The 144179-nt window shown below is 30.2% G+C and overlaps 6 protein-coding genes and 1 long non-coding RNA gene across 40 annotated transcripts; 3 read left to right on the top strand and 4 right to left on the bottom strand.

Moving 5' to 3' along the window:
- The first annotated feature begins 6328 nt into the window (after positions 1–6328).
- LOC123205070 (WEB family protein At3g02930, chloroplastic-like) lies at positions 6329–10464 on the top strand. Its single transcript, XM_044621882.1, has 3 exons — positions 6329–6603; positions 7111–7336; positions 7827–10464. Exons 1-3 carry the CDS (start codon positions 6587–6589, stop codon positions 10131–10133), a joined length of 2550 nt encoding a protein of 849 aa, XP_044477817.1. The 5' UTR covers positions 6329–6586; the 3' UTR covers positions 10134–10464.
- Positions 10465–33691: 23227 nt separating this feature from the next.
- On the top strand, positions 33692–39027 carry LOC123205108. 2 transcript variants are annotated; one of them, XM_044621925.1, is made up of 7 exons: positions 33692–33974; positions 34111–34212; positions 34973–35087; positions 35614–35729; positions 36305–36493; positions 37823–37950; positions 38689–39027. In XM_044621925.1, exons 1-7 carry the CDS (start codon positions 33853–33855, stop codon positions 38868–38870), a joined length of 954 nt encoding a protein of 317 aa, XP_044477860.1. In that variant the 5' UTR covers positions 33692–33852; the 3' UTR covers positions 38871–39027. The 2 variants fall into 2 exon arrangements, with proteins under 2 accessions (XP_044477860.1, XP_044477859.1); XM_044621924.1 differs by having other exon boundaries at positions 37823–37965.
- Positions 39028–42806: 3779 nt separating this feature from the next.
- On the bottom strand, positions 42807–143418 carry LOC123205058 (probable disease resistance protein At4g27220). Of its 10 annotated transcripts, none has more exons than XR_006499722.1 (8): positions 104688–106166; positions 102461–104361; positions 101937–102344; positions 100319–101137; positions 99179–99996; positions 43737–43850; positions 43217–43277; positions 42807–43064 (listed from the first exon to the last, which is right to left on the bottom strand). XR_006499722.1 is itself a non-coding variant. In XM_044621865.1 (6 exons), coding segments are annotated over exons 1-6 (4881 nt in total). In that variant the 5' UTR covers positions 105622–106166; the 3' UTR covers positions 43284–43849. The 10 variants fall into 10 exon arrangements, 3 of the variants coding, with proteins under 3 accessions (XP_044477800.1, XP_044477802.1, XP_044477801.1); XR_006499723.1 differs by lacking the exons at positions 43217–43277; positions 43737–43850 and adding exons at positions 97698–97851; positions 98670–98781 and having other exon boundaries at positions 42807–43051; positions 104688–106165; XR_006499719.1 differs by lacking the exons at positions 42807–43064; positions 43217–43277; positions 43737–43850 and adding exons at positions 96651–97622; positions 97698–97851; positions 98670–98781 and having other exon boundaries at positions 104688–106165.
- Positions 47238–49491, bottom strand: LOC123205061 (putative disease resistance protein At4g19050). The gene is made up of 2 exons (XM_044621869.1): positions 48091–49491; positions 47238–47763 (listed from the first exon to the last, which is right to left on the bottom strand). The coding sequence occupies exons 1-2, from the start codon at positions 49489–49491 to the stop codon at positions 47350–47352; spliced, it is 1815 nt and encodes a 604-aa protein (XP_044477804.1). The 3' UTR covers positions 47238–47349.
- LOC123205062 (disease resistance protein At4g27190-like) lies at positions 49498–51552 on the bottom strand. Its single transcript, XM_044621870.1, has 2 exons — positions 50499–51552; positions 49498–50009 (listed from the first exon to the last, which is right to left on the bottom strand). The coding sequence occupies exons 1-2, from the start codon at positions 51430–51432 to the stop codon at positions 49498–49500; spliced, it is 1446 nt and encodes a 481-aa protein (XP_044477805.1). The 5' UTR covers positions 51433–51552.
- LOC123205067 lies at positions 63367–71724 on the bottom strand. Of its 11 annotated transcripts, XR_006499752.1 has the most exons (8): positions 71583–71724; positions 69468–69672; positions 68446–68580; positions 68170–68366; positions 65368–65699; positions 65032–65083; positions 63798–63925; positions 63367–63430 (listed from the first exon to the last, which is right to left on the bottom strand). It is a non-coding gene; the product is annotated as an uncharacterized LOC123205067 (long non-coding RNA). The 11 variants fall into 11 exon arrangements; XR_006499754.1 differs by lacking the exon at positions 63798–63925 and having other exon boundaries at positions 63376–63430; XR_006499751.1 differs by lacking the exon at positions 63367–63430 and having other exon boundaries at positions 63508–63925; positions 65028–65083.
- LOC123205065 (mitochondrial inner membrane protease subunit 2-like) lies at positions 111921–113923 on the top strand. Of its 14 annotated transcripts, none has more exons than XR_006499739.1 (4): positions 111921–112083; positions 112236–112371; positions 112456–112528; positions 112875–113923. XR_006499739.1 is itself a non-coding variant. In XM_044621877.1 (4 exons), the coding sequence occupies exons 2-4, from the start codon at positions 112222–112224 to the stop codon at positions 113071–113073; spliced, it is 303 nt and encodes a 100-aa protein (XP_044477812.1). In that variant the 5' UTR covers positions 111923–112083; positions 112168–112221; the 3' UTR covers positions 113074–113923. The 14 variants fall into 14 exon arrangements, 4 of the variants coding, with proteins under 4 accessions (XP_044477812.1, XP_044477810.1, XP_044477814.1 ...); XM_044621877.1 differs by having other exon boundaries at positions 111923–112083; positions 112168–112252; XM_044621875.1 differs by having other exon boundaries at positions 111923–112083; positions 112162–112252.
- Positions 143419–144179: the final 761 nt, after the last annotated feature.

Raw genomic sequence — 144179 nt, 5'->3', positions numbered from 1 at the left:
ACTTCAACAAAAGTGGGTAAAGTTTTTTGTCGACTGATACTAATTACCAAACTTTCATTTTCATCAGGTAATCTTGCAAGAATCTGAAGAATAAGATCATCTTTGTAAGTTGATGACCAATGGAACAAAGGGAATCAAAAAGATTTTTCAACTTTTGATGGTAAGCATCAATGGAAAGGTCACCTTTTTTAGTAGTGTAGAATTTAGATTTGAGTTGTAACAATTGAGTTGTTCAATGGCAAGCCAAGCTTGTCTAGTAGTTAAAGAAACATTTAGTTTAAGAAAAGTGCGAAGGATATTAGTATATATTGTGGATTATATTCAAGATAAAACAAGAGAATCAATCAGACGTCATAGTTGGGCAGTAGAATTAGGAATTGAAATGTTATCGAATCTAGTAATTTGATTAGACGAACAAACACCGATGCCATCAGTATGATCTAAAACATCATATCCTTGAAAAACAAGGTAAAAGAGAGATTTCCAATAAGATAGTTGGAGAAGGTAAGAAGTTCGCTCACATGATCGTGAATATTACTGACACTAAAGGAAGGATAAAATCGATTTGAGAAGGACATGGGTGAAAAAATAGATGATGAAGAAGAGATTGTTTGATCCTCGAGTTTGGATTTTTTGAGTGGTGAATTGTGAGAAATCATGGTGAGAAAAAGAAGATGGAAGAAGGGAGAAACAAAGAAAAGAAAAACATAGAATTGTAAAACAGGAAAGAGACAAAAGGACGTACAGAAGCCTTGATACCATATAGAATTTTAGAATGACTATTCTCATTAATCTATAAAAAGAAGTACAAAGCCTATTTATAGGCAAAAATTTACAACTATATACAATATTGTCTAAATTATAATAATACAACAATTGTATTTTATACTAAAATTACATTTACTCTATCATGAATATCATACAAGAAATATGTATGAATGCTTAATCATAATAAACTTTGTCAAGGTAACAAGAAATATATGAGTGATTCCTCCCACTAATCCTAAGATATCAACAGATTCAAAGACTCATATTTTCTTCATGTTGTTTAAAAACACTCATATCATCCTTTGGCTGGCGATTAGAGAAAGACTGATGACAAAGGATAAGCTTATGAGGTATGGGATTTTCTCTAGTGCAACATGTGTTCTTTGTGATAGACATGAAGAGGATCTTAACCACTAATTCTTCCAATGTGAGTTCAGTTCTTTTATATGGGAAAATGTGTTTGATTTAAGCAATATGAGATATGGGGGTCAAAGCTTGGGACAAATATATTGGGGACATTTGCATTGAGTTGAGAGGAGACAAGTTGAAGTTTATGTTAGGGAGGATGTCTTGGAGCTACAGTTTATGCCATTCGGAGAGAAAGAAACAACAGAATTTTTGCAAGGGGTTGTCACACTAAAGAAAGGATTTTGGAAAATATAAAGAGAATAGAGCAAGATAAGGGTGCAGAGCTCTCTAAGGTTTGCCTTACCATGAGCAATGTGTTAATAGCTATGAGATCGAGATTACTTATGTGCATCTTCAATCAGAATTTGCAGGCTCCTTCCCCTGGATGATGGTGCTGGGTTGCATGCTTTTTCGTCTAATTGGTGTTTTCTTTTGAAGGTGTTCTCCCCTCCTTATTTTTTTGAGTTTTTCCCTTGCTGGTGCTGCTTTTGGGCACTTTTTTTTTTTTTTTTGGGTGCTGTGGTTGGGCCTGGTTTTCTCCTTTTCCCAGTTAGCTCCGCCTCTCCTTGCCTGCGCCTGTGGATTTGGGACATTTTTGCCTTTCTGGATTTTCCAGATTCTCTTGGGTGGCTTGCCTGCTTTCGGTCACCCAGGTTCGCGTTGCTGGCTAGGAATTTTCTTTTGGTTGCTGGAGCTGCCTGTGGCCTCTTTTGCTGCATCTTTCTGCCATGCTTCAAGGGCTGCTCTCTGCTTCTATTCTTCCCTATCTCTGGAGCTGTCATCCCAATTGCCAAGCCTAGTTTTTCTGCTGGCTGTTTGCATCTCCTCTTCAAGATGGTTCTTCTTTCTTGGGTGCTTTGTTTGGTTCTATTGGCCAGCTCTCCTGCCTCGGGTGCTGCCAGATTCCTGTCCTTCTTGCTTCCAGATTTCAGCCTCCTGCTTCCACAATTTTGCCTCCTGTTGTTGCATGCTTCTGGTATGGTTTGTTTTTGCCCAGTCCACTCCCTTCTCGTTGTTTGCTGGTTTGCGTCTGGCTTGTTGCTCCAAGGTTGTTGGTTCTTGTTTCTAGCTTTTGTTTTGGCTTCTAGCTGTTGGGTTTTTCTGTCTTGTTGACTTGGCTTTTTTAAGTTGTATAGTTTTCTTGGGCTTGCCTACTTGTTTCCCTTTGTTTTTCCTTTGAGCCTTTCCGTTGTTGGTTCTTCGTTGGGTGCTCTTGAGGTTTGTCCTATGGTTGGTGTTGCTGGGTTATACCCTGTTAGTTTCTTGTTATCCTTTTTTTTTTTTTTTTGGAAGGACGAGCTTAAGTTGTGTGGTCTATTCCTTTTTCGGTCCCTGAGTGTTTCTCTTTTTATTTCATTTTTACTTAGGAAAAAAACTAGAAAACATTATTAATAGAACCTTTTAGGTGAGTTTGAATGTTGGAAATATTCATGAGGAAAGCAAAATGATTCAATCCCCACCCATCCAACCAAACAATTAACCATCTTTGGATTAGTAACTATCTATCTACACTGCAGGAAAAAGGAAAGGAGTGCTTCCTTAATGCTCAACCATATAGCATATTTCATGTACACTGTAGAAATGGATAGGTTTTGGTTTGGTGGAAGGAATGTTCAAGGGAGTCAGTGAGGAAGGAGACAAGTTGAGAAGGGAAGACAGAGACTTTGGCTGAAGTGGCGGTGGCGATATTGGTGGACAGGAAAAGGGAGAATGTGAGAGAGGGAACAAGAATGCTCATGAGTGAGAGAGGATGAGGGAAGCTGTGATATGGAGTTAATACCATAATTATAGTTTCTGAAAATAAAATTTTTGTGGGAAATTTTGATTTATATAATTAAATAGTGAAAAAGTATTTTAAGGCCAAACCTAGAAAGAGAAAATGTAAGTCAAAATAAGGGTTTTGATTATCAGTTCATATAGAATTTAAATATAGTTTTTTTAAATAAGAAATAACAAATTTTATGAAATTTTTTTTTGATATAAATGAGTCAGATTTGTTTTAAACTTTTTGAAAACAATACCAAAAATTAGTAAAAAATTAGGAAATAATTAAAAGTTGTTTCCACAATGTTTCTAAAGTTTTTAATTGAAATTAATTTTTAAATGTTATTTTAAATACGTTTTCATATATTACAAATAATAAGATACAATTCAAAATTTTCAACTGTATTTTAATTTTTTTTTAATAATATGGGATCTATTACTCCAATAATTAATCTACAAAATTGCATTAATACAATTAATAATAGATAGAGCATAATAACATCTACGAATTGATCAATGAGAGTTGAACTACACAAAATTCAGTTCAAATCGAAAAAAAGTCAATTCAAAATTAACTCTAAATTAGTGAGTTAAGCTCAAACTTGACTTAAAAATAGTTAAACTTTAGATTTATATTGAATCAACTCAAATTTGAATATTTAAATCAGTTCAAATCTGATTTGTTTATAAATATCTAATCTTTGAGTTGAAACATGATTCGTTCTATCCGAACTCAAATTCAAATTTACGTAACGTGGATTAAATCCAACCAATATAACATTGTAACTAACTAGACCTATAATTTTATGAAGTATTATTATTGGTTGGGTGTGCCAATATTAATTAGGTGTGGTAGATAGTTGTTCATTATCTTCTTCTTTTCCATATAATTACATATTAATGGATAAATATATAAAGCATTAATTGGGTAATATCCAAAAAAGCTATAATTTACATAAAATGACATGAAAAGGGAGGTATTAGTTTGGTTGAAGTTAAAAGACTACCTAAAATTTGATGATAATTAGGCATAATTGACAGCATGAAAGTGTATATTAATTAAGGATAAGCATGCATGCATGCATGTAAATTAAAATGATAACAACTTTAATTACCCAAAAAAATATATAATTGGTTATAAGCTAAGCTATTTAAGGTAAAGTTTAACCTAATAGCTAATCATAAATTTGATTTAGAAATTTTTGGAAGGAATATTAATTGTGAGGTTGCTAGTCAATTTTCCCACCACACACAAAACTTCAAATCACACCATTATTTGTTATGCTGGCTATTTTAACCAGCTGAATTTGCCTCCATATTGGTTGATCCATATATAATTATTATAGAAAAATAAAATTATGTATACATATTTTTTAATACAAAAATAAATATACAAATAATATATCATTATGTGATTGAGTAATTTTAAATTAATAATAAAATAATACTTTATATATATATATATATATATAAGTAACATGTATTTTTTGACCCTAGGGGTTGTTCAAAATATGGTTAAATTTAAGTCGAATCAAGTTTGAGCTCAGTTTAATTTATATATAACAGAGCTTGTGGAAGTTCAATTTAAACTCGGTTCAAATTCGGTTCAACTTGTTTTGAGCTCAAGTTTTTAACTATTTTATTATCAAAACGACATCGTTTTAACACATATTGGTCAAAATAATGTTGTTTTTATCATAATTTTTAATTAAAAAATTTGACAAGTAGTTTGAGTGCAAGCTCAACCGAGCCTATATAGGGTTAATAGTTTGAGCCCAGTTGAGTTCAAATAAACTCGGCTCAAATATAACTTTAGTTTCGAGTGGTGAAGGGTTAATAGTTATTTGTAAATATCTAATGTTTAAGTGACTCAACGTAATATGTCATAATAAAGTTTATTTTTAATTTATCTGATTTATAATTATAGGTCTAGATGGTTACGAGGTTTTGAAGTTTATTGCAAGGGTTTTGAGTTAACAAAATTTTTTTTTTTTGATATTTCTTTTGAATATCTTGAACTTCCAAGTTTAAAATTCAGGCAAAACACATTTCAAGATTGACTTAAAGTATTAGTATCATAAATCAAGTGTTATTAATTAATCGAAGGCAAGCTTAAGTCTTCAAACCCGAGTCTAATATCGATTCTAATTAATTAAACTCGAGTCAAATGATATTCAACTGAATTTAGGTTATTTACGCCTTATTTTATTCTAATAAGATGAACTACAACCAACTCAATAATTAGTCTTATCAAGTATATCGGAAAAGTGGAATGGTATGACTTGAGTTGAATTCTAGTTACATTTACGTACGCATGCGTGGTAGATATATAGGAGATTAAAAGTATGATTGGGAGGGCCACATTTAACATATGGCTAAATACTATTTCGACCCAAACTTTGATGAATCACACCTCAACCCTTAAATTTAGAAAACTATTTTTTATCCATCCTTCAAAGTTATTTGTAGCTTTTAATAGTTAAAATGTATTTTAATTTGTCCTTAATATAATTAATAATATCACTTCCAACTCTAATAGTATGAATAAATTATATTTTTACTCTAATTATTTTATTTTTTCCTTTTTCTTTTCATCCTTTTTTTTTTTTTTGGTCTTTCTCATTTCCTGGCTACAGAAAACAGCCAAGCAGAGCCAATGGATTTAGACATAATTGAGTTCATGTGAGCAACAAGGCATCTTAAAGTTGATGGAACCAACAAGATCCAACCAAAACAAAGTTTATCAATGACAAATATAGGTGAGAAGTAGTAGATTTGAGAGAGATATAATAGATCTCAATTAAGTTAATAGTGAGCAAGGTGACAACATTCAAAAGTTTTGCATAGGGTTAAAAATGCAACAATGAAAAAGGTTTAATCATATAATTATAAAAAGTTAAAAAGTTAATTGATGATAAAAACATGAGAAGAATAACTTAATCACGACAACTTTATAATTTATAATTTTTATAATTATTAAACAAGAGGGATAAATTTTCAAAAAAAAAAGAGAAAATTACTGTTTAACTTCAGTAAAAATAAAGGTCAATTTTATCTTTTCACCAATTTCATACAAAATTCAATCAATTTTAGTAAAAAGAATAGGGAGTTTGAAACGGTATCTCATCAAAGTTCAGGCGGGAAAATAGTAGTTCGGCCTTTGCGTAATGATAAAAGCATGCATGATCATGTTCCATAATTCTCGTACATCTCTCTCTCTCTCTCTCTCGCTCTCTCTCTGTACCTCTGAAAAAGCTACCATTATCTTTTACAGTACAGTGTACAGATGACAAACAACAAATTATTTTAAAAAATATCAACAAAGGTTATTTTTGTCATTTCAATTTCTCCCCCTCAACCTTGTGAGTTATGTTTCAACGTTTTTGTCTGTGACCGCTTGAAAGACATCAGTACCAACTCAAATTATTTCCTTCTCTCTTCTTCTGTAAATTCTCCTGCCTTCTTCTTCTTCTTGTTTTTTGCTTTCTTTTCATTATTGCAATCTCCATTATCCACACTCTACCTCACATTTTCTTACACAATGTCAGGAGCTCTTTAGCACCATCAACACATTTCCCACTTCTCTCTTTCGCTTTATTTCTTCATAAACATCTTCCATATCTCACTTTACTTCCCTCCCTCCACCATGTCAACCAAATCCAAGTAAGTTTTCACTTACCCTTTTTGTCTTTATCTTCAATTTTTCTTCTTCTCTCTAGATCTGACCTTCCTTTTTTCATTTTTTTTCATCTGGGTTGTCTGGATTCCAAATTTTTGTGCTTAATTGCTGTAGGATCTGCAGTTGTCAAGTAGAAAATCTTTTATTTTTGTTACTTTTTCTACCCTTTTGAGAATTGTTTTGAGTTACTTTCTCTTGTGGGTTTCACTCAATTTTTCATTTTTAAGTGAAATCTATCTTCATAGGTTGGATCTGTTTTGGTATATGTCTTGGAATTGGCAGTATTTAAATTATGATGATATCTATTACTATTATTATGCCCAAAATTTAGCATATATGAGATAGATCCATGTTTATTCTTTTACTGTGAGTAAATGTGTTGTTACTTTTTGACCGGACTTGTGTTTTCATGCATGGCTTGGTTTGTATGCTTTGGGTTCTAGTTCGGTCATGTTTTGATGAACAAGTTATTGTGTTTTGAACTTTTGCAGATCTAGTTTACCTGAAACTCCTAGCAAACCTTCACCAGCTACTCCTAGAGTGAGTAAACTTAGCAGGGGAGTGGCTAAATCAGAATCTGATTCTCACTCTCCCCTGCAAAATTCTCGTCTTTCGGTTGATCGATCTCCCAGATCCACTAACTCGAAGCCAACAATTGACCGAAGATCACCAAAGGTTATTACTACGCCACCAGCCAAGGCTGGTACCCCACCTGAAGTAAGTTCTTGAAAATGCCAATGAAGTGTGGTATAGATTTTATTTTCAGTTTTGTTTCCAGTGTAAGTCATTGAGTTTTGCATCAACATAGAAAGTGAAAGGCGTGATTGTAGGTGTTGGATTTCTTTGTGATCTACCTTGGCAGTATGGAAAGTGAAAATTAAGTATGGTAACTTTTTTATTTTTGACAAATCTGGAATTGTACCCTTTTTTAGTTACATCCGGAAGTGTGTCGGTTGCGATCTACCTTTGAGCATTATAGTCTGAAGTGGCTGCTAATAATACTTAACCTCCTGTGCTAGTGCTGGTCAGCCTGCGGCTTGGCATTGCACTTCTTCAAGATTAAGAGAATATAAAATCATTAGAAAACCAGATAACCATGAAATGTGCTTTCCATGCCTCATAAATTTTTGTTTTTGTTCGAAACTAGTGCAGCAAGGCTTAATTGTGAAAATTAATATCTGCATTGTTTAACTGAATTTGCTTTCAGAGACCACAATCACGACTTGTGAAGGGATCCGAATTGCAGGCTCAGTTGAGTCTTGCTCAGGAAGATCTAAAGAAAGCAAAGGATCAGATAGCATTAATTGAAAAGGAGAAGATGCAAGCAATTGAGGAGCTGAAAGAAGCTCAGAGAGTAGCTGATGAGGCAAATGAGAAACTAAGAGAGGCTGTGGTGGCTCAAAAGCGAGCTGAGGAGGATTTTGAGATTGAGAAGTTCCGGGCTGTTGAAATGGAACAGGCAGGAATAGAGGCAGCCCAGAAAAAGGAAGAGGAATGGCAGAAAGAGATTGAAGCTGTGACGAATCAACATGCTTTGGATGTTGCTGCTCTTCTGTCTACCACACAAGAGCTGCAAAGGATAAAGCAGGAACTGGCCATGACTTCTGATGCTAAGAACCAGGCATTGAGCCATGCTGATGATGCCACTAGGATTGCTGAGATCCATGCTGAGAAAGTGGAAATTCTCTCATCTGAGTTGTCCCGGTTGAAGGCATTACTTGATTCAAAGCGTGAATCAGAGACCATTGAAAATGAGATGTTGTTGAAGCTAGAAGAAGAGGTAGGTTTTTTGAAAGAACAACTTGAAAAATCAAAAAGCATTGAGGAAAAGCTGATGGAAAGAGAAGCTTCAATTGAAGAGCTTAACGTTGAGCTAGAGGCTGCGAAGATGGCTGAATCATATGCTCATAATTTAATGGAGGAATGGAAAGCCAGGATAGAAGAATTAGAAATGCAGGTTGAGGAGGCACATAAATTGAAGAGATCAGCATCAGAATCTTTGGATTCAGTCATGAGGCAACTGGAGGAAAACAATGATTTGTTGCATGAAGCAGAATCTGAGATTGCTTCACTTAAAGAGAAGGTTGGGTTGTTGGAAATGACAATTGGAAGACAGAGAGGGGATCTAGAGGAATTGGATCGTTGTCTTGATATGGCGAAGAACGAAACTTCTGAAATGGATAAGACAGTTGAATCTTTGAAGTCTGAGCTAGAAACCGTGAAGGAAGAGAAAGTGCAAGCTTTAAACAATGAGAAGCTTGCAGCTTCCAGTGTTCAGAACCTGCTAGAAGAGAAAAACAAGCTCATTAACGAGTTGGAGAATTCTCGGGAAGAAGAGGAGAAGAGCAAGAAGGCGATGGAAAGCTTAGCTTCAGCATTGCATGAAGTCTCTGCAGAAGCAAGGGAAGCCAAAGAAAAACTGTTATCCAGTCAAAATGAGCTTGAAGGTTATGAGGCCCAAATAGAAAATTTAAAATTGGTCCTGAAAGCAACAAATGAGAAGTATGAAACCATGCTTGATGATGCTAAAAATGAAATTGAGCTTCTTTCAAACACCATTCAACAGTCCAAGAATGAATTTGAGAAATCTAAAGCTGAGTGGGGGGAAAAAGAGATTCATTTGTTGGATTGTGTAAAGAAATCAGAAGAAGAAAATTCTTCAATGGAAAAGGAACTAAATAGGTTGGTGAATCTGCTCAAACAAAATGAGGAAGAAGCTAGTGCCAAAAAGGAAGAAGAAGATCAGCTAAGGGAAGGCCTTAAAGAGGTTGAAGCTGAGGTGATTTATCTGCAGGAAACTCTTGGGCAAGCTAAGGCCGAGAGCATGAAACTGAAGGAGAGTTTGATGGACAAAGAAACTGAGTTGCAAAGTGTAATTCAAGAAAATGAGGAACTCCGAGCTACAGAAGCTGTGTCTCTTAAGAAAGTTGAGGAATTGTCTAAGTTGCTTGAAGAAGCTTTGACCAAAAAGCAAACTGAGGAAAATGGTGAGCTTACAGATAGTGAGAAAGACTATGATCTCCTTCCAAAGGTTGTTGAATTCTCTGAAGAGAATGGACATGCTAGTGAAGACAAGTCTAAAATGGACCTTCCACCACATCCAACCAAGGAAGAGAAAAAAGAAGATCCTAAAGAAAAAAATAATGGCTTCAATGATGAGACCGTTGAAAAGGTTGCTGCCAAAGTTGAGAATGGCAATGGAAAACCGAAAGAAGATGAGAGCAAAGAGAAAGAAGATGATTCAGTCGAAGTTGAGTTCAAGATGTGGGAGAGCTGCAAAATTGAAAAGGAGTTTTCTCCCGACAGAGAACTGGAGAAGGAATCATTTGAAGAGGAAGTGAATTCGAAGGTGGATGGCAGTGAAATTGATCAGATAAATGGACTATCGTCCACAGAACATGTTGAGGATGGCGCAACCTCACCAACAAAGCAGCTACAGCAGAAGAAGAAGAAACCTTTTATGAGGAAGTTTGGAAACTTACTCAAGAAGAAGCCGACTAGCAACCAGAAGTAGAGGAAGTAACCACTTTAGCCTGACTAGCAGGCAGGTATATTGAGGACTATCATGCACTTAATTGTGTTTGCTTTATTGTTCTTTGGATCTGATTTTCAGATAGTTTAAAAATGAAAAGGCTTGTATTATCTTAGTTTTTTTTTTTTTTCCAGGGTTTTTTCGGTTTCCTTTTTCTGGGAGTATCTTGTATGTGATGGAGAATTTTTTATCCTTAATTCTTTTCCCCTGCCCTTCTTATCTAAACTTCATGAAAAGGAGTGGTATTGTGGTATAACTACAACATTGTATTTTGATTTGTTTTCAGTTATTTTACATGGAAAACTTATGTTAATCTTGCTAAGTGCTCAGAAACTCCATCATCATTGGATATGTTGGTGTTGATATTAATGCTTCCATATGAAAATGACTTTATTGCTATGTATCTCTGTTGTTAAATTACTCCCTGCAAATCAAAGTTTATTCAACTTTGAAAAGGCCTCTCAAATTAGTTCAGATTTAACTTGTTATTACACTGCAGTTATCCTGCAACACATGGCATGAGTCTAGCCTATTCAGTGTACTCAGTAGTCAGTACTGTTGTTGTTTCTAGGGTTGCTTATTCAGTTGAAGACACTGCATTGAAGATTCCAAAACTTTGACAGTATGTTTTTAATTATCTGTGCTATCAACCATGTTTATCATTAGCAAGAACTAAAACAGATGCTGAAAACATATCAGAATTACATGATAGCATCATTGTAGTCCATACTCAATAAGTGTAATGTTTCATGTTTTAACTTGCTGTATTATAAGTTACATATTCTGTAACATCAATTGTACATGTTTATGACTAATTTGATTCTTCTTTTATCTTTAGTAATATGTCTGTCATGGGATTTTACTCTGTCCATGACTTTGATGTGCATAATCTAAAGCAAAAGAAAGGGCTAAACTTTAAGATCCACCAAGGAGGTTACCAGGTATTATTTTGACAAAAAACATTAAAGCTATACGTTTAAATTAATGTCTCTGTTTTCTATGTTTGTTTTTTTGGATTTTTAACCTCCATTTTTTATCTTTAAAAAAAAAAAATGGCTGAACTTAGTTTTGTTTATAAAATAGTGTAAAATTTCACCCTTCTTTCTTCACCTATAATTTACTCTTCCCATTTTTGTAATGTTTATAACATATGACAAATCATAAGTTTTTATGTTAAACTCTATTGTTTTCATGAGAAAAAAGGCTTTTAGTAGTGCCCCCAATATTAACAAATGTTGCAGCAAATGTAAAAATTCTCTAATTTTGCTATATATTCAATTAACAATAAATTAGGAGAAAACACAACATCACAATTTCTTTATTTGTTTTAAATAATAATAAAATTATGTGTATTCATTTTAAGTATACAAATATATACATATTTATATGTCTTATTACATAATTAATTTATTTTAAATTAAAGATAAAATAATACTCAATCAAATAATGATATTTTTAAATATATAATATTACTATTTAAATAATAGAAATTGTTATAACAAATTATGCTCCTTGTGATAAAAGGGGGATTATATTATGCAAAAGCAAATCATATTGTTCCTCTTGAAGTTTGGCCCGATTATGTTTTCGTCCACTGAATGGAAAACTAGCAAACTCCTACCCAATTCTTAACTTTGATAACGGAAATTTAATGATGGAAAGGCAAAAATATTATTTTCCTTTTTTTTTTTTTAAAACCTTTTTCTCGGCTCTTGCTCTCTTTCATTCTCCTTCTCTCTTGATTTTCTTCTTCCTCACATGTTTTTCTTCTGTATCTTTTCTCGTCCTGTCTCCTACCCAATTTGCTTCTCCTTCCTTACTCTCCTTTCTCTTTTTCTCCTCTCTTTCTTTTCTCTTATTTTCTTCTCTTTCTCTTCCTTGCTTTTCTTTTCTTCCCATTCTTTCCCTTGCCACCTTTTGATGGCACAATTCGGCCAAGTGGCGACTAGATCGTTGTTGCGCAATCGGGGGACACAGTGGCCAGATTGTAGCTAACCCATCTAGAGTAACAATATGGGGTCAAACTGATTCAAAATAGGTTTGACTGAGATTTTTTTATTCATTTTTCTTGTAATTTTCTAATTGTTTTTCCTTGATTAATGGATAATATATTTGTTTGATCATAAATGAAATTGGACATTTCTCTAACATGTCTGAAATCACTTGAAGCTTTTACTACATTGACATCGATACCAATAAATCATGATCTAGTGAAAATAATTTGTTATTATCTTTTTATCTCGTGTAAAATTTTTTCACAATAATGTGTAATATATTGGTAAAGATGATCGATACCACATAAATTAACACATTTTAAACATCAACTATAGTATCTACACACTACTTGTTGAATTACTCTTCATTTGATTGTTTTTTGTATTTGATCGATGTGATCTTATACCTTAGATTTTAGCTTTCTTCTTTTCCTAATGAGCATTGGGTATCGACTTTCACTTGTTGGTACTCATACTCCTATTCAACATGCATAGTTAATAATATAATCAATGTTATAATATTTAAATGAATTAAATTTATTTGAATTTGAGCCTAGTTTTAAAATATTTTGATCAATGAAAAATAATAATTGATTAAAAAAATCGAAACAAAAACTAAATCTTAAACACAGATAAATATTAATTACTAATTCAAAGACTTTGAGAATGAGAAATTTATGAGAGAATGTAAGATTGAAAACAATGAAAGATTGAGAAATTGAAAGCGTTTGTAAGAATTTTGGGAGGGAGGGGGTTATATAAGAAAAAATTAAAGAAATAAATTTAAAAAATACTTAATTTAGTTAGGATAATCGTTACTAACCAAATGGCTTTTGCGGTGCCAAAGCAACCATAATAGTATTTTAAATTTGAAAAAAAATGATTTATTTTAAAAATTACTATTATAATTTCGAGTTAAATTAACCTATGACACGACCCAATCAGCCCATGGGTCGAGTCATATCTTTTCAGATCATACCATTTTAACGGGGATTTGAGTCAAGCCTTAGACCCTTTAACCTTTTACCATGTCTGGGGTAGAAAGGTGTATTCTGACTATAGAATTGAATTTGAAAAAGTTCATTCTAGTTAGATTTATAAATTAACACCCTTTGAAACACCTTTCTGCTGTGTTTCATTATCAGATTTGACTTAGATTATGGAGTAAATTAGTTAAAGGTAATAAGGTAAATTACTTGTATGCCACTATTTCAAGTTATATGTCGGTGTTAGGTCTTGGATGGGACTTTCTTAGTTGTAATTTCCTTGAACCTTCTGTAGGAAATCACCAATGGAAGAAGCTGCCTATTTTATTTTCAAAATTCAAATTTCAAAGGAGTGGGACCTATGGCCACAGGAAAAAGTTAAAAAATTATTGGCCGTTGGATAAATCATTTTCATAGATGGATAAGATTACTTTTTCCTTTACTTTTTTGACCAACCCTTCAAATTTTAGTTTCTTTTCTTTTGACTATTTTGCATGGCTATTTATATTGGTTTATAATTGCGGCATGGCATGTCTTTAACTTTAAAATAAACCATAAATAGTGATGTACTATGTTTTTTTTAACTTTTAAAAGTATAAATCACACTTATTTAAAATTTAATTTTATTAATAAAAAATGGATTCAAATGTAATTGTAGAGACTAAAATGACCATATTACCCTTATTTGTTTAAACATGATATTAATTATTTAAAAACATATAAAAGATGAAAATATTATTAATAATTAATTATTTTTTTATTTTATCTCTAAATAATGGAAGAAAAGAGAACGGAAAAGATGGTTTAAAATGGAGAAGACATCAGGAGAATTCTATCACCACCTAAAAACTGAGTCCTTTAGTTTTATCAAAAGTGTTGTGTTAAACTAATGACAATATATTAAAACAATAAAACTATATGTACCCACTTTGGGTACATAAATGTATATACATTTATATGTGTCATCATGTGATTGGATGATTTTGAATTAAGAATAAAATAATAACTAATCATATGATAACATATATGAATATATATATATTTGTGTATCCAAAGTGGGTACACATAGTATTGCTCATATTAAAATTAAGACAAAGGGGGTGTCCTTGATAAGCTTTTTAAACTTTGAAATTCAAAATGATAAGGTAAAATGGTTAACATGTGATACATTTTTTAAACTTTAGGAGTCTATTTTTAAACTATGTATATAATATTTTATGAAATTATATTTTAAAAAAGAATAATATTATGCATACAATATTTTACATAAACAATTATATATTATTATCTAATTAGTTAGTATTAAGTTAAATATAAAATACTATTCAATCTTAAAATTGTAGATATTATTTATATACATAATTTTAATATTAAAAATAAAAATTGAAATGGTCAATCTCATGATATATTTGGAAACATTATGGATACTCTATTAAAGAGTACTATTTTTCTTTATTTTTGTGTGTGGGGTGATAAATAAATATTAAGTTGAAATTGAAATCCAATGTCATAGGGTAATTATTAACCAAAAAAGAATTATACGCATAATTTTTGTGTATAAATTATGACATTTTATTATATAATTTAGTATTGATTTATATTTAATTTTTAATTTTTTAACAATATAAGGATATATTATTATTTGTATATAAAATTTTATATAAAAGTTATACATAGTTATATATATGATATTACTCAACTATTAATACTACTCTTAAAATTGATACTTCGGCATCGATAAATACCAAAGTATTAAAAACATTCTCTATTGATAGATTAAAATTAAATTTTAATAAAATATCTCAATATAATATATTATTGAGATGTATTATGTACATAAATAATGTATATAATTTATATACAAATAATATATACAATTTAATAAATAAATAATAATATATCATTATATAATTTGACTGTTTTAAATTAGAGATAAAAAAAATTCGATCATATAGTAATATGTCTTTGAGAAAATGTGATAAATTTGTTTTTAATATTAAAGGTTAAATGACAATTATACCTTTAAATTTAACTGATTTTATTAATTTTAACTACTCATAAGTGAGAGTTTAAATTTTCAATATTTTGTGGGTACTACTTTGAGGATTCAACAGACCTTGGGTGGGAACAAGCCTTCTAGCCTATTCTTAAATCAAAATTTTAATTATATAAGAACATAGTATTACTAGAACCTATATTGATATTCATTACAACTATGCATAGCTTTGTTACATAAATAACATACAATAAAACTTTGTTTATAAATAATGTGCACAATCTTATGCACATAGGTTTAAAAATTAACAATTTTCTTTCACCCAAAGTTTTAAAAAGTAATATTTTCACCCTTAGAGTTTATTTTTCTTTCTCACAATTTTCAACCACTAGAACTGGCTCCATTGCTTGTTTTCTCTTACACTTTTTCTCCCTATTGGCTCTCTCTCCCTCTTTAACAATCTCTCACTCCTCCAAATCGAATGTTCTCACAAAGAGAGCATCAAAGAAGCAAATATATTTTATGCCTTCTATCACGTTCATTGACCGATCTGTCATAGAGATCTACCTTCCGTTGCATGAATCAAACTCACAAATTTGTCTTTTGTCATGCACCAGTAGAAGTCATGAATAATTCATGCAATGCAAATGAGTGACACAAACAATCTGGAGGAGAGAGAGATCGTTAGAAAGGGAGAGAGCACCAAGAGGGAGAGAGAAGGAAATTCTGGGGAAAAAAATAAACCCCAAGGGTGAAACAGTCACTTTTCAAAACTTTGGTAAGGGAATTGTTAATTTTTAAATCTAAGATGAAAAATGAAGTAAAAATTTATTTTTAAATATTAAAGGTTAAATGACAATTATACGTTCAATTTTAATTGACTGTTAATTTTAACTGCTCACAATTTTAATTGACTGTTAATTTTGGGATTCAATAAACCTTAGGCGATATAATAATAATACGTCTCAAGGGGTGATTTGGGTAGTAGATGGGTGTGACTGTCCAATGACATATCATTGTCACTAATAATAAGGTTATATAGCATTGTACTTTATTTATAAATATAGATAACAATGCGAATATATAATAATATCAATTATTCATATAGTAATTAAATTATCAATTTTGAAATAATATAATTAAATCATCAAATAATATTATATATATGTAATTTTTAAAAATAATTTGGATACATATATAATGTATTATAATATAATTGAGTGTTATTTTATTTTCAATTCAAAATCATTTAATCATATAATAATATATTATATGTATACCTAATTATGTATTAAAAATATGTATATATAGTTTTATAGTTAAAACATCATCCTATGCTCAAAATTAATAATAATACTATATACATAACTTTTGTATACAAATAATGATATGTCACTATATGATTGAGTATTGTTTTATCTTTAATTTTTAACTGTTTAATCATATAATAGCACATGATTATTTATACATAAAATTATATATATAACACTACTCAAAAATTAAAAAGCCCAGATGATGGGCCAAGAATAAAAGCCTATAGTTTGAAAATTAAATTGAGGGATATTGAATATTTTACCCTTTTTTAAACCGTATATACATATAAACTACTCATCTCAAACCCTAAACAAAAATACCACAATAGTAATCTCTCTCTTTTTCGTTAGCCTTCCAACAAGAGAAGGAACATTTACAATATGAAAAAAATATTTAACAGATAAGACACCTGTGATTAAATAGTAAAACCCATAAGAGAAATTTAAAGAAATAAATCATTAGCCATTATAAAATATTTAACTTGGACACAAGAGAGGGAGAGACGAAAATTGCCAAATGTTTTTAGAAAATTCACATTTGTTACAAAGATTTCACAACAAAATCATCCACATTTTGATTAGTTTTGATTCAAGCCCTTATGCTATGTGTTTTCTTGTTTAACAATTGAAAATCAAATAATGTACGGTAGATTCATGTTTTTGACTTCATGTGAAATATAATTTTATTGTAATTTCATATTATTGATTGTTTAATATTATAATTTCATGTTTTTGTATTGTTTAATGTTATTATAATGTTGTATTGATTGTTAAAAATATGAAAATCTAGGTCTGTATAAAAATCAAATGAAGAATAGGCTGGAGGAAAGCTAGGGGTTGGCATCACTGCCAACCCTTGGCTTTTTGCCAACCTCCCTAGTTCCACATGTAAAAAGCAGTTTAAATACAGGTGTTTAATACCAACACCAATCCATCGCATGTGTTATAACACCCAAGGTTTAAATACAGGTGTTTTTATGTTAGATTTATTTTAAGTCAAGATAAAAAAATTGCATTTAAGATTTGTTATGAAAGGGCAATGGATTTCAGGTGATGATAATGCGATGAGATATGTTAGTGAGACTGAGAGAGAGATGTGTATTGACACAAGTGTTAATTTTGAAGGATTCATAGTGAGAATAAGCTATCGTCTAAGATTCGATCAAAGTCAATCAAATATGCATATATTTATGCTAAGTAATGTAGCCTAATGGAGATTGTAGAAGATGATGATCTAGAATATTTGATGGTTTAAGTAAGAAGTTTACAAGGATCGATCATGCTCTATGTTATTGAGAGTCCAATTGACAGAAGGAACAATCAACAAACTAAAAATGTTCATGAGGAAAAAATAGAGGACCATCCGACAAACAAATGAGCACAATCGCAAAGTTTCCAAAAGTTTGGTGAGAATTATAACGATGATAATAATGACGACAGCATGGATGAAGATTATAAAGTAGAAGGTAATGAGGATGATGACGATAATGATGAATTCTCAAGGTTTGATAAGCACATGTACGATGTTCTAAGCCAAGTCATTAGCAGAAATTAAAGTTATGCTTGAAATGAGGGGGTCGAATATAGCACGAGACGTCATGACTTTATAAATATTGAAGCTTATCTAAGTCATATCCATAATCCAAATTTGCTTCAATGGGTTCTTGAGTTTGTTGTTGATGTTGAGACTGCAAGTATTAATAATCGGGTGACACAAAAAGACAACTATTTGCAAGTGATAAGTTTTTATAATTTGAAAGCAAAATTGAAACCATTATTTTGAATATATGCATTAGAGACAGGAATTCAATAGAAAGTTGGTCACTCTAATAATATATGGTATGAGATTAAGTGCGTACATCCACAATGTAAATGGCGAGTACAAGCAATGAGAAAGGAAGATGAAAACTATTAGGTGTTACAACGTATGGATGAGACACACACTTGTCTATGAGATCAAATATTGTCACACCATAAACAAGTTGGTATAGTCATTGGGAAACATACTTAAATCAACATTTGTGGTTGATCACATTTATTGATTGAAGAAAATTATTTCAAATTGGCAGACAAGTACAATTGACATTGCTTACACGCAAGCATGGTGTGTCAAAACATATACACTAAATGCATTATGAGGATCTCTCGAAGAGTCTTTCATGTTATTATGCTAGTGTGTTAACATAATTTGGAGATTAAGAACCCGAAAACCGTAACACGTATTGATATCGATCTAGAAAATAGGTTCAAATTTTTCTTCATGTATATGGGTTGTTTAATAAGAAGGTTCCAACAATTTTATCGCTGATGATATACATTGATGCTTCACACTTAAGAGAAATTATTTTGGGTCTCTTTTCATTGTTGTTGTGAAGGATGCTAATAATTAAATTTGTCTATTGGTATTTGGTATTAGGTATAAAGAAGGAATCGATATGTGGACTCCCTTTTTGACATACCTACACATATGCATTGGTGATTTGCCAAATTTGGCCATTATTTTTTATCAGCATCATCCAATAATTACGTCAGTGGCGAATGTATTGGCTTATGTCTATTGTGAGTTTTGTAATTATCATATAAAGGAAAACATGCATATATAGTTAAAAAAAACTAAATATACTGAAAGATTATTTTGGAAAGCTAATAAGGCATATCGCCTCAAGGACTTCTAAGCTACCATAAGTAAAATTACTCGAGTAAATCCCACTGCGATAATCTATTTAATTGACATTTGGGTATGAAAGATGAGCTCGTGCCCACTTTAGAAGATGGTGCTATAATATCATGATGACCAATATTGTTGAGTTCTTTAATGCTTTGATACAAACTACTTGCATCTTGCCTACCACCATATTAATTGAGTTTCTAAGGAGCATAGTGCAACATTGGTTTTTCAGTAGACAAAATATGACTGGTATGCATGACTGAAATTGATTTGATGTTCTTTTTTTCATTGTATGTATTAGTTGTTTTTACATGTCAGAAATCTCACTGGTTAACACCGTGGGCTGAGGACACTCTTAGTGGACATGTGCTCAAATTTGTCAATATGATGGTTAAACCAATTAACATGCAACAATACGAAGTTTATAATTCATGAAAGCAAGTGTTCATCATGAATATTCTATATCAAACTTGTGATTATGGGAAATTTCTACTTTCCTAGATTTCATATACACACGTCACAACTATTGCAAAGTACAATAACCTTTTTGACTATGTAAGATAGGTCAGTGTATATTACTCGACGGATTTTTCACAAGAGGTGTATAGAGAAAATATTAATCCATCGGGGGACTAATCAACTTGAGCACCATTAAATTCGCATGCAATTTATCCGCCAGTGATAAAACAATAACAGTCTAATCATCTTTATAACCATGCAAAAAGATAAGGTTGTTGTAGTCATGATGTAGCCCATATGGCTGAATAAATTATCATGGTTAATTTTCTTTATTGTTTGATAATGTAATTTTAAGTGTATCTATTACATGTTTAATTTATCTATTGGGTTTTGTCCAAATTTTAATGTACTAATTTTTTATTTTTAGGTTTTTACATGCACGTGATGACAATGGCTCAAAATAACAAATAAAATTATCGTGACATTTATTTATTATTGTTCATTTTGTGTATATATTGGATTCCATTGTATCACACACCATTCATTTTGTATTAACATATTTTCTTAATTTATTTCACTTCATGAATAAGCATTAAGGAATAATCAAAAGGAAGTTATGATAGAAAATGTAAATACATCATTGATATAATAATAAAATGAAATCCAATTTGTATGTATGCCCACCCACACCTTAAGTGAAATCCTTAAAACCTTTATTTTGACAATCCAATTGAATTTAATAAATACAATCAATTAAGTAAAATATGAAAACAAATAAACAAACTTTAAACCTTAAATACTTACTGAGGGCCCTCCCTTGGAATATGTTCGTGGTCACGCACTTTCCTAGCTTTCTAAAATGTTTGGATATAAAGTTAAATGGACAATCTTGGGAAAAATATTCTATAAACATAAGCAAAAAAATGTCACAGTCTCCGCTTGCTACATCTTGTTTAGGCACATCACAAACCCACTTGTATTGTAACATTGGTAGAGTCTCTAACGGTTGGATTCCCTTTGATATACAAAAGTTGCTTGCCTTCATTAGGTAAGTTAGTGTCCTCTATGACATCATCAACTTCTTCATTCTCTCTAAGTTAGTGGTATATTTGGTGGAGTCGTATACATACAACTTTTAGTTATTGATATCCAATACATCATACACCCAATGTTAGTTATCGAAGTTGAGGGGAATAAATACCTACCAACCAATAAAAAGGAATAAGTACAGTTATCCCTAAACAACTTACGTTTGTACACCACCTTATTAACACTACTCCATGGTTGAATGCATTCATTGGGTTGTACATGTGAGACGTCATTAATTTGATCTAGGAAAAATGAGGCCCAGTTCATATTTGCATCCAAAAGTTTGAACTCGTTATAACATTGTGAGAGATGTGCAACGAACTAGGATGTAATAGTAATCCAGTTACTATCTGGAAAAAATTTATGGAGCATTCCCATAAAAGCTTTTATGTGTTGTGTACGCAAATAACTTAGACCATAAGTTAAAAGTGATATCCAATATGAATGAAGACAAAAGAATGATGCATACTATGTTTTCCAACCATTGCTCTTGAGTTACAATTTGGGTTTACCAAGGTTTGCTCACATTGGCTATCATTCCATTCAGTCTCTTGAGGAAGACATGTCGGTTGTCATTATTTAAAGCACCGTAGTACTACAATAAGAATTCTGAGTAATCTTCAGCTAATCGCGAGTTCATAAGACACTTCTTAGGTACAGGTTGTTTGTTCTTTCGTATCTTTATTAGATCTGTGAAAAAACTTACCAATTATTTTCCTTTTCGCAACACACAACCAAATGTTGATACTTTTTTGGCAGTCGACCACTTTTTAACAATTGTCGGTGGGTTCTCTTTTTATTGTTGCACATCATCGTTTGATGAGTTATCCAGCAAAAAAAATTATGATTGTCATTATTCTATAACACAACTAATTGAAATAATAAAAAAAAAGTATAATGGATAATAACTTATAATGATCCTAATGCTTAAACATACGAATCCTCAAGTCTCGTAATTTAATGCTTTAGGGAGGATTGGAGTCCTTGCATCTCCTTACAAAGTTTCGATGCCTATTGTTGCCACTGCTCTTGCATCTCCCCACAAAACATTGATGTCTGTTGTTGCCACTACTCTTGCATCTCCTCATAAAGCATCGATGCTTTCCTCTACATCTCTTTACTAATCATCGATGCATGTTGCTCCCACTTGACATACATCATTGCAGCTTACTGTATCTAAGAGCTGATGACTTTTGTATACTCTATTAAGAGCTGTTGAAATCTGTCATGTGATACACTACTATACAAAGTCCCATAAATTGAGGGTCTTTACGGGGAAGACCTTCTAATACTCTCAAGGATGCGAGGCGTGGGAGGTACCATAGAGGGGATACATGTATATTATGAGAGGCCCTCTATAACTCTCAAAGTACATTGTGTGCGACGATAATACTCATGGAAGAGATGTTTGCCTAATATGAAAAGTGCTAAGGATAGCGGGTCGGGGCTCTCATGATGAGGATTTATGTACAAAAGTAGTAGAGACCTAAAGATTGGCCACTTGGTAAGGGAAACCTATGCCAAAGGATGTCATAGGGACATGGGAGAGTTAAGACCTAGCAGTTGGGGACAGCAAAGACCTACTAAAGGTTCCCTAAAAGCAGCAAGATGAATCAACAAGGTATCATTATCATCATTCGAATCAATAAACTCATCATTTAATGATACGTGTGGTGCCTATTCTTCATAAACTCCAAAACCTGTATGTACCACTCAGAATTGCACTTAATCTCAGTCGAACACAATGCAATTGTAATCCTTTCTTAGAACATTAAAGAAATTTATAAAAATTAATAAAATGAAAGATGAAACAATAAAATATAAATCTACTAATAAGCAAATTATTGGAGGAGCATCCTAAAGTATCGATATGTCATTCTAGGTCGGTAGTATAATTGTCTTTCACTTCAGCATACGAGAGACCTGATCATTTGCTTCTAAATAGACACAATACGATAGATTGTGAATTATCTCACAAATTCAATATTACATAATGTACAACATTTATTATTAGTATTTATAATTGGCGGTATGAATGTTAACTTCATCCATTATGCTATCCTTATCTAGAAAGCAATCAGGTATCCCAAAACATTGTATCTAAGCAATGAGAGTAGAGTCATGCAGGGCGGATAGTTTTGTACACAATACTGATATCTGTTATGTATATCCTTCCGTATTGAATCAACTATTTTTTTCCATGTCACCGTCCCTCATAGGTATCAACTAAATACATCTAAATTGTCAGTTAAATGCAAAAAAAAATCGGGCATCTTTGTTATATTGTTTGCCTCTAATAGTTTTGTAAACGCAAAAAACAATACTGTGAACTTCACAACGTCCTCGTCATTGTCTTACCAAATTTGATTGCTAACTATTTGCTTAATCTCCTTATAGGATAACAACTTGTTAACACACGGGAAGTATTCATCTCTCAATCAAGGTATCCCTGTACAATAAACATAGTTGGACACTTTGTGTCCTCTCTGAATATTAAACTAATGACTAGCGCAAACTTAACAAGGTTGAATTGAAACTTAAGACCTTTTAATCTGAGCCACTTTTCTCTCATTGGGTTCTCATAGTTAATCATACGAAGTAACATTGCATGCATTAAAACAACACTAAACCTTAGCTCCACCAAATCTAATAAGTGTATGAAACAGGTTGTCCGAAAAATAGCTCTCTGAGTAAGCATTAGTTTGTTCCTACTTATAGTCACAGTTTCTATCTTTGTTTTAAGTGACATATGCACTTGCAATCCGTATGCCTCATGGAATTTGTATGCCCCTTACTAATAGTTGATTGCAAATGTTTGAATAATATATTCATTCATTTATTACATTAATGAAAGATTAATCAAACAAATTGAATTATCATTAAATTAATATGGTTGAAGTCAACTAATTCAATTGACTCTATTTTTCGAAATTAATAATGGCCTTAAAGTTATATTTTAAAATGAATTTTTTCATGGCATATAAACTATACATGAAAACTGTTAAATTTGATGTGAGATTACTTTTTTCCTTTATTTACTTCATTTATCTTTTTAATGAGTGTTTCTAATATTTTCAAATAAATGCGCTAATCTAAAAAATTTAAACTCAATCATTGGCATACTTGATAATTTTCAATCTCTCAACTCAATGATGGATAAGAAATTGAATAATTCTATATTTAATAATTTTAAAAAATTTAAAACTTAATCACCTATACTTGATTTTCAATCACCGACAAACATAAAATAAATTGTACTCAATTAACTAGCTTGAGCAACATTTTTATAAAAAATTGATATAGGTGAGATGTGAAAAAATGATAAAAACTGGTGATAGAAGGGTTGGTGGCAGAAAGGGTTAGCGGCAACACCAACCTGCTCTTCCACTTTAACCTAACAATAAACAAACATTTTGATTTGAATTGAGTTTGAATTCAAATTAAAGCAATAATTCGATTCAAATCAAATCGATATTTATATTAAATCACTTAATTAAATTTTGTGTAAAGGGAAACCTTACCTGTTGTCCTGTCATTGCGTCACTACTGCCAATCTAAGAAGTTTCTTCATGCATGGGAAAACAATCCGATGATTTTTTATGCTATATATGTCTAATACTCTTATGTTATATTATATGATCTTCACGGGAAAGCAAGTAAATATGTATGCTTTTGTAGAAAATATTTGCAAAAGCATACATATATGTACATTCACGTGAATGAACACATAGAAGCAAACAAACATGCAAAAAACACATAGAAGCAAACAAGTATACAGAAAAGTATTATGCATATTCTTAAGAATATATTCTGTGCAATATTCTAGGCAAAGACTATATTATTTGCTTCTTTACATATTTTATATGTTTTATATGTCTCACACTGAGGCCTTCCTTTAGATTGCATGCTTTTCATGTGCGGCTCATTAGATTATTTCTCTATGTGCTGCTTCAAAATTAAATTAACGCCAACCAAAATTTAGGGAGATAAGATTAAGTACGTTTAAATTTTTTAGATAAAATTATTAGATTTAATCTAAAAAATTTAAACTTAAAAATTTTTAAATTCACTTAATTTTATATGACATATATATAAATCTTGTTTCAAATATTGATACCAAATATGTTCCAACATTTAAAGTGGTAAAAATGTTTAGGGTATGAAAAGTATGGTATAAATGTATAAGTAGACTTAAATTAGGATAAAAAATTCAATATCCCTTAAATTGAAGCCTAGGCTCAATAGCCTAGTACCTAACCCTTCCCCTATTAACAAATAATATTTTTATTATATTTTCCCTTTAAGAAAACTAGATTAATCTTTTGGATGGAAAACATTGGGGGTGTTAAAAAAATTTTGATAATCGAACCGAAATAGTAACGAATTGATATTCGAATCGAAAAATAGGATACCTATGAAACTGATTTGGTTACTGGTCAAAATATTAAGAAAACCGAAAATTCTATTTGCTCTAAGTGAAAAATTGGTTAACTAATAACCGATTTGGTTTTCAGGTTTAAAAAAAATAAAAAATTTTATACTAAAAATTAAAACTTATCTTTTACTATTAACATAAAAAGTCAAAGGTTTATTTAAAGAAAAAAACTTTTTATCTTTTGCTTTACTTCCATCCTTGGACTTCTCTTTTTCCTTTCTTTGTATATCTCCAACCAGCCAACCAGCTATTGTGTAGAGTTGTTGCAATTCTAGAGTTGTCTAAAAAGCAAGCAACCAAGGATCAACACGTCTCATCTTCTTTTTTATCCGTTTTTCATTTTCTCTTATCTATTCTTGCAAGTTACAACAATCTTCATTGTCATATTATTTTCTCTTCTTTATTCTTGCAACAATCTTCACTATAATGCAATAAGCTTCATCTTCTATTCTTCTTTATTTTCACTTGCACTGTTATCTCATATTTTATTTTTCTTTATATGTTATCACCAAGTCTATATTATTGATTTTGGGATTGCAAAAAGATATCCAAATCCCACCACGAACTACCACATTCTTTATAGGTGAGTGTTCAACTATGAAGTTCTTATCAAAAGCATGAAAATTTGGTTTTCTTAGGTTATTGCCTTTTCTATTGTCTACATGACATGTTGATTTTGGGTGATGGTCTACTTATATTAACCATATGAGTGAAGTTGATGATACATGTCTTTTTTAAAAAGCTTTTTGAATGTGTTTTCCTAGAGTTTTGTTACAGTAAATTCTTGTTGACTAAATTTACCACTTGTTTGATGAGATATTGCTTCATGAGGTGAAATTTGAAGGGGTGGGATTGATGGTTAATTGCATAAAAAGAGAATCCACTTGAGATGGCAATGAAATATGAAATATTTTTTTTATTTTAATTTTATTTTAATAAAATTGTACTTTTGTTTGAATGAGTTAAAGGTTTTGATTTTGTATTTTGATTGATGAAAATAAAGGGTTATACTAGTAACTTTTATTTTAATAAAATAAAGGGTTGTCTTATACTATTAAATTTTCACTGATGGAAATAGTTGATTGAGATTGTTAGGGCTTCAGGAATAGTTTCATGGATTAAAGAAATGCAAAAAATGACAAATACACGTTAATATAAGTTCAAAGAGGTTTGATGATATTGTTTTATTGTGTTTTATTAGCATGATAATATTTACAATTTTATGTTGTCTACTAACATAATAATTTATTGTTATTGTAGATGTCATCTATCGATGATAACAATGAGAATTAGGGTGTAAGTTCTACAAAAACTAGAAAAAATACTTCTGATGTGTAGGATCATTTTACAAAAAAATGATTGTGAAAATAAAGATAATTGGTGTGCTGTCGTAGGCAACCAAAAATTAAAACCTATACTTCTAAAAATATAATGTGATAGTGCAAGTAAAGAATCGTCCCACGAAGAGTGTCTAATCTAATTTCTATACTAACGTGAATAGGATTAAAGAGAGGGAGTTTGTTTATAACGAAATAAAAGTAAAGAAACAACTAAAAAGCAAATTAAATTAATTATCAAAATTAATGAGAAAACACGCCTTGGTCCAAGTCAACATTCACCATCAGAACCTCAACAACTGATCATTGATGCACGAATAGATTTATTCATACTTTAAATATTCACCATTGGAATTACTTTCCTATCTCTCCTTAGTCATAGTTAATTAGAAGCAAGTGATCTACTTAACCCTAACTGTCAAACAACCTAAGTCAAGCACTATAGATTTAATTTGAAAGCAACATTAAAAATTAGAGAGATCAATGAAACTAAACAACACAAGCACAAGCAATTGTATTTAATTTAGTCGAACGTTCTTCTTAAGATTTAATAATCGCTAACGTAGCAAATCATTAACCCTTAGTTGCTTCATAGATTAGAAAAATCAAACTATTACGGATTTGATATCTAATCTAGCAGTAGGTTATAATGAATAATTAACTAGTAGGCCTCCTAGCAATCAAACAAAATAACCATTGAAATAAATCAAACACAGAAGAACAATCGATACTCAAAGCATAAATTGAACAATAAAACTAATTAGATCTCACAGTTTATAAATTATGAGGTTTCAGTTTTCTTTGACCAAGCCAAATAAATCAGCCACGCAGGGCCATGGAAGAGCACACAGAGAAGAGAAGAGAAAAAAAAATAGTTCTTCCGTTTTCCTCTCCTAGAGTCCTCTAATAATAGGATATTCCCACTAATTATGGGAAATATTAAAAATAAAATAAAAGTCCTGATTTAAATAGGAAAAGACAACATAGCAGCTGTGAAAGTCGTCCACAACCTGGAGACTTCTAAAAGAAATATCATGCATCTGATCTGCCACTAATGTCACAGAGCAGGAAACGTTCCAGTCCGGGTGCAGCAACTTAAAGCCCGATTTCGACCCTGATTCGATCAGTTCTAGACAAATCCTAAAACATGAAAGTTGTAGATATCTTTCTTGGCTTTCCATAGCATCTTGAATCGTCTCATTTGGAGCTCGGATGGGAAAATTATGCCCAAAATACGGAGACACGTCAAGCTGTCCAGAAATTGTGACATTAATTCCGTTTTTATTCAAATGCCTCCAAATGTTACCTAAATCAAAATTTAAACTTAATAAGTATAATTGGGCATAACATAAACATAAAAGACTAAGTATTAAGGAGTAAAATTATAGCATTATGCAGTCTTATCAATAATGTTACAGCTTCATGTAATTATTTTTGGGCTATCATTGCTTGTCCTAGCAAAAGTGGTACTAGTTCTTTACGTAATCATTTAAGTAGATGTAAAAAATATCCTTTGAATGTGGCGAAAAAGAGACAAAAGATTTTAATATTTCAAAAACACACACATGATCCCTCAAGTGATGTTAAGGCTACTTCCACACATCCTTCACTTTACTCTTGGAATTTGATCAAGATTTAATTAGACATGTTGTAGCAAAAATGATCATTATAGATGAGTTACCTCTTGGGTTTGTGAAGCGAGAGGGGTTTCGTGAGATGATGAGTGTGGCACAACCTAGGTTTCAAGTTCCCTTGCTTATTACTGTGGCTAGAGATTGTTTTAAAATTTTTGTTAAGGAGAAAGAGAAGTTGAAGAATTTCTTTGTTAAGTTCCTTTATAGAGTTTGTCTCACAACTGACATATGGACATCTTGTCAGAACCTCAATTACATGTGTCTTACAACTCATTTTATTGATGAGGATTGGAAACTAAACAAAAGATTCTAAATTTTTGTCTTATTTCGAGTCATAAAGGTTTAACTATTGGCAAGGTAGTTGAGAGTTGTTTGCTTCAATGGAAAATTTCTAAGATACTCACCATAACTGTTGATAATGCAAGCTCTAATGATACAAGACTAAATTATCTTAAACAAAGGTTAGAACATTGAAATAATAGTGCATTGAATGGTGACTATCTTTATATGAGATGTTGTGCACATATATTGAGTATAACTATAAAAAAATGGTTAAAAGATATGGAAGATTTTGTTTTTAGAATTTGTTCCACTGTAAGATATGTAAGGTATTCTCCAATGAGATTGAAAAAGTTTAAAGATTGGGTGGAACAAGAAAAAATTGAAAGTAAATGTTTGTTGGCTCTTGATGTTGAAACAAGATGGAGCTCAACTTATTTAATGTTAGATGTGGCTATAAAATTTCAAAGAACATTTGACTTGTTAGAGTTTTAGGATAGTAAGTATCAAGTTGAGCTTAATGGGGATAAGTATAAGGGTGTGCCTACACCCACTGATTAGGAATATACTCATTATTTGTTGTTTTTTTAATAAAAATTTTATGATGCAATTTTACGTGTGTCTGGTTCTCTTTATGTTATAGGTAATGCATATATGCAAGAAAGATATGGCATTGGGTTGAAGATTTCAACATGGTGTAAAAGTAATTATCATAAATTATGTCAAATGGATAAAAAGATTAAGGAAAAACATGATAAATAATGGGAAAATATTGATAATATTAACTTAATGTTGTTCATTGCAGTGGTATTGGATCCTAGGTACAAGTTAGAGTATGTGAATTGGGTTATTAATCATTCATATGATGTTGTTGGTACTAATAAGTTGAAAACAAAAGTAAAAGAGACTTTGTATGTTTTATTTGAAGAATACGATTTGCTTAATATTTCTCATAGTATGCAATCAACTAAGGAATCTCAAAGTATAAGCAATGTTGATATTGGTGATGTAAATCTTGATCTCGAATATTTAATGATGGTTATGTATAATGAAGAAAGGGCTGGACAATGAGCTATGCAATCTAAATCTAAGTTGGATAAATATCTAGTTGAAGACATTGATGATGATAGAGACAAGAAGTTTGATATCTTGAATTGGTGGAAAATGAATTCACCAAGATATCAAATTCTCTCTTTGGTAGCACGAGATGTTTTGACTATGTTTGTTTCAACTATTGCACCTGAGTCAGCTTTTAGTACTGGGGGTCGTGTATTAGATCCATTTCGTAGCTCTCTTACTCCTAAGATGGTGAAGGCTCTTATTTGTGCACAAGATTGAATCTGAAGATCACGTGAACCATTCATAATTGAAGAAAGCTTACAAGAGATGGCAAATATTGAATCAGGTAAAAGTAAAATTATTCACAAACGTGCATAAATAATTTGTAAATTGCTTATGATATATGTTGTAAATATTTTGATTGTGATTTAAGAATTGTTATATTAAAGGATATAATCATGAAATGAGTTATTTATATCTTACGTATTAACTATATTTAATATTATTTGCTTTTCATTTTTTAAAGAATTTTCACCTTCGCCAATAGAAACTACCACCATTCATTTGGAGGATGATTAATACAATCTCTCTAGTCTCAATGCCATTTTGTCATCTTCGTGGTGAGTTATTCAATTCAATCTCATACTTTAGTCTTAAGTTTTTATGTCTCTATTTATTTTTTTTATTTTGTGTGTTGTTCATTTAGTTACATAGTTATTGTTTGGAAAATTTATTAACTATATGTTCAACGTCTTGGTATGTGAAATAAATGATATTTATTTTTTTTATTTTGTGTGTTGTTCATTTAGTTACATAGTTATTGTTTGGAAAATTTATTAACTATATGTTCAACGTCTTGGTATGTGAAATAAATGATATTGAATTTATATTTAGGTTTAAGAGAATTTTCTAGTGCTAGTTATTTTTTAACTTATTTTCTTGATTCATTAATTATCTATAGGTTGAAGATATTCTCATAAAGTACAAAAAGAATATGTTACCGATCTATACCAATTGTTGCAGTTTTTCAATTTATACATATTAGTTAATTATCCTAATTTTTAGTTATTTTGTAAATTAATTTAATACTCGATTGAATCATATTTATATGTATTTATATTAAACATAGTATCATTTAAAATTTACTTAACTTTAGTATCAAATTATTTTAATTAAAACGTTCAGTGAAAGCTGAAATTAGAAAATAAAACAATTCATATTAAAAACTTAATTGAAATTTTGAAATATTAATTGTTAAAATTCGGTTCAAAATTGGGTAACCAAAATTTGGATCGGCTATCCAATAATTTCAGTTTGGTTATAAATTAGTTAATGTATAAAATGGTTCGGTTTTGGCTCGTAATTTTTATAAAACTGAATATTCTGTTCAGTTGGCAAAACCAGTTAACCGATTTTGTTCACCCCTAGAAAATACCCTTATACATTTAAGGTCAAATAAATTCAGTTTTTCTTGTTAAAAGAAAAAAATTAATAATTGATAATGATACCCATCTACTACTATTCAAATAAGTATTCTTGCCTAAATTGTTTTCTCTATGTTTGTGGATACTTCTCTATCAATTATTTTTTTGTTTTAAGTTTTTCTTAATTCAAATATTATTTTCTTTGTTATTTATTTGTTGTTTGAAGTTTATTATATTTTATTAGGTTGAATGACTATTTTCCAACCTGAACTTTGATGAAAAGATATTTGTCACCGTTTAAATTTAAAAGGTTCACTTATCCACTTATTATTCACGTTTGTTAATAACAATTGTTATGTAGAAAAACAAGAAATTTATTTTAAACTAACAAAAAAATGGGTAACACATAAAAGTAAGTCATTTAACCTCATTCAATTGGTAACCACCTTTGTTTAAGGTTGCAAACGAGTTGAGTCGAGCTTGTGTTAGAACCACTCTCAAACCAGGATCCAATTTGATATTACTTGACTTGGTGAGTTAGTGAATTATAACTTGAATTAAGTAAATTATTAATAAAACCCTAAAAGTTTTTAATTTTGAACTTACACCATTAAAATCTTATTTTTTTCAACCTTTGAATATATGGTGGTGATTAATAAATATATATGTTATGAGGTTTTAATTATAATTTTTAACATAAAGGGGTTAAAAGTAATTTTTCAAGCTAAACTTGAGTCATCTTTTTTGTCTTAAGCATGAACTCAAGTTAAGATCTTATTGACCTGACGATATATACAATCTTAAGTCGAGCTCAAACTAATCACTATTCAACTCAGTTGGCTAGTTTACACCAGTTACCTTTGTTACATTGACAATCTCTATAGCTTTTTCGATTGAGCATTTGGTATCCTCTGTTGGCACATTGAATTACTACTCTTCTGTTAAATTTTGGAGTCGGCTGGGGTAGTGCAATCCCTCTCAATTGTTAGGTCCATTAATTATAAAATTTTTAGTGGTGCATTGCTTGCTCCATAATCCCAAAAATTATAAAGACAAAAAATTCAAAAGTCATGCTAACTTTAGCAACTCCATTAAATCGTAGTTCAAATCATTTTGAACCTTAAACCATTTTAAAACTTCACTTGAATTGAATTACCACTAAGACTTGACTGAACTAGTTGGGTCCAATCCAAGTTTCTAAACCATGGACTTAGGTGGTTTACCCTTTATATCCAATGAGTCTCCTAAACAATTTAAAACGAGGCTATCAATGATGTGACATAAAGATTTTTTGTAACATTGAAACATTATAAACCCTAAATTAAAACTGTGATAAATAATAAATAAAGTGAAATCCAGTGTAGTTTTTTTTCCCGACTAAAGAACTTTAGAAAGTAGAGAGGAGAAGATTTGCAATTTGGGTTTTGTTTGTTGCATTGAATGGTTGAAAATTTTTGGGTTTCTATGAAAGATTATATCTTTAGAAAATGTGTAATATTTTTATTAGGTGGAATGATTATATGCAGCCCAAACTTCAATCAAATAACGATCATTAATAGTTTAAATTTGAAAAGTTTATTTGTGCACGTATGATTTAATTTTTTAATAAAAACTGTTATGTAAATAAAGCAAGAAAGTCATTTCACAATAATGAGTCGAGTTAAACACGAGTTAGAGTCACTTGAGTTCTACTCTTGAGTTAAGCATCAACTTGGCATTGACTAGTTTAGTGAGTTTACAAGCTCATAACTCGATTAGAGTAAAATATCAATAAAATTTTAAAAATTTTAATCTTGCACTTACACTATGAGATTTTTTTTTTTAATTTTAAAAATATGATGATAATTGGTAAATATATAATATATAAAGTTAAAATGTGATTGTTTTTTTTTTTTTTAATCCAAGCTCATGTAAGCCATTTTTAACTCAAGCTTAAACTCAAGTCAAGATCTTACCAACTCAGTGAGCTTGAGCTCTATATATATGCTCTTGGGTCGAGCTTAAGCCAATTACTACTCGGTTTTGTTCAGCTTATTTGCACCTTTTCCTCCATTACATTGATAGTAATTATAATTTTTCATTGAACATTTAGTATTCTTTGTTAGTACATTGAATTTTTACTCTTCTGTTCAATTAAAAGTTTGTTCAAATTCTAATCGTTGTTATCTTAGCTTATTTGTGCGTAAGAATCTAAATTCAATATGTCGGTTTCACATCAGCAAGAGTCTAATCAATTTTTTATTACTACTATTATAGCTTAACTTACACAAAATTTTGATTTAAATAAATCTACTAGTACGAGAAATTGCACCAACAATATTATAATCGGAAACAATTTGATATAGATGTGGAGAATTTAATACAATGATGCACCACTAAAGATGTTGAGAGAAGAAAGAGAGGGAAGAGAGAATAGAAGAAAAAAAAAGAGAAAATAAGGACTTGGTATCTCTATAATTTTAGTAAATATAAATAATAAAACTATATATACAGCTTTATATATATATAATGATATTTCATTATGTGATTAAACGTTGTTTTATCTTTAATTTTTAACAATCTATTTATATGATGATATATTATTTATTATATATAAAAATTGTATATATAATACTACTTAATATAAAAACATATTTATAATTGACATTTGTATTAAGTGCATAAAGTAGTTTTGTAATCCACTAAAAAGGGACAAATTAGGAAATTAAAGTGACACCAAACAATTTTAATTAACAAAAGTGGATAAAGAACCGAAAAATGGATTTTTCAAACTTAAAGGGTACAAGAGTAATTTAATCAAAGTTTTGGGTGGAAGAGGTATTCAGGCTTTTTATTAAATTAAATTAATATTGTGAAGATCATTTGTCTTTACCAAGCCGAACGGCCCATTGGTTTTACTTCGCTCTTAAGTTGCCGTGTTTCTTCTCCTCGTCGACTAACAAAAGGAATTTTGAAGCTAAACAAAATTTCCAGGAAAATTCACTACATTTCATTTAAGGGAAACCAAACATAGCCGATTCCGACCACCATGTGGGTGCAGATTCTTTGCGGTCTCGTAATTTACAAACTGTTCAAGCGAATTTTCTGCGGTGACGATGTTTTGGACATCGAAACCTCCGATTCTATTGCGATTTTCTCGGTTGCAAATAGGTTTAATTTTTTACTTTTTTTAAAGTATTTTCTTAAAAATTCTACTTATTTAAGCTTAATTATATTAATATTTTGGCTTTTATGGTTTCTGATTAGAAAGCTAATTTTTTATTTATTAATTTTACTAAATTTGTAGATTAGAGAAGCTTTATGGAGGTAAGGCACACGTGGGGCTCCGAATTCCGGATCCGGATACGGGTTCGAGACAGAATATAGATATTGTTCTTGTTACTAAGGGGTAAAGTTTTCATTTTTTATCACATATATTGATGTTCAAATTTTTTTATTTGTTTAGCTGATAAATAGAAGAATTTTGTTTCCTACTGTAGATTCTGGTAGAACGAGCTTAAATTAACTAGTTGTGTTTTAAGTTATGTGGTCTTGCTCAAATACCGATGGGTAATGCTACAGAGCCAAATATGTAAGAATAATACTGCATATAGAAACTCCTTATACAAACTCAACCAGAATAAATTGAAGTGTTTTAATAAAATTTGATGATTTTAAATTAGAGATAATTTAAACAAATTAGATTAATGATATTTTAAACATACAGGGTTCTTGCATCAGATTGTGGGGAATAGTTTGTATAATTATGTAGTTTTACTCAATCTGTAATGCAAAAACTTATGGCGAGACAGAAAGTTTCAGGTGGGGACCTGAAATCTTGCACTTTAAAATCCATTCCTTTAGCACATTAATGCATGAATTAATCTGGGCATAGAATTTACTGTCAAATGAATTTTCTATAAGAAAAAATTTTGTGAACTCCATAATTCCATGGCACTTTTTTAAACTTATGTATTTATATGAGTTGATTTGGAAAATAAAAAAGCAGATGTCAACAGAAAATGAGTAGCAAAATAGCCGTGTAAATGTCTAGTTTGACATTTCATGTAATGAATTACGGTAGCATAATCCTAGTTTTATTCTCTATTTATTTATTCTTTATTTACTTTCTCAATATTCATGGCAATATAATTAATGTTTTTTTACAGGGAGGCCGTGGTGGTTTCTGTGAAGAATTTTTCGGGATTTGTATCAATCAATGGAGATGGCAGCTGGGTTTGTGAAGGCCAGCATGGCCACAGAGCACAGCATTATCCTGACCCTGTAAGTCTCTTATATATGTCTCTTCTACAGTGACCTTAGGCATGCTTCTGGTATTGATAGTTCCACATGGCTACCCTTAAAAACTCAATCACTGTTATCTATGCTGAATTTAAGACTATAAAATTTATTGATCCTTTCTTGTTGCAGTTGCTGTGTTTGTATTAACTGCATATTATTCTATATCTTTATTCATTTCTGAACTTCATATTTTGTGGGCGATTTAATTTGTAATGACATTGTAATTATATGAATGAGCTAAAGTATTGCAATGGCATTTTTCATTTTTTAGAACTAGTTGCCATGTGTTGTGAGCTTAGTAGTATTTCATTGTGTACAGCTCCTTTATGGAACAATTGTTCTCCATTATTTTAGAAGATGTTTTGATCAGATTTTTAAATATTTCTTTTCATTTGGTTTTCTTCACCAGTCCTTAAGTCTCCAATATCTGTAGCTTCGCAGAGGATAATACACCACACAGATATTTTTATTAATAATTGTTTTTTTTTTTGTAATTTCTATGTCTCAGGTGGAGGAAGTTAAAAAACAAGCTTCAGTTCTTGAATCATATCTTGAACAAAGGGGAGTCGCCTTGCCAGAAGGATATTTCTCTTACAAAGTGATACTTCCCAATCCAAAATTTTGGTATGTGTTTAAATCTCCGTATTGGTGTGCCCAGGATTGCAGTTTAGTATATTCAGCTGCAAGTGGGGAGCTTCGATGTACTTTTCAGTTGCTTTAACTGATGAATGCATATCCCATTATAACAGAATTACTGTTTATATTGTCCCATATCTACTACTGTAATTTTGATGAAATATCTTAAACAATAAATTTATGCCTGTGCTATTGGTGATAAATGTAATGTGTTATCTATGTTTGAAGCAGCCAAAGACTGACTAGTTTTTGGGTAGAAAATTTCTTGGTTATGCACTTGACCTAGTTGATTATAGTGCTGAAACTCAACATAAATATTTTGTGTCATGGAGCTTTTTATTGCTTATAAATATTAGTTGCACTGAGAGAAAGATGAATGATTTTGATTATGACATTGAAAATATTTCAGAAAAGGAATTTGCATATTTGGAATCCATTTCAATAGTTATGCCCTTAACTGTGTTTATATTCTGAGGGCAAGGCACTGATTTTATTACACTTAGTTGTAAAATATTTGAGGACTATCAGTGATTAACTTGTGAAATTTGGTTTTATTTTTTTAGCTCCATTTATTCAGGCAATTTTCCGCCCGAGGTCATTACCTTTGAGCAGTGGACACTATTGAAACCAGAACAAAAAAATATGCTATCTGGCTGGATTAAGGGTGCCTTTAGTGGTGGAAAAAAAGAGATGCAGGAATCTATTAATCAGCAACTCAATTTCATTCTTGGCACAGCTCCAATCTGGGACAGGTTTTGGTGTTTTTTTTTTTTTAAATTTTTCTGTACCGTAATAGTCTGTGTGTATTTTAACTCTTTTTTTCTTTTGCATATATTGAATTATGCCAATCAACTGTTTGGTGGATAATATAGATACCAATCAAGAAAATCTTAGTTCATAGATAGTAAAACCTGCAATCCAATCGTCTGCATCATATGTATGTTACTCTTGTACATAAAGATGAACCTGAATAGTAGAGACTAAAGCACTTACAAAAACAGTGATGAAAACAAGTTTACATGTATGATTAACATACATATGTTAACTCTTGTATGTAAAGATGACCTGGAATAGTAGAGACTAAAGCAATTACAAAAACAGTAATGAAAACAAGTTTACATGTATGAGCAACATTTGTATGTTACTTATATGTATCTTACTCATGTTTGTAAAGATGAACCTGAATAGTAGAGATTAAAGCACTTACACAAACAGTGATGAAAACAAGCATGTTGTGATTACTTGTTAAAGTTATGATGTTTAATTTTTTTGCAAGGATTTCTGGTCCAACTCCCTGAATTGTCTGGTTGCTGTAAAAATAAAACAAAACTAGCTGTAATGAACTGTTTTACATAGACCTATCATCCTTGCTTCTGTTCTCATAGTGGAAAAAGATTGTGATCTGATAAAATGGCCACAGTTTATTGTATAAAATGTTGCTAAGCTGGTGCTAGATATTATCTCATAGATATCCAGACTGATGTTTTAGTCTAAGTTTTTTGGGTGTAGATGTGTGGTCCATCTTTTTCCAAAGAATATGTAAAATCCATGTTTGTACTGAAATTGCATGCTAGCACATGGTTTTCACATAGTAGGCTGCAATTAGCTGATTTTAGGTTTTTAAAATGCATAACTTGTTTATAATTCAATTTAATAATTTTTTATTTTTTACAAGTAATTTCTATATTAGGATCCAAATTCAATGGACAAAATTGATTCTGTGTTGTTTTCTGAAAATATATGCTTAGAGTCTCTCACTCTTGCTTGACTCTGGCAAGATCCTGTTTGACATTGATACCATGAATATTAGAATCTAGAACATTGAGGGTGCCCTCACCTTTAATTGTTTTTGTTCATTGACTTCAATTTAATTATATATTGGTTGGTTTGAATAGCCTTAGAATTTGGTTTGACCTGTGTCAGACATGTTGCATCCCACCAAGTTTGTGGAACAGATAGTATAATGTTCTCATATGTTTGGTTATTCTTTGATTGAATTATTCTCCATCATAAATTTGATGTGTTTTGTACATTGTAGCCATTTGAGGGAAAAATACAAAAACTTCACTATTTATTTGCAGGTTGGAAATTAAAGGTAATAAATATGTCCTAGGGGAATTTCTCGAATTTAAAGGGAAACAAGAAGATACACAGGCTTTGAGATCTGTCAAAAGATCGAAAGTGAGTCGTCTAGTCATCCAAAAGACAAGTATGTTTGGATTAGGTATTCTCTCAAGCATTTATAACTCTTTTCTTTTCTCTTTTATGGTACTTTTTGCCTAAGAAATGTGAACTTATACATCATATTTTAGACTGGAGAGGGTTGGGTGCTTTAAACCTTATGTTTCATCCATCAATCACTAGTACTTTGACTTGGTATAAAATTATTACTTCTATTAATGCTTTTCCATGTAATATAATCCAATTCTTTTATGCAAACTAAAATAAATTTCCTATTTTTCAATAATATCAAAATTTGTTCAGTGTCTAGGGAAGAAATTAGGTAAGTCACATGATCTTGGAATGCAAATTGCAAGTCATCCTGTTGCTGTAAATAAAAGCCTAATATGATTTACGTTTGAATACCAATCAGGTAAATGGATTGAAGCAAGATTTTTGTTTTGTTTTGTTTCTTGACATGTAAGAGCAGAGGAACAATGGTGAATTTATCATTTAAGGTTGCCATATTAGTTGCATTGTTCATAGAAGGCTTTTTAGGTGATCTAGTGGCAACAAATATCAATGCCGATGATGCAAAAATTAATTAACCATTCATGATCCAATTATTGTGCCTGAAAATGAGTCCATAATTCAGCTGTCAGCTCTCTCTCCCTCCCACCCTTGTGTGGGAAAAGAAAACCAAATATACGAAGATACCACAATCTTGTTTATGCTATAATGGTTCTGTTTGCCCTTATTTTGATTTTACTGTTAATTGCAATTGCAGCTCCTTCACGCCTCCAAGTTTTGTACTGTCCTCGTGACTACCGAAGTGAAGGCATGTCAACTTCTGAGTGGAAGGAAGTAACTGTGAGATCAAGTACTGAAGTTATATTTCAACCACAAGATTCTAGCAAAGTCCGGAAATTCAAGCTCTCTTCGATTCTCTCGATGCAACTGAGTGCCTGAAGATGTTTTTTTCTTGAGTTTGAAATCTATATTGTTTACCGTTTTGTGCACTTGAACCTTAATCCTTTTCGGTACAATCTAAGATATCTTGTAAATATTTATCTGGGAGACAGAATGAAAATTTATTTAATGTCATTTGAAGAAAAGTTAACATGAATCTGACCCTCTGATTTCTTTTATGGATGCATTGCTTATCGATGTCAGTATTAAGAACTCTTATCATAAAAATAGAAAGCTTCAAGAATCCAGGGCTTTTGGAATTTTTAGTGAGATTTGCAAGAATTTTGGCTTATGAAGAATTTGTTAAATATATATTTAGAAGTGTTAAACGTATTTGTCTTGTCGAGGTATAAATATGTTTTTATCCCATTTCCTCTTCAAATTCAACAAGTATTGCCTAGCGATGCAGCTGACGCTTAAGTTGAGTTTGGTTCACAAAAAGTGAAAGAGTAATAAAAGGTTACTATAAAAATAAATTATTTAAGAGATTTTTAGTTTAAATTATTATTATATTTATTAATCTTTGATAATTATAAATAATTATTATATTTAATTAAAAATAATAAATTATTATGTTACTTAATATTTTTGGATAAAAATTATTATAAAATATTTTTAATATTATTTATTACAATAATTAAAAATAAAGTTTTTTTTCTTAAAAATTAATAAGTAAAAATAAAATTATAACAAAATCAACATTACTTTAGTAATCTAATCTTTTAATATATAAGGTGGGATAATAATTAGATTATCTCATACTACTTGTTATATCATAATTGGTAATATTAGATTATTAAAATATTTTATTGTTCGACAAACTAAATAAAGTAATATCAATTATAAAAGATAGATTATTTAGGGGTGTTTGGTTTGGAGAATATTTTATTACTAAAATTAATTAATTACCTTGAAGATAAATTATCTTGATGATTATTGGGTATAAATTATTACTATGTTTGATAAAATTTGACAAATTGGATAGATATAAATAATTATTATGTTTTGGTAAGAGTAATAAAATAATATTAGTATATTATTTTACTTAAATATCCTTAGGTATAATTATTCTAAAATATTTTTTTATGTTATTTGTTATATTAATTGAAAATAAGATTATTTTTGTTGTAAAAAATTAATAAATAAGGATATAATTATAATAAAATGAAGATTATCTTAATAATTTTTTAATACCTAAAATAGAGATGGTAATCAGATTACCATTTATATTATTGTCATATCACTATTGATAATAAAATATTACTAGAATATTTTATTATTTATAAACCAAACAAAATAATGTAAGTAATAAAAGATAAATTACAAGAGTAATTTTTAATAAGTTCTAACCAAACGTACCCTTAGAATAAGATATTATATTTGTGAACCAAGCATCCCATAATGTTATGGCTTTTCGAGTTAGATCTAGCAAGAACCTCTCAATTACAACCAATTTTTCATGCCTCACAATAAAATAGTATTTCCCACCAAAGGTTTAGTCTTAAAACACATTTTCACTCATAGTTGACATAAATAGTATTTTTTTCATGCAAAATCAAACTCTATTAAGAAAAAAACTAATGACATAAGGGCAAAATATTAATTTTATTATTTATTAATTTAAACAAAAACTAGTTTTCTATTAAACCAAAACATTTTAAACCCGACAACTTAACCTTTAAAAATGTTTAAAAACTCATAAATTAATTTTTGAAATTTTTTTTAAACCTCCATATATTTTGAAACTAATATACTACCATAATAGTTGTAATATGACATTTATACTTATAATTTATTACATTACGTTCAACTTTTTTTTACTATAACTATCATTTTTAAAACTATTCAGGATAGGCTAATATATAAAAAGTTTTTAAAAGACCACAAATTTTTTGAATTACTAATAACCCCCTAAATTTTCTCAAAAAGACCCAAACATTTTAAAAATTATTTTAACACCGTAAAATTAAAATACAATTTATGAAAAATACACATATCTATAGGAAGAAAGGAAGAAAAGGTAAAGGTGGAAGTAAATAGAAATAAGAACTTTGCTATATAATTTGGATATTTAAAAGGTTTTTTTAATTTTTGTTAATTTAGACTTAGACGATAATTTTGAAAAATGAGATACATGAGATAAAATAATAATTTCACTTTCTAATATTATTATTTCAATAAAAGAGTGGCTAAAGGACCATTTCCCATACAAATTTTAGTCCAATCTCAAAATTATACACACGGAAGATAAAAAAACTCAAACCCCCATCTATGAGTTAACAACCATAAAAAATTTCAATTAAAGACAGGGGTAAAATTATTATTTTACTCCTAAACCATAAAACCTTAAAATTTATATTATTTTCCGCCCTACTTTTTAAAAACTAACACTTTACCCTATTTTTAAAGTTTGAAAAATTTAGATTTCACCACTAGAGTTTGTTTTCTTTCTCCAGCCACCACCATTTCGATCGACGATCGATGTTTTCCACTCATCTTCCAAATTTAGCCACAAAGGATGACAAAGAGTCATCTTTTATCGTTTGGAAGACATGATGAAGGACGATGCATCATTGTCCTTCATCATGTCATCCAAACATGACAACACTTCATTGTCCTTTGTTATGTTGTTTAGACATGACAATGTTTTGTCGTCCAGATTTCGATAACAAAAGATTGTTTTTCCTCAGAGAAGACTATCACTTCTTCTTGATAACCGGTCGAATTCTCTATGCCATCGAAGATGAAACCTAGAAAGAGGGAGAAGTGAATTTTTTTTAAAGTTTAATCATGGGGGGAAAATATAAATTTTCTAAATTAAGGGAGAGAAATAATATAGATTTTTAAGGTTTTATGGTTTGGGGATAAAATGACAATTTTACCTGTATCTCTAATTAAAAATTTTAACAATAGCTAACTCATAAGTGAGTGTTTAAGTTTTTCATTTGTCATGAATGTGCTTTTGAGATTGGACGAAAATTTGGGTGGGAAATTGTCCTTTGGCCTAAAAAAGTTTATGTAATACTCCTAGGTAATATAAAGGGCAATTTAGTCAATTTCTATTACTCAATTTTTTTTGGGTTTTAAATTGTGTGTATGCTCCTGTATCCAAAGATTGTGCCTATCGTGCATTTATTATAAATATCTTTCTGCATTTATATATGTATATATATTTAGATAATATTGGATTTGGAAAATTATCCATATATTACCTATTTGATTTGAGAATTAAAAACCATGGTCCCATGACGATCATAAATGTCAAACATGTGTGAAAGATGAGCGTGGATAGGGGATAATTGCCTTGAAGGTTACCATCTCCAGCCTATATGTAAAAGCCAAGGCGTTGGAAAAACAAAAAAAGAAGAGATTGATGAATTTGTTTGGATTTACTCAGCACCCATACAGAGAGAGAGAGGGAGAGAGGAGAACTTGTGCACCGATCAGGGAAGGAAATTATTAAGGAAACCTATACCACGGGAAGACCATTGAGATCGCCGGAGGAAAGGTAAGCCTTCAATTCTTATTCCTTCTTGCACCAAACTCTGTAATTTGGAATCCTGTATGCATGTGTGTGTAATTGTCATCGTATGAGCAATTTTTTAACTAACCTTCAAGGGATTTTGATAAATAGTGAAAAAACATGGGTCTATTGCAAATTAATAACAAATTTATTGAAACTCTTTTTTAAACTAGTGATTATTCTATTAATTTATTTTTAATTTTTTAATAACTATAAATATAAAGCTTTAAATTAAAAGTACGAATGAAGAAGAACACTCTTTTTATATTAAACAAAACAGTTTCATCCTCACTAAAAATTAAAATAGGGTTATAGAGAAAAACAATAAGGGCTACAAATCATTTCTTATTATTCTTTGGTAAAGACAAAAATATGTAACAAGTTAACTAAATTTACTGTACAAAACACAAAGCTACAGCAAAATATTTGGTTATAGATTAAGGGCACAAGATTTTTGAATGCATCATGAAATGTCTCTTGTATGTATATACATGAATAGAAAAGAAATTCAAGAATCCCAGCAGTATTCCCAAGAAGAAACTTATAAATTTATAATCAGCTAATACAAAGTAAAGAGAAACAAGCGTCATAAAACCACAACAAAAATACAGGGAACCAAGGAAGCAGAGGATCCACAATCTATTCTGGAGCAGAACACCTTGAACCAGAAGCTGGACAAGATAAACAAAAATATCAATTGAAATTGATTTAGAACTTGGCTCTGATATTTGATCTTGGACAGAAATGCCTTTGCAAGTTCGAATAAATCAACACAAGGAAACTTGCAGTATGCAAGCACAAACTTCCCATTTTGATAGCTTACCAAGAAACGATAAGCTGCGTGGCCAGGAGAGAGCTTTGCGACAGAAATGATGATCCCAGAACTGCTTCATAAATAAAACAAAAGCAGGAAATAAGTTTGATACCAGATAAATGTTACCAATTTTTGCAGAAGAACAATCAAAAGACTTAAAAGAGGACCTAAGATTCAACAAGGTGATCTCAGGCTCTTTTGTACCCATTACCACACCCTTCTAAATCTGTGCTTGCAATAGGGAAAGGTTTTATGAAACAAGTTGAAGTTTACACTTCAATGAATCATTTGTCATTGAGATACCAACTTGAGATTTTCAATGAATGCATGAAGTTCAACCATATTTCATGTTTGTTTGAAAGGCATATGTGAACCCAATAATTGCAAATCAAACAGAGATACCAACAGAACAATGATCTTGCACAGACAGGATGGCTAAGGGATATTCAATTAAAATGGTTTGTGTGAGGTCAGAACTGAAACAGAGATCAAGAGAAATGATTATAACAAAACGCCTCCCATCTCTGACCTCAACTCAGGGAACTTGAGCCGCAATAATGCCTCACAAACCACAAACAAAAGAGCCTTATTCTGGAGATTTCATCGAAGTAAGCTCTGCATCCTTTCCAGAACTCTGAATATTCTGTAAAAATAAAGCACAACACAATGAAGTGAACAAACGAAGTGCAGAAAATTATCATTTTGGATTTTAAAATGATCTATAGTTTGGTAAAGAAAAACAAAGCACGTTTCCATAATCATGATATTTTATGGTTGCACTAGTACATATATCAAGGTTGCCTCGAATGACCTTCAGGCTACTATTAAATTCAATAATTTTTTTTGTATCTTTTGTCTACAAAGTTATTGACTATTTCCAAGATAATGATAAATTTAATATAAAGAAAAGTTAATGATAAGGTCATGAGGACGCAAGACCTTATCCTCAAGAAACAATGATTAAAAGTAAAGGGAATGAGATAATACAAAGATAAGTAACTGTTAAATGAATATGTACCACTTTTTTTCTGTGTAGAAATTGAATAGTAGTATTAAGGTCACCCTCCCAGCATCCTAATTCGTCACACCATCCCTGTTTTACTTTTTGCAAACTTGGTACACTTAAGACTCCTTCAAAGAAAGTCTTCATATTGTGGCAATCCTCAACTATCAATTCTTCCAAAGCTGGAAATTTGAAGACGTAATTACCAGAGCAGAAGCTTGTGAGATTTTTCAAATTTTCAAGTGACAACAGCTCTAATTTGTCAAAAACAATTTCCTCAGTTTTTGTACCCCCCTCACTTGATACTACTTCTGCCATCATTCTACAATCTTTCAAACTCATTTGTTCGAGTTGCACCAAACTTTTGGCTATTGAAGATGATACTAAGTTTATCAATCCATCACAGCACCATACTTTTAGAGTTATGAGATTTTCAAAAGTTGCTGAAGACGGCAGTATACTAATCAAATTGTGGCAAAAAATTACTTTTAACATTTCAAGATTTTGAAGAATTGAGTCCAAATGAGATTTTTCTTTCCACATGTACTCCAAATTGAAAAGCCCCCATAACTCTAGTTCCTTTATTTGTGTGAGCATGCTTACATTTTTCTCATCTTTTTCACATAAGAATATCTCTTTATATGAACTCGATTGTAGTACAAGTTTTTTGAGATTGTTAAATCTTTGAAGGATTCCAATTGGAATGTTAGATGATTCATCCTTAATGATCTTAAGAATTTTCACTTTGGAAAACTGATGTTTTGGAAGCTGGTCTTGCCATGTAAGTGTGACGTCTTTTCCACTTAGTGTCAATTCATCTGACTTAGAGTTATCCTGATGATTGATCAAAAAATTACATAAAAGTTAATGTTTTCTTCAACATTTCTGTCATTACTTTTTTAACAAGGAGCAAGGAGAAAAATTCTGAATTTAGGCAACTAATATGTCATCCTAATATCGGTTATATTATTCAGCTTTAATTTGTGTGCTGAAGAGTTAAGAATCCACAAAAGAGAAGCCATTTTTAGTGCATGTAAAATTAAAATCTTGTAGCAATATTACTTCTATAAAAAATTTCATTTTATACATCAAGAATTCAACTTTGAAGGTGAATAAGAAAATCAAAGAAAAACAATTTTAAACTAAATGCATACCTCTTCTTCGTGCAGACGTTGTATAGTTGCATTTAGGTCACCCACCCAACCCCATTTGTCTTTATCCGACCAATCTTGTTGAACTTTCTGTAAACTTGGTGTGTATAAGTTTCCTACAGAGAAAGTCTTCATCTGAGGACAATCATCCACAACCAATTCTTCCAAATGTGGAAATTTCAATGCATAATTCCCAGGGCAGAAGCACGTGAGACTTCCTAAGTCTATAAGTGACAACAACTTCAATTTTCCAAAAACAATCTCATCTTCTGCTGCGACATCTGTCTTATCTGATACTATTTCTGTTATTATAAAGCAACCATGAATTTTCATTTCTCTCAACTGCACCAAATTTTTTGCCATTGAAGGTGTGAGTAAGTTCATCAATCCAGAACACAACTCTACAATCAAAACTGTTAGATTCTCAAAAGATGCTGAGGATGGCAGAACATTTATCATTCTCTTACAATTAAATACTTTTAGAACTTCAAGATTTTGAAGAAGAGAGTCTAGTTTGGAGCCTTTTCCCCAAAGGTACTTTGCATCAGAAAGACCACACAACTCCAAACTTTTTATTTGTATCAAGATCTTTGTATCTTTCTCATCCTCTCCACATGTAAATATCTCTTCATATTAACAGTCACTGAGTTCGAGTTTTTCCAGCTTAACCGATCTCTGAAGGATGCCAACCGAAATATTGAAAGCTTTATCCTGTTTGATCTCAATTGTACATCTACAAAAGTTTTCTGGAAACTGATGCAGCAATGTCATCATGTCATCCACTCTGCTTAGGGTTAATTTCTCCAAATTGAGGTTAATCTGCAAACAAATTAGACAAAATAAAGCTCAAGTTGAAGTTCTCAAACAATTTGACAAAAAAATATTGTATTTTATTTAAGCAGAAATATAATATGAAAATATTTTGAATCAATGCACAGGTAAAGTAACTTGTACTGAAGGCAAACAACATTGGCAAAAAGTTAACACATAAATGTTTTTCATGTTACTTTTATTTTTTGAAAAGTAAAAGTAAAAACGAAAGGCACTTACCTTTTCCACCAAGAAGAGGGGTTGTTTCTCCCAAATATTATGTTGACCCTTATTATTATCATGGAAGCTCATATATTCTGAAGTAAATACTTTTACTTTGTCACAATTATGCACCTCCAACTTTTTTAACACCGGCCATTCAGAAGTGTGTACTCCAGGATAGAAAGTTGTAAGTTCGGGCAAATCCTTCAGTTTTAGAAAGGTTACTCGTGGAAATACAAATATATTGTTTGCTTTTACTCCTTTTGCAATCACCTCCTTCAACACACTACAATTGCATATCTCAATGTGTTCAAGCCGCTCAAAGCTTTTCACCATAGAAGATGGAAATACATATTTTAGTTTTTCACAACCATCCACAATTAAGCGTGTCAAGTTTTGATAGCAAGAAGAAGTTGTCACAAGTTGACTATCCGAAAGTAGTTCAGCATTGACTGGAGGCAGTTTTACGAGCTCCAAATTGGCGACAACAACCTGCACACAGATTTTTTTTGTTGTAAAAGACTACTAAGAACATTCCTGAATCTTAGAATACCAAGTTTATTTATTTTATTCTTTATTCATTTTCAAAAAGAAATTCAAAATAATTTATCTAATAGATTTTAATTTACCCAGTTTTGCTTTCATTGTCTCTCTTTTGAAGAAAAGAAACCCTATAACATTGGTTCGCCACTCAAATGTTCATCAGTATAAAATAAACAAAAGCAGAATTATAATATTGTATATAATGTGATGCTGTAAAATCATAATTAAAACTTTTTTTTTGGGTGGATGGATGGAAATATGGAAATAAATAATGTAGAATAGGTCTTGATAGGCTAAATCAGATTGATCAGCAAATTCTAACTAAAACGTTAAAAAGGTGAGTAAATTGAAGAGAAAAGCCACCTTCTGTAGCACTACTTTTTATATTTGATATATAACAAAGAAAATAAGACTCATACCTCATATTCTGAAGAAAATATGTCTAGTCTGCCACAATTACACACCTTCAACTCCTTTAACATGGGCCAATTTGAATTGTGTTTACCATGACAGAAAGTTGTAAGCTCTGGCAATTCTTTGAGTTTCAACAAGGCCACCCTTGGAAAGTTAAATGTAGTAGTACCCTTTGTTTCTTTTCTGGCAACAATCTCTTTTAATTCCTTACAATAACTTATCTTAAGGTATTGAAGCTGCTCAAAGTTTTTGACTATAGATGATGGAAATACAAATTTTAGCTTTTGACAGCCATCCACAATCAATTTTTTCAAATTTTGATAGCAACAGGAGGTTGTTGGAAGTTTGTTGTCCCAAATCTTCTCAGAATTAATTGCTCCTAGGTTTAATTCTTCCAAACTAGGGAAAACAACCTGCTCAAAATTTAATGTAATGTCAGTATTTTCTCAGATAACAAAAGTTGCATTTTATTCATTTATATACTATGACATGCCATTAATGTTATAAAACTCTCTCTTGTCACTGGGCTTAAAGATATATTCTTAAGTATCTTTCTCCCTCTCCAACATAAGCAAAATTTAAGGTACCAGTCCACATACTAAAATTCTAATTTCAAACAAAGTTTCTTTTAATACTTTGAACATTTAAAAAAAATAGCATAAAACCTGAAATGAAGACCATTTAAAGAAATTCAAATCCAGACATATAACAAATTGGGATAAGGTTATCACAAATCAAACCTTTTTATTAAAAAATGGCAAGACAATAGCAATTTCCTCATCCTCGAAATTGATATCAGTGGACTGCAAATTAATTGTCAATTCTTTCTGTGTCCTTTGTGATATTGAAAATGTGTTTGCATTTGAGTAGAAGCTTGCAATCCTTGGAAGATTAATCAAAGTCAAGAAGCGTAATTGAAAAAACTCAATCTTATCAATTACTTCATTGTTGTTTGCTCGATTTTTGCTTTCCGCAGCAAAAATCTCAATCAAATTCTTGCAATCTTCCACCCTAATTTTTTCAAGCTGTGGAAGGCTTCTGCTAGCATTGGATAATGAGAAGACATTTTCCAACTTATCACAACTTTTCACTTCTATAATTTTTAAGTTGCAGAAAGACTTTGTTGAGGGTAGACCATAACATATCTTTTCCAAGTTAATCAAATTAAAAAAAGTCAGAGACTCTAGGAGTGGAAAGACATCGTGTGATATGCACTTTGTTGAGTCAACAATGCACAAGATGTTAGGATTATTATGGATATGAAGATATTTCAATTGAGAAAAACCCTTCTGATCTAATTCATAGAGATCATTCTTGATACCTTGCAATTTGTCTAAGCATAGGAATTCAACATTCCAGAAGCACTGCAATTCCTCTTGCCAGATGATAGAATTAAGATTCACTTTCAGTGTTCTTAAAGCAGCAGACTTATTTAATGAATAGCTTTCAACCTCCATGTACTCCCCAGAATCACCAACTATGAAGTACCCACCAAAATCAGTAGCCCCATCTCCAATTGATATTGTGTACCTTTCTAACTTTTTGGAGAAGAAGTCTTTTGGCAAAATTTGATCACCAGAAATATCTATTTCTAAAGTTGTCAATTGAGACAAATGCTTCAACTCCTCAAGTATTTCAAGCTTCCATGAAATAGAGCATCCACTCATATACAATTCTTCCAATCGAATTAAGCTTGATATAACATTCGGTACTATAACTTCTAGTTTCTTACAATCACTTAAATCTAATAACCTTAACAGAGTTAATTTACCTATTTCTCCAACCAACTGCTTAATCTTACAATGTCGCAAGCTAAGAATCTTTAGTTTTCTCAACTCTCCAATGATTGTTATATCTGAAAATTTGCCATAATTCAAACATAGTGTTTGAAGATTTATGAGAAGACCAAGAGATGTTGGCAAGGACAATTCCCTCAGGTTAAAGAAACTTAGAACCTTGACATTTTGCATCCCTACAAAAAAACTTTCAGGGATTTCAAAAAACCCTTGTATCCTCATACTGAAAAATTCAAGTTTTGGACAATCCAAACCTTGAGGCCAAATCTCACCATTCATATTACAATCAGCAAGTGAGATTTGAGTGCATTTTTCCAGTTCTTCATTTGACCATTCCCTCGCCATGACATTTCACTCTGTAAATACATGATGATCACTATATGCAATTGTAATGGCAATTGAACGAACAACATCATGCATGGAAAACTTTTCATTGGTTGAACCATCAAGCAACAAACAAGAATCCTTGAGTTCATAGACAAGACTTTCCAATTTATTTCGTGCTTCTTCCATAGTAAGGTTAGCTTCTTCCAGTATATCTAAACCCATAATGAGTTTGAACAAGTCTGAAATGGTAGTATCATTTACCATTAGGCTACAAATTAGCAAAGTTTTCTTGTGCTCGTCACTTTTTAGATAATTGTAACTCAATGCTATATTTCTATATTCTTTTTCTAGCAAGCCTGCAAACTTTGTTGGAGAAGGTTTTCTTAGTTTTCGCAGCGCATCTTTCCATTGAAATTGATGTCTCATGTTTCTCAATGCTCTTGCTATAGTAGTAATGACAATTGGCAAACCCCGACATTCATTGCATACATCATTCGGCAGAGAATTCAACTTATTTGTTTGATCAACCACATCACCTGCAAGGGGGACACTGGATTTTAGATCAAGAGCAGACATATGTCTTCTATATGCTTCAAATATAATAAAATTGATCCCATTTGAATATTGAAATTTTTTAAATAATAAATTTTTTATTATAGATCATGCATTTAACGTAAGTATTAATAGCATTTCTGTTATGTGCTTCGAATTTAAAAGGAAAGGGAGTTTTTTTTTCTTTTCTTTTATACGAAGTATATATTGAACATCTTAAGAACTAAATAATATTAGTTAATGAAATACTAAAAAAGAGATGTTTAATTAATTTACTAGTAAACTAAATTTGTATTCAATTTCAAAAAATTTATTTTTAAAAATGATATATAACAAGAGAAATTGAAATTTGAAGTTTAATTAGCACAATTATTACAATTATTTTTTAATTTCTCAGAGTAAATTTTCTTTTATTATTTCACGTAATATAAATTAATCTGAATGAATAAAATATGAAACAATTCTCTGATTACCTGCCATCTTCTTGAATAAGCTCCAAGCTTCTTCTTCCTTTAAGACACCCATCGAGAAATTATTCTGAGAATCCATACTCCATAATACATTAAGATCTCTTGCTGTCAGCAATAATTTACATCCTCCACGGTCATCTCCACAAGGAATACCGAGAGCCTCCAAATCTAATTGTTCCCATATATTATCTAAAATTACAAGCACTTTCTTATCATTCTTCAGTCTTGCATACAACTTGCTCGCTCGATCAGCCTCCGGATCAAATTTCACACCTAACTGATGCGCAAGTTCATCTTGAATCTTTTTAGGATCTGGTTTATCAGATACCTCTACGAAAACCACCTCATCCAAGATGTGGTTTTTCTTGGCTTGATGACCAACTTCTTTGACCATTGTGGTTTTACCAATTCCGCCCATCCCATAAACCCCAATAACTCCCACCTCAGGATCATCTAATGCCTTCAGCACATCGTTGAAAATTGACCTTCTTGATTCAAATTCCTCGAAATCTTTGTTAGTAAGCCGAATGACTTCATGAGTGGTAGGAAAAGAAACTTCAGCAAATGTTTCTTTTTCCTGAAGAAGTTCAGTTATAGCGTTCAGCTTTTTCCATGCTTTCCTGCCATTTTTGTAGCAAGTGATCAAGTTGAAACAACTGCTGTTTGATTTCTCTTGAATCAGCTTGTCTGTTTCTTCGATGGTGGAATCCACATCCCCCTGCCAGTCCTTAACATTCTGTTTGATCTTTTCCACATTATTTTCAGCAGCAACAACCTTAGCCTTCAGTTCATCTCTTGCATCCTTCAGCTTTCCGGCTCCTTTTTCAAGATTGTGAAAGTTGGTTTTGTAGTCGTACAAGTACATAAACTGACGCCCAATCGGAGCACTTAAGCACTTTCCAACTTCTAAACCAGCATTCCAAGCAGTTTCTTCCATTCTCAAGCACAAGGAAAGAATTGGTATCAGACAGATTAGAAGGGAAAAAAAGGAAAGGAAAGAGAACTCAGAGATCAAAAGAGGAGAGGGTCAAAGAGATACAGGACATTTGTATGTAGTATTGATTGGCGATTTTAATTAAATTATTCTTCTAAATGAGATAAAGATGAAAGACTAAAATGTTTGGTTAGTCACCAAGAAGACAAAAAGAAAGCAACATGCCGACAACTTTATGCATGATTCAGAAGACATTATAATCTATAATAATTACAGTTATGAAAAAAAACTCAATTTAGGAGTAAATTTTACTTTTCTTTGTGATAGCAGGAAATAATTTCCACAACCCAATTTCTAATTAATATATGTAAGGCTTAAACAATTTTTATAGCAGAGAGTGAACTTAAAAACATAACTAGTAAAACTTGAATATTATTTATTTAGTGCACCTAACGTTCTTGAAATAAGGTTAGGAGTGAAAAATACTATAGATTAAATGTTCAATATTGGATTGTATTTTTGCTTCAATTTTTCTTTTTCAAAAAGAATAAAGACTTGATAAATATCAAAAGTTTAATCCAATTAACTAAAAAGATAAAACATTAAAAGTAACAAGCTATTATCATGAACATTATGAAAAACAACCAAAAAAAAGAAGAAGTTAATTCCACAATTAAAAAGAAAGAATGGGTTTGCCCAATTTTTGTAGGGAAATTAAATTAAATACTTATTTTACCTTTTTATTAAGTAAAAATATTTATTTTTCTTATTTTTAAACAAAAATATCTATTTTTCTTATTCTTAAATAAAAATATCTTAAAATATTTAGTTTTAAGTATTTAATTTAATTTCTTATTTTTTTAATAACCTATTAAAGTGGTAGTCTATCTTGTCTTATATGATCAACAATTATTATAAGCCAATTTTTATGATGCTCTCTTCCTCAGTATATAAATAAAATAATATATAAAAAAATTAAATATTAATTTATGAAAAATGGGTTCTGTCAGGCTAGACTTTTTCCTACTTTTTAATTTTGGAGCCACTCTTCAATAGCCCATTCCCGTGTCTTCTTCTTTTTAATTAAAATAATAAGTATATTAAATTAATTACAAGAAAAAAATTAGAGAAATTTTACTGTAAATTTCAGTGAGGCTGTGCTGTAGCGCATGAGATAGAGAAGAGAAAAGTGGGGTCACTGCCACTACTACAGAGCAACAGCGACAATTGCACTGTCGAATGGGCCAAACGACTATTTCCGACCTTTCCTTTTTAATTTTAATAATATCAAATATTTATGTATAAATAATTAAAATTAATGATAATAAAAATAAAACTATTATTTTATCTATAATATTAAAAATAAATTAAAAATATATTTTTTTTTTATCCTCTAAACTTTAAAATATAAAATTTTACGACTTAAGTTTTAAAAAATAACAGTTTTTTCGTAAAGTTTCGTTTTGAAATCTCTGGGGTCATTACCGACGATCTCTCCCTCTCAAAGCTCACTCTCCTTCTGGTAGCCTCTCTCATCTAATTTGAACATTCGATCGACGTCAAAGAATCTATGGAAAACTAAGAGTTTCATCTTCTCAGACGAAGACGACAGAGGATGAAGAACTTTGTCTTCCTTGACAAAGTTTTTCGTCTTCCCTGATAAAATTTTTCGTCTTCTACGGTTCTTTCGATGCCAATCAAGTGTCCAAATAGGTGGAGAGAGATTGTCGAAGGGAGAAAAAGCTTCGGGAGAAAGATGCCACCGACAATAGAGTCAGAGATAACGTTAGAGATCTCGAAACGAAACTCTAAGGGAAAACTGTCATTTTTTAAAATTTAAACTAGAAAAAATTTTTAATTTTTAAAGTTTAGTAGAGACAAAAAAAAGATAAAATTTAAAAAAAATTAGAGTTTTATTAATTTTAATTGTTCATAAGTGAATATTTATATTAAAAAAAATTTGAGAATGCAACAAACCTTTGGTGGGAAATAGTCCTTTGGACTGTCGAATGTGTCAACTTTTGCTTTACACCTGCTGCTTAAGTTTAATCTACTTAACTAAAAAGGCAAAACATTGAAAACGACAAACGTCTTAAGATATAGGATGAAAAAGTTCTGAACAAGCGTCTTAAGATACTCACTTTCTCTGTATACAAATAAAATAATATATATGAAAAATAAGTATTAATTTATGCGTTAATATTAATATATTATTATATAATTAAATATTATTTTTATTTTTATATTAAATTATTTAATTATATAATTATTAATAAACAAATTAGTTGCACATAATTTAATTCTATGCGTTCTTGTATCATTCCAGCTAAGAGAAACTCTTTGTAGCTTTAACAACAATGCTAATAAATAAATAAATATATATATATATATATATATATATATATATATATATATATATATATATTCACTATAATTTTATATTTAATGTTGAATTAGATAATCATGGTAATCGAATTAAATATCGTATTATATATTAAAAATTTAATTTTTTTTATATATCGTATCGTATCATATGATATATTTTTTAAAAAATAATAATAAATAAATTAAAATTTTTTTGTTTTGTTTTTCACTCAATTTAACATCACAAATGTTAAAAATAAATGAAAAACTAAAACTATCTTTCAAACTGTTGCTAACTTACTTAAAAAAGAGTATACACTATCAATTATAACTAAACTTCCTTATGTAAAAAAAAAGTAATGCAATAAAAAATAAATAATATGTAATTATATATTAAATATTCAATTACAATAAGAAAATCATTTTTGTGTTCTAATAAAAATAGATATAGTTGGATAAATCAGTTTTGAGTTACATTCAAATTAAGTCGACTATCAGAAGCAAGCTCGGTTGTGTTTAATTTGAATTCAAATTAAATTCTAATCGAAAGATTATATTCGTTTTTGGAACCAAGCTAACCTCAAACTAGAAAGTGTTTGGTTTGGTTGGGCTTAAGTTCAGTTCTAATCGATGGTTTTATTGTCTATTCTTTAGATAAAATAATATCATTTTATCAATAAACTATGAACTTAAATGATAAATTCAAATACAAATTTAAATTATTAATTCAAACCATAAATCTGAATCAAACTAAACTATGAAATATCAATTTAAGTTAAATTGAATTATCAGTTTGAGTTTGAACAATCAATTCGGACAGTTAATTTAAGTAAAGAGTGATCTTAAAAAAATAATTACTGAAACTTGAACGTTATTTAGCACAATGATGGTAGGTTCTAAACGTAAAACCTTTTGAATTTATGATTAATGATACCTAACATGTTTGAAATAAGGTTAGGAGTGAAGAATACTATTATTTCCTGCTATCATGCTTGAAATTCAATTTAGAGTGAACTCCTCCTAACATGCTTGAAATAAGGTCAGAAGTGAAAAATAGTATAGATCAAATGTTTAATATTGGAATATATTTTTGCCTCAAATTTTCTTGTTCAAAAAGAATAAAGACTTTGTAAATATTAAAAATTTAATCAACTTAGCTAAAAGGACAAAACATTGAAAACAGCAAGCTATTATCATCAACATTATTAAAAAAATAAAAGACGAAGAAGTTAATTCCACAATTAAAAAGAAAAAATGGGTTTGCCTCAATTAAAGTGGTAGTCTTCTCTTATATGATCAATAATTGTTATAAGCAAATTTTTTAAGGGGCTAACTTTCTCTGCATATAAATAAAATAATATATATGAAAAATAAGTGTGGATTGATGTCCCCTCGACTAAACTTTTTTAGACAAATTTATAGTGATTTTATTTTTTTAAGTAAATTTTATTTTATTTTTAATAATACATTTCTCAATTAATTATGTCACATTCTCGGCTAATTACATTAAAATATTTTTTTTGACAACTTATGAGTATTCTATATCTATTAGGTTATGATTTAAAAATTTAAAAACTTATTTGAAATGATCAATTTTTGTTATAATACATAACGAAACGAAAAAATTAATATAAGTACGAAGAATGGTGCATAAAGGTGCGTATGAGTGTGTATGAGTATGTATGGATATGTATAAGTGTGTGAGTGTGTGCGGGCACTTATACGCACCCTCACGAATATAATCTAACAAACATAGAATGTTCATAGATTATCAGAAAAAAATATTTTGATGTAATTAGTCGAAAGGGTGATATAATTAATCGAAAGAGGTATTATTAAAAACAAAATTAAATTTACTTAAAAAAGTAAAATTACTATAATATGCTTTAAAAAGTTTAGGTAGAAAAATTAATATGTATTTTAATTAATATATGTAGTTAAATATTATTTTATTTTTTATATTAAATTATTTAATTATATAGTTATTAATAGACAAATTAGTTTTGCATAATTTAATTGTATGTGGAGAAGCATGACAATAATTTAGAGTGAGAAAAAGCTATCCATGTCCACACAACTTTAATGTCTCTTTCTTTATTAGTTCCTTCAGAATTCCAACATCCTCTTGTATCATTCTTCCTAAGGTAAACTTCTTATAATTTTAGCACTAGTGTCAATAATTATTTTTTTGAAAATCAGATGGATTAATCAATTCAATTGATTGAATCAGAAATTAATTTTAAATTTGATTTAATTAATATAAAAATATGATATATTTAGTAATTTGATCGAATTTGATAAACTAAATAAAATAGGTAGAATTGGGTATCATCCAAATTTAAGATATCTTTAAGAACTTTAATTATTTTTTAATTAAATAATTTTTGATTAAATAACACGCACACACTCCAATTTTTGATTCAAAGTTGAGTAAGATAATAAAAAAATCAAAATTGAACCACCAAAAGTCTTCCTTGGGAGTCACAACAAGACTGGCTCGCTCATCGGTTGAAGTTGAAGATTCCACAAAGGAGGCGTGCTGATGTCTCTTTTTTTTAATAAAAGCAAATGTTGGATACAGCCGACGTATAAAATACGCTGTGAATACGCAATATACGGTTCTGTCAGACTAGACATTTTCCTACGTTTTGTTTATTTTGGAGCCATCCTTCAACTACCCATTGTCGCGTCTTCTTTTTCTCTTTAATTAAAGTAATAAGCATATTAAATTAATTACAAGAAAAAAATTAGAGAAATTTTATTGTAAATTCTACTGAGGCTGTGCTGCAGCGCATGAGATGGAGAAGAGTAAAGCGGGGTCACTGCCATTATGGCAGAACAACAGCGACATTTGCGCTTCTGATGTGTCAGCTTTTGTCTCACTCCTGTTGCTTTATTTTATACTCATTGACTCTACGCTTCTTTATCTGGCGTGATAGTCACGCCTCTTTTTACTCACTAACAAAAGTCTCGCTAACTGGCAGCCACTCCTTGCTAAAATACGCCTCATGGCATTAATTAGCTTTACTCCACGCCAAAATCTCCAATTCAGTAAAAATAAATAAATTAATAAATAAATAAAATTACTAAAAAAATGGATGAATTTGCCTGCATCCACAAACTAAGTTGATCAAACGGACGCATTTTAGAAATGAATTCATGAGAATTAAAAACGAAAGAAATGTTTTTTTGTTTCTCGAAACGTTTTGTAAATTCTTTTTCTAATATATATAGATGATTTTATCACGACATGTTAACATGAACACTACCATTTAGTTTAGTTTCATTAGAATTTATTTAGTTCGAATTTGAATTAAATTTAAGTTAAAAGATTTAACTTATTTTAAAATCAAATCAAATTTGAAATAAAAAAAATTTGATTCAATTTATCTTACAAACTAGATAGATGAGTCAATTCAATTTAAATATGACTCATGATTTGATTTAAATTATGTTAGAATAATTACTAAATGATATTATTTTTTTCAATGAGTTACGGATTCGAATCATAAATATAAATCACATATATATTTGAATCATGAATTTAAATTATAAATTTAAGTTAAAGTCAAACTGAACTTAAACCACTTTTAATATTGACTCAATAAATTTGAATCAAATTATTTTTTATTCAAATGAAACTAGAGACAAAGGATATTTAAATTCAATTTGATTCATATTTATCCTTATTTATGATAGCAGAAAATAATGTTCATAACCCACTTGTTAACTAATATATCCACGTTTTTTTAATTTATTATGACAGAGAGTGAAACTAAGGAAGTTGTGTACAAAAAAGAATTAAGGCAAAAATTCTAAATGGCCTCATATGGTAGGTACAAACCCTAATTGCCTGTCCAAAAATGCTATAGATGTAATGTGAGTTACGGATGGTGATGGTGCGATTGAAGTTTGATATTGGAAACCCCTAAAAATATGAATTAAACATTCGAAATAGTACCAAAGAGAAGTAATTATAAATATTCCGTTCAAAAGAGAATTTAGGTTGAAGTGCGTGTGCATGCACGTGCAAACATGTGTGTGAAAATATGTGGAACAGCCCGCACATGTCCACATGTGTGCGTGATTTTCTTCAAAAGTTGAGCAGTAAAATGTGATGGCATGTGGAACCTAGTCAACTTGTATGGCCACTTCTCCCTTTTCCCCAAGGTAGACACGTCAATTGGGTCGGATCGAATAAAAATCTAATTCAAAGCACAAAAAAAAATCAGGACACGATAAAGCCCGGCCCGGTACTGTAGCGTGTCAGGCCGTGCCCATGGGCTGACCGGACCGGGCCTTGGGCTTTAATATTAAACTCATAGGCTGACCCGACCCGATACGACACTATTTTTATATATATATATATATAATTTTTTTTTAATTTTTTCTTCTGCCAAATGGCAGAAGCTGGTTCTGCCTGGTGGCAGAAGCTAATTCTGCCAAATGGCAGAAGTGCTTCTGCTTGGCAGAAGGCCAGGCAGAACGGCTTCTGCCACAAGGCAAAAGCCGTTGGCTAGCTTCTGCCTTGTGGCAGAAGCCGTTGCCAAACTTTTTTTAAATTTTTTTTTAATTAATTTATTTTTTCCTATAAAAACCTATTCAATTTTTCATTTTCACTTTCAATTACAATTGCAAATTTCTCAACCTCTCAAACTCTCAATCTCTCAAACTCCCAATCTCTCAAACTCTCAATCTCAACTATTTATTATATTTTTAATCTCATTTTATTTTAATTTTATCATTACAAAATATTACAAATGGATCCAATGTCAAATGAATTCAATCCATTTGAATATTATCATGCTAGCGCTGATGATATTATTGATGATGCACAAGGTGGAATAGGTAAAGCACCAACAGGTAAAAGTGGTACGGGTACAGGTTCGCATTATTCGACAGAGAGAAAAAGAAAACAAACGTCAATGATATGAGAACACTTTGATAGAATAGAGGAAACAATAGAGGGGAAATTAATTCGTCGAGCAGTATGCAAACATTGCGGTTTTTGTTTAACATGTGCAAGTACAAGTGGGACGAGACATCTTCGCCTACATATTACTGATTACTGTAAAAAGATTTCGCATGAACTTAGAGGACAAAAACAAATTGCATTCACCAGATCGTGATCTGTTGGTCCAGGTGCCACTTCAGCAGGAGGTCCGAGCGGTTCTAGAAATATGGGAGAAATGTCAACTTTTACGTACGATCAAATGAAGGTGTGAGATTACATGGCTAGGTATGTCGTTGCTTCTGATCAACCTTTTAGTTATGCAGAAGATGAAATTTTAGAATAGATGATGCAAAATAGTATTCAACCAGCATTTAGAAGAATTCCTAGGTCAACTCTTAGGTCAGATATATTGAGAAATTATGAACTAATGAAAATAAAAATTATTAGAGAATTAAGTAATTTTAATGGTGTTATTTCAATAACTTCTGATTTATGGATTGCTACAAATCAACATATAGGGTATCTTTGTGCAACTGCTCATTATATTAATTCTGATTGACAATTATGCAAAAAAGTTATTGCATTTAGAAATTTAAAATATCCACATAGTGGTCTTGCAATTTATCGTGCATTAGCAAATATTTTTGACGAATATAAAATTAATAATTCTATTTTTTCAATTACTTTAGATAATGCTAAAAATAATAATAAAGTTATTGAACATATGTATAATCATTTATCTCCTCCATTTAATGGAAAATTATTTCATGTTAGGTGTGCATGTCATATTATTAATTTAATCGCTCAAGATGGCTTGAGTTTGGCAAAAAAACATTTAGAAGTAATTAGACATGTCATTGCATATATTTCATCATCCCCATCACGGGTACAAACATATCATCAATTATGTAGATCAATGGGGTTAAGAAGGAAAAAATTAAAAATAGATATTAGCACTAGGTGAAATTCAACATATCTCATGTTGAAAGCATGCGAAGGGTATGAAGTTCCTATAACACGATACTTCAATACCCAACCAATGGATTCGCAAGATCATATTTTTTTGACAGATCAAGATTGAGAAATAGCTATGGCTTTAATGAACTTGTTAGAGCCATTGAAAACAGCCACAGATCATTGCTCAGGTGTGTATTATCCGACAACTTGTTCTATAATATATAGTATGGTATAAATAAGTGATATTTTTAAAGAACATAGGTATCGTCACTCTCATAATGCTTTTCAAAATATATGTATGCAAATGGAACAAAAATTTAAAAAATATTGGAGTGAAATTCCTTTACTTTATTCTGCAGCTACTATTTTAGATCCTAGGGCAAAAACTAATGGATTACAAAATTTATTTGATGTTATTATGAAAATTTGTCAATTAATAGCAATGTAAATTCTGTTGAATATGTTCAAGAATTTTTATTTGATATGTATAGTATTTATGAACAAAAATATGGAAAAACTGGACAAAGTTCTGCACCAGAGGTAAGTTCTGGTAGTTCAGGTAAAAAAAAGTCACGCATATGATCTTTATTGCGCAAAGGTAAACAACCTGTTAGTCAAAGTACAAATTATAGTCAATTTTACAATTATATAAATATTGACCATTATCCTGAAATTGTTCAAAGATATAATGCTGAAAAACTAGATGTTTTGGCATGGTGGAAAGACAAGGCAGAAACCTTTCCTGTGCTTGCAGCCATGGCTCGAGATCTACTAACACCTCCGGTGTCAACTGTAGCATCGGATGCGCTTTTAGTGCAGGGGGATGTGTGCTGGATGATAGACGATCCAATTTACATCCAAATATGATTGAAGCGATCATGTGCATGAAAGATTGGATCAAAGCTGATTTTAAATTACAGAATCGTGTGACAGAAGATGTCTTTGAAGAATTCAAAGATTTTGATGTAGAAGATGAATAGATAAATATTATATAGTAGATAAATTTTATTTATGTTTTGTAATTTATATAATATGTAAATTAATTTATTTGTATTTTATTAATAATTTATAATATTTTTTATTATGTAACCACGGTATTCCTCCGCCATAAGTGAGGGATTATAAATAAAATATTCGGGGTACTGTCCTCGATTTTAATAATTGAAAAATAATTTGTGTTTAAAAATTTTAATTAAAACTTTTTTTTAAATATTTAATAAGGCCTGACCTGGCCTATTTAATAAGGCCCGGCCCGGCCCATTTAAAACCCGTTAGTATATGGGCCGGGCTTTGGGCCTTTATATTTTAAAGGGTTGGCCCGGCCCGAAGGTCCATTACTGTTTGGGCCTCGGGCCCGGCCCATTAGCCCAACGGGCCGAGCTGGAGTCGGCCCGGCCCATTGACGTCTCTGCCCCAAGGCAACTCACCCAAATTCATAGAAATATTTATGTAGGGCATTAAATTTAAAATAATAAATTATTATGAAAAATAACCCTATACCTGTATTTCACAATAAAATTAAATGATCACATCACATCACATAACATAAAATAAAACTGTTTTTCTCCCAAAATTATTAGCCCATCTCAACAAATTAAAAAGGTTTAACTTCCCATGCCTAAATTTGGGTAAACACCCAACAGGCTATATAATAGAAAGAAGATACATAAAAAAGGAAAAAGATACAATAAATACATAAACGAGTACTAGATTTGTCTGCAGAGAGACATTACATCTCGGCGGGCTTGTTAGTTCAATAATGTTTTTCAATTTAAGAGAGGACCGCCGAAATTTACATAAACTCCCCAACTAAAAACAACAATATTAATCAAAAGAAAGCAATGAAATGTCACTCTCTGCCATAATGAATTTTTGCCTATTATAAATGCATATATGAAAGTAAAACAACGTGCATGTACAAATGAATATTGATTTGTGGTCAAAAGACTTATTTTCACCCAAAGTTGGTTAGATCTTTAAATTTATATATATATATTAAGGATTAAAAATTTAAATTCTTACATATGAGATATTAAAATTAACAGAATCAATTAAATTTTAAAATAAAATTATTTCTTTTAAGTTAAAAACTAACTATTTCTCTCTATCCAATAGTTTGAAAAATTATATTTTTCCCTTTATTAGGGTTTACTTTCCTCTCTCCTATTCTTTGGCCACCTTCTCCATCTTCGAGTAACAGCCCATGCCTAGTCTCTCTCCCTCTTGACAATCTCTCTTTCAATTCTATTGTTTGTAAAAAACGAACATCTGCTTCATTGGGAGAGAGATCATTTGATTCGTCCGATTTAAATATGATAGTTTTCTATTCATTTTTTTATGACAATCTCTCGGCCCTATTGTTCGATTTGTCAAAAACGATAATTTGTTTTTCAGTTTCAATAACGCTAATGCCTATTTCGATGCGGAACGCTTGCATCGGATGTTTGCTAACACTAATATACCATTGAATCAGAGACATGGGTTGAAGACATGGACAACGACAAATGTAATCAACAGTGAATTGGGAGTAAGAGAGAGTGTCAGAACCATGAGGGAACAATAATTGGGCTGAAGAAGCGATCACCACCAGTTTTGGTGGCCAAAAAAGAGAGGAAATAAAACCATAAACCCTAAGAAGGAAATATAACTTTTTAAAGTTAATTATATAAGAAAATTATTAGTTTTCTAAACCCAAAAAGAAAATAAGATATAAATTTATTATTTTTAATATGTTACAGATTAAATAACAAATTTACCCTTTGAACTAACTTAATTTTGTGAATTTTAACAATCCACGAGTGAAAATTTAAATTTTTAATATTTAGTGGATATCAATTTGAAAATTCAACAAAATATAGTGGATACTATATTATTATTTTATTTTTTATTTAAAATTATTAAATAATATGATGGCCATTCATTCACAAATTAATATTCATATTTAATTCACATAATTTTATTATTATTATTATTATTATTTTATATATACACACTTCACTTTTACATTATAGTGGAGCACAGCTAGCGGTGACAATAATTTAGAGTGAGTAGCTTCTTCTTTACTAATTCCCAGCTTGTTCCTTCAGTGTTAATCCGTATAGTTTTATATTATAGTGGAGTACAGCTATATATATATATATATATATATATATTTACTTCACTTTTACGTTATAGTGGAGTACAGCTAGATTGTGGAAGAGATGCTAACAATAATCTAGAGTGAGAAAATGCTAATACCTAATACCTTTTTCTTTACTAATTTCCAGCTTCTTCCTTGTGTTAATCCAACATGTTTTTGTATCATTCTACCCAAGGTTAAGTCCTTCCAGCTTTTGCAACAATGTTACCGATTTTTTTAATAATCCATTTCAAGTGGTAGTCTTGTCTTACATTATCAATAATTGATGAGAGCAAACCGTTTAAGATGCTCTCTTGCTGAATGTATATATATTCGCTTCACTTTCACATTCAAAGTTGAGTAAGGCAACAATAATTCAATGAACAAACCAAAAGTAAGGTAATTTTAAAAAATAATTCATGATTACAGCTAGATTCTGGAAGAGATACAAGATAATAATGTAAAATAAGAAAAAAACTACCTAGATCCACTAATAACTGATATCTTTTATTTTAATAATTCTCAACTGGTTCCTTCACATTCACCATTCTACAGCTTCTACAACAATGGAAACAACATTCAACACCATCTTTCCCTTATTTTTTCGGCTGTGAAAAGTAAATAAGAAAGAACATTAACTAAATGAAAATAAAATAAGATAACAATGAAACAACCAGGGAGAAAATTTAGAATTACTTAATAGATTTATGGTAATGACTACTAAGACTATGTTTGATGCACAACATTGTATAGTATAAAAATATTGTATAGTATTATTTTAAGTATCAAACAAATTTATGATCAATAAGTTTCACAAAATTTTAGAACTGACATATTGAATTTTCAATTTTCATTGGGCTAAAATTTAATTTAGAAAGATTCCATCGGTAGCATTCCTTGGCAGAAGCCCTCTGAGAAAACAAAAATGATACACATGTTCAGAACCATAACATCTTAGGAAGGTTATCTAGGTACCTTGAAGATAGAACAACAGAAGAAATTAATAAAATGGAAGTTCCTTTGGTATTTCTTGAAGCTTGTTAGATAGAAATTTCTTGTATTTTTCTGGAGGATTCCCACCTGAGAATAATTTATCTGATACTCTGTTGGTAACAGAGAAATGTGTTAGTAAATGTTATCTGAGCTCATAACACACAAGTTAAAGGGAAGGATTGTACTATTGGGCTCATACAGTCTTTTTTTTTTTTTTTTCGTAAGGGTTGATTGTGCCAAGGCCTGAAGATAATTGCCTAGAAAGCGACAAATGGAAAAATTGTCCTGAAGATAAACCCTTAACACAATACATCAAGATACAAGAACTTCATGGTTCAAGTGGAAAACCATCATTGTTGAGATTCAGCAGATTATATAAAAGAAATGCAACCCTACCAAATCGAGAAATAAACAGTTAAAGCAGAGTTCCTTAAATGAGTGATTGTTTACATGCACAAAAGAAATCAAGCATTATTCACAAAAAACAATGTATTTCAGTTGAATTATAATCAGCCAATAAAATTTATGTAGAACGGAAACGTCAAAACGTATTTTCTAAAAAATATAGAAAACAAAACATGGAGAAATGTGTAAATAGTAAAAATATAGGGTTATTTTTTTAAATATCAATTTTTTTAATAAAAATATACAATAACCTATATTTTTATTTAAAAAAAAAAAATACAACAATTGCATTACATCACAGTTGAAAAAGCAACATCTATAATATTAAACTATACAATGAACTATTAAACTCTAAACTCAAATTTGTGTATAGGTAAACAACATCAGCACACCATCACCAGAAAACTGTATTGGAAATTATCAAGCTATTAACACTTTCCAACTTCCAGAAAGTCAAATCAGTGAAGCTAAGACAAAAACCAAGTTCTGTAATTTTCAAACTGTGAAAATTTGGCCTGCATAAACCCAGAATTCAAACTGGAAAAATCACTCAACCCACTGGATCACAAAGAAACTTTCATCTTAAAACAACATTCAAATCACACCAGAAGCTCTAAATTGAAGAAAAAAACTATTCATACATGAGACATCAAATCCTCAAAGTCACATAATGCAGAATAGATAAAGACTTTTAAAACAAAACACAAAGTCACAACTTTCAAAACCCAAATCTCATAAACAAGCCAAGAGTCAAACAATCTAAAAAACAACTCATCAGATCACAAAGATATAAGCTTTGAAGCATACCCACCAAGCAATTGAGGTCTGTCACTCACACTACACTCGAGCGGCTCAGCAAGATTCTGAAACGACAAGAATTACAGGTTTACATAATAAGAAGATGGCTAAAGAATTACAGGTTTACATAATTGAATTACAGATTTTCATAAGCCATGTATTACGTAGCTAAAAATTTATTAATGGTAAAAGAATTACAGATTACATAATTAATAATTTACGTGTGTGCACTGCAGAGATGAATATTGATGGCTAAGGAATCAGTTGCAACAGTGTGGATTTTCATAATACATGGGATAAAGTAGAATAAGCAACGAGGATTTTTGTAAATTGTGTAGAATAAACGAACCTAAAGCATAAAGCTGCCAAGCCAGAGACAGAACAGAGTGTCAAAGCCAAGGATGCACTCTGATGAAGCCGGAGATGCATTCACTGAGACTTCAAGATGCCTGCAAAGGTCAAAATTTTAGACACCGGAGATGGAGAGATTCATGACAGGCTGACAAACATGGAGAGGAGTCGATTAAGTTTTTTTGTTGCATAAGATCGAAAGAGTATTCCGCAGAAACGCATTTCCCTTTTCTCCCAAATTACCAAAACTGCCCCAAAACGTTTCGTCTCCTTTCAGGCAGTTTCGAAAACCGAAACGTTTCCGAAGCATGTAAACACACCGCATGCTTCCTAGAATACAATAATAGCAGAAAACAAGCCTCATAAACTGAGCCAAAACAAGCCCTTCAAAAAATGTCTCACAAACAAAGTAAAGATCAGCATGGTAGGTCTTCTTGATATGTATATATTATACCTAGTGTCCATTCTCCAAATTTCTTAATAGTAGGAAAAATAATAAAAAGCCATACTCCAAACGAAAGTGGAAAATATAATCATATCATTTTATGTGATGCATGGAAAAATAAGAGAAACGAGTGCAACAACTTTCCTCTTCTGATAAGAACCACCCATCTTAAACACTATATATAGCATTCATAATTATTGATTCAAAATAATTTGTTACATCCGAAAATAAACTACGCTCAATAGATAAAATTTTTTCTACCAGTTATACTTGTTTCTCTTTTTTTTAACATTAAATAGGAAGGATAGGATCTGGTGGTCTTTCAACTACAGTAACAAAATAGAAAGATAATTAGCATCTAGTAGATGTGAATGAAAAACAAAACTATAGATTGAAATTGATTTTAAAACTTGGTTATGATATTTGACTTTGGACAGAAATGCCTTCACAAGTTCCAATAAATAGAAGGAAACTTGCTGTATGTGGGCAGAAACTTCCCCTTTTGATAGCCAGCCAAGAATTGATAAGCTGCTTGGCCAGGAGAGAGCTTTGCAACAGGAGGCTCTTATACCCCTTACCCACATCCCTGTAAATCTGAGGTTGCAATAAGAAAATATTTCATGAAATAAGTTTAGGTGTTAAACTTCAATGTTTCCTTTGTCCTTAGTTTGGGTTTATGCATTAGAAGCAAGGGCTTAATTGAAAATGAATGTTTTCTGCTAGTTAAATCTCAATTCATGGGGTAAATATCTCAAAGAACCTAATGATAACTCTGCTTAGCAGCATATGTAATCCAACTAGACAAGCTAGCCTTCGTTTTCTCATATTCAAAATATTGTTTCAAACTGATGATTAACAAATAAAGCTTAGATGGATACTATATTATAAAAAACATATACGTAAAATTGCAGAATAATGAGGAAATATATTGAATAAACACCTTTGGTGATGGCAAACACATCAGAGCAAAAAATTCCCTGATAGAAGTCTTAGTAATTGACAATTTGGGGGCCTAGCTAACTCATTCTTAGCTCAACCATCCTTGCCTTACAGGGTATCATCTATCAAGTCAATGTTGCCTTGATAAACATATATGTTGCAAGAATTTGAGCCATGAATAACTAAGAAATCCAATTGATACTATAGGATATTATTTACTTGCAATAATGCTGATACGAACCTTAGGAGAACCACACCTCAAAAGCTAGCTATTGAGATGGGAGAGCCCAAGGCCATATAAACCCCACATTAGTTGTCCATACTTTCCAATGTGGGATCCAAGTCCCATACCTTGCATTTAGGATCGTAACATACCACCACGCTCCGCAGCCCCGGCGCCCACGCGGGCTGGCTGTGCGCTAGCTCCCTGCTAGCCCCGGGCGAACACTGCAATGCCGGCGTCACCACCCGCGCCGCACGATTGCAACTGGGAGACATGGTGATGGCTCTGATACCAAATGATACGAACCTTAGGAGAACCACACCTCAAAAGCTAGCTATTGAGATGGGAGAGCCCAAGGCCATATAAACCCCACATTAGTTGTCCATACTTTCCAATGTGGGATCCAAGTCCCATACCTTGCATTTAGGATCGTAACATACCACCACGCTCCGCAGCCCCGGCGCCCACGCGGGCTGGCTGTGCGCTAGCTCCCTGCTAGCCCCGGGCGAACACTGCAATGCCGGCGTCACCACCCGCGCCGCACGATTGCAACTGGGAGACATGGTGATGGCTCTGATACCAAATGATACGAACCTTAGGAGAACCACACCTCAAAAGCTAGCTATTGAGATGGGAGAGCCCAAGGCCATATAAACCCCACATTAGTTGTCCATACTTTCCAATGTGGGATCCAAGTCCCATACCTTGCATTTAGGATCGTAACAAATGCTTTCGTACAAGAGATATTAACTGAATATGTAGTTCCTTATTCATAACCAATAATAATTTTATTTGATATTTGAAATAACCTTAATTTATTTTTACCCTCTCCAAAACAAATTTTGTTTAACAACGTATTCCAGTTTGGATTACCATATACATCCACATTACTGTATAAAGAAAAGCACAAAGGTTTTGTGCTTTTATTATCTATCACAGGATGCAAGGATTGAAACAACTTGATTTATAATTTTGGTTAATATGGAAACTGGAAATTTAAGTACAGCAACTAAAGTTTTAGCAGCACTGTTCTGAACAGTCAAAGGTAAAGCTTTTGAAACAACTCCATTGATTAAAATACATAATATGCATCTATAGTGTGAGGAACATCTTGCCTGACAGGGCCTAAAAAGAAAAGCCATAATCCAATGCATATTACTGTCAAAGAAATGTGATGTGTGAGGTATATTTACCAATTAAATGATGCAAGGACAATAGCAGCTGGCAATTTGAACATATCTGGCCAACCAGAATTTCCAGTTTGGAACAATGGTGAAAGACTTGCACGGGCAACTGCAGACACCAATACATTGGCACAGCTCAGAATGGTATCTTCAGGTGCAAATAGAAATATCACAGTATCAGCCAACACTAATAGCCTGTTTGCATCCTTCAAATATAAATACAGATCACATACTTGTCAAATGTCAATTTTTTACTCAATAATGGTGAAGACCAAAATATCTTACCTTCCAGAAAGAAGAAGGCCCTCTCATGTAGATATAATAGGCACATAAAAAATGAGCGAAGAACACTAAATATCTGCAGCTATAAACACATTACTTCCTTGAGCTTCAAGACCAACTGCGTCCACGACAACTACACTATCACCACAAATAAAAAATAAAAAAAAGAATAACACTATGCAATCATATTTTATTTATCAAGAGTTCTCCCACCATAATCTTATGTAGCATGATCAAGTGAGGCATGTAAGAATAGACAGAAACTTAATCAAGGCAGAAATTGAATGAGGAATTGAGCTATCATACATTCCATCCACAAAACAATAAGTAGACATTTTGACCAAAGTCATGCTAAAACCAGGTTTTAAATCATTGACATGTAAGCTAGGAACGGCTGACATCTTTCACCTGCATGAGGGGGAAGATTTGGTCCATTTCAAGTTTAGGAAATAGAAGATGTGATCCCTTTTTTAAGAAAGTTTTGATTAAGTTTTTGGATTAGGGAAAACATTATTGTAATATAGTTTTTTTATTTTATTTTTTATTCATTTCCTTTTTGTATGGTTTGAATTTTCTTAAATTGATGTAACATATGTGTATAAATTCTCTCAGATGAATGAATAAAAAATTATTGTAATAACATATCCATTTTAGACAAGAAATTACCTCTATTATAGACCACATATTTAAAGAATGAAAACGCAAGGCCATTATCCAAAAGATCCACCTGATCATCCCTACTAACTAGGCCAAACACTGTCTCTACACAGGAAAATCAACCTGTTTACAAAGTGGAAATTCCACCTCTCTAAATTGTTTGTCTCTCTCAAGGGAAACCTACACAACTTACAAAGTACCTAGCTCAATGAAAATTTGTTTCCTACTTTCCAAAAGTAGTTAGCCATATCAAAACGCTCACTGAAGACACAAAAAGATATGTTCATAAATGTAAAGAGCTCCATACGTTTAGTAGATAAAATCTACAAGAGGAACTACATAAATGACCGAATAAAAATCAACAATACCTTATATATGTGGTAAAATAAACTATCGAAGGATAAGGAATCATGGGAAACAACACGAGTAGGTCTTCAAGAGAATGCTTGAAAATTTCAACATGGCAGAAGGATGATCACTTATCACATTAACTTTTGCATCACATTCTGATGGTGAACCAATTACCTTATCTTCAACAAAAACATCTGAGATGGATGACAAATGAGTTGTGCCCTATTAAAATAAAAACAAAAATTCAAAGGAAAAAAAAAACCACAATCAACTGAATCAGAAATTATTTGTGGATGAATATATAACATGGTAAGCATAAGACTATATTCCAACGAAAATAGGTTGGAATGAATAAAAATAAAATAGCTGTGCAAAGTATTTTTAACATCCAACACTGACCAAATTATTACAACATCATTCATCAAAATTATTTATTATAGCCAAAGTATTCTACTTATGTTTCCTATGTTTCTGTCAGGCTATTTATCCATGCTCATCCATCACACCACTCTTCACACACTTCCAATACATAACAGAATAAGAATTCCACCCATTGAAATTAAGGCATTCCACCTCTAATCTCTCATAAATGACTAACCATGAAATAATAGTACAGAAAGCTTAGCCAAATACATGCATGTTTCAGTAGTTTAGTGTATTGTGACTTAGAAATATCAAGAGTTCCTCCAGGAACATTTCCTCTAACAAGAACTGGAAGTCTTGATAAGGATGCTAACAAGTAGGGGAAAATCAAACCAACAGATTAAAAGAAAAAACTGAATTAGAACGAGTCAAATTGATATCTCATGTCTATAATCATTGCACCTTTTTGTTGTAGCTAAGATGATGTCAAATTTTGTAAAGCTTTATCCTTCACAATTACACCTTTTCCAGCTAAAGCCTAGTTTAAGACCATAAGAAACCCAACATTTTCCTGTTTTAAGGAAAATATGAGGAACAGCTAAAACAAGAGCAACTCTTAAGAAATACAAACGACATAGTATGGAGGATAAGGTTATTTGCAGAATATGCTATTACTAATATCGTAATAATTGATCAAGCAAAGGATAAGATATGAATAGACACAAATTCATCACAAAGTTTAAAGTTACCAAAAACAAAAACAATAGTGGTTAATACTGCTTAATAAAAGACTAGAATCAAAATAAGGTTTTTATACACACACAACTCTTTGGTGTAAGGGCATTGTTGTCAAATAAACATTCACCTAGACAACACAACTCTTTCAACTTCCTAAAGTATGGGGCTGAAACGCATTCTGCAAAAGTCCATAAATTGAGCAAACTTTTTAGATCATGCATGGGATGTGTACTGTTTTGTTAAAGTCTCCTTACATGTTGAAAAGAAAAGGACAAGGTAAGTAAAATTACATAGTGAATGCAGTCAAATGCAAGTGGTACAGCAGTGATACACCTAGCAACATTTTCAGCAAAGGAACAAAATTTTATTCAAGAAAATTCTATCACACTAGAATGCTAAATATTGCTTAAGAGATTCAAAATTAGCAAATTACAAATTTACAGATACAACAGAAAATAATGACAGTGTGGTAACTTAATTGTCAACAGCTCAAAGATGGTCCTGATTAAATATGTTACAGTACATAACAAAACTATTTCACTCTTCTAGTGAAACAAGCTATCCGCATATAAATTCACAATAAGTTGGATAGAAGAAATATAAGGCCAAACAAATAAATATAAGTAAATGAACTGAGGAATCTATTCTGCTCCTAAAATACTTTTCACTTTCTGTTAGGTCATTTTGTTAAGTTTGGTTGCTCAGGCCGTTGTTTGCAATAACTTCGCTAGGTGTTTATACAATTATAATAGCTGTTCGATCACCTATGAGACTAGGGCCAATTGGTAAAAAATGGGTTTGTGCCTTTCAAAGTTCTGAGCAATGAAGAGACATATTTCTCCATACATACAGGTACTTTTCAAGATAAAAACTAGCCCAGGTATTGATCTCCGTCAAACCAATTTTAACACTGAAAGTGTTAAAAATAAACTCAAAAACGATATTAAAGATTCTGCATTTCAAAGAAATTGAAGTAAACTAAAGGCTTCATCAAGTAAGAATATAAATAGAGAAAAAGAGAGAGAAGTTACGCGTTGGAAGGAGGGAAAGAAAGGATGCAAGAGTGAACGAGGTCCCTATTAATTGCTTCAATAAGACCTTCATTTTCTTTCTTGGTACTTGGTTGCCCCAACGACTCCAGATTGTAGCTCAAGTGGACCAAACAACGATTAGACACATTCAAGCTGAAAATCCCGAAGGACAAACCGTACGCTTGAAGCCCAATAGCTTATAGTAAACAGGTCCATTAATACGCCTGTCCTAATTTCGCTCTAGATCATAGTAAAGGGCCATTTGGTATAAATCATTTGATGGAAGAAAAGACTACTGGCGTAGATTATTATTATTGTCATTATTTTGGAAAAACTTGTTCGATGTGTGAGTGTAAAAAGATAAAGAGAGTTAGGAAATAATATGATTTTCAACCTAGTTTGACTGAGAAATCAATATCATATGTCCATGAAAATGATATTAGTTGAGTATTTTAAATAAAATTGGTATATTACAGTGCTAAAATGCTAGTAAACTATCAACAGTGTCTATCCATTAGTCTAACCATTGTCTTGAATTTATATTAATGTAGGTTAGGGTTATGTATAATTGAATAAGTGTGAAGTCATATGACTTGATGGGTGTCAACATCACTATGTGCACCTAATCTAGGATGAGAGTGATAGCACTCTTATTGCAATTCTTGAAATTGTAGGAAAATAGGAAATTATTACTTAATATATTGGAGAGATTACGACAGTTGCAGCACATACTGATCTATGTTTACTTCTTACTTCTTTTTTATGTGATCATGTTTTATTTAATTCTCATCTTGACATGTGGGCTAGTCTGACATATATTTGCTAGTTGTTGTTCATTTCATAGATGTTATATCTATGAGTCTAACTAAGAATGAGTTTTGATCACATAATAATTTTATAATTTTTTATATTTATTCTTATCCTAAGAGTTTTATGTGTATTTGGTTCTAAAGAGATTTTCTAGTAGTCTGAGGAGATTTTCTAATGAGTTGAAAAGAAAAGATAAATCAGCATTAAACTCTTCACATTAGGCATCCAAGTAACTAGGATGGACTCTTAAGTATAGTAATGGTGATGATTTGTAGTTCTGACAATATGTTAGAATGGGAATATATGAAAGTAGACTATTGATTAATAATATGGTTACATTTTGGTTGGTTTTGTTGTTCATTTTATTGATATGATGTGTACTATTTTGTTTAAGTCTCCTTATATGTTTGAAAAGAAAAGGCCAAAGTAAAATTACATAGTGAATGCAGCCAAATGCAAGTGATACAACAGCGTTACACCCAGCAACATTTTTACCAAAAAAATCAAATTTTATTATAGAAAATTCTATCACACTAGAATGCTAAATATTGCTTTAAAAGATTCAAAATTAGCAAATAATGAATTTACTCAATATAAAAAAAAAATCACGTAATTGAACCAAGGAATCTATTCTACTCCTAAAATACTTTTCTCTTTCTATTAGGTCATTTTGTTAAGTCTAGTCACTCTAGTAATTAGAGAATCACCTATGAGACTAGAGGCAATTGGTAAAAAATGGTTTTGTTCCTTTAAAAGTTTTGAAAAATGCAAAGACATATTTCTCCGTACATACATGTACTTCTCAAGATAAAAACTAGCCCAAGTACTAATCTCCTTTAAACAAATTTTAATACACTGAGAGTGTTAAAAATAAACTCAAAAGAGATATCAAAGATTCTGTGTTACAAAGAATCTTTTTTTCTTTGTAGCCATTACAAGTCCAGACTGCAACTCAAGTGAGCCAAAAAACAATACGACATATTCAAACCAAATTTATGGACAAACCGTGGGCTTTAAGCCCAATGGCTTATATTAAGTCCCATTAATAAGCTTGTGGCAAATTATATTTAAGAGTAATACTATATATACAAATAAATTTTTTAAACTTATATATATAAGCTGAGATAATAATATCTGATTTAGTGATTTTGAAATTAGAAAAAAAATAAAGTCACATGACTCAATCATAAGTTATCATCTTAGTTTGTACAAATAAATTTGTTCAGTTTATTTGTATATATAGTTTTACTATTTTCTTTAGATTATAGTAGCATGGTTTGATTGAGAAATAAAGAGATCATGTCCATAGAGGTGATGTTAGTTGAGTGCTTTAAAGAAAATGGATATATTACAATGCTAGAATGTCAATAGGGTGTCAGAAGTGTCTTTCTCCTAGCCTCACCACCCTCTTGAATTAATAGTAAGAGAACTTAAGGTTACTTGTGTAATTGAATAAGTGTGTATTGGATCCGGGTTCACCCATGACGGGTCAACCCGACCCGATTTGATTAACTGCCAAAGAGTAGTTATTAGCGGTTATTTTGGCAGTTGGACTTTTATATAAAAGTCCTAACTGCCTCTCAAAGCAAGTGATGAGAGAATGCCATTTTTACAGAGAACTCTTCTCTCTTGCCAAAACCAATGCACAGTAAATTAGTCTCCCAAATGGAAATCAGTACGTGGGCAAATGACGTCGTGAAAACAGACTAACGTCAATATCTTGCGTAGAATTCGATGACGCTTCATTGAAAACACAAACGGGTACGCAAATTCGTATTTACAGATTTCACAGATTATGATCCTGACATGTTTAATTGTTTGTAACATTGGTATCAGAGCCTAGGATACATATTTGTTATGTTTTCTGTGAATGGTATTACTTGTATTATGCCAATTAGAATATGTATACGGAAGTTTGTTTAAAATTTCGCTTTTGGGGACGAATTTAATTAGGCCAAAATTGCATGAAATTGGTGTTGGGAAACATGTTAGATGAATGCTAGGAATGATATTACATATTTTAATTGAAAAACGACTCGAATTAACACCGGAATCAATCGAAATAGACCCAAATCTGAGACCCAAGGCATGTCTTTCTTGCTCGTCGTTTCGATGGATTTCGACGCCATCGACACCAAAACTTGGAACGATTGGACTTTGCGTAGACTGGACTACAAAAGCCCTATGGTTTGGTCGTCGAAAAATTACCAAAAAATGGCCAATTAGATGGACAGAAGATTTAGGGTTCATCGCATGATTTCGGGTCAAAATTGGGTTGGGAAAACCCGATTACCCGAATCGGAGGTCAACAGGTTGGTCAAGACCTGAACCGGTCAACAGGTTAACTCGTTTAGTCAATCGAGTCACCCAACTCGGATCCTAACCCATGGATAACCCGATCAACTGTTGATCGGTCAATGGTCAAAAAGTTGACTAGTCAATGGTCAATATTTGACCACTCGTGTTGACCCATTTTCGGTGCGTAGAGGCACGTGCAGTGTCTACTTGGCGCGTGAAGGAGCTTATAAGCTTATTTCTGCGCATAAATACCCACTTTCAGCGTGTATTGGCACGTGAAACTTGTTTTCTAGTCCTTGGAAGTTGTGTAGTACTTGGATTGGTATATGAGATATGTTTCATGGGTCTTACGACGTATAATGACATGTAATATCTTATTCAAACTCCCAAAAACACATAATGGTGTTTTGGGATACATGTTTCTACTTCATGCAAGTTTGTTGATTAGGGACCATCACGTTGCATGTCGAAACTATCAATATCCTATTGAATTCTCTTAATTGGGAAAGAGAAAATATCCATGCGTGTATGATTCCCGTGATCAATTATCTTATTCGGGACAAGAATTTAAAACCTTTTGGGACTAAGTGGATTCATTACAGCTTGCTATAGAGTGACGCTTAGTAATATACGATAGAATATCCATTATTTTATCATTATTCCCAAAACTAATGAGATGTAAGGTATTTGACTTAACGCAAATATAATAGAGACTTTATCATGGATAAAGTGACTCAAAGATCAATACGGGTTGATGAAATGGTCCTAGTCAAAATAGATGATGCATTTGTTGTATCATATATATTTGTTAAGTGTGAGAATTATGAGATTGACAGAATTTAATGAAATTCTCATCTAGAATTAATATTGGCGCAATGAGATTAAAGTTTAAAATGTCAAGCATTTGTGTCATGGGAGATGATTGGGAATATAGTGAACTTTCGATTCTGTGTCTTATGTGAGATATTTTAAAATTTTAATGTGCAATTGCGACAATTTATATGTAGTTGATTGTATTGATAACGTTGTGTCTGATAGATGTCTCTGTGAGCTAGTTAACCATAACATCTTAAAAAATGATGGCTGATTTCAATAAGAATGATACTGAATAGAGATAATTAAACAATATGGCATTTGAAATGCATAATATCCTAGGTGAGCAAAAGGCTTTAGAGGCTGTGAATCAGGTTAAGATTTAGTTATGGCTGACTAAAGGATAGAAACCTAATCAGTGCATTACACAAATGTGATGTGGACGTATATCACGCATGTAAGAAACAAGATCCATTTCGTGTAATATCTTGATTAGTTTCAAGATTATCGATCTGGTATATAAGTACTATGAAAGTTCAACTGCATATGTCATAAGTCTGGTTTTAGTAGAAAAGTTTAGGGGAATTGTAGTCCCCAACTAAAGACAGTTGATTTTTTGAATTTGATTGAATGTCAAATCTGATTATGAAACTAAAGTCAGTTATGCGTAACCTGATATATGAACATGAGGTTCATTTAGAAAAACGATTTCTTCTCAATAGTGAGAGTGTATAAAAGGTACATATGACCCACAGTGAGAAAAGAAAGACTTTTGTTAATTATTCCAGCCATATAAAATTGGAGGATAAGCGCCCTTGAGGTAGCTAAATTTAATACTCATGCATACGTTGCAGAATCAACTTTTAAAAGTGAGTGGCTCAAGTCCTAATAATAGGAAGAATATGGTTTAATGCTCAAAGAATAAGAACAAGGAATTGAAATGAGAAGAGTGGCAAAAGTACTAGAAGAAGAGACGAAAACAAGATGAGTAGTTGCAATAGAAACAACAAGAATTATATCGCCTGTGAATGAACAGAGATGAAAATAATAGTCTTGTTTAAAATCAAGTGATGAAACTTTGATTTTCTAGTATTATGATATTAACTGAATATTATCCTACATGGATGATAGACTCAGAAGCCACCAATCAAGTAGTTCATGATAAAAGATCTTTAGTAGATTTCTATCAAATTCTGAATAAAGTGAGTTGGATATATGTAGACAATAACACAAAGGTTGTAGTAAGAGGAATATACACAAACAAATAAGTTTTACAGATGATCAAATCCTATACCTACACGAAATCTAATATGCTTCAAATATTCATCAAATCTTGGTCAAAGTACTTGTTCTTCTTAAACTAGGATATAATTTGAATTTCTGTGAGTGTTTTATTGAAATGTGATAGAATTGATTTCTACAGATTTGGTTTGTTAGTTGAATGGTTATATGGTGTTTCTCACCTTACACTTTTCAAAATACTAAGTTTTTCATTATTTGCTTCTCCTATGTGTATGGAAATGAATGCAAATAAATGGCATGTTACATTAGGGCATGTAAGCCAAGATGGGTTGAATAAATTGGCATATGAAAGTTTATTAGGAACTTTCACATAAATAGAATTATCCATATTTGAGCATTGCCTAGTTAGAAAAACTTCTAGAAAACCATTTAACAAAACTATATGAGTTTGAGTTCCTTTGCAATCTATATACTTAGGTATATATTTTCTTATGAATGTAAAGTTTGAGAATGTATCTCATTTTTCATTACAAATGATGATAACAATGTTCGATTTGGTCTTGTCTACTTGATCTCCCATAAGTCAGAAGCAGTAGACTGCTTTAGACACTGTATATAATTGAGGTTGAGAATCAATTAGACAAAATAGATAAGAGTTTTATGAACTCATCGAGATCTTGAGCATTTGTTCCTACAGTTCAAGGAACTGAGTAATGAAATAAACAGTATGGTAAATAGTAATTCCAAAACTTCACAACAACCAGTGTAGTGAAAAAGAGTAATTGAACTTTATTGAAAATGGTTAAGTCAATGAAAGCGCAAGCAAAACATTAAGTCACTTTGTGATGAAATGATATTTATTGTTGCTTGAGAACTTAACCGATTGCCTACTAATCTAGTTGCTTCCACTCCCTATAAGTTATGGTCAGATAGAAAATTTGAGATAATTGATTTCAACCTTAGTTATTAGCAATATCAATCTATAACTTTTCCCATAAGTTTGAATAATTGGGACTAAGAAGAAATGAATGTATCTTTATTAGATATGTTGAGCACTCCAAAGGGTATGTGTTCATTAGGGAGGATTTCGTTGGAAGATTAACTGAACTTGTATTAGAGATATTACATTCATAGAGGATATTTTTCTTAATAGGGATGATATTGATAAAAAGTTTCATCTGAATGAGATGAGAAAAGAATGAGGATGGGTATATCTTAACGACCATTGGTTGAGTTCTAAGATATAAGACCTATACTTATTCTAGTTACTGGGAGCAAATGCAATTGAGCTCCAACCTATTTCGGATAGTGGGAGTAATGATCTTTAATTGTTTGCTTCATTCATCTCACTCTAGTGGGAGCATTGAGATTAAGCTTTAATCTATTTCGGATAGTGAGAGTATTAATTCTCAATTGCATTGGAGTGGACGTCCAAAAGTATTCAAGTGACGTTTTTAAAGTGAAAACAAGGTTTTCATAACCACTCCCCAAGATGATAAAGAACTTGAAATAAATGTCTCATCCTTTGATAAGAAAATTTTGAAATGTATTGGAAGAAGAGATATAATACTAAGAAAACAAATCAATTCTAGGTTTTGGTTGACTTATCGCCAGATCGAAAATTCATTAGGAATGAATGAGTTTCCTGAATTAGTCGTAAGATGGATGGCTCAATATATATATATATATATATATATATATATATATATATATATATATATATATATAATTTTGCTTAATAGCGAAAAACTATACCCAATGAGAAGGTATAGATTGTGTAGAAGGATATTTTCTTCATTTATAATATTTACTTCAATGTATTTGGTTTTAGCTATAATAACACATTTGAATTTAGAATTACACCAGATGAATGTCAAGACAATTTTTCTTAGTGGAAAACTTGACAAAGAAATCTGCATAAAATGAGATATAGATCTTATTGTTATAAGTCTGAAGTGCAGAGTGTGCGAGCTTCAAAGATATTGAATGACCTACAAATGTCATCTAGATACTGGTACTTGAACTTTGAAATGATTAATCAAGACCATCATGTCTATGTGATAAAGTCTGATGACAAATTTATAATTCTATCAATGTGTATGATGATGTATAAATAGCTACAAATGATTTGAAGTAAGTGATAATCATCAAAGGATAGTTGTCCATATCTTTGACTTACAGGATGTGGGAAAACAAAATACATATTGTGAATTTACATTTAGAGGAATTGTTCAAAGAAACTTTTGACTCTGTCATAAGAGTGTAATATTCAAAAGGTTCTAGAACAATCCAATATGGTATATTGTGAACCCATTGATATTTCTATGTCAAATGACGAATTATTGAGCCAAAAAAGATATGTCCCAAAACTTAAGATAGAAGCAGAGAAATGTCAAAGGTTACTTATTCAGATGCCATCAGATGTATTATGTATGCTATGATGCGTACATGCCCAGACATTCATTTTGATTAGGTTGGTTAGTCGATATAAGTAAATGTTGAAAAGAGCACTAAAAGGTTGTATGTAGAATTTTTGATATTTTTAAGGCTCTGTGGATGATTGATTATGTGATTAAGGATCAAACTTGCGTTTGATTGGCTATTGAGATGCCAGTTGGGGAAGTGTTTTTAAACCAATGCAAATTAGATAACGGCTAAGTTTTCTTACTCCAAAAGGACTCATATCTTGGAGCGATAAGAAACAGAGGTGCATAGTCGTACCCACATTAGAAGCCTAGTATATAGCCTATTCAGTAAATGTGCAAGAAATTGTTTGGTTAAAAAGATTCTCTGTGAATCTGAGTAAACAGGAAAATACTGTCAGAGCAATGGTTGTCTGTTGAAATGAAAGATCTTGATTTTTTATAAGATAACCAAACGTATCGACATTAGACACAACGTAATAAGAGACTCGGTTTCCAAGAGGGAAATGAACGTATAATATAATTTTACGTATTGTATAGTCACTGATCCTTTGATTGAGATTCTTCAAAGAAAAGTATATCTTGCACACTTTAAATTTCTTAGATTGCGTAGACAATGATTGATGAGTGTTGAGCTTATATATTGTACTAATGGCACAACGTCGAAAATCATGAATTTAAGTTCATTTTATGTTTTGAACTTATGTCCCAAAATTTTTGGGTTTTCACTGCATACACATCGTTTTTAGCACAACAAGATTGTAATGTCACACAAGTTAGAGATTGGCTCACTCACACGAGCAATCGTCTTTGGCGTTAAGAGAGTGAGCAAAGATGAGACATTATTCTTGAGAATTGTGATGCTGAGAGAGTATACCAATGGGAGACAAATTTCTCAAGAAAAGATTTATTAAAGTAAAAAATGTCGCCTCGATGATTGATCAAGATGAGGTCATGAATAAATACATTTAAAAATGATCGATTTGGATTCTTCACGTCCAAATAACTTGTGAATGCCAGATATGAGTTCTTAATATAAATAAATGCTTGTAAGTATGAAGATGATTAAAAACTCAGGTTAGACGCTTGGGGTAGTGACTGAACTAAGATCTGTACAGTGTTGTGAATGACATTTGAGAAAATACACATTGTAGCACATGATTTATACCATGTGTGCATAAGTAAGACGACCAGTTAAAGTAGTGAAAGGATGAATCCCTGCTCCTTCACTGTGTGAGGCTTCATGAGGATTAACTCATGTTGGTACCCTTTGACTCTTTACTGTTGTTCGACAATTACTTTTAGTGTTGCTATCTTAGCTTGGAACCTATGGCCATGCATGATTCGGTCTATGGAACATGACTAGAAAAACAGATAAGTTTAAATTGAGAATTTCGACTAAAAGAGAAAGACTTATATATATTACATGTGTCCATTGGCAGGTCAATCATGTCACTCATATGGAGATTGGACTTGATCATGGATACATAGGAAAATAACACAATAAAAAATGAGAGATTAAAGGGAGCTAGTGTTATCGAGTAAGTCTGGGGTGCTGCGAGCCTAACGCTTTATTTTTGTTTTATTCGGGTTGAAGCGACTATGCTATTCCTAATAGATGCATAATATTTAGCTCTTAATTGCAGGTTGCTCGCGAGGTCGCACGACACATTTGCAAGTATGAAATGTACTGCTATATGAGATTTCTGTGGCTAAGCATTTGGTTCGGGTCTTCCATCATGTGTGAGTGGGAGATATTGGATCCGGGTTCACCCATGATGGGTTAACCCGACCTGATTTGATTAACTGCCAAAGGGCAGTTATTAGTGGTTATTAACGGTTATTATTGGCAGTTGGACTTTTATATAAAAATCCTAACTGCCTCCCAAAGCAAATGATGAGAGAACGCCATTTTTACAGAGAACTCTTCTCTCCTGCCAAAACCAATGCACAGTAAATTAGTCTCCCAAATGGAAATCAGTACGTGGGCAAATGGCGTCGTGGAAACAGACAAACATCAACACCCCGCGTAGAATTTGAAGACGTTTCATCGAAAACAGAAACAGGTATGCAAATTCGTATTTACAAATTTCACAAATTATGATCCTGACATGTTTAATTGTTTCTAACAGTGTGGAATTATATGACTTGATGGAATAATGTTCTTGCTTTCATAAACTTTTATTGGTGTATGGATATATCTCTATGTACACATGTGATGAACTTCTTTGCAGTGCTAACAGAAGGCTCCATGTGTGTTTAATAGGTTCGTGTGCTATGTTTGGTGATAATTTGATGTCAAAATACATAAATATGATGTTCGGTATGAATTGGTTGAGTATTGTGTACTTAGAAACATGAACTAAGGTTATATAATGATTTGCATTATTAACCAAGTATTTTTATGTTAATGCAGTGTTGCGCTATGCATTAAATTGTTAGAATGCTAATAAGATGAGTGTTTATTCAATAGAATAATTAGTTAATTGATTATGATCATAAATTAGATTTTGTGTGTTAATTTGAGTTCTAGAAGTTTTATTGACAATATTGTGAACCTAGTATATTCCAGTATGTTTTGATGTCATGCTAATGTTTAAATTATATGCTATTTGTGGAGCAATGTGTATGCTGTGATTGATATGAGAAAATAATGTATTTTTATGTTTCCAAACATCATGGATGATCATTCATCAAATTTAAACAGCCGCCCCATGCTCAGAACGAAATTTCTATGCATCAAGAATGCTTGTTTGTGCAATAACGAACACCCATTCATGACATGTAAATTTTTCAAACAATGTTAGACGAACGTGTATGCATGTTGTTTGTTGTTCATCAACATCAGAAAAAGACATCACGAATGACCGTTCATTAGATATGAATGGTTATGCATAAAGTAGAAAGACAAAATACCTTTAGGACTAAGAATGACCATGATGAAGAAGAGTGGTCATTCATCAAAAAATGATGAACACTCATTCATCAAAGCATGGATGCCCATTCATCATGCATCAGAAGTGAACAACTGTTCACTAGATATGAATGGACGTGTGTAACGCAATTGATAAGATATGAAACAAAGACATGAATTCTGAAAACTCTAGTGGTATAACAATAGACCTATGGTATGGAATACTACCTTAAGGGTGCGTTTGGTTAAAGGATTTTAAGATTACCTTGGTAATCTATCTTTTATTCCCTTGTTTGGTTTGTCAGTAATAAAAGATTACAGTAATCTTATATTACCAATGTTGACGTGGCAGACAATATAGGTAGTAATCTGATTACCACCTTCACCTTAGGTATTTAAAGATTACTGGGGTAATCTTGAGTTTATTAAAGAAAAATTATTATTTATTAATTTTTTGAGGTAAAAATAAATTTATTTTTAATTAATATGACAAATAATATAAAAAATATTTAAAAATAATTATATTCAAGGGCATTTAAGTAAAATAATTTACTAGTAATCTTTTATTACCTTTAACCAAACACAATAATTATTTATACCTATCAAATTTTATCAAACAAAGTAATCATTTATACCCAGTAATCTTTTAAGTAATTTATCTTCAAGGTGATCTTTCTATTTTAGTAATCGAACATTACCCAAACCAAACGCCCCATAAGAGTCCAAGATGTCAAGTAGATAAGGGTGAAAGAGTAGAAATTGCGAGCATAAGAAAATGATAAACAAGGTTGAAGGTAAATTTTTCATAATTATAAATTGAGCATATATTATTGCAGGAGGACATTTAGAATAATAATTTTCTAATTTATTTCTTTTATTTGTTTTTTACTCAGGTGGTAGATGAGACTTTGGTGACGAGGTTGCTTCACTTTTTTGTGTTATGGCATTTAATTTTCAAATAATAGTAATAAGCAGATTTGTGTTGCTTCATTTTTTTTTTTTTTTGTTTCAATAATCTTATTCAGCATAACTCATAAATGCATAATTGTGCCAGAGTTCCCATCTTCATAACTCGTAAATGCAAAATTGTGAAAATTACTTTACTGCATCTTCATCTATAGTTATTGTGACAATGCTGTATTATTTGGTGTAAACACTATTTCGTATGCTCCAACAATACAAACAGGTCAATAGTCTTCAACTATACAAACAGATCAATGATAGTTGTATAACTAATCTCCAATTATAATTACATGTCAACAATCTTCAAAAGAATTATGTAAATGATAAAAATACTACCTAGAGAATAGTCATTAGTTTGAATAAAAATAAATAAATAAATAAATAAATAAATGTAATACTTGTCCAAACAAATCACTTGGTCATTTGTTGTCTTGACGATGGAAAGATAATTATCGTCTTCTAACCTACCAAGATTCTTCCAGTCCCAAAAACTGAGGTATACCAAAACACCAAATTATCTTCATCAAGTAGGTTGAGTAGCTGATTATCTTGCTTCAAAACAGATGCTTGCTTGACAGATGAAATCATCTGAAAATGCATTTAGTACATGGGGATTTAAAGAACATATGAAAAAAAAGTTAATTATCCTCAAAGTTCCATGCTTTAGGGGTTATTACCTTTCCATCTAGTTCTTTCACCTCTTTCCATGTCATGTTCGAGGAACCTAAGATGGCAGATATCGAAGTAAAAAAAAAAAACCTACCAACTTGCATTAGTACATTTACTGTGTAGTGGGGTAACCCAAAAATAAGAACACGCACAAAGCGTTGGATGAAAGTGATCACAGTTGTTCACAAGCAGATGCAAACAACATAGTACAGTCCCTCTCTTTGTCAAAACTAATATCATTCCTTCCCATTCAGAAAATCAAATCATGCCTATTAAAGTGCAAGGTCTGAATACTTATCCTACAACTAGATCTATAAGAGCAAGGATTCAAAAAATTAAAAAAAGGAACAAAACCAATAAAAAAATCTGGCATAAGAGATTCAAGCTGAGGAGGGTGAACCAGGCAAATGTGCTTCAAGTACTGCTACATCAGAGAAACAATTTTTCATGATATAGCAACATAGTTCTTCCGTAAATTTCATTCTTCGCTCTCATCAAATTCTTTCTTCTAAAACATTTCCACCCATCAATCGGACTGATTGTGAAGTAATATTAGATCAACCAATTTTTCTCTTACAAAGACTAATCTGATAATGTTTCAAAAACAAAATAATAACCTTCAAACAAAAAAGGGACCAATAATGATACTCGTATGAAGTGTTTCCCAATTAAAAAAAAAATTCTTTCAATAAAACACGAAGGAATTCTAAGAAGAATCCACATATACCAGCCCACTATTTAAATTCAATTTCAAAATTGTATCTGTCTCTCCTCTGTCTATGAAGCTCTCAAAGCACGAAGGAAATTCGAAATTAAATATTTGAATTACGTAACTGCTTTTAACTATCATAGAAAAATAAGGTAAATAAAACAGAAAAAGAGAAGAAATTTAGTTGAAATAAAAGAAAAACAAAACCCAAGAAACTCTATCTCTTCCATAACTAAGTCCATCTCTGCTCCTTCATCTCCATATTTCCACTTTGCTTCATTTTTTCTCCACATTTATCCAGTCATAGTGAAAAAAAAAAATTAAGATCTGTGAACCAAAATCAAATATCAATAGAGAGAAACTTTAGCGAAGGCGAAAGAACGGACTACGAAGATAATAAAAAAATCGACATTGGTGAGAATATGAATATCCAGCTGCAGCCGTGATTGAAATTTGTGTTAACGCTACTCTTTCTTGTGGATTGTGATTTAGGGTTTGACATAGTGGTTTGCGTTTTTGGGTAAAACACTCGGGGATGATTTATACCTCCGTCATGCAATATTTTTTTAAATAATTTTGGTGCTGATGTAGCAGAGTAATGATGTGGCAAATTAAGTGGTCAATTCACATATCATTGCCGTATTTTATTATACCTCCGTCATGCAATATTTTTTTCGCTATTAAATGGAAAGAAAGGCCATTTTGTATGCAGATATTAATTAAAATAACACAAAATTTTGTGTTTAAATTTTTTTACAACTAATTTTTAATACATTTATTTTTTTAAACAAACTTAATATTATTTTAATAATAACATTTTTTGATAATTATCTTTTTTTAATTATGTTATTTACAACATTTTCCTCAACAATATATTCCAATATTATCATATTAATTGTAAGTTTAATAATTTATAAAATAAAATATTTATAAACTTGTTAAAAAACAAATCAATTTTTAGTTTGATTGTTGATATGTTCAGATCAAAATGAAAAGTAGAACAAATATGAGTGCAAAAACTGCGAGAAGTGCGAAATATAATATAACATATATATATATATATATATATATATATATATATATATATATATATATATATATATATATATATATATATATATATATTTATTTATTATATCACACTCACGTGTATGTGCGTGTAAATATATATAAAATATTTATATAAAAATATATTTTATATAAATATTTACATTTTTAATTATATAAAAATAATAAAAATATTTATACATACAGCAGTGTAAGAATGCTCTAGCACTCTTCGCACGTATACCTGTTCTGCTTTTTATTTTGATTTGAATATATTAACAATCAACCAAAAACTGACTTGTTTATATTCTCTCCTTCAGCCATTGGTTACACATTTCATTGGTTAAAAAAATGTGGCTTCAATCATTTTTATTCTTAATAGGGCAAAGCACTATTCTCTATCCAAGGTTTGTTGAAATGGCAAATTCTAACCCTTTAAATTAAAAAAATCTATACACCCACTTATCACCCTTGTCTGTTAGTGTCCGCTGTTAACTTTTAAACAAAATCAAGTAGTACTTTCACTACTTCAGTTACATTTCAGAGTTCCCCTCAAACGTCATTGATGACTTTGATGATTCACTAGAATCAGCCACTAAGACCTACAAGAGAAACTGAACCCACCGGTCAACTCAATAGTCAAATCGTTCAATAAATCTTACAGCCCAGTTTTGGCAATCCCAATATACTCAACAACTCAACAACTATGAACTTGGTCAAAACACTCATCTTTCCACAATTGGCCATTACAGTTACTTTCCTAGCACTTCATTGGCCGTCAAACCGGTGAGATATAACATACAGATTTCTACCACAAAACCAATTGGTTGATGATGTGAAACAAGTTTTTGTGAATGCCTTTGATAAGTGGTTACAAGTGATCCCGATGACTTTCACTCCAAGTGATTATTACGCAAGAGCCGATGTCAGAATTGAGTTCTGGGAACATTAGCACACACCTTCTTACTGCCTAGAGGACTGTTCCATTTGGTCAGTGACGAGAACTAGGTGATCTCCAGTGATATAACGAAATCTACAGTGAGTTCAACTGTGATGTCGAATCAATTGTCATACATGAAATCAGACACTTGCTAGAATTGGAACATTCGTCTGTTGAGAATGCAATAATGTATCCAACGATATCTTCATGAACTAGAAAGGCTGATTTGGCAACGATATCTTTAATTCAGAATATATATATATATATATATATTTATTTATTTATTTATTTATTTATTTATTCTGTATCAATCTGCATGTTTTAAAAATCAATAGCCTTGTAGTGGCAAAGCCGACTTGGCCTACAGAAACCTCTTGTGAACATTTTTTTTTAATTTTACCTTTTTTTTTTTTTTTTGTCGAGCGCATTAATAATTTAAAGTTATAGAGAACTTTCATGGACAATACATATTAGAATAGAAAATTCTAATATGTATCCAATTAATCATTTGAAGGAAATTATACTATAATCTGCAAGTAAAATTGTTCTTCATCACACAAGGCCATCTTACTAGATCAAATGAAGAAAAATTATTGTAATAGGATAAAACTTTTTCCTTGACCAAACTCATGGACCCAATTCGATAATTTAGTGACAAGTTATTCATATTGCAACATCTCCCCTAATCTATTCAAATCTATGATGAAGATGGCCCACTGTGGTGTCTAGTCTTTGTTATCTTATTTAGCATTGTTATTTATGCCCTTCGAAAAGGATCTTTGAAGCCTGTCTTTTGATCACTAATCTGTGTCCCCAATTTCCATTCCAATCAAAGATAAATTTAGGGAAATTAATTAGATTAAGTTAAACATTATTAACTAAACTTTTTAGTGTTAAATGGATATGAACAATATTTTACACTTTGCCAAAAAAATCTATATGTTAACAAGTTTTAAATTAATTTTCAACTTTGAAATTTTGCATTCTCATCCCGCGCACTTATAGCCACTGTGCAACCATATTCACCAACTCAAGATTTGGCAATTTTGCTCTTATACTAACAACAAAAATAGCAAGAAAAAAAAAAAAGTTAGTAAATCATTTTTTTCATGTTTAGTTATTTATAGTGTATAATATTTTAATGTAAATTTAGGGTGTTTTTTTGCCGCAGTTTTTCTAGTTGATTTTAGACAAATTGGGAAACATTTAACATATTATGCTAATTTTCAAATACTTTTACCGTATTACGCTAAGAGATTTTTGAGGGCATAACTAAAAACTTTATATTGTAAGGGGTTAATACAATTTTTCTTAAGCTAAAAGTTACTGAGGGTTTAGGCTTGAATTTGATGGACTTGATTGTTGTTTTAGTGATTAAGTTGTGAATGTATTGGGGATTCATTGAGTTTGGATTGTATTTAAATAAGCTTTTAGGCGAACTAGGCAACATTTAGCTTATTATGTTAATTTTTAGGCAAAATAGGGGTGTAACTAGAAACTTTATATTCCAAGGGTGTTTAATGTGGTTTAATTAATCCTTAAGCTAAAAGTCAAATTGGGATGTAAGTGAAAACTTTATACTATAAGGAGGTTAACAAAATTTTTTAATTTATCTTTTATGTTATTAGTGTATGATTATTGGTGAATTGTCTAAGTTGAGATATATAATGGATAATTGTACGAGTTTTACACAAATATTTGAGAAGTGAATTTTTTAGCTTATTTAAGGGATAACTATAAGAATTTAAATATTTATGGTGTTAAAAGGTTTATACTTTTAGTGTAATTTATATGTTATTAGCATAAAATTTTAGATCATGTAATTTTTTTCTCAAAAATTTGTATAATTTTTTGGATAAATCTTTGTATTTGTTAATTTATGAGTATTAACCAAATTTATGTTTTTTTTTACTGCAGAACACAGCATCAACATGAAAAAGAAAAAAAATTAAAGTTCAATAAATCAACCTTAGAAAGTGGATGAGAAGCTTCTCACTTCTCACAACTTTTAAAGGCATAGTGGTAATGAAAAGTCATAAGAATGCATTTTCACAAATTTGGATGAGACTCACCGGCAATAAAATTAACTCTTCAGAGAGACATGATTTGGGACCTTTCTTGATTTTGATATAAGACGCCTAACCGATAACTTTAGAATACATCCAATAAAATTAGGGTCATGTTTAAGTTGGAAATATTCTCATACATAACCAACTATAATAATTTTAATTCCTTAAATCTTAATAGTTTGTTTAAAAGACAAATTCAACCATAAAATCATATTACTTAACCTAAGTGACCTCAATAAAAATAGCCAGAGTGCTTATAGTCTAGCACTATCTGGCATGCTTTAATTACTCTGTCAAGCCACAAAACATACTGTTAAATGAGCTTAGTGCACTATATATTAGGAATGTAACATTTATTGTTTCATTAAGACTGAAATTGGCAAATCATTGGATATTATATATAGATTTGTAAATAAAATAAAGCCTGCACGTTTAGAGGAAAATGTCCAAATTAGCCTTAAGTTGTGAGATTGCTCATTAGTAAATGGGAAGTGATTTTTAACTCTTATGAATTGGTCTCCCCAATGACCAAGCACATCTCGTCTCCAACAAAATAATAATAATAAAATTATGTGAACCATGGTTAATAAAAAGGAAAAATGCTCTATAAGCTTAATTAGCTTTATTTCCCCCAATTTCAAACTTAATCAAGTTTTTGCTTTACACAATTTCTTCTCAAATCAAATTTAATTATGTTTTTTAACACCTTCTTTTCTATAAATTTCCTTTTTTCTACTTATTTTCTCTTCTTTATATTTGGATGTACCAGGTTATATTTTTCATCAAACAAATAAATATTTAAACAAAATAAAACGTTTTAATTAATTATAGAAAATTAGGGTTAGGGTTTATATATATAAAGACTCAATGTTAAAAAAATGGGATATTAATTAAAATACCCACATTTCATGTGTCAAAAGAAAATTGCCCACATTTTGTGGGCTTAAAGAAGAATACCCAAATTATCAAGGAGTTAAGCAAAAATGCCTAGAATATCCAAAATAATACCCAAGTATGTCTTGTTGCATTCTATGTAAACTCTAACCCTACAATGCATTCACATGAACAATTTCACTCATTATTTGACATTATGATTTAGACTGAAGGAAATAATTCATGATCATGATTTCAATACAAAGGAAATAAGTTGTGATATTAAGGTATTTATGTGAACATTAACTCAAAACTTTATTTATTTTATTGATAATGCAACAATTTGTTGTGCGTTAAATAGTAACTTAGAATTGTGTCTAAAAAATAAGATGGTAGAAAAATGTAGAGGGTATTCCATGATTATAATCGTAATGGATGAAATAATATTGTACAAGGAAGGGTGTTATTAGACATTAAACTGTGCATTAGGTGAGATGATATTTTATAATGTGAGGGTGTTATTAGATATTAGACCATGCATAGAGTGAGTGATATTTTGCATTGTAGGGTTATTTGATATTTGATAATGTAAGGGATACATAGATATTTCACTCTAAAATTAGGGGCTAAATTTAAATTTGTCAAATTTTGTATGTCTTTTAGTTGAGATACTATTTGTTATGAAACATATAAAATGTTCTAAATGATAGTAAGATATAAAGTAAGTGGTAAATTGTAAATTTATGATTTGGGTGTGAAGTATTTTCTACGATATGGGTGTCAAGTGATCATTTATGATGTGAGAGTAAATTGATATTTTCCAAAATTTGTGTCGGATTATTTAGAATATATTAGTAGTTACGATATATAGTAGAATTGTGGACTAGGTGTAACTAGCATAGATGCAATAGAAATTAAACCATGAAACTCTAAGTCCCTAAAATGATGTATCCCAATTCTTTAAATTGATTTTTCAGTCATAATATTTGATGACTATATTTGTACACTTTGTTATGAATTTTTCTCATAAATTTGGTTATCACTATTGGCCAAATTCATCGAAATGGCAGGTTATCCTTCAGTTTGATATGAAAGAATGGAAAAAAAATTGATGACAAATAAAGAAATATGTTGAAGACAATAGGAAATTAATTAAAAGTTGGAAGCACACGACATTTAAGGGATAAATCAAAACGTCGAGTGAAAAGTGTCAAATAGATCATAGGCCAAACAACATTAAGCTAAGCATGAAATTGAGACATTTGGACAATGACAACCCTATCGAAATCTTAAATTAAAGATGTTAAGGTTTTTAATGGTTTGTCTAACATTTTTAGAGAATGTCTTCCAGTTTTTGTGAAAACTACCTGTAGGTTTGAAAATGTATTGGCATAATAGCTATGATGTTCAACAAGCAGATGATGGCGTACAAGGGTTGGAGCAAGGTTATGAGGTACAACACAGTGATGGTTTACAAAGAAGTGAGCCAAATAGTTTATGTACAAGAGCATGATGATGGTTTAGCAAGGGTTCAAAATGTTGGGATTAATTTGAAACAAACATTTTTTAAGGAATACTTTGAATATTTAAATGATGTTAAAGTTGATATATTGCATAGTGCAGAGAAATGGGTTAGTGGCAACAAAGAAAAATTTTCAGATTGGAGTGACTTTGATAGGAAGGTAATAGATGATATTCCCATTGAGAAACTAGAGTTTAAGGAGAATACACATGTTAACTATGATACCAGAGGTACAAGTAATTTCCAGTATGCAAATTCTCTATATAATACCGTTGGAAATGTAGGTCTAGATGGTAGGAATGTTCTAATTGACACATTTCATTGGTTACCTAAATTTTCTAACTAGCCATCCATATCCATAAGTTAAGGAATTCAGAGAGATGGCTATTCTCTTAAAATTGATGTATTATTTCCAACTAAAAGCATGTGATATATGCACTAAGTCAAGATACTACTAAGAAAATATATCAGTTTAGAGTATACAAGTCAGACAAAGCCAGATGGGAAGTTAAATGTCGTCATGAGCAATGTAAATGGCATGTACAGATAACAAAGTTGAGAGACAATGACATCTTCGAATTATGTCATATCGACAATGAGTACACATGTTACATAGATAAGATAATGTCATACAATAGGCAAGCTAGGGCTTAAGTGTTTGGCCAAATTTTGACGATGAGATTTATATTGATTGATTGTGTGTATCAACCTATACGTAATTACATTAATTTTCATAATAAATATTTTATTTAGAAATATAGACAAAAATTTTGAAACCTACAACTAAAAAAACCTTGAAATGAAAAAATTTCCAATTTACTTGCTATATAGGAAAATATCAAAATAACCCCAAGTTGAAAATTTCAAAAACATATCAAAAATTTATAAATTACATTAAATTGATGAAAAATATCCAAAATAATAAAATAAGATCAATTTTCAAGATAATTACTTTATTTGAAAAAACAGACCTAAAATTTGAAAATTACACATTCAGAAATCTTAAAATGAAAAAAATTTAATTTGCCTCCTTACATGAAAAATATCATAAAGCCCCCTTAAATAGAAAACAGAAAAAATTTCCCACCATGTGAATCTATGTAGTGGGAAATGTTTGAAAAATAATAGTTTGCCCCCTACCACATGAATTCATGTGGCAAACTATTTGAACAAATCACACTTCCCCCATCACCTTAAACATGTGGTCAATTGTTTGGAAACTCACACTTTGCCCCCCAACCACACACATTCATATGGTCCATAATTTTTGAAAAATGGCAAACCACTCCCCCCCGTCTCCAACCAATCTCACAACACAAATTTGTGTAGTGAGATTGCAGCCCTCAAACTTAGTTTTAAGAATCCCGTTTCATCAAAAATCAAATCTACACTTATTCTAACACAAAACCTCTAACAATATTAATCCAAAACACCAACGATTCAATCCATTTCATCAAATGTTCAAATTTGAAACCCTAAGCCTAAAAACACCCAAAAACCACATCTAATTACTTAAATATTTACACTAAAATGTATAAAATGTGACAAAGATTGATTGACTAACCTTTTCAACCATTTTGGTCGTCTGAAAACTCACAAAAATCTCCAATGGAAGTTAGTTGGGTGATGCCTTATGAATTCGTAAGGTTGGATTAGCAAACACACATATTATGCAAAATTTTGCTACAGTTCCTTTTGTTTGCTAAATGGACATATTAGTCATTACATATAATCTGGGTATATTGGTTTAACATTGTTAAAATTGGGTAATTATGTTTTTGACACATAAAATTTTGGTATTTGAATTAATATTCCTTTAAAAAATACGAATAGAAAAATATAACAACTACCTCAGATCAAGCGTCAAGTAAACCAAAAATATATAATTAAAGAAAATAAGTTCTAACACAACATTACCAATAAAATGAAAAGTTTTATTTATTATAATACTAAAATAAATAATAGAAAATAAGTCAAGCCACCATTTACGAAGTATTGTCCTCGATTATATTAATTTGATAGTAAATATAAATTAATAAAATTTAATAATTAACTAAAAAGTAATTTATTAATAAAAAATTGAGTATAAAATATAATTGAAAAAAATATAAAATATTAAACAAACAAAAACTAAGTTGTTAGAGAAAATTAAAATTTGATTGAGATTTGATAGAGTTTTAGATTGAAAATAAATGAAGATGTAGAGAGATTGAGAAATTATGTTTTGAATGTGATGTGTGTGTGTGTGTGTGTGTGTGTGTGTGTGTGTGTGTGGAGGGTGGGGGTGTGAGGACCGTTTATATAGAAAATAACAAAAAATTAAAAAAATATTTCAGCGACAACTACTGCCTTTGGAGCCCAACAGTAATGGGCTTGGCTTGGCTTGGCTTGGCCTATGAGGGTGTAGAATGGAGGCGGAGGGGTGCAGAATGGCTTCCATGCAAAGGCATCCATTTTATTTTAAAATAATTTTTTATTTTAAATGGAATATTATAACAGCGGTTCCTACCCTCATGGAAAGGATATAAAAAAAGGGGACCTCCTATTATGTCTAATCTTAAAGAATAACTGAGGTGCTATCTAACAAATGTACTTTCGTTTTAAGGGAAAAAAGAAAAATTATTTAAAGGCCAAAAGGCTTATTCCTAGCCAAAGTTTAATGTAACCCTAAACACATATTTGTTAATTTTAGAAAATCTAAATATTTATCTATTTATTAATTTTGATTGTTATAATCAAGAATAAAATAGTTATTTAAAAATTTTATTTAAACAAAGAAAAATTTATTTTTTTCTCACCTTAATTTTGAAAACTAACTATTTCTCTCATAACTTAATTTTAAAAAGTTATTTTTTTACCTCTACCATCTAGGATTTTTAAGGTTTTATATTTTAAAGTTAACAGTCACCCCATTAAAGTTTAAAACATTGCACTTACAACCCCAAAACTTTATTCTATCTTTCTGACGATCGTTCTTCTTGATGATTCACTTCAATGATATCTCTCTTCCATCCCTAGTGGTTTTTCGATGGTAGAACCACCATAAATCTAACCAAAATAGTTAGATTTTTGTGCATGAATCTACACGTCAATTGACACACATATTGGCCTAATGGAGTTGCATAGATGATGTCTAGGTTTGTGAGCGTTGTTTGACTGATTTGTGCATTAGTTGACACACAAATTAACCAAATGACGTTGCACAAACGACATCTAGGTCCATGAGCATCATTTTGAAATGTAATGTTTGTTAGAAAGAATCGACCAGAGTGAATCGTTGGAAAGAATGATTGCCAGAAATAGGAAATGATTTTTTAGTGGTGTAAAGAATGTTTTTAAATTTGAGGGGGCAACTATAACTTTAAAACATGCAAGCCTTAGAAACTATAGATAATGAGGGTGAAAAAATAATTTATTAAGACTAAGATAGAGGAAAAATTGTTAGTTTTTAAAATTAAAATGGGAAATAGGTATAGAGTATTCTTTCTTTAAATAAAAATTTAAAAAAACATTTTTACCTCTAATAGTAACAGTAAAATTTAATAAATAGATTAGTATTTAAATTTTTAAAAGTTAAGAGGTATGAGTTTGGGTTTACACCAAACCTTAGGTGGGAATAAGTCTTTTGGCCTTATTTAAAAATAATAATCTATCACTAGATACATCATTTTAGATTATCAATTATACCAAATTAATTCAAGGGTCTGACATTTTAACGTATGTTGTATTGTTGTAATAATATTATTAATTAAGTTTTAGTTTATTTATATTTATTAAGTAATATTATCTGTATATAATTTTAATATGTAATTAAATATATTGATAATGTGTTATTATGTCGAGTAATGTTATATGTACTCATTTTTGTACACAAACAGTGATGTGTCATCATGTAATTAGGTGATTTTAAAATATGTGTCATCATATGGTAAAGAAATATCTAATCACATGATAACACCTCATCTGTGTACACAAATTGTGTATCAAAAATAGGTACACATAGTTTTATTGTATTATGTCATTACATATTATTTTATTTTTAATTTAAAATTATATAATCACATAATAATCAATTATATATTTAAAATTATATACACATAGTTTAATTAATATTTATTTATCCATTGAAAAATTTTCACTTTGAGTTTTTATTAGTAATTATCTACATATCTTCTATTTCTTGCAAAGCAAATGTATGGATTCCTAAATATAATGATAAAATAACACTGTATTATTAAATTTTATTTCGTCCTTTTATTTTACATATATTGGAATTTGAATGATTTGATAATAATTAATAACTTGTCAGCAAATTATTTGTTCCCACATTCTAATTTTAAGTTAAAAGATAAATGTCAGCTTCATTGTAGAATTACCAGAGAAAGTTTAAGGACATGTTTCTTATAGATTTTTGATATTTTATTTTTCTTTTCTATTAAAAAGAAAAAAAATCACTTTTGTTGCCATTTTTGGAAATTAGGATTTTAAAACAAATTGTAAACAATTTATTTGCCCTACTATTTTCCTTTATAACCATCAACATATGTTTTAAATAAGTAAATATTTACGGTCAAATGATTATTCTTCATCCAAAATTTAAAAAACCAAATTTTCACCCTTCATTTGCTCTTGATAATAAATTCTATTTGTTTTATATGAAAATGATAATCTTACTTTTTCAATGAAATTATGAAACTTTTATTAATATTAATTATAAATATCAAAATAACAAAATATTTTAATTAATTAAAAAATTTATCAAGAATTTCAAAATTTTAATCAATTTTAAAATATTGTATTTTTTTTTAAATTTTTTAGGGGTGTAATTGTTATTTTGAAACCATCAAAAGATATAAAAAAAAATTTAACAAATTTTTAAAACAACCCTTAAATTTTTTCAAAATTTCAAAAATACTATAAAATTTTATTAATACTCCTAAAATTTTCAAAATTTTGAAAATGTTAGGAGTATTAATAAAAAAATTTATTAATAACAAAATTTTCTAAATTTCCCTGACTAACCTTCAATGGGTTTTGATAAATGGTGAAAAAATATGGACTTGTTATAAATTAATAACAAATTTATTGAAATTCCGTTTCAAACTAGTGAATGTAAAAAGTTCATTTCTTTGGATTGTTTCTCTAATCCAAGAAATCCATTCCCAAAATAATATAAACTTATGTCTTCCTTTCTTTGGATTCTTTCTCTAATCAAAATTTCTAGACTAACAGGAAAAAAATAATATTTATAATATAAAACCCATGTGAACCTACCACAAATGTTAAATCTTGGGACCTTTTTAAGTCTCTTTGCTTTGATGCATTGAAAAAGTGAGAAATGAATGTAAAAAGTTCATCATCTGGCTAAAACACTATTAATTGTATGCATAATTCATAAATTCATCTTTAAAATAATTTGTCACATCCCAAAATAAGCTAGACTCAACACATAAGATTTTTTTATTATCAATTATATTTGTTTCTTCTTTCTGACATTAACTAGGAAGGATGAAATGGGTGGTTTTTAACTACATCAATAATATAGAAAGATAATTAGCATTTAGGTTTTCCTTTTTTGTTTGGTGAGAACATATTAACAAAAAAGAAATTAGTCTTCCAACAAGAGGACTTGGAAACACCCTACGCTCATCTCTTTTGACGAGAATGACATCTCAAGACACAAGTTAAGGCTAGCTAAGGCCACTACAATAAGAGCTAAGACAAACTAACATTATCCTCTTTTAAAGACTTATCAAAGTTCTCACAATTATAAAGATTAAGAAGAGAATCAAACAAAACATTTACATCACTAAACTTTACAAGTACATGTGCATGCTGAACTAACTTGTCTATGCTATACAAAAATTCTCACCCAAACAACACAAAAAAACAAAAGCATTTGTATCAGTTCTAAGGGAGCTAAACATCCTTACAACTCTCTAGGGAAGCCAACACCCTATACTCATCAAAACCAAAACTTTAATTTTGAGGCTAAACCAGCAGGGTGCTTTCTTCCAAGGCAGCAACAATCTAGATCCTCCAGGATTCAGGTCACTCAGGCCTACACCTGCATAATGCCAAAAATGCTGCAGGACCAGGGAGGAGCAACAAACATCCAGAAAAAAAACTGCAGTCTCACAGATGGCCGAAGCAGCAGCTGAAACAGGAGAAAGAAGCCCAGCACAAAATCTGCATGATTTGATCAGCTTCTGCCTGATTTCTGCACCTGGAAAAATTCTGGAATGGCCTGGGCAAGAACTGCTTCTGACTGACAATCTGCAGAGCAAGGCCTGCTTCTGTCTAATTGTAGCACCTGGGAAAAAAACTAGAACTGCAAGGATGAGGTGACCAATGCTGCTATTCCTGGGCAGCTTAGACATTGGCAGGATTTCACCCCAATGGCAGCACTGCTGCACAATCAGGAAAGGCAAAGGAGCACTGGAGAAGAATAAAATCTGGAACAGACTGCAGTAGAAGGAAGGCAGGATTCTATTGCAGTGAAAATCAGGAAGCAAAAACTTTGAGCTGCTACATTGGACCAGAGAAAGCAGGAGAGTATCTAGGCAGAAATTCTGGGAAGAGAAGCAGAGAATATCCGGGATTGGATCCTGCAGAAGAAACCTACAGCAGACGTAATCCCATGACAAGCACAGCAGGTAAGCAATTGCAGAGGTTGGTTCTTGAAAGACAGGACACTACTGGGAACCAAGGAAGCAGAGGATCCACAATATATTCTGGAGCAGAACACCTGGAACCAGAAGTTGGACAAGATAAACAAAAATATCAATTGTAATTGATTTAGAACTTGGCTCTGATATTTGACCTTGGACAAAAATGCCTTTGCAAGTTCCAATAAATCAATGCAAGGAAGCTTGCAGTATGCAGGCACAAACTTCCCATTTTGATAGCTTGCCAAGAAACGATAAGCTGTGTGGCCAGGAGAGAGCTTTGCGACAGAAAGGCTGATTCCAGAATTGCTTCACAAATAAAACAAAAGCAAGATATAAGTTCGATACCAGATATATGTGACCAATTTTTGCTGAAGAACAATTAAAAGACTTAAAGAGGATCCAAGATTTAACCAGGTAATCACAGGCTCTTTTTTACCCATTACCCACACCCTTCTAAAACTGAGCTTGCAATAGGGAAAGGTTTTACGAAACAAGTTGAAGTTTACAGTTCAATGAATCATTTGTCCTTAGTCACAAAATGTTTTATGTCTACTCATGAGGTAAACATCTCTAGTAACCTAATGATATACTTAGAAACTCTGCTTAGCAGTACATGTAATAAAGCCAGAAAAACCAACCGTCAATTTCTTAAATTCAGAAAACTGTTTGAAACTGATGAATAGCTTATAAAATTTAAGTTCTATGTTTTTATATATATCTCTTGCCTGTGAAAAAGATTTAATTATTTATAAGCCATGAAGAACATTATGAAATCATGAAATCATAGTTATCAATACAAACTTTCACGAGATTATCAAGTTGCTGATTTAGTCTTCTAATGGAGCAACCACATGCTCAACAACTTTTGCAACAATGAAAACACATTATAACAACTTATGTGACTCTGTTGTTAACATCTAGTCTGTTGTTAACAATATCACCAAATAGAATCATCATAACATTCAGGACACAAATTTCAAACACACAAATTTCATAATTTAGACATTCATTCATGTAGACACATAATTCATATTACATTATAAATGCCAAGAACCACAATAGGCAAGACGAAAAAGCAGAAGCAGAACAATAAAGACGGAAACAAAAGGCCTCCCATCTCTGACCTCAACACAGGAAACTTGAGCCGCAATAATGCCTCACAAACCACAAACAAAAGAGCCTTATTCCAGAGATTTCATTGCAGTTGCTCTGTATCCTTCCAGAACTCTGAATATTCTGTAAAAATATAGCACAACACAATTAAAGTGAACAAACGAAGTGCAGGGAAATGTCATTTTAAATTCAAGAATGATGATCTATAGTTTGGTAAAGAGAAAAAAATGTGAGGATAAAAAAAACAAAAACACGTTTCCACAATCGTGACGTTTTATGGTTGTACTAGTATATGTATATAAAGGTTGCCTCGAATGACCTTTCTCGCTACTATTAAATTCAATAATTTTTTTGTATCTTTTGTCTACAGAGTTATTGACTACTTCTAAGATAATGTTAATATAAAGGAAAGTTAATGATAAGGTCATGAGGACGCAAGACCTTATCCTCAAGAAACAATGATTAGAAGTAAGGGGAATGAGATAATACAAAGATAAGTAACTCTTAAATGAATATGTACCACTTTTTTCTGTGTAGAAATTGAATAGTAGTATTAAGGTCACCCTCCCAGTATCCTAATTCGGCATACAATCCCTGTTTTACTTTTCGTAAACTTGGTACACTTAAGACTCCTTCAAAGAAAGTCTTCATATTGTGGCATTCACAAACTATCAATTCTTCCAAAGCTGGAAATTTGAAGACGTAATTACCAACACAGAAGCTTGTGAGATTTTTTAAATTAACAAGTGACAGTAGCTTTAATTTGTCAAAAACAATTTCCTCGGCTTTTATACCCATCTCACTTGATACTACTTCCGCCATCATTTTACATTCTGCCAAACTCATTCGTTCGAGTCGCACCAGACTTTTGGCTGTTGAAGAGGATACTAAGTTTATTAGTCCATCACAATATGATACTCTTAGAGTTATGAGATTTTCAAAAGTTGTTGAAGACGGCACTATACTAATCAAATTGTGGCAAAACTTCACATCTAACTTTTCAAGATTTTGAAGAATTGAGTCCACATGAGATTTTTCTTTCCACATGTACTCTAAATTGAAATGCCCTTGTAGCTTTAGTTCCTTTATTTGTGTGAGCATGCTTACATGTTTCTCATCTTTTTCACATGAGAATATCTCTTCATATGAACTCAATTTTAGTACAAGTTTTTTGAGATTATTAAATCTCTGAAGGATTCCAATTGGAATGTTAGATGATTCATCCTTAATGATCTCAAGAATTTCTACTTTGGAAAACTGATGTTCTGGAAGTTGGTCTTGCCATAGAAGTATGACGTCTTTTCCACATAGTGTTAATTTCGTTGACTTGGAGTTAACCTGATGATTGATTAAATAAATTATAAAAAAGTTAATATTTTTTTCAATATTTCTAGCATTACTTTTTTTAGCAAAATGTAAAGAGAAAAAAAATTTGAATGTAGACAACTAATTTGTCATCCTAATATCAGTTATACTATTCAGCTTTAATTTGTGTGTTGAACGTAAAAGAAAATTCATTTTTAGTGCATGTAAAATTAAAATTTTGTAACTTAATATTTTTTCTATATAAAAAAAATTCAAATAATCTGTATGCTAAGAATTCAAGTTTGAAGGTGAATAAGAAAATTCAAAGAAAAGCAATTTTAAATTAAATGCATACCTCTTTTTCGTACCGTCGTTGTATGGTTGCATTTAGGTCATCCTTCCAACTCCATTTGTCTTTATCCCACCAATCTGATTGAACTTTCTGTAAACTTGGTGTATTTAAGTTTTCTACAGAGAAAGTCTTCATCATAGGACAATTATATACAGTCAATTCTTCCAAAGACGGGAATTTCAATGCATAATTCCCAGAATAGAAGCATGTGAGATTTTGTAAGTCTTCAAGTGACAACAACTTCAGTTTGCCAAAAACAATTTCATCTTCTGCTGCAACATCTTCTGTCTTATTTGATACTATTTCTGTCATTATTCTGCAATAGCGAATTCTCATTTCTCTCAACTGCACCAATTTTTTCGCTATTGAAGGTGTGAGTAAGTTCATCAACCCATAACACCACTGTACATTCAGAACTGTTAGATTCTCAAAAGATGCTGAGGATGGCAGAACATTTATCATTCTATCACAATAATTTACTTCTAGAACTTCAAGATTTTGAAGAAGAGAGTCTAGTTTGGAGCCTTTTCCCCAAAGGTACTTTGCATCAGAAAGATCACGCAACTCCAAACTTTTTATTTGTATCAAGATCTCTGTATGTTTCTCATCCTCTCCACATGTAAATATCTCCTCATATGAGCAGTCACTGAGAATGAGTTTTTCCAGCTTAACCGATCTCTGAAGGATGCCAACTGAAATATTGGTAGATTTATCCTGTTTGATCTCAATTGTACATCTACCAAAGTTCTCTGGAAACTGATGCAACAATGTTATCATGTCATCCACTCTGCTTAGGGTTAATTTCTCCAAACTGAGGTTAATCTGCAAACAAATTAGACAAAATAAGGCTAAAGTTGAAGTTCTCAAACAATTTTTGACACAAAAATATTGTATTTTATTTAAGCAGAAATAGAATAAGAAAATATTTTGAAACAATGCACAGGTAAAGTGACTCGGACTTAAGGCAAACAACATTGGCAAAAGGTTAACAAATAAATATTTTTCGTTCGTGCCCTGGTGGTCTTTTTGGGTCAGTAGTAGTTGGTGCCCAACAGGTGTTTGACAAAAGGCCACTGTTCGTGACACTACTTAGTTTTCGTTCTCTCAATTTTGTAATTCATATTCTTTTTTATTTTGATTTTTCTAATGATTTTACTGATATATCATTCAATTGAAGAACACATCCTTCTCGTGATTTTGGGAGATTGTGTGTTATTTGTATGGATTACTTCATTTTGGTTGGTTTCATAATTTGATTTTGAAAGATTGGTTTTTGATGCCATCTGCTTCATTTGCTTGATGCTTTAGGAAATTAATCAATAAAAAATTCAATAAAGAGGACCGTTAATGTTCAAGCCTTAAAACAAAAAATAGTAAGTTAAATTAGCAATTTGATCAGAGGACAAACGCCATTACACATAATGTATTTTAAGGGGGAAAAAATAACTTGTCAAATCTTTGGGTGAAGGAAATTATGAAAATTTTAAATTGGTGGAAAAATGAAATAAAATTTTGTTTATTAAAAATTTTTATTTAAGTGACAGTTAAGTAAAGACACATATTGATACCAAAATACAATCTCAACAAATTCTATAACCCAAAAAAAAAAAAAGACTCATACCTTATGTTCTGAAGTAAATATGTCTAGTATGCTACAATCCTGCACCTTCAACTCCTTTAACATGGGCCAATTTGAGTTGTGTTCACCATGGTAGAAAGTTGTAAGCTTTGGCAATTCTTTGAGTTTCAGAACGGCTACCCTTAGAAAAATAAATGTAGTAGCACCCTTAGTTTCTTCTTTGGCAACAATCTCTTTTAATTCCTTACAATAGCTTATCTCAAGATGTTGAAGCTGCTCAAAGCTTTTGATTATAGATGATGGAAATACAAATTTTAGTTTTTGACAACCATCCACAATCAATTTTTTCAAATTTTGATAGCAAGAAGAGGTTGTTGGAAGTTTGTTGTTCCAAATCTTCTCAAAATTAATTGCTCCAAGTTTTAATTCTTCCAAACAAGGGAAAACAACCTGCCCAAAATTTAATGTCATTAAAAAAAATAGCATAAAACTTAAAATGAAGTCCATTTAGAGATATTCAAATATAGAAATATAGTAAATTAGGATAAGACTATCATAAATCAAACCTTTTTTTTAAAAAATGGTATGACAGTATCAATTTCCTCATCCTGCGAATCGATATCACTGGACTCCAAATTAATTGTCAATTCTTTCTGTGTCTTTTGCGATGTTGAGTAGAAGCTTGCAATCCTTGGAAGATTAATCAAAGTCAAGAAGCGTAATTGACAAAATTCAGTCTTATCAATTACCTCATTCTTGTCTGACTTATTTTTACTTTCAATAGCAAAAATCTCAGTCAAGTTCTTGCAATCTTCCACCTTAATTAATTGAAGTTGTGGAAGGCTTCTGCTAGCATCAGAGAATGAGAAGATATTTTCCAACTTATCACAACTTTTTACTTCTATAAATTTTAAGTAGTAGAAAGTCTTTGTTGAGGGTAGACCATAGCATATCTTTTCCAAGTTAATCAAGTTGAAAACAATCAGAGACTCCAGGAGTGGAAAGACATCATGAGGTATACACTTTGTTGAGTCAACAATGTACAAGATGTTGGGATTATTATAGACATGGAGATATTTTAATTGAGAAAAACCCTTCTTGTCTAATTCAGAGAGATCATTCTTCATACCCTGCAATTTCTCTAAACATAAGAATTCAACATTCAATAACAACTGCAATTCCTCTTGCCAAATGAAAGAATTAAGATTTAGTTTCAACGTTGTTAAAGAAGTAGGCTTATTAAACCAACAACTTTCAACCTCTATGAACTTATCAGCAACACATATGTAGGACCCACCAAAATTAATAGCCCTATTTCCAATTGATATTTTGTACCTTTCCAACTTTTTGGAGAAGAAGTCTTTTGGTAAAATTTGATCATCTGAAATATCTATTTCTAAAGTTGTCAATTTGGATAAATGCTTCAACTCCTCAAGTACTTCAACCTTCCACAAAATAGAGCATCTGCTCATATACAATTCTTCCAATCGGGATAAGCTTGATATAACATTCGGTACTATAACTTTCAGTTTCCAACAATTACTTAAATCTAATAACCTCAATTGAGTCAATTTACTTATTTCTTCAGCCAACTGTTCAATCTCACAACTTCGCAAGCTAAGAATCTTTAGTTTTCTCAACTCTCTAATGAATGTTATATCTGAAAATGTGCCATAATCCAAACATAACGTTTGAAGATTTGTGAGAAGACCAAGAGATGTTGGCAAGGACAATTCATCTAGGTGAAAGAAACTTAGAACCTTGAGGTTTCCCATCCCCACAAAAAAATCTTTAGGGATTTCAAAAGAACCTTTCATCCATGTACTGAAAAATTCAAGTTTTGGACAATCCAAACCTTGAGACCAAATCTCACTAATCATATTACAATCAACTAGTGAGATTTTGGTACATTTTTTCAATTGCTCTTTATCTGACCATTCCATCACCATGTCATTTCGCTCTGTAAATACGTGATGATCTTTATATGCAATTGTTATGGCAATTGAACGAACAACATCATGCATGAAAAACTCTTCACTGGTTGAATCATCAAGCAACAAACAAGATTCCTTGAGTTCATAGACAATACTTTCCAGCTTATTTCGTGCTTGTTCCATAGTAAGATTAACTCCTTTTAATATATCTAAACCCATAATGAGTTTAAACAAATCTGAAATGGTAGTATTATTTTTCATTAGACTACAGATTAGCAGAGTTTTCTTAAGCTCATCACCTTTTAGATAATTGTAACTTAATGCTATCTTCGAATATTCCTCTTCTAGCAAGCCTACAAACTTTGTTGGAGAAGGCATTCTTAGCTCTCGCAAGGCTTCTTTCCATTGAGATTGATGTCTCCTATTCCTTAATGCTCTTGCTATTGTAGTAATGACAATTGGCAAACCTCGACATTCGTTGCACACATCATTCGGTAGAGTATTCAGCTTATTTGTTTGATCAACAACATCACCTGCAAGGGGACCCTGGACTGCAGATCAATAGGCAGAGATATGTATTCTATATGCTTCAAATATAATAAAATTGATCCCATTTGAACATCGGAATTTTATGAAGTATATATTGAACATCTTAAGAACTAAAAAAAGATGTTTAATTAATTTACAAGCACACAAAATTTGTATTCAATTCTTAAAATTTATTTTTAAAACTGATATATGACAAGAGAAATTGAAGTTTGAAGTTTAATTAGCGCAATTAATACAATTATTTTTTAATTTCTAGAGTAAATTTACTTTTTATTATTTCACGTAATATATAACAGTAAATAGAAATTACCTGCCATCTTCCTGAATAAGCTCCAAGCTTCTTCTTCCTCTAAGAAACCCATCGAGAAATTATTCTTAGAATCCATACTCCGTAATACCGTAAGATCTCTCGCTGTCAGCAATAATTTACATCCCCCACGGTCATCTCCACAAGGAATACCGAGAGCCTCCAAATTTAATTCTGCCCATATATTATCTAAAATTACAAGCACTTTTTTACCTTTCTTCAGTCTCTCAAACAACTTGCTTACTCGTTCAGCCTCCTTCTTTAATTCCAAACCTAACTGCTGCGCAAGTTCATCTTGAATCTTTTTAGTATCTGGTTTATCAGACACCTCTACGAAAACCACCTCATCCAAGATCTGGTTTTTCTTGGCTTGATGACCAACTTCTTTGACCAGTGTAGTTTTACCAATTCCACCCATTCCATAAACCCCAATAATTCCAACCTCAGGATCATCTAATGACTTCAGCACATCGTTGAAAACTGACCTTCTTGATTCAAATTCCTCATAATCTTTGTTAGTGAGCCGAATGACTTCGTGAGCGGTAGGAAGAGAAACCTCAGCAAATGTTACTTTTTCCTGAAGAAGTTCAGTTATAGCGTTCAGCTTTTTCCATGCTTTCCTGCCATTTTTGTAGTAAGTGATCAAGTTGAAACAACTGCTGTTTGATTTCTCTTGAATCAGCTTGTCTGTTTCTTCGATGGTGGAATCCACATTCCCCTGCCAGTCTTTAACAGTCTGTTTGATCTTTTCCACATTATTTTCAGCAGCAACAACCTTAGCCTTCACCTCATCTCTTGCATCCTTCAGCTTTCCAGCTTCTTTTTTAAGATTGTGAAAGTTGGTTTTGTGGTTGCACAAGTACATAAACTGACGGCCAATCGGAGCACTTAAGCACTTTCCAACTTCTAAAACAGCATTCCCAGCAGTTTCTTCCATTCTCAAGCACAAGGAAAGAATTGGTATCAGACAGATTAGAAGGAAAAAATGAAAAGGAAAGAGAACTCGGAGATCAAAAGAAGAGAGGATCAAAGAGATACAGGACACTTGTAGTATTGATTGGTAATTTTAATTAAATTATTTTAAAGGAGATAAAGATGAAAGACTTAAAATGTTTGGTTAGTCAACAAAGAAAGCAACATGCCAACAACTTCATGCATTATTCAGGGAACATTATAATCTATAATAATTACAGTTATGAAAAGAAATTCAATTTAGGAGTAAATTTTACATATATTAGTTGGAAATAATATGTATATTAAATTAATTACAAGAAAAAGTTAGAAATTTTATTGTAAATTTAAGTGAGGCCGTGCTGTAGCGATGAGACGGGGGAGAGTAAAGTGGGGTCACTGCCATTACTGCAGAACAATAGCGACATTTGCCCGTATCCGACGTGTCAGCTTTTGCCTCACACCTGCCGCTTAAGTTTAATCCAATTAGACAAAACATTAAAAGCAATAAATTATTATCATGAAAAAAAATAAAAGGACGAAAAAGTTGATTCCACAATAAATTATTGTTGTGAACAAACGCCTTAAGATGTTCTCTTTCTCTGTATTAAAAATTATTGAATTATATAATTATTAAATAACAAATTGGTTGCGCATAATTTAATTCCATATGTTCTTGTATCATTCTAGCTTAGGTGAACTCCTTACAGCTTTAGTAATAATGTTAATAACATTCACGGCCACTTTTTTAAAAAATATATATATTTATTTATTTCACTGTAATTTTACATTTAAAGTTAAGTAAGATGATTATGATACTTAAATTATATGTTATATTATATATTAAAAATTTAATATTTTGTATCATATATCATATCGTATTATATGATAAACTTTTTAAAAAATAATAACAAATAAATTAAAATTTTTTTGTTATATTTTTTAGTTTGTTTTTCATTCAATTTAATATTATAAATGTTTTTATAAAATAAATGAAAAACTAAAACTATCTTTCAAATTGTGGCTAACTTAGTTAACAAATAATATGGACTAAGTATTATAATTAAGCTTTGTCATGCAAAAGAAAATAATAAAATGAGAAATAAATAATATGTAATTATATATTAAATATCCAATTATAATAAGAAAATCATTTTTACTTTGTAAAAGAAAATAGATATGATTGGGTGAACAATCAATTCAAATAATTAATTTAAGTTAAACGAATAATATAATATATATTATATTATATTATATTTTAATAATTTTAAAATATATATATTTTTTATTCATATTATATCATAAAATAATAATAAATATGATAACAACAATGAATAAATCAAAATTAAAGTGGCTTGAAAAATAATTTCGTGATTACAGCTGGATTATGAAAGAGATGCAGTCTCCGGGACAATAATTTAGAATGAGAAATTAGCTATTTAGGTCCACCAATTTACATTCAAAGTTAGTAAGACGGCAATGAACAAAACAAAATTAAAGTAACCAAATGAATAATGCATGATTCTGGAGGAGATGTAGACTGCATCAGGACAATAATTTATAGGCCAAAAGACACATTCCCCCCTAAGGTCTGACGCAAAACTAATTTTGCATTAATTTTAATTTTAATTTATAAATAATTAAAATAATTAATTTAAAAAAATTATCATTTAATTAATAAAATATTATTTATTTTTAAAAATTTTAAAAATTAATAATTTTTATTTGAATTAAACTTTTAAGTATGAAATTTTTCTCTCTAAGATTTAATATTTTTTTCTATTCATTTCACTTTCTCTCTCATTTTTTTGACGCATCTTTCATGAATTTTTTTTTATCATTACTTATCTTTATTCCTAAACAAAGAAAACCAGTCTTCATCCGATGATGATTACAAATCATCTGATCGCCCTAATCTTAACCCGCAATACAATTGTTAACTCACTTTAATCTTGATTAATTATTCATGATTAATCCTATTAAATTAAAAATTGGTGATGTAAGCAAATATGAAATTGAATCTGACAGAGAGACTGAAAGGACGTGCCCCGTTGAACCACCAAACGTCTGCCCTTGGGAGTGAAAAACCTCCACTTCAGCGAAAATAAAATAAATTAATAAATAAATAAAATTACCAAAAAGATGGATGAATTTGCCTGCAGCCTCAAACTTGCTTGATCAAATGGAGGCATTTTAGAAACGAATTCATGAGAATTGAAAACGAAAGAAACGTCTTTTTGTTTTTCAAAACGTTTTGCGAATTCTTTTAAAAATATATGGGTGGTTTTTCTACGACATGTTAACTTGAATTTCACCAATTTTAGGAGACCTTATAATATCATTAAATTTATAATAATAACAGTAATACAAAGAAATTCACCAAAAGGTATTTTAATAACTCAATTTAAGAGAAAGGTTTTTTTAACTTTAGAGTTTGACCCGAACAAAGCTATTTCAGACTCGAAAGCTAACTTGGCTTGATTTAATTCGGTTAGAATTTGTTTAGTTTGAATTTAAATCAAGTTTGAATTAAGAGGTTCAACTCATTTTAAAATTGAGTTGAATTTGAAATAGAAAGAGTTCAATTCGGTTTGACTAGCAAGCTAGGTAGATGCCTAGATTCAGTTTGAATTTGACTTATGATTCGATACAAATTATATTGAGTAATTATTAGACAACATTGTTTAGTTAATAAGTTAAGAGTTAGAACTATAAATATGAGTCATATATATATTTGAATCATGGATTTAAATGATAAATTTGAATTAAAGTCGAATTGAACTTAAACCACCCTTAATACTGGTTTGATGAACTCGAGTCAAATTATTTTTTATTTAAAACGAGCTTAAGTCAAAAGATATTTAGACTTAGTTCAGTTCGTATCTATCCCTATTCATGATAGCAAGAAATAATTTTCACAACCTACTTTCTAACTAACATATTCAAGTCTTTAAAATTTATTATAACAGAGAGTGAAACTAAAGAAGTTGTATACAAAAAAAGAATTAAGATAAAAATTCTAAACATAAGGCTTTTTGAATTTATGATTGGCAATACCTAACATGCTTGAATAAGCTTAGGAGTGAAAAATACAAAAAATCAGGTGTTTAAATATTGAATTATGGTTTTGCTTTTTTTTTTTTTTGTCAAAAGAAAAGGCAACTTGCATAACAAAAGTTTAATTCACTTAGCTAAAAGGACAAAACATTGAAAGCACCAAACTATTATCATAAACATAATGCAAAAAAAAAGAGAAAAAGTTAATTCAGCAATCAAAAATAAAAAATGGATTTGCCCAAATATTTTAATAATTCATTAAAAATGGATCACCTTTATGTATATACAAATCCAAGTATAAATATATGTATGAATCATAAATATTAATTTGTATAATAAAAATAATAAATTATTATCTAATTAAATGTTACTTTTATCTCTTATTTAAAAATCACTCAGTTATATAGTAACACATCATATTAATATACAAATTAATATTCATATTTAATATAAATAGTTTATATATATATATATATATATATATATATATATATATATATATATATATATATATATATATATATATATATATATATAAGTAAAACAATGTGAATGATCAACTAATATTCATTTGTTTACTAAAGATGATGTGTCATCATATAATTGAGTATTACTTTATTTTTTATTTAAAATCACTTCATCATATAATAATATATCATTATAAATATATAAATTAGTATTCATACTTGGTCACATTTACTTCAATTTTACATTCATTTAATGGAGTACAATCGACCGAAGACGGTCGGAGAGGCAAGGGAGAGAAAAGGAGGGAAGGGAGGATGGCCGATAGTTGGAGAAGGAGAAATCGACATAGGAGAAAGAGGAACAAACCCTAAGGGGTTTTTGTCACTTTCCAAACCTTGGGTTGGGGGAAAATATAAGTTTTTAAATATAGAGAGAAAAATATGATAAAACTTTAATTATTTTGCTAAATAAAGATTTTACCCCTAATCTCAAATAAAATTTTTAATAAAAATTTGGTTATAGGTGCGTGTTTAGATTTTTGAAAGTTAAAGATATAAGAGTTTTCGCCCAACAAGTTATTATCATAAAAAAAAAAAAAAAGAAGAGGACGTAGAAGAAAATTCTGCAATTTTTTTAATAATCCATTAAAGTGATAGTCTTGTCTTATATGATCAATAATTGTTGTGAGCAAACGCCTTAAGATGCTCTCTTTCTCTGCATTAAATTATTGAATTATATAATTATTAATTAACAAATTAGTTGCGCATAATTTAATTCCATGTGTTTTTGTATCATTCTAGCTAAGGTATACTCCTTACAACTTTAGTTTTATATATATATATCACTACAATTTTACATTTAAATTTGAGTAAGATAATTACGATAAATGAATTATATATAATTTATATATTAAAAATTTAATAATAATGTTAATAACATTCACGGTCACTTTTTTTAAATAATTATATATATATATATATATATATATATATATATATATATATATATATATATATATATATACATATATATTTATTTATTTATAATTTTACATTCAAAGTTGAATAAGACAATTATGATAATCGAATCGTATATCATATTGAATATTAAAAATTTAATTTTTTATATAATATATAATATCATATCATATAATATATATTTTTTAAAAAATAATAAATAAGTTAAAATTTTTTTGTTATATTTTTATTTTGTTTTCCATTCAATTTAATATGACAAACATTTTTAAAAAATAAATAAAAAACTAAAACTATCTTTCATATTGTTACTAACTTAGTTAAGAAAGAGTATGGCCTAAGAATTATAGCTGAGCTTTGTCATGCAAAAAAAATAATGCAATAAGAAATAAATAATATGCAATTATATATTATTTGGGTAATATAATATCATTTTATTATTGAATTATAAACTCAAGTCATAAATTCAAATTATCGATTAAAACCATAAATCCAAACCAAACAAAGCTATGAATCATCAATCTGAGTTAAATCAAATCATCAATTTGAGTTTGAATAATCAATTTAAACAATTAATTTGAGTCGAATCGAATCAAGTCTGACCCATCTATTCCAACCATTAATTTGAGTTGAATCAAATTGAATTCGAACCATCAATTCAAATCAAATCAAATCAAATCATGTTATATTTGAGTCAAACTCGAATTAAGAGGTGTTTGACCTTGGTTCAATTTGTATTCATCCATAATTACATACCTAATTTAGTTAAAAATATATATTAGTCTATTTCATTAATTTTATCTATATATATCGTATCATATTAAATTTTAATATATTTAAAAATATATATTATTTTTTATTTGTAAATCGTATTTTATAATAAAATAGTAATAAATACGAGGACAACAATGAAAAAATTAAAATTAAACTGACTTCAAAAATAATTTCATGATAACTGCTAGATTATGAAAGAGATGCAGTCTGCAGGACAACAATTTAAAGGCCAAAAGACATATTTCCACCTAAGGTCTGACGCAAAATTAATTTATAAGTTATTAATTATTCAAAATTTAAATTTAAATTTGTAAATAATTAAAACAATTAATTTTAAAAATAAAATTATTATTTAACTAATAATATTTAATTATTCATAATTAATACTATTAAATTAAAAATTGGATGCGTCTCATTGAACCACCAAACGTCTTTCTTTGGGAGTCACAACGAGACTCTGGAGTGAAAAACCTCCGATTCAGTAAAAATAAAATAAAATAATAAATAAATAAAATTACCAAAAAAATGGATGAATTTGCCTGCAGCCTCAAACTTACTTGATTAAATGGAGACATTTTAGAAACGAATTCATGAGAATTGAAAATGAAAGAAACGTCTTTTTGTTTCTTGAAACTTTTTGTGATTTTTTTAAATTTTTGTGAATGATTTTTCTAGGACATGTTTAACTTGAATTTCTCCAATTTAGGAGACATTATAATATCACTAAATCTATAATAGTAACAATAATGTAAAGAAATTCACCAAAAAGTATTTCAACAATTCAATTTAGGAGAAAGGTTTTTTTTAACTTTAGAGTTAGACCTGAACAGAACTGATTTAGACTCGAAAACTAACTTGGCTTGATTCTAATTAAGAGGTTCAACCGTTTTAAAACTGAGTTAAATTCAAGATAGAGAGAGTTAAAAAATATATACATATAAACTAACTTTGTTTATATGTAAATATTTTTTCAAATTGTAAAGTATTGTTGGCAGGCTTCAAACTTCATGGGCTTAAATGACACTGCTAAAAAAGATAACAAAGGCCGAAGGTCCGGCCCGAACAGGACGGAGCTCTGCCTAGGCATTGCTATTCTCCCTTACCGCAAGATAAACCCTAAACCCTTGTTCTTAATATTCCCCGTTCTGTTTCCAATTTTATGAGTTTAAATGAAGGTATAATCATATCTATCTGCCTGTCAACAAAATTGTCTCTGGGCTTTGTTATATTTCTTCTGATATTGATAGTTTCAGCTGCAGAAGGTTTCATTTTTCATTTGAAATGCATCAATTTGTGAGAAATTTCATCTTTGTATGGCATCTCACAGCTTTTTATGGAGCTTTGGTAAGAAGGTCTTCACATTCGGACTCATAGGCCTTACTTTTTCAGATCGTTATGCTAGCATTCTTCCGGTACGCGGCGCATCTATGGCACCCACCTTTAATCCTAGAGCTGATTCTTTTGTGGGATCATTATCCGAAATTTTTTTTTTTTGAAAAGATTTTTGCTGGTAATTTTCATTCTCTGATTGTAGTTTTTTCGTGCAGATGACTATGTTCTAGTTGAGAAATTTTGTCTGGGAAATTACAAGTTTTCACATGGAGATGTGATTGTTTTTCGGTTAGTCGTTTTGTTTTGATATGATGCTTAGAAATATTTATACTTTATTAGTGAATTATGCGAATTCAGTGAACTATTGCACATGTTTTAAGCGAAGAAAATGTAAAATGATTTTTTCTTTTTACTTGAAATGGATTTGAATTGAACGACTCTTTTAATATGATATGCTCTATACATTCTTGGTGTTCTGTTGAACATCATTCTTTGCTTTTGGTTCTTGTTATAGAATTTTGTTATGCGATGGTGTTGAAATGTTCAGTGAGATTCATTTCAAAGCTGGTGAAGCATACACTGATGCAAAATTTTGATGCTGGAATCTGACATTAGTAGTTGCAAATTTTTGCAGATCACCTCGCAATCACAAAGAGAAACATGTGAAGAGAATTATTGGTTCGCCAGGTGACTGGGTTGCAACTCACAGTACTTATGATGTTGTGAAGGATCCGGATGGACATTGTTGGGTCGAGGGAGACAATCCTTCTTCTAGCATGGAGTCAAGAACTTATGGCCCACTAAGTTCTTCAAAGCATCATACTTATGAATAATCTCATGATTAGGGTTGGATTCGACTTAAGCCAACTTGGCTCAAATTAGTGTTTAGTTTGATTTGAGTTGGAACTTCAATTCTGTAATTCGGCTTGAGTTGGGCTTGAATCTCCCTCCGGCAACACGATTTATTCTATTGGCAACTATGCATCCAGTTGGAAACACTGTTTATCCATCAATGGTATTATTCATTTGACTGGCGACTATCGACAACATTTTCGGCCGATTCTAATTCAAACAGACTATTTAGGATTGGAACTGAATGCGAGGTAGTTCATATTAGGGTTTGGTTTGGTTCGAATTCAACCCTACTTATGATTAGATCTCAGGATTCTTAAGCAGAGTATTTCAATCCAACTTACTTGTTTAGATCCTCCTGATTTATTATTTACTGCTATTTTTAAAAGTTTATAGTCGCTAATTGATTCTCTTCAGCAATTTTTTTTTTCTACTTAAGCGAGCTGTTCTTGGCAGATTCCTTTGGGCCTAGTTCAACGAAGGATCACCCATATCGTATGGCCTCCTCAAAGACTAGGAGCAGTGAAGAGAAATATTTATGCAGACAGACTTTCTTCTTTCTAATCAGGTTATGGTAGTTGATACTTTTAGTAGCGAGAATACATATTTTCCTTTATAATGCTTTACCATTTGATCAAGGCAACCATTTTTTGGAGATCCCTTGAGTTTTTGAAAGTTTTAGACTGTTCTTTGATTTTGTTTATTAAGCAAGAATAAGAAAGAAGTAATCTTTTGGGGACAGTATTTGTACATTATTTATATTGTTAATGGTCAAGTTAATCAACTCAATAATGGATTTTGAGTTCAATATAATTGATTTTAATTCCTGGGTGAAACAGTGTTATTTATTTAGTAGTTTTAATATCTTAAATAGTTGAGATTCTGTATGCATGATCTGGTTTGATCTAGTTTAAAGAAGTTTTCAAATGAAATTGAAAAAAAAATTGACAATATCGCCAATCAAATCAAACCAAATTGAAAAATTATAGTTTGTCCTAGTTTGATGGTATGATCTTGTAATTTTTTTTTAACAAAAATAAACTAAATTTAGACAGGAATTAACAAAACACATTGTTCTTGCTGAGGTGGATTATATTTCTATTTGAAAACTTCCTTGAACGTTTGTGTATATGAAATTGTGATAGAGTTTACAAAAACTAGCAAAATGCTTGTTCGGTTAGCATCAAATCTTTGCAATTTTTGATGAAACGTTTTTATCAGTCTTGAAGCCGAGTAAAACTAGTAGTAAAATGGCCGTATAATAACATAGAACTAGACTAGACAAAAAGAAAAGTAAAGAAAAGGTTAATTACCCATCTAGCATTTGTGGATCCATGGAACAAGCATCAAAGTCATGGGGTGGTTTAAAGGCACTGAACTGTTGCTCCATATATATTTAGAGCACCTTGTGCCACCCCTGTTAACCTTATTGTCATCCACCACCAGTATTTGTTTCCCTTTTGGTAACTGGGATTAAGTTATTTCTTTCTATTTACTTTCCACTTCTTGTTGCTTCTAACAGCTTCTTGCAACCAGTAGAACTAGGCACTCAACCAAATAGGCTTCATCCGCAAATCTAAAACTCCAGCCAATTTGAGCTCATTGAACTCTGCTGGTTCTGCATAGGTAGCCAGGAGAAAAATCCTTTTGAGTTGAGGTCTTCTATTTGCCTTTGCTGTTTGAGCTACTGATGAAATGCCAGTTCAGTTTCTTTGTTTCAAACATCTTTTTCAACGACTATAGCCAACATACTGGAGCAAAACAGAAAGGCAAGCATAAGCAGAGTAACAAATATGATATATAGCAACAGTAGTGTTCGCTGTAATTAAAATTTTTAAAAAGGAAAAGAGATTGATGCTAAAACAAAACACCATAAAAATATCCATCTAAGGCATTTGGAAAAATAAGTCCCAAACACAATGGTAATCATGACAACATTTTACATGTTCACCTTGGTCACTTGAATTCATATTAAGGTATCAGCAAAGTCGGATGTAAGAACTTTTATTTGAACAATACTTGTCTAAATTTGAAAGAAAAAAAGAAAACAAGAAGCTCTACATTTATAAACCAAATCAATTCATTGTATGTCTTAATTAATTAGTACTTTTTCCAATATGAACAATTATCCAACGATGAATTCAACATTTACCATTGATGAGAACCTGGCTGTTTTTTTTGTGAACTCTCAATACACAACTCCAACAGAATTTCCACAACACAATTTGGAGGAAAAAACATAATATAAATGGCAAAAATGGAACTCAAGAACGATATTTTTCATCAACAATCGTTACTCAAAGCTGGTTGTATTGAGAGGTCAGTACTCTCTAAAGAATAACTTTCTAGACAATTCCTTGATACATGCAATCCTCCCCATTCCCTTTTTATTCATTACTCCAACTGACTCTACTATGCTCTCCATTCTTGAGCAGCCAGGTGTCAACATTTGGAGCTGCTAACATGGATCTCCCAGGACCACTTTTCTCCAATGCTGGATCTGAACTTCCATTGAAAATTTCTCCTTTGTACCTGCATGAATAAACTTCAATAATAAGGGCTCCAACACTACCCCGTCAATCAGTCCCACCTTATCCTCAAGGTTACAGGTCGAAAGTTGTTGCTACACTTCAACTAAATTGATCAATAATCTCTCATAAAACATGTAGGTCAGCAACTGCAAAAACACCATGACACCAAGAGTAATTTGTATCATGAACAAAGCGGATTTAAACTATTTGCACCGAGACTTCTATTAATAGCCTAAGGCTTCCCTTCCCCTTTCTGTTTTCCATAAATTTGATACATAATGACATATGTTTCAAAAGATAATTTAACCCCTTCAGTATTATTTGCAGCCCAACTAGAAACAGCAACTTCCATATCTCTTCCATTGGGACTATCAAAATGTTTAGTGTCTATAGAATTCTCATCACTACTAAGTTGAGCACGAAAGTTTTCCACTCATCTTGATTTATTTCTGGAGGTAAAACAAAATTGATTTTTCATCCTCATTTTTGTTCAAAAATTCAGCTTTACTATAAAGCATGATTTCAAAATAATATGGGGTGAACGCACAAAGGGACAACAACTCATAGACAAGCTTCGTTGTCTGCATCTCCATCAAAAGAGAATCTGTGAACTCCAGCCTATGCCTGGCTTTAAGACTATTTTTTGTATATTTGAAGTGGAATTTATTTTATAAGTTACAACGGGTACATTCTTTCGACTATTTCCTTTAGCTCAACGTCTTTGGGCTAATGCAACTTTGAAAATACTGGATCATCTGATCATGCTTTTATTGATACATCCCATTAGTCATAGTTTTCTTCTATATCGAAATGAAAGACATCATGCATAACAACATTTTAGACATATTGAATAGTTAGAATATCACCTTTCTCTAGCTCCTCTGTTTGCCTTTCTTTCATAATACCCATGAGTACAATTTCTCTTGAAATCACAAGTGACATCTTACTTAGCTGAAAATCAACATGGATACCCCACTATCTATGCGCTTTTGAATATCCCCGTATATCCTTTCAACCCACATCCCTCTTTCAGTGCCCAATATGTCTATAAGTATGAGCTTAAAGGTGGGTAACATTCCTCAACTGCAAACTCATCTTCTGAAGTTCGTCCCCAAAACTCTTTATATGAATCTTTACTCTTTATTAAAATATCTAGAACCAAGATTATCTTACTAGCTAAAAGATAAAGAAGACACTGGACCCGGGGAAGACTCATTGAATTGTTTTGCATCAAAAGCATCTGTATTCCTTGGTGAGTGATATAATCTTCTGCTCTAAGATTTTTAATAATTTCAGTTCAAAAGGGAGGGAATTGAACAGCATCCACCTTTTTCTTCTATTTAACCTGGCTAGGTGCTTGATAGGAACTTGTATTAAGAAGAGGAATAGGAAATTTGTCAATACAAGCCCCAAAAAAAACTGATCAAAAAGTCTATGAACAACTTTCAATGATTAGATCTCCGTAAGTTTATCTCTAGCACCACACAAAATTTTTCAAACAACAGATATAGGAGTGTAAAAGATATGAATATTTAACAAGCAGATAGTCACAAAACAGCTCAGTTGGTCCTAACTGATTTCAATTAGGTGTATAATTTGGTTGTGTTGGTGTGAGAAATTCGGATGGTATGAGTATGGAGTGTAAAAATAACAAATGTATTGTTGTTTGACCACATATTGAAGAGTTAGAAACACACTTTGTATCTTATTTTTAAGTTGATCAATTATAAAAGCACAATTCAATTTTATATTTTCAATTATATACATTTTCAATTGATTTAGTAGTTTTAGTTTTTGAAACTAGATGTCTTTCCTCTGATTAATTCTTGCCTTCCTCCACATGTCCAAATACAAGTCTCCTCCCTTAATAGCCCAATAGTTCACTCTTTTATTTTTTATTTTTTGATAAAACAAGGAAAAAACATGCTTATAGTTTAAATTTTGAATTTTTATTTTTGGATTTTAATTTTCTTTTAATTTAAAATTTAATTAAAGGTGACAGTAGACCGTGTAGGGTCAAGCTAGGCCAGCTTCAGGCAGCCCACCATGCTAACGGGTCGTGCTAGCCCATAGTAGTAGTAAAACCCATGACATAACCTACGTTTTAGAAGGTCATGCTATATTAGGCACTTAACGAACCACCAATTGACACTCGTATAATGTGTTAAGTTATGGATAAGAGCAGTTTCAAAAAATTTTGGATCGTGGTTCTTGCTATGACTGCTAGTATGCCCGTGTGTTGCATATACACAGTTGTATGTGTTAAGTTTTACGCAAAATAAAAAGGCTTGCGTAGGGTGTTTGGTTGATTATTACATATTTCAATTATAGAGAGAACATCACATAGAAAGGAAGAATTGCAAGTTTGACTAGCAGTAGGGTCACTAGAAAAAGTTGTTGATAACACCAGAATTATCACCATAGCCATGTGAACATTTAGTGTACATTGGAATCCGGTATGAAAAGCATGTGTAATAGATCTAAGTTATGGTTGGAAACGATTACTACAAGTGTTTGGCTTTGTGATTATGTCTGAAATAGGTATAAGATGTTGCAAAATGATCTATAATTTGTTGTTTTGATATGACTAAGAATTTTGTATGAGATAGATGTTTTGTGATAATAAAAAATGCATATTATTTTGATTAGAGAGTAAGGTGTTTGGGTAGAAAACCAAAAGGATTTTTGTTTTTCTAGATGCAGATTTACGGGTGTACATTGTGAGACAAATGCTCACACAACTTTGAGTATACCTATGATTATTGAGTACATGCAAGTGATCACTATGAGTACACCTGCTCAATGGTGAGTATGCTCATGGTTGGTTGAAGTTACATGTATGTCTAGGCTACCATGCTAGTCTTGCTTCTATGCTTAGAAATTTAAAGGTACGAGTGTACCTTGGTTAAAGCACACCCATGTGAAATTGAATAGGAAGTACAGGAAAGAGAAATGGTCCATAAAACATGTACAATGTGAGAGAAAACGTAATTGATGTGTTCTAGGTAGCGTTACTGTGGTTTAGGCCAGCCATGACCAGGTTGGTTGGTTGGTCGACCAAGGCAACATGATATATTTAATAATTTTCAAATTAATTAGTATCTCTGATTTATCTTTTTCTTTCGCTTCCAATCAATATTGTTGTTGAAATTAATTACCGGCAAATATAGATTACGCAATCTTTTTAAGTTTGTAAAGTTGATATGCTACAGTTTTTGGATGAAACATATATATTCGTATTGAGAGCCTAAAAGCCATCATTCCTTTGATATTTATAACATTGTTCAAACCACCGGTTATTTTGGGCTTGTCGGTGAACCATTGGCATTGGCTATCAACGAAGATGTGTCAACAATGTGTTGGTTGGGTTATTCTGTCCATGAATGGTCAGTGGCTTGACTTGTTGGATATGAGTTTGGCTTGACTTGTTTTTTGAGAGCTTGACCAAGAGTCTTAGAATGTTTGGCCAAGTTTTCAAAGGTATTTTAGAGTTTTTGTATATGTGGTTAAATATGTATAGTAAAAAAAAAAATGATTATGTATATATCGCATAAAAAAAATTAATTAAAATAATTAATATTCTAGAAAGAAGAGTAAGTGCACTATTCTAACATTTAATTGGTAATTAATTAAAAATAACTTGTCAACTCAACTTATTTCAATTTACATTAAACTTAAGGATTTGGATCCTCCCCTCATATTATTTTATCCAATGGATAAAGTCTTTTTTTTTTTTTTTAATTCTTTCTTATTTTATCATTAAAAGATATTGTTTTCTTAATCTTTTTATTAATAATTTAATATATATATATATATATATATATATATATATATATATATATATATATATATATATATATTATATTGTTAGCATGGAATAATTTATTAAAATAATATATAAGATTTTATAAACTAATTCAAAATATTCAATAAACACATATAACTATTAATTTAATAAAAATAATGAATAATTTATTTTTATTGTTGGAGATATTTAATATTGGTGAACGCCCAAACATCCAAAACATTGAATGCACATATATTCAATCATCATTCACAATTTTTACCCCCTAGCGTGCAAAATATTTTCCCATAATATGCACAATGATAATGTAAAAACAGGTGAAATTCAAACTTCAATCATAATCCAATTTGCTTATACAAATATTCAAAAATCAATCACAATTTTTATGACCCACAATCTAAAATTTGCTTTTACAATCTGTACATATAGTATAAAAAATGTGAAATTCAAACATCAGTCACAATCACAATTTCTTACACAAACATTCAAAAATTAATACAATTTTATAATCCACCATCCAAAAGTTTCTTAGATAATATGTATAAAATTAAATTTACAAGTTTATCCCTAAATGAAAATTGCAAAGATAACAAGAGTGAAAAATCCACAACAATCAGACATTGTCCCAAGAGATAAGTGCAACAAAGAGAATAAAAGAAAAGTAAAAGGAAAGAGCAAATGACAAAGAGGAAAAAATTAACAGTAAAGAAAAAATAAGATTGGATTAATGAATTGATTAATAAGTTTTAAATTAGGAAATTTTGCTTAAGGAATATGTAAAATTTTTAGGAAAATTTTAAAAAAGTGTTTCAAAAAATTATAATATTAAGAAGGCCAAAATACTATTTCCCACCAAAGTTTGCTGAAGTGACATTTTCATCCGTTAAATTTAAAAAATTCAAACACTCAATTAGTTTGTCTCTATTGTTAAATTTTAAATAAATGATTTATTTACCCTTTTATAAACTTAAACTTGGGCTTTTTTCATTGCATCATTCTGGCCATTGATGCTTCGCTGAAATATTTGACCCCTGATTTCCACCCCTCTACACCAGCAACAGAGCAACTTGATGACCTCTAATCCTCTCTCATCGCTTGCTCTGCGATTGGGTGCTAACAACATACAGTTGGTGTCCTAACAACATCTAATCCTCTCTCATCATTTGCACTCTTTAGGTCCACCTCCATTAGCCTCTCTGTTGTAAACAGTGTCAAATCAACATTTCTAGTTCGTGAAGATATCGTTGGATACATTACTGCATTTTCAATTGACAAATGTCTCAATCCTAACAAGTGCCTGAATTCATGTATAACAATTGATTCGAGGTCACAGTTGAACTCACTATGGATTTCGTTATATCACTGGAGATCAACCAGTTCTCGTCACTGTTCAAATGGAACTATCCTCTAGGCAGCAAGAAGGCATGTGCTCACATTACTAGAACTCCATCAAACGCTCTCCATTGTCATGGCCTCCAGAGAAGAACTCGATCCTAATATCGTCACTTGTATAATGATCACTTTGAGTGAAAGTCAATATGTATGTTTCTCTTGTACATAAAGATGATCCTGAATAGTAAAGCTCTTAAAAAAATAAGTTTACATGTATGAGTAACATATGTATGTTACTCTTGTATGTAAAGATGACCCTGAATGGTAGAGACTAAAGCACTTACAAAAGAGTGATGAAAACAAGCTTGTTGTGATTACTTGTTAAAGTTATGATGTTTAATTTTTTTTTTCCAAGGATTTCTGGTCCAACTCCCTGAATTTTCTGATTGCTGTAAAAATAAAACAAAACTAGCTTTAATGCACTATTTTACATAGACTTGTCATTCTTGCTTCTGTTCTCACAGTGGAAAAAGATTGTGATCTGATAAAATGGCCACAATTTATTGTATAAAATGTTGCTAAGCTGGTGCTAGATATTATCCCATAGATATCCAGACTACAATGTTTTAGTCTAAGTTTTTTGGGTGTAGATCTGTGGTCCATTTTTTTTCCAAGGAATTTGAAAAATCCATGTTTGTACTGAAATTGCATGCTAGCACATAGCTTTCACATGGCAGGCTGCTACCAGCTGATTTTAGGTTTTTAAAATGCATAACTTGTTTATAATTCAATTTATATTAGGATTCAAATTCAATGGATGAAATTAATTCTGTGTTGTTATCTGAAAATATATGCTTAGAGTCTCTCACTCTTGCTTGACTTAGGCAAGATCCTGTTTGGCATTGATACCATAAGCAACATCAGAATCGAGAACATTGAGTGTGCCCTTCACCTATAATTATTATTGTTCATCGACTCTAATTTAAGTATATATTTGTTGGTTTGAATAGCCTTAGAATTAGGTTTGATTTGTGTCAGACATGTTGCATCCCACCAAGTTTGTGGAACAAATAGTATAATGTTCTCATATGTTTGGTTGTTCTTTGATTGAATTTTTTTCCATCATAAATTTGATAAGTTTTGTAATTTGTAGCCACTTGAGGGAAAAAGATAAAAACCTCTCTATTTATTGGTAAGTTGGAAGTTAAAGGTAATAAATATGTCCTAGGGGAATTTATCTAATTTAAAAGGAAGCAAGAAGATACACGGGCTTTTAGATCTATCAAAAGATCTAAAGTGAGTTGTCTAGGCATTCAAAAGAGGAGTATGTTTGGATTAGGTATTCTCTTAAGCATTTATGACTTTTTCTTTTTTTAGGTACTTTTTGTATAAAAATTGTGAACTTATGCACCATATTTTAGACTGGAGAGAGTTGGGTACCTTAAACTTTATGTGTCATCCATCAACCACTAGTACTTTGACTTGGTGTAGGATTATTACTTCTATTAATGTTTTTCCATGTTATTTAATCCAATTCTTTTATGCTAACTAAAATAAATTTCCTATTTGTCGATGAGATCAAAATTTGTTCAGTGTCTAGGGATGAAATTAGGTAAGTCACATGAGCTTAGAATGCAAATTGCAAGTCATACTGTTGTTGTAGACAAAAGCCTAATATGATTAAAATTTTGAATACCAATCAAGTATAAATGGATTGAAGCCAGATCATTGTTTTTTTCCTTGACATGTAAGAGCAGAGGAAATAAATAGTAAATATATATCTTGGAGGTAGAAAGAAAATTTATATAATATCAATTGAAGAAAAGTGAACATAAATCTGATCCTTTGATCTCAAGGATGCATGGTTTGTCAATGTCTCCTATCATAAAAATAGAAAACTTTAAGAAGCTAGGGCTTTTGGAAATTTTAGTGAGATTTGCAAGAAGTTTGGCTTATGATTATGAAGAATTTGTTGAATATATTTATCTAAAAGTGTTGATGTATTTATACTTATTGGTGTGAAAATATGTTTTAATCCAATTTCTTATTCAAATTCTACCGGTCTTTCGTGAAGATTACTGAGTATGCGGTGCTAGTAGTACCTAGGGTGAGTTTGGTTTAGATTTTATCTAGAAAATGAAAAATGATTACAAAGATAGATTACCTAAAAGATTATTAAGTATAAATCATTATTATGTATAATAACATTTCATAACTATAAATAATTATTATGTTTGATTAGAAAAAATAAAAGAGTATTAAGTTATTATGTTACTTAAATGGTTTTAGGTAGAGGTGTCGATGGGATGGGCCGGGCCGGGTCGGGCTGGCTCAGGCTCGGCCCATCGGGCTAATGGGCCGTGCCGGGCCTAAAGCCTAAACAGTGATGGGCTTTCGGGTCGGGCCGACCCATTAATATATAAAGGCCCAAGGCCCGGCCCATATATAAATGGGCCGGACTTTAAATATTTTTAAAATTTTTAAACAAATTATTTTTCAAATTATAAAACATAAATAAATATATATTATAATAATATTCAAATGGATTGAATTCATTTGATACTTGATCTATTTGTAATACTTTGTAATGATAAAATGAAAATAAAAATAAAATTATAAACACAAATAATTATTATTTATGAATTCAGATATCTTCTGAAAGATAATTAATGAGAGAAAATGAGATTAAAAATATAATAAAATAATTGAGATTAAAGATTTGTAAATGAAAGTGAAAATGAAAAAAAATTAAATTGGTTTATATAAAATAAATAAATTAATTAAAAAATTTAAAAAAAAATAAAGGCCAAGGCTTCTGCTACAAGGTAGAAGCCAAACAATGGCTTCTACCTTGCGGCAGAAGACAGAAACACAAGGCAGAAGGCAGAAATTCTGTCAGCTAAAATTAAAAAATATATATATATCTAAACAGTATCGGGTTGGGCCGGGCCAGCCCACGGGCTTAATATTGAGGGCCGACCCAGTAGGCCTATGGGCTTAGCCCGACACGCAACAGTACCAGGCTGGGCTTTCTCGTATCGTGTTTTTTTTTCGTGCTTCGTGTCATGCCTCCACTCAATCCGGTCCAATTGACGTGTCTAGTTTTAGGTATAATTGTTTTAAAATATTATTTATGTTATGTGTTATCTTAATAAAAAATAATAATATTTTTGTTCTAAAAAAATTAATAAGATAGAATTGTAAGAAAATGAAGATTATCTTTTAGCAAAGAAGGTGAGGATAGTAATACGATTTCTTCGTATATTATTTGACATATAGTTATTGTTAATATAAAATTATTGAAAATTTTTATTGTTTGATAAGTTAAATAAAGTAATACTAATAATAAAATATATATTACTGAAATAATTTATTATATCGATGGACCAAACATCCCCTGATGCTATGGGCTTTTAAGTTAGATTAGGCAAGGACCTCTCAATTACAGCTTATGGTCCATGTCTCAATAAAATAGCATTTCCCACCCAAAGTTTGACTTAAAATCTATGTTTAAAAAGAGTAATGATATGTGTATATATTTTTTAGATATAATTTTGGTATATAAATGATGTCTCAATTATCATGTGATTAAGTATTAATTTATCTTGATTTAAAATTATTTAATTATATGATAATACATTATTTGTGTATCTAAATTATATACCAAATATATGTGTATAATTTTATTGTTAAAATAAGTAATAGTATAAGAGTAAAATATTTATTTTATCATTAATTAATTTTAAAAAATAACAATTTTTTATCAAAATTAATTTAACTCTTAAAATGTTTAAAAACTCACAAATTAATCTCTGAAATTTTTCAAACTCTTACACATTTTAAAATTGCTATATGAGTTAAATAATTGTAATATGACATTTATATTTATAATTTGTTATATTGTGTTCAACTTTTGGAGAGTGCAATGTAAATGTCCTTTTTTAAACTATTAGGAGTGGCCAATATTTTAAAATTTTCTAAAAGATCCTAAACTTTTTTGAGTTACTAATAACCCCCTAAAATTTTTCAAAAAGACCTTAAACTTTTTTGAGATACTACTAACCCCAACAAATTTTCAAAAGGACCCCAACATTTTAAAAAATTACATGTCATCCCTATGATATACAGTTTTATGGTAAAGATACTTATATTTATAGGAAGAGAGGAAGATAGAGTGAGAGTGAAAAAAAAATAGAAATAACAGGCTTGTTATATAATTGGAATATTTAAAAGTTATTTTTAATTTTTGTTTATTTAGGTTAGATGATAATTTTGAAAAATGAGATAATAGGGATAAAATGGTAATTTTACTTTCTAATATTACTGTTTCATTGACATAGTTTAATTTTGGGTGGAAGATGTTCAATATGCTTGATTTTGGGTGGGAAAGTTGAATTATGCAAACTTGGGGTGAAAATGTGTTTGAAGACCAAACCTTGGGTGGGAAAGTACATTCTCTGAAAAGAAAACTATTTGTGGTTGTTTTGCACAATCATGGAGGTAACTACATAGAAGATTCTTCCTCTGGGCAAGTGAAGAAGAAAATACAACAGGTCACAGCCATGATTGGTAGGGGAGTTACTGTCTCTTAATTTCTTTAGAATTAGTGTCTTATTTATTTATTTTAAATAAATTTTCCGGGTGGAAGAACAATGCTTACATCAAGTCAACAATCAATCCTTGAGTCGAGTATTTGCAACTTTGTAACAACTGAATGCATCTGTGCTTGTATTTATTGGATCTAATAAACAACTCAATAAAATTATATATATATTTACTTTTGAATATATAAATAAGTATATATTTTATGAGCGTCATTATATGAGTGACTGATTACTTAATCGCATGATAACACATATAAATATATATTTATTTAAATACTCAAAATAAATATATATAATTTTATCATAAACAAATAGAGATAATTTTCTCTTATTAAGACATTCGATGTGTAGCACTTAATGGGTTTGTTAAAAGCCATTTCAAGGAACATGTTTGATGGAATTCACACAAGCATATAATTGAATCCACTTACAGTAAATTTCAACAACTTTGATTTACTTATATCTACTTAATTGGATTGAGAAGCCTGATTAGACTATCTGGTATGCTTATAAACAATCAACTTGAATCCCTCCCTCATAATTTACCATTAATTTGTTTAATTTCTTGTTGCTTATTCTCTGTTGCAGAACTCTTGTATCCTCCAAACTGCACCCAAATTCAAGTAAATAAATAAATAAATCATTTTTTAAATAATAATAATACTAAAATATCAACATTTAAATTTTTATTATTTACCTTAGACTAAGAGGAGGAGTATTATTGGAGGGCGGGAATAGAATGTGGGTGAGCTTTAGGGCCTCAATGTTACAATTGATTACGTGGTTGAAGTAAACATAGCGACCGTATGATAATACATCTTCAAACATGCAGATGTAAGCATCAAAACTGAACCTAAGATCCTTTGTAACTGTAAGTCCATCTTCGTACATCTCAGCCACTGTCTTTGATAATGCATGTCATAACTGCATAAATGTCTTCATTGTACCTTGGGATTTTAAATATATGCAAATATATTTATATAATATTTAAAAAAAACAATTTTGTGATTAAAAGCAATTAAAATAAAAGTAAGAAACTAATACTGTCTTGTATTTCTTGCAAAAATTAATGTCACTCCAATTCCTTCCATCAAGATCAGACGACAGCGTATTAGGATGGTCATTCCATATAGCAGCTGTGAGAGATGAAGTGAAAACCACTTTGTCGATGGAATCAGTTTGTGCAAATGCTTCCAACACATTGTGAGCTGCTCTCACCTCTACTTCCGCCATTAATTCCTGGACAAGCAAATAAAGCTATTAGTTTAATATTTTTTTTTCTTTAATTTGATTTAATTGTGAAAGAGAATTAAATTAAGTAAAGGAAGAACTGGGTAATTAATTACATCATAGGTGGAGCAATCAGGAGGAGGCTCAAACGAGTAGAACAAGCCTGAACATCCCCACAAAGCATCCATTATGCTCTGATAATCAAAGGGGTCTGCTTTAAATACTTTCAATTTATCGTTGTTGGAGCACAATTCTTCTCAATTTTTGAAACTCCTTGGTTAACCACCACCTACAATTCAATAAACATTTTGGATCTCTTTAGGAAAAAATAAAAAACCTTCAAAAATGTTTAATTTAAGTTAAATGATAAATTCACACTCTTTAATCCATTAGATATTGAATATTATTAAAAAAAAAATCTTAAAACTGGGTATAATATACAAGATTGATAAACTTCTATAGATGGAGCATTAATTAATGCTAAAAGCCTTATATTGCTTGTGAAATATGTATAATAATTAAGGTAAATGCAATCTAATTAATTATATAAACTACCTAAATTTCAATCTTAACAAAAAGAAAAAATCATAATATATTTGCTAAAGCTGTAATGTTAAATTTGATGAAAGATGAAAAAGAAAAAAATGCTACAATGGACGTACGAAAACCTCATATAAGTCCAAAAGAAAGGAATATAAATAAAACAAGAAGAAACGAGAAGGGAGCTGACCGTGTGTGTGGATGGCATCATGGACGGTATAGCCACGGTGCTGGAGATGGTGGACGAGGGAGGAGCCGAGGTGGCTGGAAGCGTCCATTACACAAACAGTGTTGGAAGAATAATCATGGGTGGATGTTGGAGGCATTGAATAAATTTAATAAAAATAAAATTGAAGCAGAAAAAAGAGAACGATTAGTGTGAAATAAAATTGCTTTTATATAATGTTACTCATGTCAATAATGTTATTATTCTAGTAGTGTATTACTATATAACTTTGATAATGTCATTTTGCAAGTTGCTAGATACATTCCAGGGCTAAAAGACTATTTCCCATCCAATATTTGCTAACATGTCAAATTCCCACCCTAAAAAGTTTCAATAAATTTGATTTTTATCTGTCATCCACTTCTGTAAGTAAATTCCATTAAATAAAAAGGCAAAAATGTTATTTTGCACCTTTTTTTCTTCTTAGTTTTTCTATTTTTTCTTTTCTCTCTTGTTCTTTTTATTTTCTTTTTTTCCTTTTATTTTCTAATTTTCTTTTTTGAAATGACATATCTTTGGAAAACAACTTAATTTTTTAAAATATTAAGAGTACTAATAAAAAATTTTAAGGGTTTTTAGAAATTTAAAAACGTTAGAGGGTATTTTTGAAATTGTTAATAATTCAGTATATCCCTTGATAGTTTCAAATATAATAGTTACATCACCGAAAACTAAAAAAGTACAATATCTTAAAATTGGTTAAAGTTTTAATATTTTTTAGGGTCTAACTGAGAAAATTTTAAATTGGTAAAGATATACTATTAATTTGACATTTACACTCGGCTCAATGGAAAACACTTTTCTTCCAACTGATTAGTTAATGAAACAATTTTTTAAGTGTTAATAACAGTTTCATAATTTCAGTATAATAGTAAGATAGACATTCTTTAAGAAAAATCAAACAGACAAGAATTTGACTTTTTGAAACTCAAAAAATAGAGATTTGTTGTTTTATCAAATCTTGGGTGGGAAATAGTTATTTGCCCTTTGAAATTTGTGTTGCTTTCACTATGTGCATAAATAATATATATAATTTTGTATATAAATAATAATATATTATTATATAATTGAGTATTATTTTATCTATAATTTAAAACTGTTTACTACAACTAACTCTCCTCTCTATGAAGTACAAGAATATTTTACTTACAAAAAAAAAATAGAAGTATGTTTTATTATATCTCTATCACTCATTAATTTTTGCTTTTTGAAATGAAAAGAAAGACCATTTTCTATTGAAATATAAAAAATAAATAAAAACCAAGAGTTTGTTCCCTATTCTTTTAGAAATAATAATATTAAAAGAGTAAAATAAATAACAATGAAGAGTGTTTTCCAATTTAAATTTATCTTATTTTATCATAAGGTTATTTTATAAGGGTTCACATCAATAGGAGATGTTTATATTTTATTGTAATTATCTTGATGAATGGGTATGAACTTTTGTGTGAATGTTTTGACTTTGTTTATATATATGCTTTAACTATGCATATTAAAAAAATAATAACACTATGTATATCCAAATTTTGTGTATTCAATTAAGTATTTAAATAATGTATTATTATACGATTGAGTGATTTTGAATTAAGATTATAGTATCATTCAATCATATTATAACAAATCATTTGATTACACAATTGATTTTCTAAAGTTGGATACACGTATCATTATTTATGAAAAATAAAAAGAACTAGAACGTATCATTATTTATGAAAAAAACAAAAGAACAAGTTAGGAAATGTGATTGATAAAATATTATTAGAATGATGCAAATTGGGCAATTAATAGAAAGAAAAAATGAATATAATTTTTAAAACTATTCAAAAACTTTTTCTTTTCTCTGTCGGCGTCGTATGATTATTTGAAGTATTTTATAAGTTAATGTTATGATAGAGTAAGTTTCAAGTTGTGTATTATTATATTAATATCAAATATGATATGGGGGTATCATATTCATATAAAATATTAAGATAGAGAATGACACAACATATAATATATGAATACGTGCAAGCCAAATAAAAAACATTAAAACGCAATCTTCATATAAGACCGGTAAGTACTTCAACGGGACTGAACTTTAGTCAATTTATTGATTGTTGTTGCTTTGTCTATTAAAATTTATTATTATTATTATTATTGTTTTGTTTTATAAAGCAAATTTTTACTAATTTTCTCTATTTTCAAAAGTTTATCCCAATGTCTCTAACGCCTTTTTTAGCCAAAATCTAGTAAAAACTGGCTACATCTAGAATTTTCTCTTTATTCTCTTATGTAGTTGTTTTTCTTTGCCATTGTTCCCCTTTATTGTCAGTCTCATTTACCGTTGTTTCTTCATCATAGTTATGAAGATTTGAAATACTTTTAACTCTATAAGATGGAAAACATGGTTAGTTGTATTTGTTTCTTGAATACATTGTACACATTTTATGATAAAATCTTGTGTTGATGCACTTATTTATGGTTTAAGGGGGCGTTTGGTTTGGGTAATGTTTGATTATTAAAATAGAAAGATTACCTTGAAGATAGATTACTTAGAAGATTACTGGGTATAAATGATTACTATGTTTGATAAAATTTTATAGGTATAAATAATTATTGTATTTGGTTAAAGGTAATAAAAGATTACTAGTAAATTATTTTACTTAAATGCCCTTGAATATAATTATTTTTAAATATTTTTTATATTATTTGTCATATTAATTAAAAATAAATTTATTTTTATCTTAAAAAAATAATAAATAATAATTTTTCTATAATAAACTAAAGATTACCTCAGTAATCTTTAAATACCTAAGGTAAAGATGGTAATCAGATTACCACCTATATTACCTGTCACGTCAGCATTGGTAATAGAAGATTACTGTAATCTTTTATTACTGACAAACCAAACAAAGGAATAAAAGATAGATTACCAAGGTAATCTTACATACCCGTAACCAAACACACCCTAAAGGTTTTTTAACAAAATTTGAGCTTCAAGTGTTAGAATATATTTCAAATATATTATTTCCTAGTTAGAATATATCATAAATAAATAATTTCCTAGGTTAGTAGATATTATAAATATATGTTTTCTTTTTTATACTATCATCTATTGATTATATTGTTTTGTATTGTCGTATATAAGATTTTTTATTGGCATAAATTTATATATTATTCAAACAGTTTAATATACTATAAATACTTTTTTTTAAAAATATTTTAAACTTGAATTTGATGGACATGATTGTTATTTTTGTAATTGAATTATGAATGTGTTTGAGATTCATTAAATTTGGATGGTTTTTTAATAAGGTCGAATCAAATTTTGGACAAATTGGGGAACATTTAACATATCATGCTAATTTTCAAAAACTTTTTAATGCATTACGCTAAAAGTTTTTTGGAGGCATAACTACAAACTTTTTATTGTAAAGGGGTCGATACAATTTTACTTAAGCTAAAAGTTACTGAGGGTTTAGGCTTGAATTTGATGAACTTGATTGTTGTTTTAGTGATTGAGTTGTAAATGTGTTGGGAGGGAATTGTATTTAAATAGGATTGAATAAGTTTTTAGAGCTAGACAACATTTAGCCTATTATGTTAATATTTAGGCAACATAAGGGTGTAACTAAACTTTATATTCTAAGGGTGTTTTATGTGGTTTCGTTACTCCTTAAGCTAGAAGTCAAATTTAGATGTAAGTGAAAACTTTATACTATAAAGGAGTTAACAAATTTTTTTAATTGAACCTTTATGCTATTAGCATATAATCATTGGTAAATTATCTAAGTTGAAGTATACAATGGATAATTGTAAGAGTTTTGCACAGATATATGAGAAATAATATTTTTTTAGCTTGTTTACGGGGTAAATATAAGAATTTAAATCTATAAGGTGTTATAAAGTTTACACTTTTAGTGTAATCTATATGTTATTTGTGTAAAATTTTAGGTCATCTAATCTTTTTTCCAAAAATTTGTATATTTTTTGGATTAATTTTTGTATTTGTTATTCAATAGACCAACCTTAGCAAGTGGATGAGGAGCTTCTCACTTCTCACCATTTCTTTTAAAGATCAAGTGATAATGAAAAGTCATAAGGATGCATTCTCACAAGACAATAAAATTAATTTTTCAAAGAGACGTGTATTGAGACCTTTCTTGACTTTGATGTAAGTAGCCTAACACTTAACTTTGGAATACATCAAACAAAATTAGGGTTTTGTTTAAGTTGGGAATATTCTCATACATACCCAACTATAATAATTTTAATTCCTTAAAATGTTAATAGTTTGTTTAAAAGGCATATTCAACCATAAAATCAGATTACTTAACCTAAGTGACCTCAATTAAAAACTATAAGGGCAAAAATAGCCAAAGTGCTTATAGTCTGACAATATCTAGCATGCTTTAATTAGTCTATCAAACCACAAACCATATTGTTAAATGAGCTTGGCACGCTATGTATTAAGAATGTAACCTTTATTGTTTTATTAAGACTGTAATTGGCAAATAATTAGATATTATATATAGATTGTAGTAGATAATCTATCTTTTATTATTAATATTATATTGTTTGTTTTATCAGTAATAAAAGATCATGATAATTTTTTATTATAAATGATAATGTTGCAAATAATATAAAAGGTAATCTTATTTTTAACCCTACCTTAAGTTTTAAAAAATTACTAAGATAATCATTATTTTATTATAATTATTTATTATTTATTAATTTTTAAGATAAAAATAATTTTATTTTCATTTAATATAACAAATAAAATAAAAATATTTTAAAATAATTATACCTAAGGACATTTAAGTAAAATATCATATTAGTATTATTTTATTACTTTTGATCAAATACAATAATTATTTATTTCTATTAAATTTTATCTTATATTTAATAATTTTTTAGATAATATATCTCTAAGATGATATTCTAATTTTGATAATAAAATATTATTCTAAGTAAATCCACTCTAAATGTATTTAAAATTATTTTAAAATAAGGATAAAAATTAATTAAATGAAAATTTAAGTCAATCCAAGAAGATTGTGTGGGAAATTGTGAGCCACTTGTAGAGAGATATTGAATAATGATGAGAGCAACAAGTGGCAATTGGCTAAGGACTAAAATATTATTATTAGCTGCATATTATATATTATTATTATTATTATAATAACAAGGTCATCATTTATATATTTCTGATTTCTTATCGTTAACTTTCCAATATAATTTGCATGTTACAATTTAGAGGTAGTAGTGGTGTAGGTTAGTTTCGGCATGGCTCACTATACTCATGGATCATATTGAGTTAAGATTTATATAGTAATAGGTCTTACGGATTGGGCCAACTTGCAAAACTATTAAAGCCCGTGGAATGACCAATGCTTTAGGTGGCACTAATGAGGGGAAAATTTATTATATTTTTGTTGTTAATACTTTTAAAGGGGAAACTATAATAATAGTCGACGATAAAAATTTTTTCATCGTTAAAACTTTTTAACGATAAGAAATAAACTTTTAACGATCATTTTCTCATCCTTAAAGTCATAAATTTCTTTGGTTTGAATAAGAGTATAAATAATTGATCGCTAAAATTATGAAAAAAAAATACTTATAACGATAAGGTATTACCCCCTCGTTATTGTTTTTCTCTCTAAAGGTAGTATTTTTTTTGTAGTGGGATCATGCTCATTGCAAGCCGATCTGTTTTTTTATTAATAAATTATTTTTTAAATTAGTTATTAAATTTTACTAATTTATATTTATTTTCAAATTAATACAATCGAGGATAGTACTTCGTAAATGGTAGGTCAATCCAATAAATCATATTTTGTATTTATTTTCAAATGATATAAAATCAATTTCTATTACTTATTTTCGTATTTTGATTAAAATAAATTCTTCATTTTATCAGTGACGTCATGTTGGTAGTTGCTTTCTCTAACTATTTTTTCTTGACTTACTTGATGCTTGATGCCGGAAAACTGTTGCTCATACGCTCTACTAACAAGAAGAATTAAGAAACTCACACGCATGCCATAATTGCATGCTCCACCTGATGCTTGATGCGGGACAACCTTCAAATAGTGTCACTTCTCTTTTTTTTGCCTTATTTGCTACTCCACCTTTTATTTAATGTCTAACAAAGTTTTTATTTTGTTTTTACAATTTTGTTATTTATTATTTTTCTTTATAATACTTAAATAACGAAAAAAAACTTAATATGCTCTAAACGGAAAAAAATATTCTAATGATTAGGATGAATTCACTTTTTTAGACTCAATTAAGTAAGAATAGGTGTAATGTAAACACTGTAAAAGAGACTTTGTAAAAATAAGTAAGTTCACATAGCTTGAAGATAAAAAAACATACTTTAATCTATTGTATTTTGAACCATACTAAACATAAAAGAATCATGAAGAATTTTGAGGATGTTGATTTTTTTCACTTAACCTCTTGACTTGATGATAGATAAAATGAACTTAATTTTTTCTATTTGTAAGTTATTGTTGTTAGTGTGTTGTATGTATATGTGTGTTAGAGGTAGAGAGAAGACCAACTTCCATTTGTAGAGTGAATTGTGACTTTCTATCAAAATTCACATACTTTTCAATATACAAAGTCACACCTTATTATTAGCAAAGAGTCACATCTTTTTATTAGTAAAAAGTTGTCTCTTTTCATCATAAATAGTCACTTCTTTTCATTATAAAAAGTCATGTATTTATATTAGTCAAAATCTTTTTAAATATAAATTATTGTATCAAATAAGTACTATTATACTTGATAAAATAAACTTTCGATGTGTAATATCAGTCATAAATCTTTCACCAATCACAAACTGTAGCCTTTGTTTGTACATATAAATTTGTATAATTTATTCATATATATGACTTTATTTATATGAGAAATGATATATAGCCCTTATTATTATTTTTCTCTATAACCCTACTTTCAACTTAAAGTGAGGATGAAATTGTAATATAAAATTAAGAGTATTATTCATCATCATTCATGCTTTTAATGTGAAGCTTTATATTTGTAGTCATTGAAAAATCAAAGATAAATTGACAGAATAATCACTAGTTTTAATAAATTTGTTGTTAATTTTTTAAAATTTCATATTTTCTCATCATAAATCAAACCCCCTTGAAGGAGAAATTGCACACTCGTTTCATCTTTCTTTCTATTGAATGTCTTTACATCTTGTCACACCACAAAAATTAATTATCACATTATCTTAGTTGGATGATTAAGTATTAGTTTAATTAATCTTTAATTATAATTTATTTAATAAAAATTTTTGACCTAATTATAAGTTAAAAGATTCCTATCCAAAGTTTACTGAAATGATAAACTTACTGTTATTAAGTTACAAAAAAAAAAATCAGATTTTCATCCATAATTTTGTTAATAAATTTTGTTTAGTGAAAAAAAAAAGTCATTTAACGCATCTCTGTTTGTACTTTAGCTGTGATTTTATGATGATCGTTTCTTTTAACTGTTGTATTAGCTGATTATAAATTTATAACCCAAGTTTCTGGGATATTAATTAAAATAGGCAAAAAATTTTTCGCTTATACCTTTTTAGGCAAACACACAGTAGTTTTACTTTTATAAGCAAATTTTTTTGTAACTCCAAAAATACCCTCCCAGCCCTATAGGTGTAGGCGCTGGAAGGAAGATGTGGTGCACGCGGTACGTGCGGAGTGCGCGTGGTGCGCGCGGTGCGTACGCAGTACGTGCGGTGCACGCGGTGTGTATGGAGTGTGTGCGGTGCACGCGGTGCATGCCCAGTGTGCAGTGCGTACAGAATGCGCGCACCCTCATATAATATATATAAACAACTGCGCGCATACTTTCTTATATATATATATATATATATATATATATATATATATATATTAAATAATATAATATAATATTTAAAAAATATAATAAATAAATATATATATATATATTAAATATTATAATATTTAATATAATATACATAAATAATAATAATAATAATAATTTTTAAATATATATTTAAAAATTATTTTTTTTTTATATATCATATTAAATATTATAATATTTAATATATATATATATTTATTTATTATATTATTTAATATATATATATATATAATAAATAAATATATATATATAATAAATATTATAATATTTAATATAATATATATAAATAATAATAATAATAATTTTTAAAATTTATATTATATTATTATATATATTTATTATATTATAATATTATCTATATAATATATATTTAAAAATTTTTTATTATTATTATTTATGTATATTATATTAAATATTATAATATTTAATATATATTTATTTATTATATTTTTTAAATATTATATTATATTATTTAATATATATATATATAAAAGAAAGTGTGCGCGCACCCCCGCACTTTGTTTATATATATATATATATATATATATATATATATATATATATATATATATATATATATATATATGTGAGGGTGTGCGCATTCTGTACGCACCGCGCGCACTCCGCACGCACTGTGCGCACCACACCTTCCTTCCAGCGCCTACACCTACAGGGCTGGGAGGATATTTTTGGAGTTACAAAAAAATTTGCTTATAAAAGTAAAACTACTGTGTGTTTGCCTAAAAAGGTATAAACGGAAAAGTTTTTGTCTATTTTAATTAATATCCCCAAGTTTCTTCTTGGAAATGCTGCTGGATTTCTTGAATTTCTTTTCTATTCATGTGTGTGTGTGTGTGTGTATATATATATATATGTATATGTATATAAAAGAGCCATTTGATAGTGCATTCAAAAATCTTGTGCCCTTAATCTATAACCAAATATTTTGCTGATTTTTGTATTTGAACTAGTTTGTTGTAGCTTAGTGTTTTATATAGTTTTTTGTTTTAGTTATTTGTACATATTTAAATCTAGATCAAAAGAATATGGAGAAAAGTAATAATATATTAAGAGAAAAAATTAAATAATTACATTACTTAATTACAAACTGTGACTTTTGTTTATACATATAAATTTATATAATTTACTTATATGTATAGTTTTATTTATATGATAAATGATTTGTAGCCCTTATTATTTTTCTCTATAACCCTACTTTCAAGTTTCAAATTAAAGTGAGTATGAAATTGTAATATAAAAAAAAGAGTATTATTCATCATCATTCATACTTTACATTTGAAGCTTTATATTTGTTGTTATTGAAAAATTAAAGATAAATTGACAGAATAATCACTACCTTAAAGCCGAGCTTCAATAAATTTGTTGTTAATTTCCAATAAGTCCGTATTGATTTTATCATAAATCTAAACCCCATGAAGGTCAGTCAGAGAAATTATTCACTCATTTCATGTTTCTTTCCATTGAATGTTTTTGCATTTACCACACCATAAAAACCAATTATCACATTATCTCAACTGGATGATTGAGAATTAGCTTAATTAATCCTTAATTGTAATTTATTTGATAAAAGTTTTTGTCTTAATTATAGGCTAAAAGCTTCTCACTCAAGGTTTGTTGGAATGATAAATTTACTATTATTAAGTTACAAAAAATCACATTTTTATCCATAATTTTGTAAACGAATTTTATTAAGCGCAAAGACAAAAAAGTGACACTATCTAAAGGCTACACATGGAAGTTTCTCGATGCTTATATTGGCAGAGCGTACGAGTGATAGCTATCCTGAATCAAGTGTCGGATAAAAAAAGAAGAAATGTAATTAGAAAAATTAAATCCCAACATAGAGTCATCGATAAAATGAAGAATTTCCTTTAATTACAATGTGAAAATAAATAATAAAAAATGATTTTACATCATTTACAAAAAAATACAAAATATAATTCGGAGGGTCGATCCATCATTTACGAAGTACTATCATCAGTTGTATTAATTTAAAAGTAAATATAAATTAGTAAAATTTTATAATTAATTTTAAAAATTAATTTATTAATAAAAATCAAACAGAAAATATAATTAAAAAATATATAATTATTAAACAAATAGAAACTAAATTGTTAGAATGCTTTAAAATTTAATTGAGATTTGAAAGAGTTTGAGATTGAAATTGAATCAAGAAAATATAGAGAGATTGAGAAATTATGTTTTGAATGTGGTTTGAAGAGTGGGAAAAGGAGGGCTTATATAGAAAAATAAAAATACATTTAAATTTTTTTTATTTTTTAAATGACTTGTTATAATGTCAAGTTGTACTCCTATAGGTTCGATTGAAAATAGGGTGACCCCATACCATGTCTAAACTTAGGGAATAATAATTAACTTCTCGTCTAACAAATGTATGATCGTTTTAATGAAAATAAAAAAATATATAAAGAAATTATTTAAAATATAATAATCAATCATCGGGTACATCATTTTAGCTAATCAATTAGGCAAAGGCTTATTCCCACTTAAAGATTAGTGTTTTTTCAAATTTTTACTCATTAACTTTAAAAAACCTAAATACCTACCCATTTGTTAATTTTTCAATTATTATCCGAAGTAAAATTATTATTTAACAAAAATATTTAAAAAATAAAAATTTATCGCATTTCTCCCATAAGGTTAAAATCTAAGAATTTACCCCCACTCCCACCCCGACTTAAAGTTTAAAAAGTGACAAATTCCCCCTTAGGGTTTTGATCTCCTCCTCTCTAGTAAACAACAACTTTCCGGTTGTTAGCTTTCTCCCTCCCAGTCTACTTATCTCTCCCTCTCAGTCTTTTCGCAACCCTCCCTTGGTTGTCGTCGTCAAACAAAGACCATTCGTCTTGAGTGATTTTGAAATTATATTAGAATAACGTTCAATTACATTATAACAAATTCTCTAATTACACTATTGAATGCTTGAAACTGGTTGTGCACATCATTATTCATACAAAAAAACTAAACAAGTTAGAAAATGTGATTGATAAAATATTATAAGAATGACACAAAACATGCAATTAATAGATATTATCTTATTAAATTTTAAATAATAGAAAGAAAAAATAATATAATTTTTGAAACTATTCAAAAATAGTTTATTTTTAATTTAAAATCATCTAATCATATGATAATATATTATTTGTGTACTTAATTATATACTTAAAATTGTGTATACATAATTTAATTGATATTTATTTATCCAATGAAAAATTTTCTAGAAATTGTTGTAAGTCAATTAGAAGAAACTCAACTTTGAGTTTTTATTAGTAATTATCTGAATATATAATAAAATGAGATTGTATTATTGAATTTTATTTCGCCTTTTTATTTTACATATATTGTTATTTCAATAATTTGATAATGATTAATAACTTGTCAGCAAATGATTTGTTCCCACGTTCTAATTTTAAATTGAAAGATAAAAGTTAAAAGTTAAAAGATAAATATTTTAGTTTCTTATGGATTTTCGATTTTTTTTTTTATCTTTCTTTTCTATTAAAATGAAAAAAAAAGGAAATAACAAAACTTCCATTAACATTTAATATAAAAATCAAAATAACAATATATCTTTATCAATTTAAAAATTTATCACTTAAATCTTTAAAAAAATTCAAAACTTTAACTAATATTAAAATGTTGTATTTTATTCAATTTTGTAGGGATGTAATTATAATTTTTGAAACCGTCAAAAGATATATAAAAAATTTTAAAATGCCCCTAATTTTTTTCAAAATTCAAAAATACTCTAAAAATTTATTAATACCTCAAACATTTTTTTTAAAATTATTGTTCACCCCTAAACATGTCTCATTTTGAAAAACAATATATAATAGAAAAATCTATATAAAATGACATTTTTGTTTTTTTCACTTTACAAAATTTAATATTGATAAAAATTTGACTTTTTGTAACTTAATAGTATTAAATTTGTCCTTTCCACAATCTTTAGGTGAGAATCTTTTAGTATATAATTAGGACAAAAAAATTTATTAAATAAATTAGAATTATTAATTAATCTAATGCTTAATTGTCCAAATGAGATAATTTGATAATTGATATTTGTGGTAAGATGCAAAAAGATTCAAAGAAGAGAAACATGAAGCGAGTGAGCTATTTACCTGACTAACCTTCAATGGGTTTTGATAAATGGTGAGGAATATTATTTTTAAATTTTCAGTAACTATAAATATAAAGCTTTAAATTAAAAGTATGAATGAAGAAGAATACCTCTTTTTTATATTCAACAAAACAGTTTCATTCTCACTAAAAAATTTAAAGTTGGGTTAAAGAGAAAAATATTAAAGGCTAGAAATCATTTCCCGTTATTCTTTGGTAAAGACTAAAATATGCAACAACTAAATTTATAAAACTTTATACAACACAAAGCTACAACAAACAAGTACAAATACAAAAATTACCGAAACATTTGGTTACAGATTAAGGGCACAATATTTTTGAATGCACTGTCAAATGGCTCTTGTAGATATATATACATGAATAGAAAAGAAATTCAAGAAATCCCAAGAAGAAACTTGGATTATAAATTTATAATCAGATAATACAACAGAAAAAAAAACAAGCATTATGAAATCACAACTAAAATACAAATAGGAATATGCTAAATATTCATGATAATTATACGCACTGTCCATTCCTCTCTTTAGATTTTTTCTCCAATGCAAATTTCTAGACTAACAGGGAAAAAAAACAATATATATAATATGATATAATATAATGCAAAACCCATATGAACCTACCACAAATATTAAATCTTGGGTCCTTTTCAAGTCTCTTTGTTTTGATGCATTGAAAAAGAGAGAAACGAATGTAGAAAATTCATCATCGGGCTAAAACACTATTGATTGTATTCATAATTCATAGATTTATCTTTAAAATAATTTGCTATATCCAAAATACGCTAGATTCAATACATAAGACTTTTTAATTATCAATTATATTTGTTTCTCCTTTTTGACATTAACTAAGAAGGACAAAACGGGTGGTCATTCAACTACATCAACAACGCAAACAAATAATTAACATCTAGTTTTTTTTATGGTAAGTACATATTAACAAAAAAACAATAAACTTTCTATCAAGAGGACTTAGGAACAATCTACATTCATCCTTCTTGATGAGAAGGATATCTCAAAATGTAAGTTAAGGCTAGCTAAGACCTCTACAATAAAAGCTAAGACAAACTAACAATATTCTCTTTTGAAGACCTGTCAAAATTCTTACATCCATAAAGATTAAGAGGAGAATCAAACAAAACTTTTATATTGCCAAACTTGACAAGTATATGTGCAAACTTGACCAACTCGTCTATGCTATACAAAAATTCTCACCCAAACTGCACAAAAATACAAAAGCACTTGTATCAGGTCTAAGGTAGCTAAACAACCTTACAACTCTCCAGGGAAGCCAACACCCTATACTCATCAAAAACAAAACTTTAATTTTGAGGGTAAACCAGCAGGGTGCTTTCTTCCAAGGCAGTAACAAACTAGTTCCTCCAGGATTCAGATCACTCAGACCTACACCTGCATAATGCAAAATGCTGCAGGACCAGTGAGGAGCAACAAACATCCGGAAAAAAAATTGCAGTCTCACAGATGGTCGAAGCAGCAGCTGAAACAGGAGAAAGAAGCCCAACACGAAATTTACATAATTTGATCAGCTTCTGCCTGACTTCTGCACCTGGAAAAATTCTGGAATGTCCTGGGCAAGAACTGCTTCTGACTGAAAAATCTGCAGAGCAAGGCTTGCTTCTGTCTAATTGTTGCACCTGGGAAAAAACATTAGAACTGCAAGGATGAGGTGATCAATGCTGCTATTCCCGGGCAGCTTGGACATTGGCAGGATTTCACCCAAATGGCTGCACTGCTGCGCAATCAGGAAAGGCAAAGTAGCAGGCAGACTGGTAGTGCTTGCTTCTTCCGAGAACTGCACAGACAGCTTTCTTGTGCAGACTTCAGCTTTAGAAAAAAACAGTTTAAGAGGAACACAGCAAAAATAAATCTCCATAGTAGAACCCAGCAAGCAGTAGAAGAAAGGCAGTAGAAGAATAAATTCAGTCAAACAGACTGCAGCACTGGAGAAGAATAAAATCTGGAACAGACTGCATTAGAAGGAAGGCAGGATTCTATTGCAGTGAAAACCAGGAAGCAGAAACGTTGAGCAGCTACAGTCGACCAGAGAAAGCAGGAGAGTAGAACAGAAAATCTGGGCAGAGAAGTAGAGAAAATCTGGGATTGGATCCTGCAGAAGAAACCTACAGCAGCCGCAATCCCATGACAAGCACAGCAGGTAAGCAATTGCAGAGGTTGGTTCTGGAAAGACAGGACAATACAAGGAACCAAGGAAGCAGAGGATCCACAATCTATTCTTGAGCAGAACACCTGGAACCAGAAGCTGGACAAGATAAACAAAAATATCAATTGAAATTGATTTAGAACTTGGCTCTGATATTTGACCTTGGACAGAAATGCCTTTGCAAGTTCCAATAAATCAACGCAAGGAAACTTGCTGTATGCAAGCACAAACTTGACAACTTGCCAAGAAACGATGAGCTGCGTGGCCAGGGGAGAGCTTTGCGACAGAAAGGATGATTCCAGAATTGCTTCATAAATAAAACAAAAGCAAGAAATAAGTTCGATACCAGATACATGTTACCAATTTTTGAAGACGAACAGTCAAAAGACTTAAAGAGGACCCCCGAGATTCAACAAGGTGATCTCAGGCCCTTTTGTACACATTACCACACCGTTCTAAATCTGAGCTTGCAATAGGGAAAGGTTTTATGGAACAAGTTGAAGTTTATATTTCAATGAATCATTTGTCTTTAGTCCCAAAATGTTTTTTATTTCTAATATCTCTACTCATGAGGTAAACATCTCTAGTAACCTAATGATATACTTTGAAACTCTGCATCGCAGCGCATGTAATAAAACCAGAAAAGCCAACTGTTAATTTCTCAAATTCAGAAAACTGTTTCAAACTGATGAATAGCTTATAAAATTTAAGTTCTATGTTTTGTGAGTATGTTGTTAACATCTAGTCCACTGCTTATGTCCTTTTGAGACTCATACGTCCTGTTGACATCTAGTCTGTTGTTAACAAATTTTGACAGAGATAATATCACCAAATACACCAAAGATTCATTAAACATAGACATATTCCATAATTTAGCCATTCATTCATGTAGACAAATAATTCATATTACATTATAAATGCAAAGAACCACAATTAGGCAAAACGAAAAAGCAGAAGCAGAACAATAAAGATGGAAACAAAAGGCCTCCTATCTCTGACCTCAACACAGGAAACTTGAGCCGCAATAATGCCTCACAAACCACAAACAAAAGAGCCTTATTCCAGAGATTTCATTCAAGTTTGCTCTGTGTCCTTCCAGAACTCTGAACATTCTGTAAAAATATAGCACAACACAAGGAAAGTGAACAAACGAAGTGCAGGGAAATGTCATTTTAAATTTTAAAATGATGATCTATAGTTTGGTAAAGAGAAAAAAGTGTGAAGATAAAAAAATAAAACAAAAACACGTTTCCACAATCATGACGTTTTATGGTTGTACTAGAATATATATATATATGTCAAGGTTGCCTTGAATGACCTTCACGCTACTATTAAATTCAATAATTTTTTTTTGCATCTTTTGTCTACAGAGTTATTGACTACTTCCAAGATAATGTTAATATAAAGGAAAGTTAATGATAAGGTCATGAGGACGCAACACCTTATCCACAAGAAACAATAACTAGAAATAAGGGGAATGAGATAATACAAAGATAAGTAACTGTTAAATGAATATGTACCACCTTTTTCTGTGTAGAAATTGAATAGTAGTATTAAGGTCACCCTCCCAGCATCCTAATTCATCATGCCATCCCTGTTTTACTTTTTGTAAACTTGGTACACTTAAGACTCCTCCAAAGAAAGTCTTCGTATTGTGGCATTCATGAACTATCAATTCTTCCAAAGCTAGAAATTTGAGGACGTAATTACCGGAGCTGAAGCTTGTGAGATTTTTTAAATTACCAAGTGACAACAACTTTAATTTGTCAAAAACAATTTCCTTGGCTAGTGTACGCCCCTCACTTGATACTACTTCTGCCATCATTTTACATTCTAACAATCTCAGTTCTTCAAGTTGCAACAAACTTTTGACTGTTGAAGATAATACTAAGTTTATCAATCTATCACAGTACCATACCTTTAGAGTTATGAGATTTTCAAAAGTTGTTGAAGACGGCACTATACTAATCAAATTGTGGCAAAAATTTACATCTAACACTTCAAGATTTTGAAGAATTGAGTCCATATGAGATTTTTCTTTCCAGGTGTACTCCAAATTGAAAAGCCCCCATAGCTTTAGTTCCTTTATTTGTGTGAGCATGCTTACATGTTTCTCATCTTTTTCACATAAGAATATCTCTTCATATGAACTTGATTGTAATATTAGTGTCTTAAGATTGTTAAATTTTTGAAGGATTCCAATAGAAATGTTAGATGATTCATCCTTAGTGATCTTAAGAATTTTCACTTTGGGCAGAGAATGATGTTCTGGAAGCTGATCTTGTCATATAAATGTGACGTTTTTTTCACTTAGTATCAATTCCTTTGACTTAGAGTTAACTTGATGATTGATCAAGTAAATTATAAAAAAAGTTAATGTTTTTTTTAATATTTCTAGCATTACTTTTTTTAACAAAAGGTAAGGAGAAAAAAAAATTTTGAATGTAGACAACTAATTTGTCATCCTAATATTGGTTGTACTATTTAGCTTTAATTTGTGTGTTGAACATAAAAGAAAATTCATTTTTAGTGCGTGTAAAATTAAAATTTTGTAACTTAATATTTTTTCTATTAA

Source organism: Mangifera indica, unplaced genomic scaffold (genome assembly GCF_011075055.1).
Source record: "Mangifera indica cultivar Alphonso unplaced genomic scaffold, CATAS_Mindica_2.1 Un_0001, whole genome shotgun sequence".
Taxonomy (NCBI): Eukaryota; Viridiplantae; Streptophyta; class Magnoliopsida; order Sapindales; family Anacardiaceae; genus Mangifera; species Mangifera indica.
Note: the sequence above shows the minus strand (reverse complement) of the source record. Positions and strands in the feature narration are given on the sequence as shown.

Coding starts and splice junctions, on each gene's coding strand:
- LOC123205070 (XM_044621882.1), top strand. Junction 7,337..7,826: donor AGGCTGGTACCCCACCTGAA/GTAAGTTCTTGA, acceptor ATTTGCTTTCAG/AGACCACAATCACGACTTGT.
- LOC123205108 (XM_044621924.1), top strand. CDS start 33,853: ATGTGGGTGCAGATTCTTTGCGGTCTCGTAATTTACAAACTGTTCAAG. Junction 35,730..36,304: donor CTTCCCAATCCAAAATTTTG/GTATGTGTTTAA, acceptor TTATTTTTTTAG/CTCCATTTATTCAGGCAATT. Junction 37,966..38,688: donor GACAAGTATGTTTGGATTAG/GTATTCTCTCAA, acceptor TTGCAATTGCAG/CTCCTTCACGCCTCCAAGTT.
- LOC123205061 (XM_044621869.1), bottom strand. CDS start 49,491: ATGGCGAGGGAATGGTCAAATGAAGAACTGGAAAAATGCACTCAAATC. Junction 47,764..48,090: donor TGCCATTTTTTAATAAAAAG/GTTTGATTTGTG, acceptor AATTTTGAGCAG/GTTGTTTTCCCTAGTTTGGA.
- LOC123205062 (XM_044621870.1), bottom strand. CDS start 51,432: ATGGAAGAAACTGCTTGGAATGCTGGTTTAGAAGTTGGAAAGTGCTTA. Junction 50,010..50,498: donor CTTATTCAAGAAGATGGCAG/GTAATCAGAGAA, acceptor TCCCCCTTGCAG/GTGATGTGGTTGATCAAACA.
- LOC123205058 (XM_044621865.1), bottom strand. CDS start 105,621: ATGGAAGAAACTGCTGGGAATGCTGTTTTAGAAGTTGGAAAGTGCTTA. Junction 102,345..102,460: donor TACCATTTTTTAAAAAAAAG/GTTTGATTTATG, acceptor AATTTTGGGCAG/GTTGTTTTCCCTTGTTTGGA. Junction 99,997..100,318: donor AACGACGGTACGAAAAAGAG/GTATGCATTTAA, acceptor ATCAATCATCAG/GTTAACTCCAAGTCAACGAA.
- LOC123205065 (XM_044621877.1), top strand. CDS start 112,222: ATGGCATCTCACAGCTTTTTATGGAGCTTTG. Junction 112,253..112,455: donor CAGCTTTTTATGGAGCTTTG/GTAAGAAGGTCT, acceptor TTTTTCGTGCAG/ATGACTATGTTCTAGTTGAG. Junction 112,529..112,874: donor GGAGATGTGATTGTTTTTCG/GTTAGTCGTTTT, acceptor AAATTTTTGCAG/ATCACCTCGCAATCACAAAG.